This window comes from Platichthys flesus, chromosome 17 (assembly GCF_949316205.1).
Source record: "Platichthys flesus chromosome 17, fPlaFle2.1, whole genome shotgun sequence".
NCBI lineage: Eukaryota > Metazoa > Chordata > Actinopteri > Pleuronectiformes > Pleuronectidae > Platichthys > Platichthys flesus.
The window spans coordinates 14,310,678-14,434,843 of NC_084961.1; the positions used below are offsets into that span (position 1 = coordinate 14,310,678).

Genomic DNA, 124,166 nt, shown 5'->3' on the forward strand with positions numbered 1-124,166 from the left:
AACATGCTGGGAGTGGATCGAGCACACCGGTCCAATGGCATTTTTAAGGAGTGACTCAAATCGCGCCTTGCCTATTGTCATATTTCGATACAGGAGTGGCCCAATAAATCACCCTATAAATAAAGATCAATAAAATATATTTCCATGGTTCAGGGAAATAACTTTGAAATCCTTCTTTTTTATTATTATTATCTATAGACAATAATCATATAGGTTTTCTATGCACTCATTCACCCAGACACTGAGCTATATTTAAACCGTTAACGTGCCACTGTGCGCTCCTGGTGGCTGCCCCCCCCCCCAAACCGTTCATATTGGTGGTATTTCTTATCGCATACATGTCTGCGTGGCTCACAACATTTAACAGTAAATATATATTTGTGTTCGTGTGTTTGTGTATATATATACATATATATAATCACATATCGGTGTTTCTCTTTATCATAAGTCTGTGTCTCATTAAAGTATTGGCATAGATGACTGAAGAATGGGGATCTATCAAACACAGTTGCAGGGTGTTTCCTCAATCGACCACATGAGAGATCTGGGTTACATCCTTCACATCATTTAATGTGGATCAGATAAAGATGCGTTCAAGGGCTTCTCTGAACCCCTCCCACCTCCTTAGAGAAGGGACTCCACTTCTGTCACCTGTCTGCATATATTAATTAGAACGAAGTATTAAAGATGAGAAAAATGTTGTGTGTCAGAAATAACACGACGGCATTTCTGTTTTGTTTTATTTGACCGTAATACAAGTCGGCCTTTTTTTTTTGCATCAGCATCTTAATTCATTGACATATTAGTGGCGTTTTAGGAAAAAGAAGAGATCACGGGTTTTATAGTTTTTCTTTTTCATCGAAGTCAAATCGCAAAATCAAAGGAAATCCCCCTTTTGTTAGTGATTCCTGGACAGATCCCATATTTCCCATGTCCCTGAATGCAGCAGGAAATCGCCACCAAGGCGACGTGTCAGATAATGAGGGAGCTGACAGCGGTGCATTTCTGAAACATCTCAGTCCTCTAACAACTTTCTTTTGTCGAGTATTGGACTTTAGTGTTTTGCAGGTGGAAGCCAAATACATTATTCATATTTCGAGTGGAAAAAGACCCACCCACCCATTCCTCATGCCTCTGACTGTCTGTAGCATGTTAACTGTTCATGGGGCAAACATATTGCAACAAGTTACTGGAGTTGTGGCCTTTGAGGTGGAGATGTGAGGCTGTGTTTCATGTCAGGTTTCATTGGAATGAGAGGAATACTAGTTTTCTTATTACACCATACCCATACCTCCTTATGATTCATACTGCCAAGAGCAGGTGTATTGTTTCAAAGCTATGGGAGCCTTAATACGCTGTCACAAAGAGACATTTCTGTGACAGTTGCATAAAAACCGTAGGTGCACACTCCCTGCATTGTCTGTTAAAAACGAGGATGAGCAAACATGTAAATAATCTTGTGCATGTGTGGAGCAGGTGTTGGTGAATATCAGCCCTGAAGTTGTTTGGTCACGAGCCTCTGTGAGGTGCAGAGGGGCTGCAGTGACCACTCCTTCCCCGGCTTTACAGCTTTATTTCTGAGTTGTAGAGGGAATGTGTAAAAGTAACATGGCAGGGTGTAAAGTTTGATCCATGAGACCCTGCACTCACTCACCACAGAGGCTTGACCTAAATCGACCCAAGTCCTTCGAGGCCAGCCGCCGCTGTGTTCCGCCACTGCAGTTTGAATATTGCTCCTGTGCTTTTGAAGGTGCTGCTGATGGTGTCTCGTTTCAGCCAGGAGCATGTTTATCACCTAAACAAAGGCATGACTGGCTGCTTCAACAAGATGTGGTCATAGCAACGTTTTGTGTTTGTCTGTTCTCTTATCCTGAGCTTCATTGACGACAAAAACTGATTATGTGCCTGCAGTTCAAGGACATTTTGCACCAGCTGATCTTGAAACAGATCTTCTGTTCAGCGTGGGGCTATTAACAGAAGCAGTCAAATTCTTTGACCACTTGAAAAAACGGGGCTGACTAGGCAGCGCCAAACACAACCTCATGATTGGTCAGGGAGGAGGGTGTGTTTTCTCTGTGGGTAACAGTGGTCAGATCACTGGTCACGCTGGCAGCCACCCATTCCAGTGCTAAGTCGGTCCAGGCCGCTGCCAAGGTGCTCTTGCCCTGGCGTTTGCTGTGTGTGAGTGACACCATGCTGTTGTCATGTCCTGGCACTAATCATTGGTGATTTGTGTGGCCATTAAGAGTTGTTTAGAGTCGTGACTGTGGAGTAAATTATTACATATACAGTGAGGAAGAATGAGCTTTTGTTAGGGTACCAAGGGTTTCTTGTTTCCCAGTGGCTGCCCCTGGCTTCTGCCAAATATGCTGCATGGTGGCTGCTTTCTGCCAGCCGCACTTTCCTGACTCCTTAAGACTCTTGCTGATTTAAAAACTAAGAGCACATTCTTTGTGAGGCAGTTACAAATGTATTATTGTCTTAATTGGACTAGTGAAACATAATAGGGAGGAGAGTTGAGACGAACTGCAGTTGGAGGATCAGATAGTTGTGTATTTCTTTTTTTTTAACAATGTTTTGTATTAATTTCCAATAAGAACATACACAACACATTGACACATACCACACAAGTTGCACAGTGAAATGCAGGCGAACTTCACTGCATACACATACATACAAAAAAATAAAACAAAACAAAAAAACAAATACAAAATAAAAAAATAATAAATAAAGATAAACACGCACACAAACATACATACCTACGTAAAATAATAACAGTAATACATAAAATAAAAATGTCACATTCAATATCCCTACAGATAGATATGATCTACTGTTGCCTGAGAAAGTCCATTAAGGGTGTCCACACCTCTTCAAATTCCTGTGCTTTTAATTCTAAGCCAGTGGAGTGTGCTGCTATGAAGCACTATCTGTTGTCAATTGTTGTAGATTTAACGTATAATTTAGTGGCGCAGGGTATGCCAAAGCCTGGAAAAGGTTTGTGCACAGCTGCAAAAAACTTTGGGTGGTTTCTCCCAGAGTTCCCTAATGCATATCCATGGAGTGTTTGTTGGGCATTACCTTTTTACAGTAAAAAGGCTGATCGCACGTTTACACAAAATATCTTCGTCATTGATTAACTCTGTATTTTCTGTTCTTTCTCTTTTTTTTCTTAGCATGATGACGGGAACAAGTTGTCAATCTGCAACAAGTTGTGCTATGCCGTCGGTGGCGCACCCTACCAGATCACTGGATGTGCCCTGGGCTTCTTTCTGCAGATTTATCTTCTGGATGTTGCTCAGGTGAGTTGCTCAAAGTTAATTTGAAATCTTTCCTCAGATTGTGTATTCACCACTGTCCTTCAAACACTGTCCTGCCACAGTTTGAAGGCATGGCTCTGTGCATGATCCTTCCTGTGGCCTCAAAGCACCTCTTTAATTAGTTCTCATACAAGCGCACAAACAAAGGGTCTGACTGTCCAGGATAAAATGAAGAGGTGGAAAAGATCTCGCTCTTCTCTCCACAATTATCTCCATGATTGGGCTCTACAGTATGAACAGGCTTAGAAGGGTTGGTTCAGAAAAATGCAGGGAAGGGGGTGGGGGGGGGGGGGTGATGAGGAGCGGCTCTTTTTAATAGGCTCTGACACTAATCTGATGGTTAGGGCAAAAATAATGTGCAAGTCAACAGCCTCCCGTGGTTTAGCTTTGTCTGGCCACCAGGACTTTTGATTAAGAGTATATTGGGTAACCCAGCTTGGTGCCAATTGTACAGTCGGGAGTACAGTACTCATGCTGCGGGTGAACAACAGACACGGTTAGGTTTATACATTTTTATATACTGGCAACAGTTGCACTAACTTTTGTGTCCTCATCTGCAGCTGGATCCCTTCTATGCCTCCATCATTTTGTTTGGTGGCCGAGCATGGGATGCAGTGACGGACCCCACAGTGGGATTCCTGGTCTCCCGGAGCCCATGGACACGTTTCGGGCGCATGTTGCCCTGGTAGGTCTACTCAACTTTTTTTTCTTCTTATGTGGTTCATTTGTCTACAGCACCTTCCTACTCTAGCTGTGTTATTCAGGTTTTGTTGCTAAAGCCCACTAGTGTCATATATCCTCCCATTTGTTAATGCGTATGTGGGGCGGCTCTTATCGTCACTGAGTCAGACCATCGGTTGCAACTTTTCCAGGAACACATGTGTCAATGGGGCGGGGCTTTGTGCCAGCACTCTGCAATGTCATCTCCCAGGAGGGGTTAGTGTACGTCATGCTATTGCAACCACTGCTGTACAAATTCCATGTTGCCCACACATGTGCGTGTGTTCGCTGACCCTCCCACCCCCCTCTCTCCATTTTACTCACGCACACTCACACACAGCTGCTGTGATACATGTGGGCAGTCGAATAATCAACTGAAAAGTGACTCCAGTTGAAATGGTCCAGGCTGCATCACTGAGGCCAGAAGTCAAAGAGTTTTTCTAATTGGAACAAACAGATAAAAGCAATCCCTGCAGCTAGCGTGGCCTCGGGCATGGCTTCGACAGATCTAACTGCTTCCTGCTGCTGAGTGTGATTCTTAAAGGAAACACTTTTCCTGGAGGATTTCCACTGCAGCTGCCTCATTTTCAGCTGTTTGACATTTTGCTGGTTCAAAATGAAATCTTGAGATATTCTTTGATTCAGACAAAAAACAATCACGCCCTTTCTTGGAAATTTCATGGAGAGCAGCCAGACCCGGACCGTAATTATCTGTGGCCGGGGTGTGGCAGTCGCAATGTGGAAGCGGCCTGTGATGCCTCAGACCACAGAAAGCCATTGACCCTTTTCCTTTTCAGCCTCCATATCCCCTCCCCCCACATCTTTGCATCTTAGCAACCAAGAAGGGGTTCGACGTCTAAATATCAGACCGTGCTTTTTGTCCTCCAATGTGGTTCCTTCGCCGCCCAATACTGCCGGGGACCCCTATGGAACTCAGAGGGGTATAACTCAAACGGCTAGATAAGGGGGTTGTAGGGTGTCAGCCTGAGCAGCTGGTTAAAGTGGCTGCCAGCCTCTTGTCAGCACTGTAGATGTTGTAGAGCTACCTTCAGCAGTAGGTGGGAACATGCAGTTCCTCAAGGGGTGATCTGGGCACAACATGTTCACGCGGATGCAAAGGCGACACTTTCACAGGATGAGTGAAAGCTTGGAGGGTCTAGGTGTGGCGCTACACCAGCTTATGTGCCATGATTGAAAATACAATCTCCCTTGTTGCTTCAGAAACCTTGTGTACTCAGAGGAGCCATAACGATCCCTGGGGATTCTCACATCAGTTTCCTGCGTTTATATTCCCATGTGGGCGGCAACAGTGAGAACACCTTCGTAATTAATTTAGAGATCAATGGAATGATTGTCCTGTTTTGGTTAGCAGTTCCTGTGACGTGTTAGATATGTACTTCTTTGGAAAAGGAATGAGTAGGGCAGTTACCAAATATATTCAAATGACTCCTTGAAATGGACAAGGCTGGGCAAGTAGAAAACAAATGATGATTATGGATTTTGCAACCTATTTACAACTTTGGTGTTTGTTTAATTCCTAGTTAAACTTAACTTTGAAGAATATTTCTACAAGTCAGGACTCTTATTTTTTTGTGTAACTAAAGGTTGAATCTAATTTTCAAGCAAAAAGTACCGCCTATCTTTTCTCAAAACAGTGAAGCTTTGCTATATGCGGTAAATTAAGATGAGTCAAGCTCAACTAACTTGATGTTGTAATGTCAAGGCTGTAATTTTCACAGAGTCAGATCATCTCAGGATAAGATAGAGGAATGACTGGCATGTTGGGTCTCCTCACGCCCCCTTCCGCCTATAGCTGAGAAGTGAGGGAATGAGTTAAAGGAGAATAGCTGCGATTCAAAAATTCTGCGTTTAGGCAGTGGGGGAGGGGAGAGCAGTCAGGCTGGCTCCTCATTGGTCCGGCCCCAACACACCACCGGCCTCGGCCAATCGCGGCCGCTCAGACGGGCCGGTCAGGATTTTTAAAGAGTGGCTGTGGAATTCAGTGGGGTTACTCCAGTTCAAGGTGTGGGAGCCGAGCAGAATGATTCTCCCTGTTGCCGCGGAGCTTCTGGAGCGGTCACAAGTGACGAGCTGCAGCGTTGCGCCTCTCAATTTTATATGCTTTTATTTAGAACACTGCCTGTTAGGTTTCTTTGTTCACTGTCGATGTTAAAAAACAATTCTAACACAACTTTAATAAATAAAAGACCTGATGTCTGTCGTGGCCAATTTACATTCAGAACTAGAAAATGTGTGTGGGGGGGGGGGGGTTCCCAAATATTCAAGGTTTATTTCCTCATGAATTTGGTCTTTCTCCGATTTCTTAAGTTACCATTGAAACTCTGGCGTCAAGGCCTCGGACCCGCATGTTATGCAAATTTTCTCTTTCATTGCAGCTGCTCGCACGCATGCAATCCCAATGAGGGCAGCCCGGAAGAAGGGAACACAGGTGTCAGTCTCGTCACCTCGCTGCTCCCGAGTCAGCACGGCTATTTCAGATGACATTTGAATATGATTTCAGTTGCGGCCTTTGGACAGAACATGTATAGCCTCCTGTGTCGCTGCAGACCTGCAAGCTCGGTACACAATCTTAGCTCAGCCCTGCACACTTTTTAAAGAACGGTATGCATAGAGAAAGACGGCACTGGCAAGTTTTATTTTGAAACATTTCAGCAGTTTTGTGTGGCAAGCGATGTATATTTTTCCTAGATTGAATATGAGCGGGATGTGGCGTATTTAATCTGGTAGATGTTCCACAGAGGAATTTAACAGTGAAAAAAAATCATCAAACATCTGCCCCGACCTGCACACCACTCCTAGCACACACCCAACCTCGCTGCCAACTAGGTATACAGTTAATCACATAACATGCATGAGAGAGCTCATTGGACGCTGCACCTCCCCATGCTCCTCTCTTTAGAGCTCATGCTGTTCGTCTAACTTTTAAGTCCATTAAGTTGATCAGCGGCGAGTTCTGCTGTGGCGAGAAGCTGCGTCACTCTATTTATACACGGCAATGACACGCATTCCGTACAAGATACATAATTTCATATCCTGTCAGATAAGAATGAATCACCCAATGGATATAGTCCCCCCCCCGGGAATAGATGGACAAACCAAACGCTAGATGGGCTTCTCCTAAGGCAGGCTCATTTGTTCCCCCTACCCTGTACGTCAGAGGTGTGATTGTACTCACAATCTGATTGGAGAGCACCCACGTGACCACAAGAGGAAGGTGAAAAGAGGTCAGGAAGTAACCAATGGAAATCCATTCTCACTGTACATCTGCTTTTCTTTTTTTATTCCGGTAAATGACCTCACGGGAACATTGTGTAAGGAAGCGGGGGAGATGGAGTACACGATGGCACGGATGTGTTGACAAACGTATGACATGTTCCTGGTCACATTGAAACTCTTTAAAAAGGGAACAACCCCCCCCCCCCCCCCCCCCATGAGAGCATCATTACTGCAACAAAGTTTGTTTATCAGGAAACTCAAATTTTACAGGAAACTCAAACTTTAGAGGAAACTGAAATTTGATCCTCTCATAACCTTCAGAACCAGCCACACTTCTTCTCCAGCTCAAATCGAATCCACATATGTGAACACCAGGACCATGATATGTGAGAAAAAGTAACTTTTCACTCTCCGCGGAGGAGGAGTTGGCACAAACTGAAAGAAGGACACACTCCAAAGGGCCACAATTTGTTATGTAACACATGGCCCCTCTCTTCATGTTTGTTGACAGACTGAAGAGAACGTCACGCTCGAGTAGGATCCAGTTTCATCCACTGATGTTGTTGTTGTCTTCCCCCCCATCTCCCCCCTTCCTCCATGTGCAGGATCCTCCTCTCGACCCCACTGGCTGTGGTCGCTTACTTTCTTATTTGGTACGTTCCTCCCTTCGAGGACAGCAAAGTCATCTGGTACCTTTTCTTCTACTGCCTCTTCCAGACCCTTCAAACTGTGAGTAGCACACTCTCTCTCTCTCACTTACACACACACGTACACAAACACGCACACACACAAAGTTCCTCGCAGTACAAGGTCATAGAAAATGTTTGCCTTTCTGATAGGATTTTCCTTATCTACCCCTTTAGTGGCTAAACAAAATAAAGGTTATTATGTGGTAAATAACCTTGAGTTACCATAACCATTGCAGTGCCTGTTTTAAACCTGCCTGTATATAATGGGCTGTGTTCTTGGCCCGTGGTGATGCTGGTTGAGGTATTCTTTCTGAAACTGTAAAAGTGGCCTTTAATAGAGTCAAGGCAAATGAAGATCTGCTGTGGGGCCCTAAACCTTATTGCCGATAAGCTGAACGGTCCTAGAGACATGTGGGCCACAGCAGATAGATGGAGATATATCTTATCATCACATAGTGTAATTATGCCTGAATACACACATTTGCCAGGAAATCCTTGGAGGATGTTGGCTTAGCTAAAGGAAACTGCTACTGATTTATCTCATTGTCCAATTTTCTGAAATTTAGAAGATCTACTTCTACCTGTTTCGACCAAAAAGTGAACAATAGAGCTGCGTTCATTGCTGAATTATTTTTCTTTGCCTCCAGTGCTTCCATGTGCCATACTCTGCCCTCACCATGTTCATCACCTCGGATCAGAAGGAGAGAGACTCTGCCACTGCCTACAGTGAGTATCCCAAGAATCTCCTCACAGAAAACATATCGAGAGGTCACCTCCTCAGTGACCAAACATCTCTTGTGTTTCTTCCCAACCAGGGATGACGGTGGAGGTCCTGGGCACCGTGGTCGGCACAGCCATCCAGGGCCAGATAGTGGGCATGGCCAACGCGCCCTGCCTCCCGGGACCCGCCGAAATCGCTGCTGCACTGAACAACTCCAGCCTGTCTGTTGCACTCAATGACTCTGGGCCTGTCATTTCCCTGGAGGACACGGTAAATGGGCTAATGGCAACTGTTGGAACAGTGTGAACCGAAGATAAGTACAACTTGTGATACGGATTGTGTTCTCCCTTTCCTTCTTCCTGTACAGAGGGCGGCCTACATGATCGCCTCGGGTGTCATCTGCGCCATCTACGTCCTCTGCGCTCTCGTTGTGTTCTTCGGTGTGAGAGAGAAAAAAGGTAGAGCGTTAATTCCTCAATCAAACTGGCTTTATCTTTCAATTTAGATGCCTGTTATCCCTCATTAATGCTTTAAATCAAACAAAAAAATGAAGGAAGGAAACAAAATCAGATGTGATGTTGTTCTTGCCTTTTTAATTTAATATAATAGTGCAGGGTTTTTCACAAATTCAATCCCTGGAAAGAAGTGAAAGAAGTGTGTTCATCTGCATCTAATCAATAAAGATGAACACACTTCTTTCATGGGACAGAGCTGTTGCTGACGTGTTCGCTGATGCACAATTTGGAGTGGCTGTCGGCGGACGGGCTGCGTAAAATCAATCAGGCTCTGGTTGTAGCCTGGTGACCAGTGAACAGACTGATGAGACACGTTTGTCCAGTAAAGTCTGAGTCTGAGAGGCAGCTGCTCACGTCAGATGAACTGTAAACCTGTGCTAAAGGATTGTTAAGAGATAAATGGGACTGAAAGTGAATGTTATTTTTCATCTGTGTTAATTCTCTCCTCTTTTCCCTCCTTGCAGATTCTTGTCGTCCCAGGTCGGAGCCTGTGTCTTTCTTCCAGGGAATTAAGCTGGTGATGGGACACGGGCCGTACGTCAAGCTGGTCATGGTCTTCCTCTTCACCTCACTGGGTTTCATGGTGCGTTTAGAGACATTCACAATTATCAGTATTTTAATCACATCTATAAGTCTGCATCTCCGGGATGTTTGTTTTCTTTCTATTTGTTCAACGGGTTCTTCTGATCTTCAGTGTTTAGATTGCTCAGCCTGTTTGCGAGCCGCAGTTTATATGGTTTTGTTGGGTCAGCACGTTGTGTGTGTGTTTAGACATTACAATTTGCTTGTGTGTTTGTACCCACAGCTCCTGGAAGGAAACTTTGCTCTGTTCTGCAGCTCCACCCTTGGCTTCAGAAACGACTTTCAGAATATTTTACTTGTCATCATGGTGAGCAAACATTCACTCACACACACACACACTCAAACTCACACTTGCACTCACACTCACAGAGACAGTGTCTCCATGACTTCTGATGACTCCACTCTTACTGACTTACTCCAACCTTAATATGTCTTTCCCTTAAAATGTAAGGATTTACTTGATTCGCCATGATGTGTGTAAAGAGATTTAGGTCACCGCAACATGAGTAATACCTGGACCACACACACAGAAGCAGGTGGCCTTTCCAGACAATTGCTAGGTGCAACGTTCCCATGGCAATGACCACATTCCCCTCCTCGTCTGAAACCTAACAGCCTCTGAGTTTGTGTGGAATACGTGAATCCATTATCTCCAGAGTGCAGACAAAAGCTTTGACTCCCAGGATCACCACATGAATCGTCTTCGGTTACAAAGCCCCTCTGGACTTGGGTCAGACAGCGGCTCCTGGAGGCCCATTTCCATGATGTGTGTCCACTCCGCCTGAATGGCATCCCGTTCCCACGGACAGTAGAGGAGACACACTGGCTTCTCCTTTTAATGACCTGCCCTGCAAAGAGATATTTCACTCATGAAAGAACCGGTCGGCCTTTCGTCCCTGGCGGCTTTTATTCCCAATTTATCCAAGGATGTTCCGACTGTAGCACGCCCAGCTCGACTGTACAGGGTGAGAAAGTACAGGTTAAAGAGGCCGAAAAGATTACACATTTTGATCCTTGACTTTATGGAAAGGATTACAGAGGCAAGTTAGTGACCTTTTTTTAATTTAAGTCATTCAAGTTCATTTATTTAGTTAAATTACCTTTCAGGGGCTTCACCACGGAGCTTTCAGAGAAGCTGTCCCTTTTATGAAGTTACTCTTGATCAGCGCTAAGAGATTCTAATCCTCACCTTCACTAATGTGAACAGACTGGTGGACTAATCTGAGAAGCCCGGCTCTCGTAAGAACAAAGATCTGTTGCACAAATCAAACTAACGGGCGTTATGTAAGAGGACGGTAAAGGTCAAATGTAATGAAACATTGTGTGAGAGAGCATCAGGAGTTCATCAAATGACGTCAAACAAAAAGAGCCTTGTGTGTTGCCTTTTTTGTCAAAGTGAAGCACGTTGCAGAAAGCATGCCACACCGCACATTGTTCCCGACCTCGATGCTGCACGACAGATTAGTGCATTATCAAGAGCTGGACAGTGTTTACACCAGAGAAGAGGCCAAGTATGTCGTGCTGCAGTGTTTCATTCGGAAGGAACTCACTGAGGTTTGCTTTATGAGGTCCATTTATAGGATAAAGGCCCATTAATGGATAATGAATGTGTTGATTCAGAAAGTCCAGAGTCTCTCCCTTGGACATTTGCGTTCTCACATCCAGCCCCTCCAGAGAATGTCCGGAGATTATCTTGAGGTTCCGTGCATTAAAACACAGACACGTATGTGCAGTGAGACAGAAGAGATGTGTGGGAAGTTTATCTCTCAGCATGGCATCTCACTCCTGTCCATCAGAAGAGGTGGTGGAAAACCGACAGTTTCACACAGGCCTTTGTGTTATCTCTCCCTTATTCAAACACTGTGGGGAGCAGAGGTCATACTGATCCGACCGAGCCCTCTGCCCACTCCCGGAGGGTCTATAGGATGACCCCTGTGAAGTGTTGCATCACATCGGACTCTGGTCTTGTTTTGGGAAGAGCAGGAGAAGCCGTGTGCTCTTCCGCTGTTGTGTTTGGCAGGTGCACGGTGGGTCGGAGGTGCTTCAGCATCGCCACGCTTCAAGGTCTGAAGTGGAAGCCGAGGCATTCTGAGAATTCACCTCATGTCCTGTTCCTTTACTTTAATGTAACGTGACACACATCATCATCCAGACTTTCTTCTCCAAAATCATGTTAGTCAGTAATAAAGCACCTTATGTGGGATTTATGTGTGTGTAAAAACGAAACAGCTGGTTAACCAGTATTTGAATGTTGTTTTTTCTTCTCTCCCCACAGCTTTCCGCTACTCTGGCCATCCCCTTCTGGCAGTGGTTCCTCACTCGCTTTGGGAAAAAGACGGCGGTTTATACTGGCTCCTTGGTAAGAGCCACAGTTCCATCCAGAAACCACTTCTAAGTCAAATTAAGTCTGTGTGATTGACGGGAATAGAGTGTTATCCTAGGTGCTGCGAGAAAAACTGCCTGAGAGACTTAAAGACTTGCTTTAAGTCTCTCAGGCTTAAAGCAAGGCCATGGGGCCCCACTTGTGAGCCCCATGGCAGTGGGGCTCACAAACAAGCCCCCCCCATCACACTGACTCTGCTGACCCCCCCCCCCCCCCACCCTCGCACATAATTTATAACACTACATTATTGGCACTACCACCAATCTTTGCACCTTAAAACCGAACACAACACATTTACTGTATATATTATTTTTTCGATATTGTTGTTTTTTTTATATTGATGTTTATATTGCTCTATATTGTTGTTTTTATATTGTTGTTTGTAAAGTGCACCAACCACACCAAGGCAATTTCCTGTATGTGAAAATATACAAGGCAATAAAAAGAATTCTGATTCTGATTCTGATTCTGATTCTGATTAGGGAGTAAATCTGTGCAGGGCAGCTGATCTGCTGCGCTTTCATGGTCTCATAGAATTCTCTTCTTTCCAGTCTGTGGTTCCCTTCATGATCCTGGTGGTGTGTCTGAAGAGCAACCTGATCGTCACCTACATCGTCTCCTTCGCTGCCGGGGTCGGAGTGGCCGCAGCCTTCCTGCTGCCCTGGTAAGACCATTGCTGTTGCTGGGTCAGCTTTTTACATGCAGGATCATCGAGTGTGTGTAGCTGCTCCCAGACATGCACTGAACTCCAGATAATCTCCAGAAAGTCTCTGGAGGAGCTGTGAGAGCGCAAATATCATATCTGAAAAACAGCTTCTGTGTGAAACCAGCGCTGACTCTTGACTCTCTATCTCTCAGGTCCATGTTGCCCGACGTTGTTGATGATTTCCAAGTGCAGAACCCGAACTCCAGCGGCCACGAAGCTCTCTTTTACTCCTTCTATGTCTTCTTCACCAAGTTTGCCTCGGGAGTCTCCCTGGGCATTTCCACTCTCAGTTTAGAGTAAGTACTCACATGATAGAACACAATCACACAACCTGCATTCTACTTGTGTTGTAGGGGCTTTATCCCATAGATAGAAAAAAAAAAGTCAAAATGAGGCTTAGTCAAATCTCCCAGCACCCAAATCCCTCTTCAAAGTGAGGAATTCCTTTAACTGTTAACCTTTTAAGGGGTGTGTATGGGTGGGTGGGTGTGTGTGTGTGTGTATCGCATGACTGACTTTACATCGGTGTCAGCTTTTGATCTGTGATTTGGTTTGGAAACTTGCCTTAATTAAAGATCTCCGCTCTACCCAAATGTATGACTGTAGTCTATATTTCTATAGAACAGTTGTACATAGAGTTTAATTGTAATGCTTGTGTTTTCAGTTTCTTGACCGTGTGTCGTCTCTCTTTAGTTTTGCAGGCTACATCAGCAGAGGCTGCTCTCAACCAGAGGAAGTGCACATAACCTTGAAGGTGCTGGTTTCCGGCGCGCCCGTCGCTCTCATCTTAGTTGGCTTGGTCATTTTGTACTTTTATCCAATCGATGAGGAGAAAAGGCAGGGCAACCGCAAACTGCTCCAGGAACTGAGGTATGACCTGGTTTAAATCCTCTTTCTCTCTTGTGTTCATGCGTCTGAGAAGCAAACGTCCAACTGAAGATGCTCTTGATTTCTTGCAGGGACAACGAGACAGATTCAGAGACAGATTCGACAGAGCTGGCCATCATCACGTAGGACGACCCCGTGGACCAATCGGGTGATCGACCTGGCACTTTGCACTGGACAGGACCTCGGACCTGTCGGCCTTCTCGCATCACAGAGACACCGCTCTGTCTAATCACACCGCTGCTGTTGCACCCCCCAGAAACTTGTGTGCGTTTCTCAAAAGAATCACTTCAGCCACGCTGCGGTCTCTTTAAACAACAAACACACCTGCCACATCTGGGACTGTTTTCGTGCCATGAAATTCATTTCCTCTTTTATTCAGTCGGATCTCATGAAGCCTTAGGTTTTGTACAACTTCTGAGTATTGGACTTTTTCCCGTTAAAACTGCACGAAACCATGTAATGTGTTGGGATCATCATTTTGTCAGTGTTGCCATTACTGGTGCTACTCGCTGGAACTGAGCATATTCAATCCTCTTGCATACAACCAACAATAATGGCCTTGAGCGCTGAGCAACAAACAACTTTATCGTTCAGAGACGAAACCGTCGGAGGAAACTTGAACAAAGCGATAACGCCTTAATTTCTGATCTGTTTTGGGTTTTTAACATTCAAAATGGAGACTTGTGTGAGTCACTTGCTCCTGAGTCATTGACCTGACTTGCTGTGTATTGTGAGCATTTTGGAATGTGTTTTGTAATATGACAGTTTCTCCTGATCGTCAGTCAGTTTCCATCTCACTCCTGTCGCACTGTTGTTTCTTTTAAACTTCTATTTTTCTTAAAGAAGCCGTAATAATGTGATGTTGGAACCAATGGGCAGACAGTAACCGCTGTGGTCTCATTGTTGTTCCCAACCATTAAGCTGAAGCCACTACATAAGAAAGAGTTAGTTTGCACACGTAACTGCATTGATTATCCGGCAATTGAATTATTAACAGCTACTGAAGACAGGAAAAGCTTTTTTTCTCCAAATGCTTTCACTTCCTTAATATGGAGCAAAACAAATGGTGACTGCAGCCTGTACTACTTTAGAGATATCATTATTTAAATATTTATTAATTTGGATTCTACGGTCGTTGAATGTATGTTTGCTGGAAAGTCATGCCTTCTGCAGTATTTAAATCTACTTAAAGCCTATACGGTTTGTTTTCCAACTGAATAAAAAAAAGAGGTGGGAGTCAAAATAATTAAAAAAAAACATTCACCCCATTGCTTCTGCTCCATATGCGTTTGAAAAGGGAAGCGTATAATTGTGAGGGAAAAAAGCGGATGGGGAGGTGTGGAAGTGGACTTGTTGTAGCCTCCGTTGTTTGTTTTTTGTTTGACTCTTTATTTTTCGTGTGTTTATATTTTACATGTTTGATGCAACAACCTGGGATCTTTGTGAACGTCACAATCCCGGTGATATTTATGTTTGTTGATATGACAATGTGTTCTCATATGTTATACATACTGTTACATCTTCCACATGTTTCTGACAACTGAGTTGTCGATGTGAAAATGTTTGTCTATCAATTACTTTTTACAAGTTTTTTTTTTCCTCACCAGGTGGTCCTTATATCTGTATTAATGGATACTGTATGTGCCAACACAGTGCCATGCTCAACCCTAAACCCTGTTTCAACTGTAAATCCTGTAAATCTCATCCTGTTTTTTTCATGTTTCTTGTCTTTTACGGCTCCGTCTGTGAACTTCCCTCATAACTCTTGGGGTTGTAGCCAAATGTGTGAGCTTTAATCCCACTGGGACACACAGAAGCCTTGTGGACGTGCCTCCTGTGCATATGTAGATATTGTATGTAAACCTGTAAATATCTTTGATATACGTGGTTGCAAGTGAAATTAACGTTGTATATTGTTCTGTAGTAATTTAAGGAAAAGATGTTGAGACTGGGAAAAAAAGAGAGGTTAATAAATACTAATTGATGAAGTGTACATGAAGGAGATGTCGGCAAGTCTTTACTTAAAAGCAAAAAAAGATTTAATCAAGGAACAAAATTAAGGAGATTTTATTGGTTGTACTCTTACATCACACAGTTTGTCTGATAGTTGTGTTCACATCCTGCCTGTAGACATCCTAAAATGTCCTATAGAAATACCTGGAAAAGCTAATATGAGCAGGAGTAAAATTGTAATCCCTGTTAGGCAAAAATAACTTTTAAAATATTACGAATAATGAGAGAAAAAGAAGATCCATCACATTAATCAAACATGATGTGATTTGGAGACATTATTAGCTAGACATTCAAACATTACACTGTCAGTAGCTTTTCAGTTGAACTTATATTGGTCCAGTGCGATGCCTATAAGGTATGTTATTCAGTGTACACTACTGACATCTAGTGGTCAGTTTTTTCACTATAACAATATTGACAAAAAAATAGCTTGAACAATACATATTGTTATTGTTTAATAGCAGTAATTGTAGCTATTGAAATAATCTAGGGGTGTAAATATAGGCACATAATGTGTTATATTTAAAAGGGAGCATCTAAGTTAGGGGCACAAACATTTTTTTTTAAATACATATATATATATAGTACGTATTAAAGACCAACAGTTGATTTATCACAAAAATTGAAATAGACTTGACACTTCTAATATAAGGTTGTATGATAACTTGTTTGATGATCCGACGGTAGAAAGGGCTTCTTCTGTAACGTGTGCTTTTATTTTGGAAGGTAGGAAGCTGAAGAAACGAGCCGGAAGTGCTTTACCGTGTCAGCATGTAGCATCCCTCTGGTTCTCAGGGCTGCCGGTCTGTAAGCAACATTAGCTTCCGTTAGCTTAATAAGCTCATCGCATAAACAAGTAACGGCGACCAGCCTCGTTCATGGACCGGAGCCCCCGCTGACTCTCCCCGCTGCCTAGCTGCGAACATGGCGGCCAACCCTCCGGGACCAGGCTTTCCGAACAAGGCCCGCGTTGCCATCCTGGCGGAGCTGGACAAGGAGAAGAGGCGGCTGCTGCAGAGCGGGTCCATGAACAGCCCCGGAGCCAACATCGCGCTGTCGTCCAGACCGAGCCTGAAGGACGCGAGGGACTGCGCCGAGCAGCAGCACATCGCCGCCCAGCAGAAGGCGGCCCTGCAGCACGCACACGGACACTCGTCCGGCTTCTTCATCACTCAGGACTCCTCTTTCGGGAACCTCATCCTCCCGGTGCTCCCGCGCCTGGATCCCGAAACCTGACTCTCCATCCTCGCGACAAACACTGACCCGACCCAGGCCTCTTGGACCCTGGGGGAAAAACTCCCTTTGTTTTGTTACTCTTTTATACGATGTGTGTGTCCTGTGTGTGATTTAGTGTGATTAAAACGAGGCTTTTGAACGCATCATCAGTGTTACTCTATCTGATGAGGCGCAGAAATGAAATGAGGGTCCTCAGAGTCATATTTCCTCTTTATTTCACTAATGAAGACGGATGAACAGGGCGATCAGTCATCAACTATTTAGTGTAATAACACTTGATGGGTTGTAACGGTTGTTACAAGGGGATTGTTTATTCTGTGTTAAAAAATGTGAATTGCTTATAATCACTTTCAAATAATAGCACTTACAGAGAAAATGTAGTATATGACCTTAATTCTTTCTCATTGGTACTTTTATTGGTGTTGCAATACACATACTCCAAAATAGATGAATAGATGGATGAATTCTTCTAATTGATTAATCCCAAAGGACACATTTAATACTTTTTTCAATGTCACGTTTTTACGCTTTTGACGGAGGAGAGAGAGAGAGAGAGCGGGAAAGACAAAAAAGTAATTTCAATTATTTTTGTATTTGTGATGATAGAGATGTTGATGGTGTACGGCTGGTGGAGTGGGCAGAGGTAGAAGTTGACTCCAGGGGATAGAGCCCATGAGGGGGGTATTTGTACTGTTGTACAGTAATTCAGGGCTGCCCCCGTCCCCTACAGGGCTCCAGACCACAACCCTGTCTCCCAACCTGAACCTTACTGTTAACATACATTATATCAAAACCCAGAGCCACTCATTTTCTATAAGGGCATTTATTGAATTATTTATTGACACAGGCTGTTTCAATCCATCATTATCTACCTACAGATTATGTCAGCTCGATCAAGCTTGTAATTATCTGCCCTTTACCTCTATGCTTTCCAACAGCAGAAAACATTATGGCAAAATATATACATATAATTGAATTACCTGTTTGGGGTCCAGTCGAAAGATGTTTATCATGTTTTCGTATGAATATGTGGCATCTTGGGGAATTTATCAATTTCAAAGAATCCAGGAAAATAGACAGTTAATACAATAATTGGGCGTTTTTTCACAAAACTATTTAGCAAGTACAATCAATAGATATTTATTTATAAATAAATATATATATATATTTATAAATAAATAAACAATAAAATGTTTCATAAGGGAACATAATTTCAACTCATTATTTATTTAAGTGGGAATGGTTTTCAAAGTATCTAATTTTTGTGCTTTGGCTGTCTTCACCAATCTCACGGATTTTAAATATAATTTAAATACATTTAAGGAAAAAGACAAACCTGGGAACTGATTTGATAATCCTCTTCTTTGCTAGATATTATTTACATTACAACAGAGGTCATCATTTTTGTTTTGTAAAATTAGACCAAATGTAATATTATCTTTAGACATAGAAGCTGGGAATGATATCATCTTTTATTGTATCCATCTGTGGACATCAACACAGAATGAATGTAGGCGAATGTATTCTCGGGTTGTTTCTATAATTAGTTATTAATTAGTCATAATTAAGTAAAAACCGCTCATAACTTAAATTGGCATTCCAAATATTTTGATCCAGACTTCTTACCGGTTGGTGGCGGTAGTGCACAAACATAGATGATCGTCACTCGGTTGCTTCTCCCTGAATCCCACAGTGAATCGATAGCAGAGCCTCAGTTGTCGCTGACGCAAGAATCGTCCACCCGCTGGTCTACCATCCTGCCGGCGGCTCACACGTCCAGTTGGAAGAAATCCTGTCCTGGGGTCAGTCAGTAGTTTGATCCCTGAATCTTTGTGGTGAACTGACGTCACACGAGCTGTAAATTTAGCAACCGAACAAGGCGCAGCTTTAACCGGAGCTCGGTGACGTTCGCTGCACATGGTTTGGTCGCTAGTTAGCCACTTAGCTTTAGCTTTAGTGTTGATTCGTCACCAGCGTGACGTTACCCTGAAAGTCCAGCTCAGTTCAGGGCTAACGTCAGGCGGAATGCGGGGAGATTGCTAACGCCCAACCTCGCTCAGCTTGCATGTACCTGTGTGTAAACACTCGTGTCAGTGGGTGTGGTTTCTGTCATTGTGTTTGAATAAAGACAGTCATCTGGAGTGATTCGATCTAATGTGACCTAGACTCTCAATGAAGCGAATCTGCTGCTGATGCTGCTGTTTATCACACCACTGCTTGACCTGCTGTCTTCACTGTGTTCCCAGTCAGAAGAGCCAGCACCATGGCAGTTCAGCTGAGTCCAGATGAGAAGTTCGACCTCATCTCGAGGAACCTTCAGGTGAGGAAGACAAACCAGCACACACATACTCGGAGACCCTGTTCAGACCTGGTATTAAAATCCATCCTGGGACATCCGATTCACAGTGGTCGGTGGCAGGTGCAGGTCTGATCGCAACCAGAATCCGTCCTGAAGGTGTCCTGACATCCGATCACTCAGATCGCATTCTCAACCCCTAACGCTAATGACCACATAATGACTGGTATTAAAAAAATGTATTATTCGCATGTCAATACCGGGTCTGAACATGGCCACGCTGACTGAAGTCCACTTGCCACTTTCTGTCACATGGATCTCTGATTGTGTGTGTGTTTGTCTGTTGTGCATTGCAGGAGGTCCTTGGAGAGGAGAAGCTGAAGCAGGTTCTTCAGGAGAGGGAGCTGAAAGTTTACTGGGGAACAGCAACCACAGGAAAACCCCATATCGCTTACTTCGTCCCGATGTCCAAGATCGCAGACTTCCTCAAGGCGGGTTGTGAGGTGGATACGCTGCACTGAGCATCTTGTCTGTCATCGAGAATAGAATTTTAATCTGTGTTTACATTTTACAGCAGCTCACACACCCACTTTTGTTTTCTTTTACTTTTCCTCAGGTCACCATTCTCTTCGCAGACTTGCATGCCTTCCTCGACAACATGAAGGCCCCCTGGGAGCTGCTGGAGCTCAGGGTGAAGTACTACGAACAGGTCATCAAGGCTATGTTGGAGAGCATCGGCGTGCCTCTGGATAATCTCAAGTTTGTCAAAGGAACGGACTTCCAGCTCAGCAGGTCAGTTGTGCCAACGCTACTCCCAGATTGTCCTGACATTTGTTTGATATTACATTCAGTGAAATAGTCTCAGAAGCTGCAACCTACATGCCGACTTATTATGAAGCTCTTTGTATTCATGTTTATCAGAGAGTACACTCTGGATGTGTACCGCCTGTCCTCCATGGTGACAGAGCATGATGCTAAGAAGGCCGGAGCTGAGGTTGTCAAACAGGTGGAGCATCCTATGCTGAGTGGACTTCTGTACCCTGGACTGCAGGTAACAACACATTCATAAACCAACTGACAAGTGGAACTGCAATTACAGATGTAATCTCACCACAGGCTTTATTTATGTTAAATGTTTGTTGTTAAATGTAAATGTGACACGTTTCTCTCGTCAGGCTCTGGATGAGGAGTACCTAAAGGTGGACGCCCAGTTTGGAGGAGTGGACCAGAGGAAGATTTTCACCCTGGCAGAGAAGGTGACATCTCCCTCCAAACTGACACATTTAGTTTAACCCCCCTGTTTTTCCTTCATCACTCACACTTCTTACTGAAGCCAAACCGAAATCGATGCAGATACTGATAATAATGAATAAAACAAATGTGCCTTCCGATATATCATCAAATAAATATACTTAAACTCTCTAGCTATACTAAAGCACTTGTGAAAAATAAATATAATTAAAGTTCAGTTTAACCAATTCTTTATGATAAATGACTAAATAAAAAAAGAAAACTGCAAGTGTTGATATCACAAGGACAAGAGCTCATGAAACAGTCCTCTGAATAAAAAAATGTAAGTTTTTTTTTTCTGACTCCAGTACTTGCCGTCTCTCGGTTACGCTAAACGGGCACATCTGATGAACCCGATGGTGCCGGGACTGACGGGAGCCAAGATGAGCTCTTCAGAAGAAGTAAGTTTTGTTAGTTAAATGTATTTTCCAAAGGAAGAAGTGATGATTATATTTCTATGTACACTCTTCTTGATGCCTGTGATCACTCATCACGTCTTTATCTCTTTGCGGCGGCAGGATTCAAAGATTGACCTGCTGGACTCCAAAGAAGACGTGAAGAAGAAGCTGAAGAAGGCGTTCTGTGAGCCCGGTAACATCCAGAATAACGGCGTCCTCTCCTTCGTCAAACACGTCGTCTTCCCTCTACGTGGAGGTAAAAAAAAAACTCATCCTACAATCTGTTTTTTTAGCTTCTCCCCCTCCTGTAGAAAGAATAAAAAATGAATTAATATTTGCGGTCCATGTGTCTTTTTAGAGTTCCGTATCAAAAGAGACCCCAAGTGGGGTGGAGAGAAAGTCTACACCGTGTTTGAGGAGGTGGAGAAGGAGTTTGCTGAGGAGGTACATCACAGTCTTACTGGACCATTGAAGAATACTTAAAAATGCTGTAGAAATAATAACCCATCTAAAAGGGTATAATCATCGGTGATCTCTGCTCTTCTCAGCTGATTCATCCAGGAGACCTGAAGGCCTCGGTGGAAGTCTCGCTAAACCAACTGCTTGATCCAATCCGAAAGAAGTTTGAGTCGCCGGAGCTTCGCAAGCTTACAAACACTGCCTACCCGAACCCCTCAAAGACAAGTCAGTGCAATGCTGCTTTCGACCCACACACGGCCGATTGACTCGTTGGCAGATTTGCTCTGTGATGAGACTTATTGTTATTTACGTGTCTGTGTTTTGTATATTTAGAATCAGGAGGAAAAGGTGCCAAAGCAGGAGGAGGAGGAGAGGATGATGAGCTGGCTCCCTCCAGACTGGACATCAGAGTTGGCAAGATCATCAGTGTGGAGAGGGTAGAGCAAAGAGATTGTAACTTGATGCCTGAGCAGATGATCAATATATAATCTCAGTTTGTGATTTGCTTATGCGTCATTATCACACTCCTCTCACGGGTTTCTCCTCCGTCCGCCTCAGCATCCAGACGCTGATTCGCTTTACCTGGAGAAGATCGACGTGGGTGAGGCAGAGCCGAGGACGGTGGTCAGCGGTCTGGTGGCCTACCTTTCCCCGGAGGACCTGCAGGACAGAATGGTGCTGCTGCTGTGCAACCTGAAACCCCAGAAGATGCGAGGCGTCGAGTCTCAGGCCATGTTGCTGTGTGCCGCCATGTAAGTCCTTTCTCTTTCTTTTTTTGCCCTAAGACAAACTCGGCTTGTCCATCAGCTTCATCTTCTATCGTCTTCGCTCTCTCTGGCTGTCTGATTTCCAGTGAAGGGGAGCCAAGGAGGGTGGAGCCACTCGACCCTCCATCGGGTTCATCTCCAGGTGAACGTGTCTTTGTGGAGGGATATGAGACGGGCAAAGCAGATGAGAGACTCAACCCGAAGAAGAAGGTGTGGGAGAAACTGCAGGTACGTTTTCAATATGATTTTACTTTTACATACTAGAGGAGCCAATTTTATTTCTCCACGCCGGCGACAGTCAGTCAAAGGCCAAGGTTACAGTGACCTCATGTAACTGTGAATGTGACACATTCGGACCACTAGGGGATCTCATTACATCTGGCAGAACTCACTTGGACTCACTGATGAATTTATTCGATTTCAGTGGTCAAAGGTCAGAGTGGCCTCTTGAATGTGATATGTCGAGACTGCTTCAGGGAGTTTCTTCAACTTCAGATCAGTTGTCACTTGGACTCAAAGAAAAAAAAAGGGATTATGTTTGTTGTCAAAGTGACCTTTATATGATCTGGAAAAAAAGTATGTAGACATATATACATAGGAACTGCACTGGTTGGCAGAGGCATACAACTGCAGTGTGGTCATTCTAGATAAATATTGATTAATATGTTCGTATTGAGAAACAATTTCCTTACATGGCATAATGTCATATTGATATAAATCTTCTTGTCTTTCCCCAGGTTGACCTGAAGGTGTCAGACGGGTGTGTAGCTCAGTGGAAAGACAATCAGCTGATGACCAAACTCGGACAGATCACATGTAAAACACTGAAAGGGGGCAACATCAGTTAAATTCACTCACATCACCAAAGCAGCTCCTGCTGACTACCTTACATCAAAATTACCGTCATCACTAAATTGCCATGGCAACAACAGTCCAACCTCATCTGGATGTTTTCTTGGAGAAATGAGACATTGATGCTTTGAAGAAATCTGTTACCATGCTTTGTCTTAAGGATATTTAATCGTCACTGGGTCACTCGTGATAAGAATTTTACTAATCAGCCGCTGTTTCATTAGTTCCTCTTTATTTACTGGGTGTTGCTGGTTTTATTACAAATACAACACATGTTCTGCAAAGTGGCGAAACTGGGCCTATTCTGATGGAAGGAATGATTTACTTGAACGTTGAAGCATCAGATTCTCATCCCTGGAAGTAGATGATAAGGAATCTCAGGTGTTTTAAATAGGGACTTAAAGTTTCAGTGCTTCTCTTGGTGTAAGATCAAAGTGTTATTAATTTGCCTCCAGGGTAAATATCAGGGCAGCGGAAAGCAATTTACCGAACCATATAAGGTTTTGTGGGTTTCTGACATCAAACATGGTGGGGGGACTATTTGCCAAGTGATATAGGTTGGGTGCAATTGGTGCAGTGTTGTACATTAAATCAAACTCTGGACATTAACTGTAAAACGCCAATAATACAACATGTCATATTTGAAATAAATGTGGAAGGCAGTGGTTTGCAGGATTTAAGGATTTATTTTCAGGTCTGTGTTGGATCAGAGAAATGTGTGAGAACAACAGTAACCATATGTTTGTATAGATGATTAAAGAAATAAAGCAGAAGACATACAATACACTTAGATTTTTATTTATAGAAGTATTAACTGTACATAATTCTTTATAATCATCAAATGTCGATTATTTTTGACCCATTAAGAAGAGTCAGGATAATCCACACACTGACGATTTTGCTGGGGGAAAGCATTTTGTGCAAATAGTAACGAGTTCCACTTTTCCATAAAAAAGGCCTGGGCCAAAGATTTCGATAGAGAACATTTAATAAACAAAAAAACTGACCTAACACTTGGCCTACTCCAGTGTATCAAATCATCTGGGGCCAGTCATCGAATCCATAGCCCTATAAGTGTTTAATCAGATGACATAAATTCTTAAATATTTCATATTTGGTAGGAAAAGGTGTCTGACAGTGCTACAAGTGGAAACAACCACACATAAATAAATAGTTTGCTTGTGTTACTGCTTAAAAAAAAATGTCAGAATGAGGCGTATTCACCCTCACTATATCTAAAGAAAGATTGTGTAGAAGCCTCTAAGTCTGTGTTAAGTCTTCATGTTTTATAATCTGTAGCTTTACAAAAATGTTGCCGTCCTAACTGAGAAAATAACTCCCCCGTTCTTGTGAGTATGCAGCAATCCCTTTTTTTTGCAGATCCTTTTTCAGATCCGTCTACACAGTGAAAGCCAGGAGAAAAACTGATTCTCAGATCTTTAAGCAAAGAAGGTGATAAATGCTAATTAGTCTCATAGTGGATCTCATTGTCAGCCTTACTCACCATGACAATCTGTACTATATTACAACAGGGAAACACTAAAGACACTAAACTTGAGTACAGAAATGCTTTCTGGTTCAAACTCTTGAGCTGCAGTGACCACTACCTAATCCAACCTCTAGGAGGTGATCTCACACAAGCCAAATATTTACAGCTCAGCCATTGTACACCATTTCATCCTGAGGGGCCTTAATAAGAGAAAAACTATAATGTAGAAAAATACTCCAGAATAAAGCTGTCATAGAAATTTGGGAGCAACTTATTTTTTTGCATAAATATAGGAAGGCCATTTTATAGGCTAAGGCTTTTGGAGAATACTTAACACATGACAACACTCGGACGAGAGTAAAGCGTAACGTCTTTCAGTACTGTCAGTCAGTTGTCGCTGTGAGTTGTCCTTTTACTTTCTTGAAGGTTTTTTTCTTGTTCCTCTGGCACGAGTCTGGTCCTCGGTTCATCACCAGAGAGATCTTTTTTCAAAACAGTGTCTCAATTGTGTCTGCCGTCACTCTTGTAGCTGCGGGGAAAAGACAGGAGTGTTAAGACATTGCTGCACAGCCATGACACAGTGACACTTGCACACATTGTGAATAGTCTGAGCTGATCTAATGCATGAGCTTCAGGCTGATTGAGGCAAGGGGGGATGGACCTGTTTTTCCATTTTTCTCTTGTTGGTATGATTGGCAAAATATGGCCTTGAAGGCGATGCCAAAGTGCTTAGCTGTCTCATGGTAATATTAGACTCTGCATTCTGCATCAGTTATTGATTTAAGCTAGCACATACTCAGCAGCAGCACACTCAAACCTGATAAGGGCAGTGGTTATCCTTGAGCACTTACAGGTAGTGTTGGTAAGTTGTTTCTGCAAAAATAAAGATCTCGTAGGAATGTAAGATAAAAATGATTGGTTGGCAAGCCTGTCTGTTACTTTCCTAATCACTGACTAAGACTGATGGAGAGACTATGGTCAGAAGTAGGAATACGAGTTGCAGAAAAGTCAGCTTCCAGCAGCTGTAAAGCAGTGCACCTTCATGTGTTTTTAGGGGGCGTGGCTTTGATGAGAGAGCCAAGGGAGGGGATGGGATGTATGGGTTGTATTTAAAAAAAATGTAGCTGTGGTGGTAGCTGGGAGAGCACCTTCACCTGCACTGGAGGATCAAACTGTACAGGTGAGAGCTGTTAGCTGATTGATCCCCAGGTTTAAAAGGCAGCAGCAGCCTCAAAGACACTCAGAACACAGACACAAGAGTGATGGACACAGACACTGAGCAGAGCCAAGAATCCATTAGCTAGTGCTGGTACGTTAAGTTTAGAGTTTTGTGTTGATTTAATAAAGTATGCTGAAAAGCACCATGTTTGTCTCTGGCTGTGTGTGGCTTCGACGTTTGCCACAGTAGCCTCCTCTTTCAGGTTTCTCCATTATTTTCAACCCTGGCTTTAAGCAAAGTTACATCAGAGTGACAAGTAATGTTATAATTCTTACTTGTTGTCTCAGGGGGCGTTATTCCGCTCGTCTGTTGTGCTCCTCCGATTGCTCCGTTACCTTCGACACTGTACTCTATCCTGCCAGAACAGGTGGGATAGTGCTGTGAAGGACTGATGCTGCCATGCGCTGGCTTCTTTGCGACCGGTGGGGGGACTTTGTCACACTTCACCCCACCATTGGAGAAAGTGGCAGCTCTTGATTGGTCAGACATCTGCATGAGCTCGGCCGCTAAGCTTTGCTTCAGACTTGCCTGAGCTTCAGACGAGGTGGCAGCGGTGGTCTCAATGACGACCTTTTTGGTGCTCCTGGAGAAGATGAAGCTGGCTGTAGAGGCTGGGGACATGTTTATGTCAATTCCTTCAGCTGACTTGACAGACACAGCTCCTGGTTCACTCACACAGCTGTATGCAGGTGATCTCACACCCAATCTGGATGGAAGACAATCCCTTGACGACATTGCTGCAGTTTTCATTCGTATGGCTTCCTGTAAGCGCATAGAAGGGCTGGCTAATGTCACAGAGGGAGTTTTTACTGTATGAATTGGAGATTTTAGAGACAGAGACTTGCGGATGGGCTTTTGTGGAATATTTTGATGTCCTGGGATTGAGACTTGGCAACTCTCCTGAACTGGAGCTCCCTGGTTTGTCAGTTTGTCCTCGGAGGAAGTGTTTACCTGATCTTCAGTCATGTTGACCGTTCTGAGGCGAACCATCTGAAGCAGGGAGGGGGTGACAAGTGGTATATTTGCATCCTCTTTAGGAATGGGTGCACTTTTGTGGCGGGAAAGTAACTCCTTGCTCCTGGTGTCCCGGTTTGCTGCACTGGGCTGCCTCCTGAAATTAACTCCATGGGTTTTATTTTCTGCTGGTAGAGGAGGTGCTACTGGGACTATAATTGGAGTTTGGACACTGATGGGTGGCCCACAGGAAGACTGATCTTCAATTTTAAGAGAGTCTCGCCTCAGGAAAGTGCTGGAGGGAACTAAAGCCGAGACTGATACAGTGTTCTCTGCTCTTGTAATTGGTGGTAAAGGAGGTGCCTCCACTGGGGCATGTGGGGCACAATCTGAAACAGATGAAATGTCCTGCACTGGTTTGCAAGTAATCTCTTCAACACTGTTAGATTCTGAAACTTGCACAACAACCTCTGGTTTGCTGTCTTCTACTGCTGATTGTGCAACAGCAACAGGCAAATCTGAACTTTCTCCCTGTACTGATGTCCCACCTTTGCTTGAATCTGTGTTTGTCTCTCCAACTTCCTCAGCAGCCATGGTCGACTCATTAAGGATGTCAAGCTTTTTGACACAACTGTCCATCACATCTTGCACATCTGTTACAAATGGTGGGGGTGGAGGAGGAAAATCTACCTCATCTCCTCCTTCGAAGACTGAGTCCCCTTCCAAAGGAGGTGGAGGAGGCGGCCAGCAAGACTCAACAGCTTGGATCTCCTCCTGTACCCTCTGTAAATCACCTGGTGGCAGAGATACTGATGAGGGTGGGGTTTTTCTTGAGGGAGGTGGTTTGGGGTGGTATGGTGGGGGAGGGGTATGTGGTGGCGAGACCGTATTAACTTTGGGGTCTTCTGCAGAAAGTGGCTGCATGGATGGGACCTCATTTCTTTCTATCTTATTATCACTCTTCTCAACTATATACGTTATCCCATTCTCTGAGGAGGTGGCAAGTTTCTTAGCAGCCAAATCAACTTCTATCGGGGTACTACTCATTTCCTCTTGTTGCCTCTCTACCTGCTCTGTTGACAGCAGTTCCTCTCTTTGCAATATTGTCAAGGGTTTCTTCATCACAGGAGGGGGATCTTTCTTTGGAGTTGTTAACTGATTCTTGGGGCTCTTCACTACGGTACTACTACTCTGCTCTTGTCTCTGAACATCTGCACTTGCTTCTACTCCCTCTATCTCAGCACCTGGACAGTCCCCCTTCTCTTGCTCCTTGTGGACATCTTCGGGATCTGTTGCTAACAATGTCTCAGGCTTTGCTTCACTTTCTGACAGTTCCAAGACAGGTGGCACTATAGCTGTCTGTTTTTCAACTAAAACTTGGATCTCCTTTCTGGGTTTATTCTGGGTTCCTAACTGTTTAACTGTGCTGTCCAGTATCGTTGGGGGTTTTTGGGTGTCTTTGCTTACACTGGAGTGGGACCCACACAGGAGCTCAACGGTCCGTCTGTTGTGTACCCATGTCTCTGGAGGAGGAGGGCATGGTGCTTTGACTTTGGGAGGTGGTGGGATGTTCAACAGCTCACTGACTTCATCTCTCAAATTTGATGAATTGTTATTAGGTGTGAGATCGTTTGTGGGGGAAGTTCCCTTTGGAGGAATATTTTGGCTACTAGTGGATACATCGGGATGTACTGGCTCAGATGTACCGGATGATAGAGAGGTGAGAGAGGAGGAAGGTGAAGCTGCTGAGGATGAAGCCCGGGACATTGATCTCTCGGGTTTGATGGGTTTCTTCTGTTTCTCAGGGGAGGTTGGAGAGATACCTTTAGGGGAAAGCGTTGGAGTTCCACTCTGGCTTGAGTACCCACTGGAAGGCGACATGGTCCGTTCAAATTTCCCGATTTCTGTGGGAGCTTTCTGTGGGGAGGAGCTCCTGGATTCTGACTGTGGCTCTGGTGGCCCTTCAATCTCTTTGGAAGAGATCTGTGTGGGGCTCAGAGAACTTGAAGAAACCTCTAGAGAGCTGGACCCAGTAGAGTTCGATAGAACGGTGGGGATCTTACTGGGACGAGAGACCAATTTCATCTCATCATTTGCTACATTGTTTTCTGTAGCAGTTTCCACCTCTCCGGACAATGAGTCATTAAGATCTTTACTTTCCACGAGAAACCTGGAGCTGCTCTTGATCTTGTTACTATGGAGAGAGTTTGTTCTCTGTGGAGGTGCTGGGGGTTGCTTGGTTTTCATAACTGAAAGATTACGAATGAAATTACGCTTGTTCTTTGCCTCCTCCCCAGCAGTAACTGAGCCTGATACACCAGACTCTGATCCTTGAACTGTAACAAGACTTTCACTTTTACTATTGATGCTGCTAATCCCGCTAACTGAGCTACACAGACTGACATGGTCTTGATCTCCACCAGAGTGCTGTTGGTGGCTTTCCTGTCCATTATGACACACTCTATGGAAGTTATCACTGTGCGTGCTCCCCTTCGAGGATATAGGGGAGGGGTTGGAAATCATGGTCTTTGAAGACTGTGACATGCTCCAGTTTGACCCTGAAGTCAACATGGTCATCTGTGTGGAGTCGTTGAGGGAATGGTCGGTCTGGAAACCATCACCATCCGATCTTCTGGATAACAAAGGGCTAACTGATGACTCTCTGGATGCGAGGCTGCTTCTGCTTACTGTGCATACACTACCACCATGGAGGACACTGCTGCAACGGGCCCGACTGATGCTGCGGTCTATCTCTATGACATCAACCGAGGCTGGCAAGACCGCATTAGGGATGATTGTAGACAAATACGTGGCCTGAGGAGATATGGACATCACTGGACCCTGTAGAAAAAAAGGGTTTTATAGTAAAGGTTATAAATACTCAAGACAGAATAATCCAAGATACTGAAGACGGAAGTTTCAGAGGAAAAACACTTGAATGTATTCTTTACTTACAGACAGGTTTTAGTTCTTACCTGGGGTTCCTGGAGGAAGCTGAACATTGTTGAAGGACAGAAGGAGGAGGAATGGGTCATGTGAGGTACTGCAAGGGACTTGGGTCTCAAAGCAGACGTGGGGTGGAGATGGGAGCCCTGGTGGTTGAGGGGATGCTCATCCTGGTACATAGCCTGAAGTTGCTTCCTAAACAGCAGTTCATCTCTGGAGGCCTGTTAAAAATGTAATTTACAAAAAAAAGAAAAAGAACTACATAACATTGCACGTTAAAACATACTGATGAATAAATCAATTATTTCTGTTTGAGCCTTTTACTGTACCTCCAACTCCGAAAGGTGCACTCTCGCTCCTTCTTTATTTGCTGCCAGATTCGATCCATCAACCGTCGGAATGATAACAATACCTGATTGGCTGTCAGTGACCTGCCCATCATGGTTAGTGAGCTGTACAGAAACAAGCGGCTGGAAGGTGGAGCTTCTGTGCAGTGCTGGAAAGATGGGGCGCCACTATCAATAACATGTCTCCCACAAATAATACATAATGTCTTATTATGCAAGGTTGATGCTAAAAACCTACCAAGCTCTTTCTGGACCTGGTTGGGAATACCCATGATGGTGGTCCTCCTGCTTCTCTTCCTGCTCTTATCTAATCGTTTCACTGGATTCAGGGGCTTAAAGGTAGAACCTGAAAAATTCAAAATTTTTAACTGAATTTGAGGAGGTTATTTTATTCCCAAAAAAAAGTGTATTTGGCACATCAGATAGGTTAAATAACTGGAGCCTTGCACAATAAAGCATTGAAACCCAGCTTGTGGAAAACAGATTGTCTTAAGGATTTATAAAAAAGGATGTTTGAAATATGATAAGAATACTAATGACGGTTCTTGCATGCGGCACACAGAAAGACATGCTTTGCCTCCCAGCTAAGGGAGATATGCAGAGACAGTCACAGTGCTGTCTACTGATACTTAAAATAAACCTACAGTTGTGTGTATTGGTGTGTGAGAGTGGGTCTGCATATCAAGTCCCTCTTCCTTTGATTTCACACCATAACTTTCAGAGCAGACGAAGCAGATGGGAATGAGATGGTCATGCCAAATAAGTAACTGAAAGTGCTTTAACAAGTATTATTGTTAATTTGTATTTGTATTAGATGAACGAAATAAAGACGTTTCCAAACACTTACACACACATACACACACACACACATATTTGTACTTCTATCTGAGTGAGGACACTCATTGGCATAGTGCATTCCCTAGCCCCTAACCATCCAAACTAAATGCCTAAAACAAGTCCTAACCCCCAAACAGTCCATTACAGCTTGGTCAGAAAGTGACGACTCGCCAAATCCTCCTCACTTTCCAAAAATGTCCTCACTCTGTAGTTTGTAAACAAGAGCACACACACACACACACACACACACACACACATACACACACACACACAGAGCTGCTGTTTACCTTGGCGGGTGAGCATAGGCCTCGTCGACACAGAAGAGGTTACTGTGGTATCAGTATTCCCGGTAGTGGCTCTTGACTCCGAAGAGCCACCTCTGTCCTTGGAGCTGATATCCTGCTCTGGACGGAGGGTATCTGCGGACTGCAGGGAATACACACACACACACACGCAGACACAGCAGTATTTAGTTATGTGGCATGCCTGTGTAGGAAGTGCAGGTAAAATGATCCATAGAGGTCTGGCTCACTTACAGAAATGCTTTCATCGTCAGCAAAGTTCCCTCCATTTTTGTGCTCTGTGAAAAACAAACAGACCAGTTGAAGACACACAATCTGAACACACTAACTATCATATTTAAAAGGTGTTATCCATAAATAGCAATCGACAAACTTGAATCCCTTTGATAGTAATACACATATGATGTCTAACAAAACAGAAACATATTACAGTATATGAATGGGTGTGTTCCCTAAAGGCCCGGTAAATGTGTCTGACCTTCCTGCTGTAATATCTTCAGTCCCTCCTGAGCCTCAGTGTGCAGGTCCTCCAGGTACTGTGGTCTGCAGCCCTCGATGAAAACATTCTCCTGGTGGTGCTGTGAGGTCTTATAGTGGACAGCCAACCTCTTCTGCTCTTCATTTCCTTTGGGGCCAGCTGTTGGGATGAAGGAGAAAAGTTGGTTGACTCATTTGAAGGGAAAAAGGGTTACTATCGTTTTGCCTTTTGGACCAATTCATCAGTTAAGTTCAAGTCATTCAAGTCTCCCCTCTTCCTTGCCCTCTTGCACCTTATACACTAACACAAACCCAGACACTCAGCTCAACTAGTGTCCTTGCACCTTGCACAAACTTTTAAAAGGTTTACTGTGAATCCTCTCCAACCTGTTGAGTCCGTTAATTGCTGCACGTTTGACACAGGACACTTCAAATCCCCTCAGCTGAGCAGCTTCAAGGGCAGACGTCCAAGCCTGGCACTCAACAGTAAACTAGTGCCTGGCTAATCTCCTGCAATATCGCTCTTCTTTGCTAGTCCCTTAGGAGATAAAATAATCTGGATAGTCTGCATGTAAAGATGCCACTAGACCACCTGCTGCAGGACCTACTTTATGGGAACTGGAGTGGGCTCTCCATTCATGCTGGCCGTACCTATTGTAAAACAGCAACTAAACATAGAATTAAACGTTAGTAAAAGCCAGATTACTGTCAAGTGTCAAAGCTTGCAAATCCAACTGATGCTTCGTACCGGCCAGCTTTAGCTTAGTTAAATTAAATTACAATCTTTTATGGAATGGTCAAAACTCTAAGGGTGTCTATGTGCTTTCAGTCATAAACCAGTCGAGAGGCCCTACTCCATGCAGTGCATCAAGTGTAACATGATGGGTCTCAATATTGAGAGCACGACATGTGGAAAATCATTTGTGTAAAGTGGCTGTTAGCTAACCAAAGTCCACCGTGCGGTGTCCGCTTTCCCGCCTTTGTCACTTTCAACACTGGCTCTCAGTCTGACCTGGTTAGGTAATACTGTGTGAGTGTGGATGCACATACTGTAGAAGTGTGTGTGTGTGTATGTGTATGTGAGGTATCAGACACTCCCAACCCCGATCCTTCCAGATTCACACAGGTGTAGCGGGCCAGACACAATGCCCACTCCTGTGTGTGGCTGTGGGAAATCTCAGGTCATTGTGTGTCGAAGAATTCCCATTGAAGAACTTAAGGGAGTTCTGAGAAGCGTTGCACACACACAAGGTGTTGTGACTATCAGTTGTGATTAATTGGAGAAGAAGCCGTCCCTTATAGGTTCCGCCAAACCCCTGCGGGAGGTTTCAGGCTTTGGGTTGATTAAGACGATCGCCAAAAAATCCCTTAAGCTCATTATCTCATTAGAGAGGACCACAAAATTGCACTCGACGCAAATTCTCACTTGTCAGTGTATGCGCATATGTTTGTGTGAGACAGACACAACAACCGACACAACAAATCTGCAAATATCATGATGATATTATAATAAAAACACACAACCAATGGATCACCTCATGTAGCCTCAACAGCACAGGCAAAGTTTCTTGAGTGTGGAAAAAGTCAGCAAACCATAAAGCAACTATGACAGCGAGTATTACTGTCACATTAACCAGGGCTCATTTCGGCCAGCAGACTAAAGCTACAGGCTGACAGATTCCTCCACGTGAGTCAGAACTCACCCTTCTTCTTGAAGACAGACAGCAGAGAGTGGATGCTCTTCCTCAAGTAGACCACCATGCCTACTCCAGTGCCATGGCAGGTGGAAAGCAAAAAGATTGTTATCAATCAGAGCAGAATCCTAGAGTCCTCCTTGTGTAACTTGTGAGGAAATATGTCACAGCGAAGATCCTGAAGCTCTGAACGTCAGTCGACAGAAAAATTATAAAAAAAAGAAAGCAGAAAGTCTGAGGTTGACTGAGGATGATCAGGAACAAGAAGCTCTCCTCTCCTGCTCAGTGTCTAAATGACTTGGAAAGGACATGTGCACAATTAGATCTGCTTCCAGCCAAAGCAGCCTGTCCCAGCTGCCTTATCCCTGAGTCTGATACCCTCCCCCCTCTGTTCTCCCTCCCCGTCTCTCTCTCTATTTTGCTCTGTCGCTCACGGTGGCTCTTTCCATTTGCAATTCCCTCTTTTTGTCAAAGGAGGAAAACCCCTCACCAGCAGCACGGCTGTCAAAAGTTTAGCTTTCAGGAGGCATCCACCCCCACGTCTCTCAACAAAGACAAACAAAAGTGTGCTTATATAGTATATATATCTGCTTACATTTTTGGGTTGAAATACATTTTAGAGCCATTTGAGATGGTAGCTGGGACATTTTTTTATTATAGGGGTTTTTCCCCATTTGTTTCTGTTTGTTTTGGTGGAGCAGGACAACACTATGGAAGATAAACTGTATATCTTGGTGTAAAAAATGACCTGATAGTAACTGGAAGTGGTTATTTAATTTGTATGAAAGATTCTTTAAATGTTTTCCTTAAAACATTTGTTTGTTTGTTAGCAGGATTTCGCAAACATTACTGGATGGATGCCACAGAACTTGCTGAAAGGATGCGATCCGGGGAAGAAGGCAAAACATTTTTGAGTGGATCCAGATCAGGAGGCAAATAGTAAGTGAATCTTGATGAAAAACATTTAGACATATAGAGGGAACTGAAATCTCTCAGTGAGCGCAATTTGGTGAAGCTTGATTTAATTTATGGTGACAGATGGGCCTTGGTGAAGGCTTGTGCTCCATTGAGTGCCATTCTAGTAGAAAGTTTTAACGTTTTTCATAACTACGTCCTCAATATGATAGATGTCAAATCTATTCAAGGGTGTAAATAAAATACACACCTCTTTGGGTTCACTGTCAATGCTTCCAACTTCCACTTCCTGACAAGGTTGAGGCTGATAAAGTTCTATTTGTCATTGTCTCCTCCCTAATTAAAGCCTTCAGCAGCGTCCATCCGTCTGACGCTCTGTCTCTTCATGTGAGTGCCACAGGGGCTGCATCTGACAGCAGAGGTTGCGTCCTCACAGTGAAAAAGCTAAAACAACCCATCCAATGCACTGCTCTTCTCACCCTCTTCTGCATCGCATGCATCACTTTCTCCCGGGATCGTCCTCACCCCTTTGTCCCTGCCAATCTCCCCTCCTTCACATCTCTCCCTTCCTCTGCCTTTATCTCCCTGTCTGCCCCTTAGCCTTACAGCCACCGAGGTCTAGTTTGAGTTATTAATAGCTGACATAGCCTCACTTCATCATCTCTAATGGTGTGTGTGTGAGTGGATAAGTTCAACGTCCCTACTTATGTTTCCTGACAAATTGCAGAGGGTATGAAATACAACAAGGGTTTGGTTAAAAAAAGTGAAAAAGTCTATTCCGTGCCAAACATACGAACTGGTGTTGTGTCCCAGGATTATTTCCCTGGCACAGCAGCATCAGCAATTTGATCCACTTGCGATCTGAATGGGTGTTTATTCCCAATAAAGTGGCAGCAGGGGGCTACAGCTGGTCTGCATGCACAAGGACCAGCTGGAGGGCAGCAACACAATTACTTTTACTCATGCTGCACCAACCGGGACTCCTGGCACTTGGAAACTGAAGTGGCATTAAAAAAACCTTCCTCAGTGAAGAAATCTCCGCCCCAGTGTCCAGAGATCAGACTGACCGGCCCAGGGTGCTGGCGGTGGTTCAGCCTCCTGGTCAGCCAGGCCTGAGCTCAGCTGAGGCCTTCAGGAGAGCAGCTTTAGACATTGGAGCCATGCCAGAGTCTTAATGCTGCCCAGTAGCTTAACCTGTCCATCTCTTTTCGCTCTACGAGCACTCCTCCTCGTCCGTCACTTTTACTATATTCTAAAACCATTTTTTCTACTCCACTGCAAATCATGAAGGATCCTCTGAATGCCGTCACCCAGGCGACTCATATTCATCATCTCCTAATCCATATTAATTTCTGTGAGACGGCGGACCAATGTGGGACATGTGGGAGCTAATGTGCCTGAGAAAACCGCTTTGTTTTGTGGTGATGGGGCCCTTTAGGATCCAAATACTCCCTTTCTCCAAAACCAAATCCATCCACACCCAGTCCCCTCACAGCAGACCTTTACTAAATGCCAATTTTGGGGGTCTCTGGGGTGGCATCTGTACCCCCCCTGTTGTTAACCAAGACCCCTCATATCAATATTCATTAGATGGCTCTAAGAGACACCATCTGGTCTTGGGGGAGAGGGCAGAGGGGAGCAAGGGGTTTGAAATGCCTTTGATTCAGTGTGCACAACAAGCCATTCCAAAGCATAAGCAAATTAACAGAATCCATGAGAACAGAACAAAGTAACATGTGATAACATCATGCTAGATTCCTAAAAGTCACACTTTAACCTCCACAGTTTCTGTGTAATGCTTAAGATAATATCAAAATCCACCTTAAACGAGAATTGTGAGCAGGTCAAATGGCCCGTTGACGAACAGACCATGCAAATATATGGCTCATTAGTAAGAGCCACAGTTCAAATAAATAATAATGGTAATGATTTAATGTAATGTAATTTTCTTTCACTGATTTACATCTCATGTTGTGGATTTCCTGGAATCCTTTGTGTAGCCACATTTAAAGTGTATGTGGTACAATAAAAGCAACAATTTGCATCTGTATTCTGTTGTTGTAATGCCAGGTTATTTTGTGCTTTCTCAATTTTTCTCTCTTAAGTGGCAGAACACAAAACTTTCCAGTCATAATACACTCCCTTAAAGTTGGCTCATAAAAGAAACTTTAAAAAAGAGAATAGAGAAAGTGAGTGTAGGAGAGGTGTATACTATATTGTTGGTCAACTACAGCCATCATTAAATAACTCAATGGAATCTTGTGTTAGAGCTCCCACAGCCGCCTAGATGCCCACCTCTTACAAACCTCACAGAGCTTGTCTTCAACAGTCTTCAGCCACATCCACACTTATACATCTTCGATTTAAAATGCATCACTTCTGCTGAGGAGAACTTTGGAAACGCTGCTGGTCTCCTTTTTGGTTTGAAAACAACGGGGCTACACTGTCGAATGGAAACACACACTTTTGGAAACAATTTGCTTAATGATCGATGAAAAGATTGCCGACATTTACTTTCACTAAAAGCAGTCCAAGAAAATAAAACCTGCTGTGTTACTCCACCAAGGCTCCATCCCACAATGACTCAGGCTCCAGCTCAGAGTTATTTGTGCTACCTTGGGAAACCTCCTCCACAGTTACAGACAACATTATACATCTAAGAGTTATGTGTAACCCTCCACACCCATTTTAAAATCTGGACAGAAATGACTTCATATAAAACGTTGACCATTTAATAAAAGGCAAATGTTTCAGATTTACCAGAGACAGCTTCTCTCTGAGGAGCGTTATCATAGATCCACTGATCCATATCAACACTGTCATTCCTCATACACACCCATATTAACTTCCTACTTTACAATAGGGCTACATCCATTCAAGTATGAGGCTGCAAAATCTGATGAGGATGTTTACTGTAGATACACAGGCCCGGCTCGGACTGATGTCAGACACAGAGCCGCTCAATGTAAAATATGACTCCCAGTGGACTGACCAAGCCTCAACCCTGACGCTAGTACACACAGAAAGACACAGACAGACAAACACAGACACACACACACACAAGCAAACACACACACACTTCTTGGAAAATGTAATACTGCGACCACATGACGAGTATTAGCTCATCTCATGTCCTCAACTCACCCCTCACTTACTGTACAGGAGAGGAAGGAGGTTAACACAGAGAGAGAGAGAGAGAGAGAGAGAGAGAGAGAGAGAGCTGTTCTGCCTTTGTCATAACCTCACTGACACAGAGGCCACGGGACCATGAGCAGTTACAGGGTTTCCACACCTGACTCTGTATGTAGCATGTGTATTTAATCAAAGATGACGGGTCGGGTTGTGGGATTTGACTTGGAGATAAACTGGGGTAACGGGTCTGGTCCTGAACTGTGCTTGAAAAAAAGGAACCGTGCAGGACTCTGGGTTTAGACACCAGCATCTGTAGTTATATCAGTAGATAGACAGCCCTGTCTTTGTCTGCTGACGACTGGTGATTTGCCGCAGTTTCTATCTCTCCCAGTCGCTCTTTCCATCCCTGCAGTAGACAGAGGTAATGAAGCTGCCATGGTGCAGGAAGAGAGGGTTAAAATGTGACCAGCAATAAACACATGCACACACACGCACACATACACACACACACACAAACACACGCACACACACACACACACACACACACACACAAACAGGTACCATTATTCAGCTCATTGCTTCTCCCCTGATTTGTATTCTATGACCGCCGTGGTGGACTTGACTTACGAGCCTCTCAACATTGGGTGGTGTAGTATTAACCGGGTGGTGCAGGATGCAGGCTAACCTCCATCCTCCATGTACACAGCCAGTGGAATATTTCACGTATCCTGTATTATGTTATGATAGAATCTCTCAGTCTGTTCAGGTGGCCTGCTCAGAGAGAAATATGGGGAAAATTTGAGATAAGGCTCATAACTCACTGTATTTATCTGATGAGAGCTAATGGATACTGATAAAAACAAAACAAAGAAAATGTAAACTTGTAACAACAATCCAACATGGTGGAGGAAGGTGAATGAAGAGGGGCACAGGAAATAGGAAAAATAAGGAGGGGATGGTGTTAAATTACAGAGTAAAGTATTTGTGTAAATGAGTGCTCAGCTCATAGATACAATAAATACAAGTATCAAAGTGATGCGGAACATCAGACAACTGATCCTAATACAGAATTAGAAGTGTCACAGTTGTTAGTGATGTTTAAAACATCACTGCATTCATCTCATAACCTATGCTGCTTGTTAATGGGGGGATGAAGGGGGCTGGAGCCATTGATCTAAACTGGTGATGGTTTAGATTTGCATTCAGAGAGTTATACAGAGTTATAAGAGATTTAAGAGGTTTGGGCAATAACGTCCAAACCTAACCTAACCTAACCTGGTGTCTCTGTTCTTCATCAGAGATCAGTCCTGTACTTCCTGTAGTTCTTGGCCCTGACCTGGAGCAGGTTGTAAACCCGAGCTTACCCTCTGCCATGACACACAAACAAAAAGCTAAACTTAGCTGTTGCAGCACTGCGATTAAAAATAGCAACAGTCACTCTTTTTGTAATTATCCATCTCTCACTCTGTCTCTCTCCTTCATCCCTCTCACAACATGATAAGGGGATTGTGGGTATTTTTCCTGGAGGGAGATGAGCCGTTTTTTGATGCTTGTCGTTCCAACTTAAAAGCTTTTTGAGAGCCAAGCTGAGGGCTCTGTAAACACTCGCACAGATGTGGATGCCTCACAGGGAAGACACAGTTGACCCACTGTCCAGTGCATCCATAAACAGACTCAAAACAAGATAATACGATTATTTGTTGCCAACTGGTGTGTGGGAGTGAGCATGAGTCCCCTGGGTGACCCTGGTAAATTAGAGGGTACTGGGAGATACAAAGGCTTCCAGACAAAACTGCCAGAAAGAGTGTAAAGCAAACTGACAGAAAAAAAAAGAAACTATCTCCATTCATTAAGAAAGTGTTTCTAATGCAGAGTCACAGAGACAGAGAACATTTATAGTAGAACAAACATAATACATTAATTTATGCAACACAAACATTGTTTTTGAAGGTGTTTTTTGTGCAACAGGAAGATAAAGAGTCCACAGGCAACAGCTGGAAATAGAAAGTGCTGTAGGTTATATGAGACCCTGTCTCCCTAATGGTTAATGGGCTCATTTAGTATGATTGATGAGTTAATGAGAGACCTACAGTTCCTGCACAAGCTCATCTGCAAGCAGGACAGGCCTGGACAGGCCTGATGCCCTGAAGTCTGATTCCCCTGTCGGACCTATACATCCCTTTACAGAAATGTCAGTCAGCTGGTTGGAACTGAAGCCTTTCAGACACACAGGAAAATGTCAGCATAATAAAAAAGTTCTTGCTCTATATGGTCTCAAGTCTAAGTACCTTTGGGGTCTGTGATTTCAGACTAAGAAGTTAATTGGAATTTGGGGAAATTTTCGTTTCACTTACTCGCCAAACTTGAGAAGACTAATAGCTGACCCAGCAGCCACTTAACTAACCTTAGCACTGAGACCGGAAACAGGAGGAGCCAGCTCATCTGACTCTGTCCAAAAATAACCAAATCCACTTTTAATATCACATTAAAACTTAACATATTTGATCTAATTTATTTAATTTGTGATCAAAATTGAAAATGCTTTGCTTTTATTGTGGGTTAGGACCTCTCTGTTTTTCAGTCCTAATGCTAAACTAAGCTAACCATTACCTGGCTGTCACTTTATAATTGGCAGAACGATGAGGCCCGGATTATCACCATAATCTACCACTGAGATGAAGACAAGGATGAGAAAAGAAAACTCTCATGTTTAGCACCTGTTACAACTCTAAACCTCCTGGACCTTTTCTAATTTACGATAATACAAATACAAAATGAGACATTGTGGTCTGGCCAAACCAGCCAATCAGAACGTATGTATATTGTATGTTTATATTTGACTTTCCTTGTGAGCAACATGTCTTTATCCTTTCACACAAATCTCTTGAGATTGTAGAGACCTCCACACGTGGTCTTCTCTGTGACACAATCATCCCTTGTTCTTGTCTATACATGGGCTCAGTTAACTCTAATGGAATAATCTCTTGTGATTCAGCCACTTACTGCTGGGACACTGGGGACTGGATATAGAAGCTGTTTAACAATGGAAAATATAACTGAGCAGCCAGAGTGAAGTGTTTGCTCTGTCACCATGGAAATGTTGATGCTTTTCATCATCATCATCATCATCATCATCATCATCATCGTTATCAAATATGCTGATGTGAAGGGAGGAGCAGAGTTCAGATGAAAACAATATGTCTGCTGAGTTCTGAGTGGGGAGGCAAAGTGACAACTCTAAGTTTGTTTGACCGTGTGTGTCATCCAAATCATGCCAGACACATTAGGCCTGAACAGAAGTAGTCTGTTTTCAATACAAAGTACACATGTAACAAACAAACAAACACACACACACACACACACACACACACACACACACACACACACACACACACACACACACACAGTATTAGCGTTTGTGTTGATATAAGTGCTACAATTTGCGTAAGTGAGTTAAAGTGATTGAGAGCTGTGTGTGAGTGTGCGCGGGTCGTGCATGTTCTTGTCCTGCCCACAGAGAACAACAACTTGTTCTGGCAAATGTGCGCCTTCATTTGTGTTGCACTCTTCCCCGCCACTCTTCCTCAGCGAAATCCCATTATGCGCGGCCAGTGAACTAAACCCTGAGCCTCTCTTCCGTAAACAAGTCTAAACTATTTTGACTGAATCAGTCTGAAAACACTTGTAAATTTGTGTGAAAAGACGACAGCGTGTTTGAGTAAACTCGAAGCCAAATGTTGGAGAACAAAAAAAGAGGCTGGCTATGGCTCTGCACCATCTGCTTGGCACAGACACACAGCGTGCCAGCGTGGCCTCTTTGCCTACATGAGTCCAACATCTCCTGAAATCAGTAAGATATAAAGTTAATGAGTCTAATGATAGATGTGGCTAAAATCCCCAAAGCAATATACTGATTGATTTTATGTATATGCTGACGGATCCATTTGAAATGTGCGTCTACTTACTCTTCATCTATAGGTTAATGCTGATGAAGTGATTCAACAGTATAAGGTGGGTTTCTGTATGGGCTCAAAAAAGAGTTTGATCTTGAAAAATGATGATCAGAGGTACAGTGTTTGTAAACCATGCTTTGCAAGAAAATTGTTTAGGTTAGAAATGATTTGGATTACTAGTTAACAATTTGAGTGTCAAAACAAGAGGCTACACAGGTTTAAGATGATAAAGTTATTGTCCCTTTCTTGAGTCCAAAGTTCCTATTCCTATTATTTATTATTTAAGATTTCGGCAATTATTTTAAGGGAGATTAACATGTGGGAGTGTACAGCTACACAGGTACACATCTTTAGTAATAATTTATAAATACAGCTAGTATTTTTGTTGTGTCACTGATGAATTTTTTTTAAACACCCCCTGATTTTATGGCAAAGTTCATCCAATCATTATGTTTCACTCCTGGCTCTCTAATCCGAGCCAGCACCTGCATCAGAAAGTGATTATAGCAGCCTATCGAACCAGATTTATTTTGATCAGTGCCAGAATAAAAGCCCCATTGACGGAGGGATAACTCAGTTTCAGTGGAGTTTAATCCGAGGCTTGATATCACTCTCTTGTCCATCAGCAGGAAGGACATGCTTAGCTACCACTGTCACAAGCTTCAAATTACAGATTGGACACAGTGATGCGGGGGAGAGAAGCCTACCGAGAGCAATAAGAGAGGAGTTTGTCCTTATTTCGAAAATGATAAACATCAAATCCAAGCCATGTCTATAATTGAAATATTCACCTTTAAATAGAAAGGTCACAAACAGGTCTCTCTCTCTCTCTCCCTCTCTCTCTGTGTGTATGTGCTGTTTAATGGTATGATTAGGTGCTTTAATTCAATTTTGCTGGTGATGCAGGAAGCCACTGGACTGAGCCCAGCAGTCCAGACACTGAGCCCTTTTAATACTGAAGACGATGAGATCACTCCGATACGCTGAGGCTGCTGGAGATTTGAGCAGCGACATCGCTTGTACACATGGTCACGTCCACTGTTGTGTTGAAATCTTACACAAAATGTTTGTTGGTCAAAAACAAAGTCCCGGGACACGACTTTAACACAACAAAAGAGTTAATTACTTTCCCCGTCACATGATATTGGAAATATTCATTCAAGATGCACTTCTTAAACTTAAAGCTACATTGATTGATTGGTAAATACTCCTCCATGTTCACCCGCTGGTCTACAACTGTCGATGTGAACAATGTACAGTGGCTTTATCAGAACTTCTTCTCTGAAAACAGCTGCTGCTGCTGGAAAGTGTGTGAATCAAAGCAATGAGCTGAGAGGGTTGAGCAGAGTCATTTGATCCATTGTTTCTAGAATTTTATTTAGCTAATGCAGCTTTAATTAATCTGAATGTTATGGTGAAAGAAAATAAGATAATGAGGTGTTAACTGGATAACTGCCTCAGGTGGTAATGTTTAAAAATGAATAATGAGCTCAGCCCTGATCTTCAAAACAGGAATTCCTTCCCAGTGGCAGTTTAAGATAAATCTGGGTCATAAAACTACAAACTGAGAAATACTACACTTTGTTTCTACATGCATGAGACTTGCTAACGGGCTGTGGATCGTATAGATGGAATGATCCTAACTTAAAAGTGTTTCAGAGATGCCCCCCGATGACTAAAGCATTTCCGATGCTACATTTAGGACATTTCAAGAGCTTGCAGCCGAACCACAACTGCATGCTGCCAAAATCGCCCTTTCATTTAAAGAGGAAGACAGCTAAAGTTCCCACTGCTGAAGGGCAGGAGAGGACAGGACTGAGGCGGGAGATAATGATGTTCCCTTCATCTTCAAAGAACACTTGCGGTGAGACAGTTTGGCGCAACGGGCCAGAAGATGATGTTATAGGTGAAAAATTGACGACTACAATTAAAACAGGCAGGCTGCGCTGCCCTTGAGGTCCTGAGAAACCTAATGTCACAGGAAGGAGGAGAGGCGGGATGAATGACAGGATTTTTCACAGGCTTTAAACAGACCGAAGTCTCAGTACTTAGCTGCCAGCACAGAGAAAGAAGAAATTAGAAAGGGAAACGTATAAATGCAGAGGTCGGTTAAGGAAACACTCACTCATTCCTCCTTATGTTGCGTGTCTTTCGGGAGGAAAGAGAGTGGAAAGGCAACGAAAAGAATGGAGGCTACATGCAGTACATATACTGTTGAGATGTACTTTTGTGCCGGCATTACTTGCTTCCATGAAAAGGGGAGGAGAGCAGTGAGCTGCACAAAGAGCAACAGCATCAGAACATGTTAGATCGGGGATGGAAGACGTAACGGGGCGAGGGATAGATAGCAGAGGCGAAAAATCATCCCTCCTTTATCCAGCTGTGTGTCGCCTAAGCTCTCTGCGGGGAGCCCATGACTTTGACAGTTGCACACGCTAAATGGGATCTTCAAACGAAAGACCAAAAGGAGAGCGTCTTAGCCCCGCTTACAGAAATCAAAAGGCTTAGGCGAGCCGTACCCAGCAGCAGAATAATGGAATACGGGACATCACACCCTGCACGAGACAGCCCTAATGAAAATGGAGGTGGAAATCCGCTGGCAGCCTTGGTCTTGAATAATACGGAGCCCCACACAACCCGCTCATGTCTCTTTCTTCTCTTTCTATTGTATTCTCTCAAGTAAATTCACCTTGCTCCCATCATCCCTCTATAATTCTTTCATCAGTTTTCATTTTTCCTCACCCACCAAATCATTCACAGCCCATAAAGCCGCAATTTCTTCACCATTTTTTTCCGCAGTCCGTGTAAATCTCGCTGTGTCCAAATGCAAATATCTTCCCTTCGGAATGCTGGAGGATAAATTACAAGCCAACGATGCAAGGTCAAAGAGATAAAGGTCGGGGCACAGAGGGGAGTACAGAGGAATGAGAAGAGGGGAGGATGGACCTGATTTCACCAATATGTGAACTAATAATTCTAGTTCATAGTAATATTAGTTCATTATTGGGATCATTCTGAGTTGACTGCTTATTTCAATGTGGAGACACACAGGGCCAGACAGCCCAGTGATGAAAACCATGAGACAGGGTGAACAGTTATAAGAAGGTAAGATGAAACATCTGGAGACCCATCAGCTGCAATGCATGATTTTATAAAACTTCAAAAGAGCCAAGGAATGAAAGCAGGGAGAGCCTGTGTGTGCTATTGTGTGTGTGTGTGTGTGTGTGTATGTGTGCGTCACTGAGCACCTGTGGATGCAGTAAAGTGAGTTCATACTCTCCCCTGTAGCCACTCTGTGCTCACATCACCAGATGAATAGGCGTCTTTGTGACATTCAAGCTCAGCTGGCAGCGTCTCAGCCACACAGCATATTGTGCCTTTTAACAGTTTGTGTGAGACACATCCAGCGCTAATTGATTCTTGACTTGTTAGTGTAATTATGCCAGGTCAAAAAAAGTTCAAATTGAAACATTTTAAAGCGTCAAAGTCACATTTGCAGTAGCCAATAGGGAAATGTATCCTGAATGGATTTCTGAGCAGCTACAGCTGGGGCGATTCCATGATTCATCTTATAGTCAACTGAAGAAATTGATTTAGCAGCTATTTTTACCTTCAACGCAACATTTCACATTTGGGTAGTAACATCCTCTTGTAAAATGAGCTGGTCAGTGACCAAGCAAAAGCCAATAGGAGGCGTGAGATAATGAACAAAACACTCCAATGGATGACCTTGAGGGAAAAACAGATAAAGAGATGCAGCTCATTTGGGAAGTCCATTCGTCTCTCAGTCTGTGAAGTGTTCTCAACACGAAGAACCCCTCAGGCGTCGTGAAGGACACCAGGCAGGGGATCTGGTTTGGTGTGACCAAAACCACAGAGGTGACACATAGTGTTTCAGGAAAGTAGATCACGCTGCATCCTGCTGCAGCACAGAGGCGGTGTACGTGCTGGTTTCTTGTTGCCTCTAATCCATTACCTACGATTTACTAGGACATAAATAAAGCCGACATGAAGTCAGCTTAGATCAGAGTGGCAGCCACCTGAACATGTGTACAAAGGTATTCAACACATTGCACTCCTCTCTAACTCAATCTGGCTCTAATTTGGAACAGTCATCTTGAAAAAGCCTCATTGAGCCACATTTTGTGATGCTGTGCAAAGTTGTGTGTTTGTGTGCAGGATGTGCGCCCATGCGTACGGGAAATTGTCTGGAATGTGGGAATGCGTTCACACCCCAGGTTTCTGAATAAACTCCCGATGAATGAGTCGGTGAATTCGGGAGTCGGTGAATGCGCTGCACGCACACCCGCACGGCCATCGACCACCCTGAGAGAGAAGTAGTTCAAGATGTGTGTACGCTCACACAATAATTATCTACTATGAGCACCCCCCCATCTTTTTTTCTACATAAACACACACACACACACACACACACAAACACACCAACACAAACAAATGCCATCTAACCATAAGACTGTACAATTAACATCCTAATGATTAAATGGGGCCAACTGTTTCCATGGTAACCAGGGACTAATTTCAGTCGAATGGAAATCTTGCATGAATTGAACTGGGCCTGATTGTTATTGCTGTTTAGCTCCAGCTAATGTCAGTCATGTTTCCCTGCTGTCTACTGACTGTAAGCAGATAAATTCCTTTGGTAATATTCGAATGCACCAACTCTGACTAATGGCCACGTGGCCAGATGGCGGCCGTCTGACGAGGGGAGGAAACACAGATGTCCGTGAACAAGTTGCTCTTTCAGCATCAGTTTGTCAGATGTATTTTACCGCTCATTCAACAAATGATTTATAAATTTCCCGCCTGAAGCAAACGCACTGACTCAGCTTTTTGGGGATTTTGTGTATGTAATTAAAACCAAACTTAAACCATGTGTTCCCAAGGAATATTTTCTACCGGGTGTTTATGAGTCTTGTAGCACGGTCGGTTAACACTTTTAATGTCAAAGGAAAATGGTTATTGGTTAGAATTAGAATTAGTCAGAGTTTGCAGTTTAATTCAATTCAAAATTGTCCGTAGGTGTGGATGGATGTTTGTCTCTATATTTCAGCCCTGTGATTCGCTGGTGACCTGAACCCTGCCTCTTGCCCCAGGGCCCCCCTGAAACCTTCAAAGTATAGATAAGGAATGGCCGGATGTTATTAGTAATCCTAGAGCCAGTCTTTGACCAAGCAGCAGTAAAAAAAATTATTGTTTAAGTAAAATTTACACAAAATGAAATTAGATGCACAATAACAAAAGGAAGATTAAAGTTGTCCTGGGTATGGGCGGGACATTTTTTACAGAAATCAGCTCAAAAACAGAAATATCAACAGCCGTATTGAGAGAGACAAATCTCAGCAGCACAGCGTTATCTGACAATCTGTCTGTGTCATTGTGAGCTTGTGTTAAACCTGTTATTCAGGAGTTTTTGCTGCTTCAGGGACTGTTAGCAGAGACAAGGATCAGCGTGGGAGAGCGCTCGGTTTTCCCCTGCAGGTACAGTAGTCGGGCAATAACAAGTCAGAGAATCATCAACTAATAACCCCACTCAGAGCAACAGATGAACACACACACTGTATCCCCGAGGTGGAGTGTGGGTCGGGGGGGGGGGGGGGGGGGGGGGGCTGCGATAAAAGACATATTCAAAAAATGCCCTAAATTAAAATCATCTGTTTCCATTCTCAACCGTCAGAAGGAGAAAGAAATAACAAGAACGAAAACAAGAGAAAAATCTGTCTTACACGCACAGACACACACGCACACACACACACACACACAAAAAAACCCTCTCCTGCACAGTTGTGCAATACGCAGGAAACCTTGAAGCTGACTAAGGTAAAGTCAGCTTTGGAAAATTGTCCCTCTGCATCTAAACAGCTTACTGTAGGAACTCACTCACATGCACACACACACGCACAAGTACACAGTCGACCACATAGCTAGAACTCCTTTTTGAACAATCTTCTATCTTGTATATAATCTCAGTTTTTCCAGCACAGGACTTTAAATGAGCATTTTTGACATGATCTCAAAATCCCCTCTGCACATCCTGAGCTCCTCTTACCTGTTTTCAGTTTCTCTTGACGTCCAAACAGCCAGGAGCCTTTTGCTTTTCCCTGGACAGGGTTCGGGGAGGGGGGTGCAGAGAAGTTTATCTCTGTCTCTGCCTTCTTCTTCTTCTTCTTCTTCTGGATGCTGTTCCCCATCCTGGGGCAGTCCTGAAGCCCCTAAAGGGGCTCTGTCATCATGTCGTCCAGTAACATTACATCTATCTTCCTTCTCTTTAGAGCTGCCCACAGTCCATCGCTCTCCAGTATGGAAACACTCCCTGAGTCAATAATTCGCTTCTGAATCCCTGTGGTCAAATCATTCCTGCTCCTTCACTCCTGCTGACACACATCCACACCTTGGTATCGTCTAGGCGTGCTGAAGACCCACTGACACCATTCCTATAAAGCAAATACACTCTGGCTTTAACGCTATCACACACACACACACACACACACACACAGATCCAGAACAAGAAAATGAAACACAAACTCTGTAGGCAGTCCTGTTCTCCGAGCTGACACACTTGTACATCCAGCTGCTGAGGCAACGGCAGCATCCGGCACTGACAAGCTCACTATACCAAGTATGTGCATGCATGTATGTGTGTAACTGAGTGTGTGTGTGTGTGTGTGTGTGTGTGCCCCTCCCACTCTCTTCCTCTGTGATTGCTGTGCTCCAAGGCTGAGCCTTCACACAGCTTATATTCACTCTTGAAGACGGGTACAAATTCTTATGCATACTCACACACACTCATCTTCATCATCACATGTTTCACACATTGTTCCTGAATGGTTACTGGCACACTTTAGTCATGCACTTCCCCTATTTTTGCTCTTTTAGCGAGCAGTGATCGTCTTTATTGCAAACCTTTGTTGAGTACAGCTGACAGATCCTGTCAACGCAATGTGGTGATGGAGATAACACAGATTCCTCTGCCGCGCACACACACACACACACACACACACACAGTGCAGTATAATCAGCGGTGTTTATGCACAGGAATGAGTAACAGAAAGCAGAAATAAACACTGAGGTACTGGCAAGAGTGGAAACTTAGAACAGCGAAGGGATACTCAATAATTCAGCTCAACTTCACAGGTGCAGCCCCGCATTTGAAACTCCACACAACACACACACTCTTATGAATGTACACATACACAAAACAGTGCAGGGTATATGCCAGTTGACTGGTCAGGCAGATCAAAGCTTGTTTTGAGATGTAAACGTTCCAGCTGCTTAATGGAAATACACACGCTGAGCCAGAGGGTGGAGTTACAGAAACAGAGGTGATGGGGGGGGGGGGATTCCAGAGGCAATATTACTTATGTTACATAAAGCCCATGCACAGTAATGTGGGACAAAGACAGCAAAAGAGCCAACATCCCCAGAATCTTTACTCTAAGTCATCTTCCTTGTGTCCATCTCTCTAACCTTTCTAAATGATCATATTTAAAAGTGATGAACCTGCACACCATGAGGACTGGGCAGGGTATGTCCCGCACTGGTGATATCAGGACCTTTGCTATCACTCTGTGTCGGTGACACCACTCGCAGAGCTTGTGGATCGATAGCAGCCCTCGAGAAGGAGGTCGGAGAGAGAGAGAGAGAGAGAGAGAGAGTGAGAGAGAGACATATGGAAGAGGAGACATGATATGAACCCCATCAGCATCACATCACGTGAAACTGAGAGTCCATCTTGGCAGAGAATGAGAGGAGGAAGAGAGAGTGATGATGAAAAGCACCTCCTCATGGTCCCCCCCCAGAGCATGTTTCCTCCCGCCCCTCTATCCCCTATACCCCTGTGATGTGTGGAGAGAGGCAGTAAAAAAAAAAGCCTCCAATAAAAAGCAAATTTACTGACTGAAGGGGTGGGCAGTGAGGAAGGGGAGAGCTCCTAGGGTGCTGGGTGAAGAATTTATAATCCCTCGGATTTTTTTTTCCACAAAGAGAAATCAATTCGGTGTCTAGAGAGCAGGGGGACTTACCGGGACTTTCCACAGTATGAATACGAAATGCTTACAGTGACAGTGTGTTTATAAAGGTATGTGAGCGAGACAAAGATGTGAGGGCATGATATCCCTCCAGCTCCTCACTGTAAAGAGTAAAATGATCTGCACATAAAATGCCCAGAGAGATATTGCCTCCTAATGCAGCCTCAACAGAACCACACCCATTACATTTGTGCTGCTGGAGTACTCTGAGCTCGCTATCTCATCCCTCATAGAGCTGTGAGAGTGCACTTAGTGTGTGAGCATCGGTGTGTGCGTGTGTCTGCTGCATGCGCTGTACCCTGCCGTCACCTACGAGCTGCGACGCAACGTGTCAAACTTGCCCTAGATACATTTAAATACGAGTGTGATCAAAGTGTGTGTCATCGTCGAGAGAATTGAGGATTTGAAAGCTGCAGGCGACTCACTGGAGAGTGGAAAGAGTGTGTGTATAAGTGTGTGTGTCTGCACGCATGCATACGTTTGAGGACATTAGTGGGGCGGAATGCCAGCATCAGGGAATAGCAGTCAGGGAAATTGGTTGGCTGGGGTGACCATTACCAGGGCCGCAAGACAAGATTAGAGAATCTACATTCTAAATGTTTCTGTGTGTACATTTATTAGTTTGTGTGTGTGTGTGTGTGTGTGTGTGTGTGTGTGTGTGTGTGTGTGTGTGTGTGTGTGTGTGTGTGCGTGCGTTTGTGTGTGTGTGTGTCAAGGAGGTCTAAGAATAGGTTAGTTTCAAAAAAATCACTAGTAGTTACAGATTGACCTGTATGACCTTGATCAGGTCTGTTAGCCTCGGTACAAGTCTTAAATCAGTTAAACAGTTAAATCCTCACATTCACAGCCACTCCCATCTTGTGGCAGCACTCTGCTAGCACAATAAAAACAACAACCTAAGAGCACTCAGAGCCATGGCCAGTCGATAACATGTCACTGTGGAGCTGCTGTCTTGTAAAAGCTACTGGCAACAAAAGAGATGCAGACATGAGCACGCCACCTACAGGCAAGAAAATAATAAATGTTTTTTAAGTTTAGGTGCTGTTTTCAAAAATGTAAAGAGTTTTGTTGAATGCAGCTAATTTTCTGCTGAATACTTGGAAAATTCAATCTAAATATCACTGTCTGTCCTTCGGGTTAATATTTTATGTTGCAAAGTTGAATCATGTTTTTTTTTTCCATTATTATTAATATTAATAGAATCAGTAGTAGCAGTACAAATATCCACCGTAGATCAGTCGGGCAGGGTATTCTCAATTTTAATTCATTATAATTAATTATTAAAAGGTTGATACATGTATTAGTGCAAAACTTAATTTAGAAACTCTAAAAGAAAACAGTTAGTGAAAATAACTGCATTCATTCCAATGATTTTTTCATTTGATCCAAATAATTCTAATGGTCGACTATTCTCATGATCAATTCATCTTTAGGTTTAAGGTCGCTGACTGTAAAAAACAAGACACATGAAGATGTCTTCTAGACGTCAGGAGCCAGGGATAAACATGTAAAAAAAATGCACTTAAAGATTTATCAATCTGCAAAAAGTGGCAGATTAATAAGTAATTTAAAGAATAAAAATTGGTGAAATCTTCTAAATTCTTTTTCTGAGGGTGGGAACTTTGTGAACATGGTGTGTGTTTGGGGGGCTGATGGGATGGCGTGTGTGCAACTTGGCTAAAAGTCACTGAGTGTCTGCAGTCTGCCGAATACACTGTAAGTGTACACTGTTAATGTTTAGTCAGGCCGTGAGAGGTTTATCCAGATGATCACTCATAATGTGGAATTGCATCAGAACCAAGCGCCAGATGAAGGGACATTGATCAATGTCCCATGTTGTTTAACCGACCTCCAGTTAGCAGAGCATATATGGCTCCAAGTGTCACTTAACTGGAGTCTGACTGAATTCCTGAGCCGCTTTGTCATCGTCTGGTCTATTCTTCTCTTCAAGTGGAAAAAAGACCGAAAGGGGGAACACACAGCTGGATCAGGTAAACAGCGTTCAACAGGTGTATCTATTACAGCGTGTTACATAACAAGATTCACACACACACACAGCCACACATGTACACACACACACACACACACAGACAAAGTCCTGAGGGTACATCAGTTGTATATCGCTGTGTATACAGACTCCCACTCTCTCAGTCCCACGCTGATGTCTTCCAGCTGTGTCCTCGCCACATCAAACAAACTCCATGTCCGATAAAACAACCAATTATCTCTTATTCCATAAACAATATCTGGATTTTGATCAACAAGTCATTGAGGGGACGCCTATATGTGTCCATGCTATGTATAATTTGCATGAGCTTAAAGGGTAAGTGGGCATGATACTGTAAAACACTGTATTAGAATGACGTTTAAAACACTATAATAAGCTATGAATAACAAACTGTTTGCTACAACACAGATGACACAACATATTATCATAACGGATGATCTCACACTCTCATATAACAGTGATTTTCAGTGGAATCTACCATGGCAAATCGATTTGTATGCTGCTTTTCTAGTCTTATCGGCCACTCAAGGCACTTTGCAGTGCAAGTTGGGTTCACCGATGCATACAGAGCTTCTATCTGCAGCATTTTACTATCAAACACAATTTATCCATTGGCACGGGCAGCTTGGGGTTTAGGATCTTGCCCCAGGACACTTTGTAATGGAGACCGGAGGAGCCGGGGATCGAACCGCCGTCTGTCTGGTTCCAATGAGTGGCCGACGTGGCGTGTGTCTATGGGGTGTTTTATCGTGATGGTGAAATTAAATTGGATTAACACATGGGTTGTGACTTCAGCGCTTATAAGACTTTCCCAATCTTCGATGTTATCTCCATCTTTATTCCCCGCGAGCTACTCGGCTGTAAGACTATTAATGTGTCACCCGAACATCACAGTCAGACCCCATTGTTGCCTCGCGGTGCTGCTCCCACAGCTACGTGCTCTTCACAATGCCGTTGCCTGGGAGACGTTTCCCTCCCCGACATGGCTTTAGGTCTGCGGTGATGGATGAGGGTTCGGAGGTATCCGCTTACCCAGGTAAAATTACCTCACCCATCAAAGTGTGTGTGTTGTGTGTGAGAGAGAGAGAGAGAGAGAGAGTGGTGAATGATGTTCGCAGGGGGAAATTGTGGGGTTGCATTAAACTTTCACACTCCACCCTCTCTGTGACATTTCTTTTCTTTGCCCTCCACTCACTACCTATTGCAGTAAAGTACCCCTTCGTTGTGGCCTGTAATAGAGCTAAGGCTGTACACAATGTTCTGTGTAATGAGATGTTTGCTCTTCAATTACTTTGCTTGGTCTGTAATCTGCATTGCAGTTTGTGAATTCACAGACCTTGACTATGTTTTGTGATGTGGCACACACACACACAACACCCACCCACCCACCCACCCCCCCCCCCCCCCCCCCACACACACACACACACATACAAACACAGTTCGGATTCTTTACAAACATTTACAAGGCCTACATTTGTGATGCAGTTTAAAGAATTCTCCACAAACATACACTTGGCCTCACACAATGACTACACACATTAAATCAATGACTACACACACAGACACACATGGTGGAATCCTGGGGATTGCGCAAAATGACCTCAGCGCTCAGACAGCTGGCCAAAGATGCACTGTGCCGGACAAAGCAGGTAGTTGCAGCAGCTCTAAACGCGTTTGATTGTGTATGTGTGTGTGTGTGTGTGTGTGTGTGGAGGTGATGTAATGAGTGTTGGCGCCGCCCTAAGCCCAGCAATATGACGTTGACACCCACAAACAGAGATACCCTCTGATACAGGGTAGCACTCGGTCCCACACCCTCACACACAGCAGTACAGACGTCCACTCACACACAACTATAAACACACGCTGATTACAGGATAATAGGCTGTGAAGACAACACACACCCACACTAGTGCTGAACAGAGGACGTTAAGCAATCTGAGGAGAAAATCAAAAACAGTAATATGAGGTAATGGATAGGCAAAGATTGCAAAAACCTGAGGCAGAGAGAGAAAGATATGTGTGTATGTGTGTGTGTGTTTTGTGGGTGCACGCTCTGAAGTCTCTCTAATTAAAAAAACCATTGAGAGACTGTTCCCAAAGAGTCCTCTCAAGGCTGAATGGGGCTTTGTGATTCGTTGTAATCTCTCCTCTTCATCGCATAACTCTAGGCCCAATCTGGCATCCAGGCTGCCACGCTCGCACACACACTCTAAAAGACCTTGAAACACACACACACGCACGCACACACATAGACAGACAGACACACACACACGCACACCACTCTAATACACAGCTCACAGGAATTCAGCACATCAAAGAGCGTTATTATTTTTTTTTACAGAGGAGGAATCTCTGTAAAATAAAGCTGACTGAAGGATCACAGAGGAGCAGATCTGAGCCCGTCAAGCAGGAATGACACAGTCAAGGTAAAACCACAAACAAAGACATTACAGTAAAGGTAGCATGAGTGTAGACCATTTGGGGTCAACACAAAGATGTGTACTCTGGATGTCAGGTATATTTTAAGTACAAAAAGGTGCAACTGGTATAAAAAGCTTCATGTCACTACAAACCATATATTTCTTTCAAACTACATAAATGTCAAAGTACTCAACAAGTATCTTCCGTCCATATGGAGCTCTGCTCACTGTTTGCAGGATGGACAGTACTTTAAACCTACGTTGGACTGAAATTAAATCACAAGCCAAAAAACACAGTACAGTCATGTAAGCCAGCAGTTAGACAAGCTGATGTATGAGGACTTGTATGAATACATATACTGTCTAGGCGTCTGGAGTGTGTGTCTGTGCACACACTAATCATTTGTCTTGTCAGGTTGGTAAAGTCACCCAGCGGGTTCAGGAAGAATGGATCGCAGCAGCGACAAGACAGTCAAGGTGCAATGCTCCAATTATTTACTGCTGGGAAAAACAGGCTTCCCTTACTTTCTCTAGAGGAGACAAAGCGCCACACAGAAAACAACACAATCTCATTTGTTCACACAGGTGAGAGAGAAAACACCATGTGATGATGTTTTAAGGAGCAAATCACTCTGTCATACAACGATTACTTCTTTTGTGAGAGTAAGATGAGACTCCTCAGGGCTCCTGTGCACGTAGACAGCAAGTTAACTACGACAAGATCCACTCAGTGGTCTACGGCTACATTTTAGAATTCCTTGAGTATGAAGGGAGATAACAGGAAAGAGGTTATCCTGTTTACCTGCGTTATACCTTCCATTAATCCATCCATCCATCGCTCCATCCATCCATCCCTCCAGATATGCTGAAGCTATTTAAATCTAACCGGGTAATTGCATTTCACAGGATAGTGTTTATGTTAGGCCGAAGGCATTTTCTATAATGCCACTTTGTTTTTCTGCCTTTCATCCATCCATTCATCAGCTATTCCTCTAATTCTTTGAGGTTCAATGAGGGGCTGGAACCAATCAATGTGCGAGAGCCGGGGTACACCCTGGAAATGTTGACAGGGTATCTCAGGGTTCTCTTAACGGATATTAATCCTATGTGCAGTTACATTTGGGCCCACCAATTGTTTATGATCATCAGCCGCAGATTAGCCCAATACACTTGCTAGATATCAAACATGAAATCTAAAATGCAGCAAATACAGTGACTGAGCAAAAAACTCATTTTACTATGTCATGCTCAATTTTCGAGCTCCATCACATGCTGGGTTTTGTGTGGGACTGTGGTTCTCGTCTGTCTTAAAATGGGAAAATCATGGTTCCCACACATTCTTACCAGCAGCCTTTGACCACATCTTCTGCTGGGGAATTATTAGCCCCACTACTAGTTAATCTTTGGTTTCAATTGGAGTCACTGTTTGTTTTCCATCTAGTGTTTGTAGCTCACCATAGACATTACAAAACCACAGTGCATGGCATAATAAGGGATTATGGAAGTGGCCTTTAGGCCGAAGGAGCATAAAAACCCCAAAGGAAATCAACCCAAAAAAGACTTTGAATCTGGATTGCCAAGAGTTGCTGGATAGTTACTACAGTAACACACACACACTCACGCACATACAATGACAGAGGAGAAAGGGATGGCTTTAGAGGTGGAACAAAAACAGGAAATGGGGACTGTGGGTAATCTCTGTGCTGCCGACCAAGCAAACGCATCAGTTGACAAAAAAAGGGGATTAGACCCCTGTAGCGGTCGACGTGTGTGTATGTGCGTGTCACTGTTCCCAGGTTATCAAAGGACAGAGCAATGTCCCGATGATAACCAAATCTCTCTTAACTTTACCATCTTAATCCAAAAGTCAACACATTTCTTTGGAACATCACATGAAACCCTGACAGACCAAACAAGACAGAATTACACATGAGAGATGCCAAACAACAGACTATGGCTCCAAAACTAACCACAGCCAACCGGATGAGCAATATCCACCCTGACAGAACTTGTGTGTTGCTTATTCAGGACAGAAACAGACACTCTCGATGATTTTAGGCTGATTTTCTATTGATTTCCTTTTTCACAACAAGAAGTGAACACACTGAAATATCTTTAGTTAACTCAGTTATGCTGAATGTATAACACAACTGTATTAGAACATCCAACATACATGAGGCAACATTAGCCTCTTTGCACATTTTTGCCCATTTCTTTCTCTTTTGGCTCCGTTTTTGTCTCCACCATCCCTTGAGGGAATATACCTGACCCTTTAGCTGCTAAATGCTCCACTATGCTCATGTCTGGTTCTGGGTCAGCTGTATACAGTGTCTTTATTTGCCTGTTTTGGTTAAACCTCGAGATGAGGATAAAACATTCTAAAGAATAGAGGGTCCATTGTTAGTGTACGAATATTTTCTATGTGCAGTACTAATGATTAATTATATATTTTTTAAATTAGATTCAGACTAAAAATGTTCCTTGTGTTCGTAAAGTCCTTTAAATGTAATCTAATTCATACCCTCAACTTTTAATAAACCTTCAATAGTCAAATATGCCAAAGACATTTTAAGTCTTTTGTATTTATCAAGGTGTCAAAAAAGATATAAACCCATGATGCTCTCACCTTTTGCAATCTCTTGATTCTGAAGTCCCAGTCTGGCATCTGTCACACCAGTAACAGTTCGACTCAGTCCATTGCTGATGGTCTTCTTCCTTCGACTCCCCTTTAGCCAGCTGAAGGCCTGCCCCAGGGAGCTTCCAGGCTTCCTCTTACCACGCTGAGCTCTCGCCTCCCTTGCTAAGATCTCAGTGACGTCCTTGGGTACCAGGTCACCTGTAGACCTCCTCCGGGACATCCTGGAGGTCGGTCCTGAGAGCTAAAGCCTGGTACCTCCACTTAAATCAATTTGCGTCTTCTGTCAGAAACAGGTTACAGAATGTCCACTTCCCCTTGAAGGAGCTCGATCAACCCCTGTTCGGCTCGCTCAGGGTCTCTGTTGATGCTGTCTGTCACCACCTGGGTCAACAATAAGATCAGCAGATTCAGACAGTGTGAGATGGAAAAATTGAAAATTAGGGTGAAAATTTAAACCAGAAGGACAGGGTGACATTAGTAAGTAAGAACCAGATGTGAAAAGGGGGATAGTTAATAATAATAATAATAATTACAATAATTTAAATGTTCATGGTAGTTTTTAAAGGACCCAAGGGCGCTTGACATGTTTAAGGACATACACGTATTGAAGGTGACAAAGACAAGGACAGATCGTATCAAATCAGGTCATATGCCTGAGTAAGGAGAATAAGTCAAACTCACATAGGATTATAAAGAAATAACAAGGTAAAAGAAGTGTCAGGATAAACAAAACATTAACCAGCCTGAGTGTTAACAATGTAACAAAACCAAGAGCATTCCCACATTGTCCGACTAACGTTTCCCCTTCGCTTATCCGCCCCCACTCTCTGTCTTCCTATTCTCTCATTTTTGTGTTTGTAGAGGAGAAGCCCCAGGGTGGAGAGCTGGACCTCTGCAGAGTCTATGCATGTGTGTGTATGTGAGTGTGTGTGTGTGTGTGTGTGTGTGTGTGTGTGTGTGTATGTGTGAGTGTGTGTGTGTGTGTCTGTGTGTGTGTGTGTGTGCGTGTGTGTGTGTGTGTGTGTGTGTGTGTGTGAGTGTGTGTGTGTGTGTGTGTGTGTGTGTGTGCTTGCATGTGTGACATGTGGTTCACATCAGCAGAAAAGTGTGTACGGATGAGTTAGAGAATAGAAACAAGCTTCATTCAATAAAACTAGCAGTGGAAAACACAGAAAATGCTAACTCTTAACTTTTTAAAGACATAATTACAAAGAACACAGATGAACACAAGCAAGTTCTTTACATGTTAACAAAAGGAGCAACAAATGCGCGGTGAAATGTTCAGACATGCAAACGACTTACTCAGCGAACGAGCTGTCTTCTTCTCTGCTGCTCCCCTCTTTTCTCTCAGCCTGAGAACAGCCTTGCGCAGCATGTGTGTATGTGTGTGTGTGTATGTATGTGTGTTTGGCAGAGTGAATGAAGCTCCATGCTCTCTGCACAGTCAGTCCCTCCCTCTGTATGAGAGACAGCCTCTCGTCCCACCTCTCCCAGTACTGTTAGCAGTGAGGTATTCCATTCCGGTGCTGGCTGTGCTTCTCCTCCCGCTCCAAACAGCTGGGATTTTGTATTTCCTTTTCGTCTTTTCTTCTAGCCTCCTTTCCGGGGGTCAGGTGCAGTCAACTCAGGCTCCCTCAGGAGGGGAACCCCTGGGCATCCAATCCTCCAGGCAGCTGGGGAGGAAAAATACACACCTTGGATCAGTTGTTCCATATTATAAGACGATAGAAGACGGCAGGCCTGAGAGACAAATATCCCTGAGAAACTACTGTAAAGACCAGTGTTAGTAGGTGGTCTGGCAAAGGTGAAGAGGTTCAGCACTTTTCTGCAGACAAAAGGGAGTGGCTCTTTCCTGTCACTGTGTGGCCAGGTGGAAACCTGAAACCCCTTGTTAGTAATGGCACACACACAATTAGACTGACAGCTATGGCGAGGCACAAGGGGCCAGTTACCTTCAAGTCTCAGCTGCACTCACTGTCAACATCTGAAGATGATTTTTGCAAATTCACTTATGATGGGGGCAAGTAGCATCACTGTATATATTTATGTGTGTAAGTGGGGGAGTTGGGGTTAGACACCGGCAGGTGTCATGCATATGTTTCTTGCATGTGTGTCGTAGGACTAGCTTATCTGGTCTGAATGGGGAGGGGAGAGGAAGGTGAAGCAAGGGGTGGAGGAGTCAAAGCCTCGAGGGCGCAGACTCAGACACACCCCCAATACTGAGTGTCAATTAGCAACGACCGCCCACATCCAACCTATACTTTCATTCTATAGGCCAATGGAAAAGCACGGCATTGTGTAATGTGGCAAAAGTGAACAAAAAAGTCAAAGTAGCATATCTCCATCTAGGCCCAACAGTCCCATGAAGTTAAGCAAGCAGCACAAAGTTTCACAAACTCAAAGAAATCCTAAACATGCCTGATTTTGGTGAGGGTGATGGGGGGGTTTTCTGGGTTTTGCCACTTCATCCAGATCCACCCCAAAATGTCACACAATCTTTCTTTGACCACGCCCGATTCTTCCACCAAGTTTTGTGGCAATCTGTCTTTTTTTGTTATCCCGCTGACAAAAAAAATAAACAGACATGGTTGGAAATGTAACCTCCTCAGTGGAGGTATCTACCTCAGCCGTAATTCTCCTAGATTCTCTCAGCTCCAGCCAACATTTACAACCCCAAAAACTCACATGTAACTTCTTAGATGCGTATGTGATGTATTATATAACTCTTGCACTGTATTAACAAGGTCTACTTCACTTATAGTCTTCTACATTTAGCTCGGGACATGAGACAGACTCATTACCTGTCTGCTGGGATTCCTGGGCTAAATCAGGCACGGGACCTCAAGATATCACTGTCACTCAGAGTTTAGAAAAGAAAAAAACCACGTGGTTATCATGCTGCCACTTTAATGGCCTTCATCCTTCAGGTACATCAAACGCTGTCAGTGCTCTTCAGTACAGCCTCTCATTGTATCTCAACAGAAAGGAGAATCTTAAGCATCATCTTGAGCCAAGAGTGAGTTAACACATGTGGAGAGAGTTTACTTAATACACTAAATATTGTGTCAAATCAGATTCATGTGCCAGATTGTTTTCATCACCCGAGGATTTAAATGTTAACGTGTGTGCGTGCGTGTGTGTGTGTGTGTGAGAGCCTGTGAGGTGGGGGAATCCATACTGTACGTGTGCTGGGAGGGGTCGGAATGAGTCATGGTTTAGTTCACTCATGCTGAACACATTGAAATGTTTTACGCGTTTCCATGGCGATACAATAGAAAACAGCCACCCACAGTATGTCTGTGAGGGAGCTGTAGCTTGTCTGTGTTAACGTGTGTGTGTTTCTGTGTCTGACCACCTTTTGGGGACAAATTTCAGACTATGGACCAGTTTATTGTGGACGACTTGTGCGATTGGGGGAAAATATTTCTCACCAAATTGGTAATAGGTGTAGTTTATGGTGGTGTATGTGTATGTGTGTGTGTGTGTGTAGTAAGTTACAAAAACCAGTAACCACCAGAGCACTGTGAGCCTACTGGGGAATTTATCACCAGTCCTTCCCTGCCCGGTTTTCCTCTGGTTTTCTTTTTCTTCATCCACTGACTATGTTTACATGCACACCCATGCTCCTTTTCCAGGGAGACGACTACAAAGAATTTCTCATTTTGAAGATGGCCACGAAAAAAATATAGTTGTAGAATAAGAGCCAGCATAAGTCAAGTTGTTCTCAAACTAAATTCTATATCATTTGTGAAGTAACACAGACAATCTGGGATTATGTTTATTTATGGATCCATGATTATAGATGGTATGCAGAATCTCGCCATGCATAAATAATAAATGTTGCAACATACATAAAAATACCACTGTCCAAAACAAGCTCAAACAGACTGAACTCCAAAACATAACAAGAACAGAAAGAAGTAAGTAAGACCTGTGGACAACCAAAGCCTGCTCAAATGTGATTGGTTAAACTAGAAACGGAAACCAAAATATTTCGGGCCAGAAAAACTTAATATAGCTTTCTGCATATTCACACGCATAATCTGTTTATAGAGATTATAACCATTCAGATTGTCGGGATCATGAATGTTTGCAACAAAAAATGCATTACAATCCAGTATATGTCGAGAGATTTACCTGTAATTCTCAACAACTAGGAACAGTAAATGGATCACTTAAGTCATTACAATTCATCCTCTGAGGAGCATGAATGTCTATCAATCGGTCTGACAAGTTTTGAACAGATCAGAGTTTATAATATCCTATTGTAAATCAGTAACTGTAAAAAAGCACAAAGTAACTAACAGCATGTGCATAATAATGTAAATCACACTCGGAAAGCTGTCTGATTTCCATTTTTTTGAAACCGCACTGTTCAGGTGTTTTTTTGTAATATTATAATATGTGCACCATTTTTAATAGCTGACATAAGCTGCTGACTGCAGCGGCTGCTGATAAGAACCATGCTCAGGGACTTTGGAGGCTTTGAGACGGTCTACTCAAACAATACCATGAGCACATAAAGAAACAAAAATAAAGATATACCATAAACAAAATAAACAAAATATAGCAACAGCAACAAAAACCTTCTGTCACTGGCCTCTTTGTGTGTGGGTGTGTGTGTGTGTGTGTGTGTGTGTGTGTGTGTGTGTGTGTGTGCATATGCGATATGTGACTGAGGAGGCTGCGGGCAGGAAATCCATACTGCCGGGTGGGATAAGCCCAGCTCTCTCGGACCAGCATTATCATTCCGGACCGGCCTTTGTCCGGCAACAGACACATTCTTTTTGCACCAACTACTTCTCTCTTACAATTTCTCAAACAGCACACAACAATGAAACGACATTAAAAAAAAGTAACAAATCTCAACCGTCTCTTCACTCCCTAGAAACGCATTTCTAAGAACCAAGGAATAATCGAAAGCACGGAAAAAGAACAAAAGTCTTCATTCCGCAGTCCATATTTTGTAACATAGGAAGTGTGTAGCAGGAGGTGAGAGAGAAAGAGAAATGAGGCCAGAGGAAAAAAAATCATAGCATATTATAATTTTGTAGAGAAGAGGGAGAGGCTCCAGGTTGATACTCAGCTGTGAAACCCACAGAGGGGAATCCTCTGCACAACAGAGACAGCTTTGTCTCAGCAGCTTACGATGGGAATAGATGTTAGAGTCTCTGCAGGCTAAGAGTTCTGGCAGTGAAAGTAGTACAAAGTAGTTAAAAGGGAGCAAAGACACAGAAAAAAGGGGCATAATCAATCCTCTAACACAGATTGAACTCCAGGGTTCACTGTCCATGCATGTTGGTGGCCTTCCTCCTGGTTGAACTGGTCACGGCCCCTTAACACCTTTTTCTGACCTGCCTCAAAGGGCCACACAAAAAGTCTACATTATAAGGTTGTAAGAGTGGCCTGTGGGTGTCTGTTTCATTGCGTTTACGTCAGAAAGGGAGGAAGTAGGAGAAATATTAATGTGATGTCATATCTCTGGTGAGTTGGTTCAGTTAGATGAGGAGGTGAGGAAAGCGGAAATACGGGTTGAAACTGCAGAAAATTAAATTATTGGAGTTGGCTATTGCCTGTTTATGGCGCCTCTAGGGAACAATTTGGTTTAAGAGCCGGAAAGACTATGAGGCTAAAGGAAGGTCGTTCTCCTTATAGCTGTAGGTTCAACCTAAAAAAACCCGCTGGAGAGCTTGGAAGCTATCTGTCCCTCTTAAAGCAACACTATCACATCTTTCTTCACCATTACATAGCAGTTCCAAAGAGAGTTTGATCGTATAATGACTTGGACCACGAAGAATGGTGCTGCCTTCATTACCACTCCTCACCCTTAATGCTGTTTTGGCTCTATGTAACTTAGGTGAGTGGGATCGATGTCCTGCAAGGTGCTTAACTGATGCTTAACTCATCTTGAATGGCAAGAATCAGGCCCAGCAAGTTCAAGAGTAAAGCTGATCTGTGGATCAGTTAAATAGACCCAGAAGTTATCAAAGCATATCTTCTATACTAGTTTGGTATATTTGTTATAGCTGCAGCTCTTCTGGTTCAGAAAGCTGACGATCATAAGGAGTATTCCCCCCTCAGTTGTGTTTCAGTTCAGTAAGTTTTTTCTCTAAGGCACGGATATGGAGCCATATAGAACTAATCACCACATGTGGCTGATGAAGGTGCTGCCTCCTCCATGTTAGTGGAGGGCACATGGACCATCTAAAAAATAAATTACACGTCAAATACATTTTTCTCAATGATGGTTTCAGTCATTTTAGGTCATTCTCATCACACTGATGTATATCCAGGAGTAAATTTTTCGGGTAAGATTGGTTTTAATTGGTTATTTGGTTTCTATAAATCTGACAGCCGATAATGACTCAAGATTGGTTGAGCAAGTGGAACAGCCGGATCTCGTAGCCACGGCTTCATCCGAAGATCGCCACTGCGCAGACTCTGGGTCGCAATGCACAACATGGCAGCGTTTCTATCAGGGATATTTTGGCTTCATTTCTGGATAGTGGGAGGAAGTGGAGATTTATCGTCCAGTCTATGAGGTAAAGTTACATAGTGTTGCTTTAAGGACAGATGCATAATTCATATTCTTGAAATACAGTGGTTTCATTTCAGGCAACCACATGACGCAACATACCCAGTATCCACAAAGCATGTGGTATTCATGGTCATACTGTAAACTATGTTGACTGCATGTCCTCTTCTTGATAGTGATTATGATAGCTGCTACTTAACACACATCTGTATCAGCTGTGATGCAATGGAGAAACTTAACTGTAATGTTGACCCCACAGATCAGTGTCTGGCTGTCTGATACAATCTGAAGAGGAGATTGGTGGGATCCTCGTGTGTGTGTAACCCTGTCACAGATCAGCTCTGTGACCCGTAAGCTGTTCATTAAATTTTATTGGCCAATCAGTGTTTGTCTTTGCCGGGACAAGTTGAGGCCGGCCCGTTGATAGTCCTTGCTTCAGGCTGATGCGACCCTTCCTGAGCATTAACATAAACATGCATTCAAAAAAAGGGGGGAACTATAAAATGTTACAAATGGCCCATGGCCAGCTACACTTCTTGGGTTTTTACTGAGAGATGAAATAATAAAACACAGTCAGAGTAAACACACAGGACCCGAGTGGCTGATGTTGAAGATGAAACGGTCTTCGCAGTGGACACTCGAGCATTTCTCAGAATCCAGGAGTGGTTAGAGCCAAAACACACTGCACGCTGCATACAGAGCCATCTGGCTATAGCCATGCATACACATAAACACACACACACACACACACACACACACACACACACACACACACACACTTAAACTGAAGTCTGCAATTGCCTTATTTGCCTTTTTAGCTATTTTGTCCACTTGACCATTGGTTGTAAGCATATTTTCATTGAATATAAATAACTTAAACCAAGGTCCAGACCTCTCCTTTGTATCCCGTAAAATCCATCACATAAATCCTTTTCTTGTAAAATATTCGTTCCAATTGATAAACATTGTATTTATCCTTCTCATTGCAATGTTGTCTGTAATGTATTTATTAGAACTATTAGAACGATTAGAACTGTTCAATAGAACTAAGAATTACTCATTGAAAATTGGTTAAAAAACAATGATTTCTAATGTAAAAAAGTTGCTCCAAGCTCTATTTACATCTGTAGTACTTTCGGCCCCCTCTGTGGACATTAACGAAACATCCTGTTATGCAACATGGGGTCTTTCAGGTAAAAAAAGCACAACGACCATGTTGTGATTAGGCTGCACTGCTCCTTTAAAAACATGACATGAAATATTTTTACAGCAGGAATTCCTGAGCGGGTGTGGTTGCTGCTGGGTTGTTTGGGACTGGACAAAAACAGACCACAGCTTTTCCATCCATCCAACTATTCCCCTCTTTCTTTTTCTGCCTTCCTTTGTCTCTCCCTCGCTGTCTGACTGTTTTTCCTTCTCTCCGGGGGGTCGTTTAAATGAGGCACTGACGTCACAGTCGGGAGACCTTAGGTGACCTCTGCCCAATCTTTGCTCAAATAACAGGATTGGCACTGGCACGTGCATCGTCTAATTAAGAGAGCTGAACACGGAGTGGTGATTCTCTCAGTGCAAACCATTTCTCAACACAACAGGGATTAGGAGCATATTTGTGAAGTCCGAGTCTAAGAGTCTCCAAGAACGTATTTGTTAACTTTGAAAAAGTCATAAAACTAAATTTATTGTAAGTGGCCTTCACAATATTTAATGTAGTTCATCACCAAGGCCACAACATTAGCTGCCTTAAAACAGCAAATCGCAGCTCCTTTAATGGATGCAAACAGACTCATGCTGTACACACACCAGCCAATGACTCAGCAGGCACAACATTTAACTCAGAATCTGAGCTTCATATGTTTGGATTTATATACAAGCTTCAAGTGAACAGTCTGTACTGGAAGTGGCACAATCGTAGCCTGGTGACTTAGAGGAACACTACACTTTATACTGCCTTCACTTTATACTTTATACTTTCTGTGAGATACAGGATGAAATGTTGAAACAAGACTTCCAGTCTACAATCCTGTGAGACAGTTCTATAGACTGCATACATAGATGAATGGCGTGTCTACACAGTCTGCATCAATCCAAAAATGAAGCAAAAATAATCCTGGATACAAACAATCTTGCCGATTGGGAGTGTGTGCAGTAGCGATCGGGACATGGGGCAGCGTTATCGAGGTCCTGAGGAATCACACAGTCAATCAATCAAGAGTCAGTGTCAGCTTTCTATATTAAATAGCTCATTGAAACCACACTTACCAGACAAATTAGAGCTTGGACATAATGGCAGTGTGATCTTTGAGAAACATGTACTTTCTAGTTTGGTCCATGTACCAGCTGTGAACAAGGAGTAGGCAGGGTTCATGGTCTATATTGCAGCCAAAGGTAAAGTATGAAAGGTTAGTGGATAACCGAGGTGATTATAGTTCACCATCAGGTAAACACAAATCTGTGTTTATAACAATCCATCTCAAATGTTTTCAAACTATTTCACTTCAGATAAAAAGTGTGTGCTTCTTAATGGTGCTACAAAAAGGTTGCTGCAACACTACAGGCATTAGGCATTATCTTTCAGGGCCAAGAATGTCTAATAATCCATCCAATAGTTGTTGTGATGAATTCAGCCCGGAAAATCAGTATTACTGAATATGAACAATTATAATCTGGGTCTGCAGGCAGCACCACCTCTGCAGTTATCAATACATATCTTTCAGTATGGAATTATGCCATGAAAGACCATGTTGAGAAGAATACTATAGAACTAAAAAATTGCTAATGTTACATTCAAGCTTTTACACACAGCTTTGCTTGCATAAAAAAAAACAGTAGAGGTTGACACAACATGAAAGAAGCTCGGGTTCTGTCCCAAGACTATCAAATGAGGGCTATTTTCAAACTATCCACTTGTTAGGCACAACTTGTTCCCTGTGTCTTTTTAATGGTTAGCGTGTCTGTCATCTTTCAATGGAGGAAACAATAGAAAAACCCATTGAAGGAGGACTTGGGGCCCCCACTCCTTCATTATATTAAGTAATCCCTTAAAACAGGGAAAAGCCCACTGGTCCAAACACTGGGTGGCTAATGACAGTGAGAAGATGGCACTAGACAATTATGTGGCAGAGGCACTCTGTTTGAGTAAACACCAGGTAAGGTCACTGTCATTAAAAGACACTTAGCCACAGTGAGACAATCCCGTATGATGCACGGTGTGACAGACAAAAGGAAACAACAGGGTGACCGAATAGCAGTCGCAATTTGGAAAAGTAGGCTTGTTATGAGAAAGTTAGTTGAAATCCACTGACCAGCAGAGAAAATCTGTCTCAGGACACAGAATGAGAAACATTCTGCTCTATCACATTGAGTAGTTGTCAAGGTGTCCTTGTGCAAGGCATTTTATCTCTTATCCCTGTAGGAGACTGGTTGTACTGGGAGGCACCAGGGTGGAAGTGAGATCATGAAGGAAGACTGTGATTGAAAATGGCATTGATGCTCTTCTTATTTACTATAACAAACTATGTTTACTGCTGCCTTAACCCCGGGGGTCAATTATTCTGTGATTTCAGAGCGAGTATTCTTAAGAGTGAACTTTACATGAGAACGTGTTGAATTTATAAAAAGCTTTTCCTTATCACAGACTGTTTCTAGAACTTGTTCGACAGGATACACAGAACATGATTGGAATGTTAACGTCTCAATACTTTGTATTCTTGACATTTTGTGAACGTGCTCCTCTAAACACTTAGAGGAGCACGTTCACTGTCCTTAGTACAGACTTTTAACATCTCCAAACCTAATGCACTTTTCACAAACAAGGCCTGTTGAGTTCAGACAGAAACAACAGTAATTCTTTTTCTGTGTATATGACTGGTTGGTAATATTTCAGAGGGTAATGATTTTTACCCTGAAAAACTTGAATTTGATAAAAGAAGTAAAATGGTGTAAAAACATGGGTACAACCAACATGAAATCATGCAGAAAGTGCATCTCAAATTTTTGTAAATGCATTCTGCATAGTAATCTGCGTTGTTGGACCACCACCAAAGTCCCATCCTAAGCCAAGAAGTATAACCTTCAGCTTCAAACGGCAGAAAAGGTTATAAATATGACCAACATAAAGATCACTGGTCCTGTGTGTTTCATATCTCCAAGCTCTCTCTGGATATTGATCAAAGAGGGAAGAGAAACAGGAGAAACAGGTGGAAGAGGAGGACACACTAACAGGATGTTCTGGGGAGTTTGGAACTGACTATTGGAGCAGACTGTAACAGAGTAGTCCAAGTGAATGTCCAGCATATGGTCTATCTCAGTGGGACATTCAGTCATGAGACACAACGCCCCCTTAAATATTTGGTTTCCCCCTACCCACAAACACTAAAGATCTCTCAATCCTCTATGAAGGAAATAGCAGAAAGGGAGGGAGTGGGATCCTGTGTGGGTCTGCATCAGCTCAACAGTGTTGCACTGCTGAGACTGTTGTTCCCTGAACATGACGTCATGTAAATAACTGTGTCTCTCTCCTAAAGCCTAGAGTGGCCAAAACACAGTCACAGTGGTCAACAAAGGGGAGTTAGATAAACATTACATCTTTTCTCGAGAGCAAGGGACGTAATCTTGGTCATGGAAACAATGACTCACAATCTCAGACGAAAGACACACATATAATACACGGTGTTAGCTAAAACGCTAAAAATAAGAGCATATTGGGTGCAAAAGGGTAATGTAAAAAAATAAATTGGGGATTTGTCTCTAAATGCAGTTTAGCAAAAAAAAATTATCCTATTTATGTCTAAGATCGGTATTGACCAAGTCTTTGTTGAAAGACGACATTCACAAATGTATGCAAATAACAAGAGGACAAACACAGAGAAAAGCCTGCAGCGTTATTCACAGCTTGGTATTATGTCTCTCATTTAGTAAAGAAGTACCGTGAGATTGTACCGCCATCTAGTGGTGTCTCTTACATAGTTCCTTATGTGTTTAGAAATGTTCAAAAGTAGTGTTTGAAAGACATGGGCATCATTCGAAGAAAGGTAAAAAAAACTAATAATGATTAAAAGAATGCCTCATTAGGGTAAAAATAACAAAAGAAATAGGTCTCATTGAAATTTACCCACACACATTGAACCTCCTCTATCACCTGACACATGTTTCCATGTCTCCTGCAGCTCTGTCTCATCCTTTAAAGCCCTCGCCTTTACCGCAGAGGAGGACCACCTGTCCACTGGTTCATTGTTGGGGTCAGAAGTTTACCCGAAAACCAATACTCCCGTGGGAAGTGACCAGAAAAAAGCCGGCAGCTATTTAAAGACCTGTCGATAATGAGGAGGCATGGGTGGAAGCCTTGGAGCCATGGTATCTTTCATCATACACACACAAACACACACCGTAAACCCCCGACAGCCCTCCACCTCTCACCAGCCATAATAGTTGCTACCAGCTGCAACTCCATGTTGGTGATCTTCCAATACAGAAGTTGCCAAAGATGCTGTCTGTGTGCTTACAGTTTTACTGATGCCAAAGATGAATGAGGTGAGCGAGCTTTTCATCAAACTAAAGGCATATTCAGCGAGTGTATAATAACATTTTTTACTTTAAAATGCAAGTTCATAATACCAAATAAGCTAATTATTTAATTCTAGATATATATCAAAAACAATATGTATATCAAAGCAATGGCTCAAGAAAGAGTTGGTGACACTTAAAGCACGTAATGTCTTAACGACTGTAACATTAAACAAACTACTTATAAAGTAAACATGGCTGCCAGGTGCTTGGTCTAATTCTTAGACAACTATTTTGGACGTCTATGAATTCTCTCTCTCGCTCTCTCTCTCTCTCTCTCTCTCTCTCTCTCGGGTTGAAACGGCCTGGCCAGTGTTTATTAATAAACCTAAACAGATTTGAGGTAGTCATGGTCACACATAGCAGCACACTGACAGAGCGAGGAGGCTGGGTCAACTGTCGGTACCCCCCCTCTTCTCTCAGTTCATGTGCACACACCGCTCCCGCTCATTCTTTGCTTTGTCGCACGAGCCACCACTTTTATCCAAACCAATTTATCCTGAGGATACAGGACCAGGCCCGAGGAAACAGGAGCATACGCTGAAAAGTAAGTTCAGTTATAGTTGATGGTTTCATAATGTCTTTGATCTATATTCTAATCGTTCACATTTGAGAGAAAACGTTTAATTTCTTGACAGTTGGCAATCATCTCCCTCTATTCAACAAATCAAAGGAAATTTAAGGGCATGTCATGAAATAAATGTCTTTTTGAATTTTGTCATGAAAAGTTTGTGTTAGGAGTGGTCAGCAAGGACAGGCCAGTGCTGTATTTAAATTGTAGAGGTCTGAAGGAATGTGCCTTGCAACATGCCTGTCCTGCAGTGAGACAGCTGGTCTCCCCAGGCTTTTGATCAGCTGTTCACAGCTAAGTCCGGCCATAGGCACTGTGGACACATAACAACATAAATAGAGGGATTTGTGGGTGCTGTAGATTTAAGTATGTTTATTTTGCATTATCTGACCTACCTTTTTTTTTAAAAGGTTGTGACCACGAGATAGCAAATATCAAATGAAAAGTCACACTTGTCATTCGTGCCCTTACTATATTTCAAATGTGTTCGATGACACCATTGGGACAATTTAATCAATTTCACTCTCTGGGTGTCTCTATTCCGTTTTGGTAAACACCTCAGAGGGTGAAATTACAGCTTGATTATTCACCAGGGGAGAGTGCAGATGGCCATCTATCAGGACCATGACATGTTATGATAATCTCCTCTCTAATGTAAGCTCTGTAATGCCACTTGTTGGAGCTTCAGACATCCACTGTTTGAATGTGTTTACATTAGCAGCGATGCAGGGTTCATGGGACTAGGTTTGTTTGAGGTGTGTGCCAGGCAGTAAATTGGTGACCAGGGCATTGAGTCTACTGGGACAGCTGGCGGTAGCATATTTTCTAATAAACTGGGCCCCGAGCTCGCTTCCACATGCCCGTATCTGCTAATGACACAAGCAGAGCTAACACATATCCTATGTCTAGTATCTGTGACATGCAGCACGACTGCCAATAACTGCAGCTATCATGGTTGATTTGCATCAGCTTACATATTAATTTCCTTTTGTCAAGGGATGAGACCGTACTGAGGGAGCCTATCTACAACTAGAGGCCGCAAGAATAAGGTTCAACCAATGGAGGATATGGACGACAGCGTTTCATCCGCTGGGTTCGAGCCTCTCTTCATCCAAGAAGAGGCCGGGGATCCAGACAGAACCCTCATTGTTCAGAGAGAGCGCAGCACGCCACAGTCGGAGCTCCCCTTCCCAGGAACACGGCTCAATCCATCAGCTTTAATCAGGCCCTACCTACACGAGATGGACGACTTGCTGAAGAGCTGCGAGGACCTCACAGGAATCCCTTTTGTCTCGCGCTTCTCTGAAGGCTACACAGAAACAAGCCTGAGCAAATCAACTCACTGCCGGAGCGAAGAGGAGGTTACAATGGAGAGCTACAGAGAGACAAGTGTATCTCCTCATGCCTATCTTTCCACGAGCTACATGGACACACACATGGATGGGGCTGAAGCAGACGAGCAGCCAGGGCAAGGGCCGTTGCAAGGCATGGGCACCATTATCAGCAAGAGAGAATTGTCTCCGCAGCCAGAAATGCCTCTTACCTCAGCCGGCAGCAAACTGAGCAACGCTATGGTGCAGTATGAGGGCCAGCTGCTGGGGATGTTGTCCATGCTCGAAGGCTGTATGGAGGAGGCCGGGATGGACTTTGAGCCACAGGACTGGGCGACAGATGCAGGTCAAGAATATGTGCACATCAGTAAGAATCCTCGACTTCACAGTGGAACGACTCTGGTGCCCATTCAGCAGAAGATGCCAGGGAAGCTGGAGACCCAGCCAACGCAGAGAGAGCCCAGGGCTGTTAAACATGCAGAGGGAGATTCAGTGTCCGAAGACGACAGCAGTGGAATGACAGTGGGTTCAACAACCAATGAAAGCCGGCAAAATCACTTGCTTTGTTGCGAAAACATGGCGGAAAGCCTGGAAAGGTCAAGAATAATGGATCAGGGGTTTCTTGATCCACACATAAATTCTATAAGCCCATCAGACTCATCAGATTGTAACGAAAATGATCCATTGTACTGTGAAGGAACAGAGACACAATACATGTCTCACGAAAGCACAGAGAGAGAGGTAGGCATATCTGAAACGGAAATCGTTGACACTGACATGCCAGCTGAAGAGAAACGAGAGCTCACGATGGACACCATATTTCTGAGTACTGGTAGGTATGAATTAGGGGAGCTGGGGTCTCAGATGGAGGAGTGCATACAGGAAGTACAGCGCTTAGAGGAGAAGAGAAAGCAGCTGTTGGCGGAGGTGCTGGAGTTGAGAGGGAATAAAAACAGAGAGGACGATGCAGAGGGGAGCAATGATGAGGAAGAAGTCACAGAAGAGCAAATGGACCGCAAAGTGGCGGAGCTGATGGACATACTGAAGAGTGAGGAAGGAGGAAGGAGGGAGGGGAGAAAGAAGGAGATACAGAGCCTCCGGGAGGTGAGGGCAGAAGAGGAGAGGAGGATGTGGAAGGTCAACCTGGAGAGACAGGAGCTGCAAGATGAGCTCAGGAAGCTGAAAATGCGGCTCTTTGCCATGGTCAGGGCGTGTGCCCACAGTCAGGCTTCTCTGAACAACCAGCGCCGCGAGGTGGAGCTGCTAAAGAGAGAGGAGGTGAGAAAATCTTCAAGAGGAGTCGAGAAGAGCCTACGTGTATATTGCATTTCCTTGTAATTAAAACCTCTTAATTCCGATGCTACAGGAGAAGCTACAGTCGCTGGTGCTCCAGCTGACAGAGGAAAGCTCCCACCTCAGGTCGGACAAACAACAGCGGCTCTTGCAACTACAAACACAGCGACAGGCCCAGACCTCCAGTCAGAACTCCAGCGCCCAGCAGGAGCTGACCGAGTGCCGGAGGCAGTCCTGTGGGGACATCCAGCAGTATTTGCAGGGTGGACTAAGAGCCCTGGAGAACAGGTGCTGTCACCTTCTAGTATAGGATCTCACTCTTAAACACGTTTAGCATTCAGAGTCTGTTTATACTCATCGTTTATAGCAGTGGTTCTCAACCTTTTCCAGTCAAATCCACCAGGATAATCAGCCTGGTGGACATTTCTCTGCACTGTTGTCTTCCACGCTATTATTCTTAACCCCATTAAATTGTGCTCCACTTTGACTATTCTAGGAGTAGTTTCTCACTTTAAGAACCAATCAGTTGTAAGGAACATGGCTCACCAGGCAGCTGGTGCAAAGTAAGAACATGCTCTCTTACTTGACGCTGGAACTTTTTTCTCCACAACTGCCTAGCGACGCCCAGAAATAATCTTGTAACAAAAATCCACTCCCGTAAGCTTCTCCTGATAAGGCAAGAATTTTAAGTACAAAAAATGTAACAAGGTTTTGCCAGTGTTGTGTTTCATTTGGCTTCCTGCAGTCGACTACAGGTACTCTGCTGCTCGCATTTCAGTTTTTGGGTAGAAACTTATCAAACACTCGATGGTTGCCTTGACCAGGTACGAGCCCATTTTGCTGGCGTTGCTGAAAAGGAGAGAGGCCACGGCTGGAGCTCTGGTGAAGGCTAAAGAGCAGGCCCAGGAACTGAGGGCGCAGCTGAGGCCCCTGAGGGATGAGATCCAACAGTTGAAGCTCCGCAGGGCTTGTTTGGAGGAGAAACTCAAACTAATCTGCATACACCGCAAAGAGGATGCAGGCCGCTACAAGGTGAGAAGAACTGGGAAAGATGGAAAGAAAGACGAGGAAATGGGGAATGGAAAAACTGTGCCTCAAGTGTTCCTTCATAAAAAGCTGTACCGTCTGATTCTCAAAGCACTTAAGTTTTACGACTCTTACAGGAGACGGTGTTCTTTCTGGAGGAGAGCAGCAGGGAACTGAAGACTGAGTTCAAGATTCAGAAGAAGAAAACCAAAGACATAGAGGAGATGAGAGACAGACTCACAAAACAACTCCAGCTTTACAGGTGAGACTTGTTTCTATAGACTCTGTATTTTGTACTTTAAAAATCACTAAGGGAAGTTGAGGGAACAGCTGTAACTAAAACATTCTTCTGTGCTAAACACTGAGGTTTAACTAACTTAAATGTACAATGCAAATTATTATATAGGCAATCCCATACTCAGTTTAGATTGTATTTTCAATAATTAATTACCCTAAATTTTTTTTCATTGCATTTTATGTTTTTAATCATTTCCTTATGTCCACGTTGCTACTGTATCACAACAAACTTCCCCACAACAGGAATAATAATCATCTAATTTTATTTTATCCTTTCTTCTTCCAGGGCTGCCATTGAAGACCATGAGTGTGACCATGAGCAGGAAACATGACGTTTTTTAAATGAGCAAACCTGTGTGCAGTTCTATGATTTAATAACTTTTTTTTTTACCTGCAATAGTGATTGCAAAGTTTCAGCTAATGCACTTTACACATACTGAGACATGCACTTGTTAAAACACAAAAACGACAATAACAAGTTAATAACAGTCTGTGAAGATGATCGAGACTGCTGCTTGTAGAAAGGTTGTTATAAATAAAGGCTTCTCGTAATGTCAGTGTGGCTGATGAATTAATGCATCTCCAACGAGCAGAGAGTGCTTTGTGTACTTATAAGGGCTACATGTCTGGAGAACTTGGAACAGTGGGACACAATAATAGTGAGCTCAGGAGAAAAGAGGGAAGCAAGACGTCACATCAAACACATAAAAAAAAGGTCTGGGCAAAGTGTTACTAGACATATCCAACTGTTACTAACTACAAGGATCATTTAAGGATTGTTTAAAGCTTCTAAGCTGAGCAATGCACTTATACTATAATGTTGACAATACATCAAGTGAACCCAAATACTGGTGAAAGACATTTTATTAGAGGATGCACTAACAATTTAATTGTACAACTGCAAAATCTTTTACATACAAAACAAAAATTTATTTCACAATGACAAGAAAGAAAATGTATTCATTCTATGGTTAAGATGAGGGGATGTGGGAAAACAATTAATACACATGTTCACTTCAAATTTTGAAATTACAATTTGGTGGCGACCGAACTGAAACATTATGTCACAAAGGTGGACTGCATTTTCCATAAAATGACATTTTCTACAACACTTCCAACAAGTGTCGATGGGGCTGTTTCCGACAGAAGGTTGTCAGTGTGTTGTAGAAAAGCACATTCTCTTTTGAAAAAGTATTGGCTAAAATGTTTCAGCATACAAGGAAAAGCCAATTTGATTACAAAAATATACCTTGTTTATGCAATGTGAAAAACATGGCTGAGATTCCTCAGATAATAAATTACTGAGTAAAAAGAGTGTTCTTCACTTTGAATAATCCAAACAAGACCAGGCTGTACGTGATGCCTCTTATTCCCATATTTACAGTGATGTAGGGCACGTTACAGTGCCACACCAGTAAGAAGTCGAGCAGGAAGGGAGAAAGGAGCTGCAGGGGACGTCTGAAGTGGCAGTTTGTGATGAGGTGGAAAGCAGAAGTCTTAGACTGTGGCTTCAGGTTCTGTTGCACCTTCAGGATCTTCATCGTTGTAGATGTTCTCAGCCTACAGTGAGAATAAGAGCGCCAGACAGTCAGATATTATGGATGCAATGACAATGAGGAAAAGAGGGAGTGAGGCTTCTGAAATGCCAAATGTTACCTAAGAAAGCATTACCACAGCCTTAACTACTAGATCTTCTGACTACTATGGCAGTTTACAGTGTGACAAGAAATACAGAGGATTTAGTTTAGGATAAATAAGATAATTTTAAGTGAGTAAAATAAAAACAGACCTGGTTTATTAAACATGATACTCACCACTTCACTCTTGTCACTTTGCCCTGACTCAATACTTCTCATTGTTAAATCAAAGATCAACTGTGGTTTTCTCTTTTTAGACACTAAATAAAATGCCTCTCATTGCACGACTGTGTCCTACAAAATCATTGTTTGCTTTGATCCACACTATTGTTTTTCTTCAGAGCAGTCACCTGCTGTCTTTCGATTTCAATACGATCCTGTATATTTAGGATTTTGTCTGTTGAGGTAATTAATAAATATGTGTCCTTGGATAACATGTGTAGTAAAATGTGGACTCCAGTTCTTACCATTTGCCAGACTTGCATAATGTTGTCTTCAGAAACAGAGCAGATGACCCAGGGCTCGTTGGGGTTCCAGGAGAAGTCAGAGATTTTCGCTGTGTGGCCTCCGTGGATAAACTATAAGACAGGTGAAAAGCCACAGTTTTTGTTATTCTGTTTCAACGCAATGTGACCAATTAAAGTGAAAGTCCCCCCCCCCCCCCCAAAATCCAGCCGCAGGCTCCAACGAGACTCACCAATAGCTCAGGTGGGCCATCTTCTGCATCTTCTGGCGACTGCTCCTCTCCGATTTTACTACACACATAAAATGAGTTCAATGTTAGCAAACAGCTAGCCCAGTATGTCAACTGGATTCAGCTGTCATATCCACTCGGCATTTTTTAGAAGTGGAAGGTGGTCCATTCACCAGGAGCCTTATTTCCGATGGCTACAACTGTACAAATGCAAACCATCTCATCTTTACATTTGATCTGCATTACTTTAAACTGATTAATAATTTGAGGAAAACCCAAAACATGGGCGAGACACTTTGTTTTTGTTCAAAGGACATTGGACATAACGGTACACAAATGTGAGGGAAATCATGTCCTTGGGCCGAGATAGAGCTGATTCATGACAGCTGCATTTACTGAATATTAAGAATAGATTTTAAGTTCTTTACCTGAGATCCCAGACATTAAGGCGACGGTCTGTTCCACTGGATGCCAAAATGGTCTCATTATGAGGGGACCACTGAACCTGGAACAGCCAATAAATTCAAATAAGGTTAAAATTAACAGCAGCTCATAAAATACTGAAACTCTCGTCACAAACAATTTGTCAGGAACAAATCCAAGTGTTGATGCTTTCTACTTATTAATACATACATGTAATTGAGTTCCCCACAATTTGTTTTAGCTGACTATGCAGATTTGAATACAAGATATTCTGCTATTGTTATTTAAAGAAAATGTCATAGGGTGTAAAATATTTTACCTGGAAGATCTCGTCCTTGTGTGACTCAAAGGAATGCAGCTTCAATTTGAGGTTTCTCAGGTCCCAAAGAGCCACAGTCTGTGAACGAGAGGGAGAGAGAGAGGGGGAAACATTACACATACCTGCCACAGCTCCTTCATGTCTGTGACTGTCATAACACTGTAGTAAACATTTTCCATTTGGTAAATGAAGTAAAACATGCATATGGTGTAATAGAATTGAACCCAATACTGAAACTGAACTTAAGACAGTGAAGATGGGGTGGAGTGTTGCATCACCTTGTCTGCAGAGCCAGTGGCAAGGATGAACTCGCTGTAAGGGTTAAATGACAAACAGTTGACCTCTGCAATATGGGCATCGACAGCATGGCTGGGTTTGGAGGTGTTGTTTGAACGTGTGTCCCAACTAACATGAAAAGAGGCAGGGTGATTAGTCATTCATTTGCATTATTTGACAAACATCTGACAGTTGACATGAGTTAGATTTGACTCATTATAAATCTTCTTACATCATGAGCTTCTGGTCATCTGCTACAGATCCAAAGAGGGACTCATGCAGCAAGTGCCAAGAGACATCTTCCACCACAGCCGTGTGACCGGTGAATATCGTCTTCGCATCAACTATCTTCCCCTCCTTCGGAACAGCACTGATGTCCCACATACAGATAGTCTAAAAGTTAAGGAAAGATGAGAGGTTTGAAACAAATTCATAGTTCAGATACCATGTTTGAATACTTGATAAAATTCAGAATTAGTGACACAATAAAACCCCATATATAAGTAGATCCTTGACTAATATTGTGAACAATGAAACTGAAGTCCACTTACATGATCATCTGATGCACTTAGTAGACAGCCAGACAGATTTGAATTCCAGGAGAGACCATAGCCCTCTTTCTGATGACCTCTGAGACGCAGATCAGGGCGACACTCTCCAGAGGGATCTGTGAACAACACAGTATGTGCATTAATAACAGTCAGCAAGTCAAAAGGTACCAATTCTCCTGCTTTACTTTCAAGACGGGTCCGACCTTTAACAGTTTCTTGTGCTGTGTGTGATCATTGTACCTGGTTTGGAGGGATGCTTGGTGTAGTCAAACACAAGCACATCTGAGGTGGGGGTCTTGGTGGCGATGATGCAGGGATTCTGTGGCATATAACGGGCACGATTCACCTCTCCTTCGTGGTTGATCTTGATTTCTATCTCGATCTTGCCACTCACTGAGCCAAAACCTCCAAACTCTGTGGGGTAACACAAAAAACATGTATGCATGGATATGTTAAGATAGGTATTGTAAAGAACAAAATAACCTCTAACTCCAGAGAAGTATTTGCAGTGGTTTCTCATTCTTATAACATCAAAAGAAGTCTGACACTTTTTCCATTACATGGCTTCTAATCATTGCACGATATAAGTAGAACAGCATTACTCATGCTGGTTGAAACACACTTTTAATAGAAATTTGAGATAACGCAGCCTGCCCAAACATGTAAACCTATTAGGTAAGTGACTGCACAGATCTCTTACCTCCTTTTTCACTGTCATACTGTGAGGCGTCGAACTGGGCATCATCGTTGGGCAGCTGGACACTGGCAATGACCAGGTGATTCTGCTCATCAGATGTGTGGGTGCCCAGCACCAGTCGGTGCACACTGTAATCCTTCCCCTCCGGCCTTATAAGGGGGGGAAACAGGGTCGTCAACGTCTGCACCACTTATATACAGAGCAGCATATGCATGTGCCAGTATTGATAGTGGGCCAGTGTGTTAAAGGTGTGTATACCTGGAGACATCAGGTAGCCACTGGGCAGTGAGGCTGGGCCACTCCAAAGCGTGGGTCATAACCAGGTCATAGAGGAAGGGGGTGTTCTTCTTCCAGATCTTGTACTCTTCATTGATCACCCTCTCCTCCACGGCATCATCGTATGCACCAGCTGTAGCGGACAGAAAGGGACCTATTGTTGGACGCCCCTCAACAAGTTCAGTTTGCATGTAAATAATCAAAGTACTTTTGCATATAGCTACAACTTGGTGTTAGTTTTACATAGAGGGGAGGTTTAAGTGCATTCGAGCGACAGTCAAGAATCTGACAGTCAATGCAATGGCGAAAGACATCAGCAGTTTACAGATGAAAAACCCAAACAGAGTAGTTTTCAGTAATCACCCGTGAGGACGCGCAGTATGGGTTTGTTACCTTGCTGTTGTGAGCATGCTATACGGTTAGCATACCAATTAAAACTTACAGGATAATGGCGCTTCACTAACAGAATAATTAGTACATAACAGCAACTTTTCGATTGGATGTCAAATGAGAGCAAGAATAACACGAACAGCTACGCGTATCCTGCGAGTGAGCATTGGTTCGCCCAAGAGCTAGGGCAGCTAAATGCTACCTAAGCTAGCCGGCTAATTAGCTCAGTAAAAGTCCCATAAACGGGATATTTGTCGCGGTCAATAACAAGAACCCGTATTTTACCTTCTTTGTCCGCCATCGTGGGTATCTTAAGTGGCAGAAAAACCACAGCGACTAGAGGTTGATCGATGCGCGGAGACAAAGAGCCTTGTCTCACGTCCTCCCGTGGTGCGTCAGTCGATCCCCACTCTGCTCCGAGCACAGACCGAGCGAGGCTAAGCTAAGCTAAGCTAGCGGCTAACACAGGGCTCGGAGGGACGTGGGCTCATTCGCGCGCTCAGTACAAGCGAGAGCGGCTTCCTTCCGCCAATCAGAGAGCAGAAGCTATCACGGCCAACAGGGGGCAGCAGCGGTCTCGCGATAGTCACAAGTCCTCATTTTGGGGCGAAATGCCATGTTCATCATTAATCAATACTAAAACAGAGCAAGTGTTTTATATATAAAAAGATTCAATGCAATTATACACTATCTCATACAATTCGAAGGCAGCTGAGACAAAATATGCTTTTATTATCAGCAAGACTGGGCGACATGGCCCAAAACATACCGAGATGAAAATGTTCAGTTGATTTTGATAATTATCTTGATAAATTATACATTATCGTTTATTATTTACTTCAGATATGTTTGTCTTCTGATTGAAGGTTTTGGGCCTTTAACGTTAAAACACTTCAAAAACATGAGGGAGATCAATGAAAACTAATGTATAAAGTGCACAGATAATTGCCAGCCCCCTGCACACTACAGCAGGGCTATTGAGGCCCGCTGGAGTGTGAAGGAATAGTCAGGTAAGTTTCGCTGATATTAATTGGGAAAATATATTAACATGCTGATTGAGGATTGTTCATCTGTTCATGGCCTATTTCTATTCATTTATACATGAATTGTAAAATATTTTTAAAGACGATTCCAATTGTTTGGCTAACTATTTATATCTCTAGCATTGCATTAGTGTTTTTTTACAAGCTTTTTACAATCTTATTCTACAGAACAATGCCACATGCACTATCTCATGTGTGGGGACATTTCACCCCAGCCAATGTAGAAGGAAAGGCTGTGTATATTTGCAAATACTGTGCAAAGATGTTAAGAATGACACAAAGATCCAGAAGCATATAGTCAAGTGCCCAAAGTTTCCTCAGGGCTCAAATCCGCCTATGACAAAACAAAATCTTTATATTTATGTCTGTATATGTCGAGGTAAATAAAGTTAGTATAAATTACCCACAACATTTCCAGTTTATTCCCGTTAATTCCTGTTAATTCCCATAAATTCCCAGATATTCCTGGTAATTCCCATGGCAAGTTCCCAACTTTGAATATTCCTGGAATTTTGCAAGCCTAGCAGTGTTACAATATCAAGTTTCAAGTTTCACAAGTTTATTATCATATGCACAACGATTACATTAAGCAGTCGCTTGCAATGAAATGCTTGGGTCACCGGCTCTCTTATAGCAATGCTCAGAATATAACAAGCAGACAAAAGTAAAATAAGATAAAATAGAATATAAAATGTAACATAGAAATAAAATACATATATTCACTTAAAGAAAAAAGAAAATAGTGCAAGTGTGTGCAATAGTGCAAAATGCAATAGTGCAAATATGCTAAGGTGCAGAGCCAGTGGAATTATGACAGAGCGAGTGGAATTATGAAAGGAGGAAGGAACGATCTGCGATTCCTCTTCTTCAGACACTTAATATTTTTGGTTTGTTACTGGAATGTTTGTTGAAAATGTAAAAAACTTTCCAAATTCAAGAAAAGCTTTAAAACGATGATTTTATTCTCAAATTGAACAACATATCCTGTGGTTGAGGTCTTGGTGGTGCCCATGATAAAACTCAATCTGCCAAAATAAATATAAAATATACATGTTTATTTATATTCATATTTCCTTAAAAGAATCACATGAGGTTTGACCATGCATGACTACATGTGTGTACAACTTCTCTAAATCACCTTGAACTCGATTTGCTCATCAACTCACGAACAAGGACAACAGGCCTTTTCTTGTTCACCATTGGTCAACTGTGATTTCGCTGCTGCAGTATCAAGCTCTCTGATTGGACAATTGCTGGAAAACGTCTCCTTCATTGGCTGAAACAGACGCGGGATATTGAAAGGACGCAAACGGTGCGGTGTCAACTTGGACAGTACGAGTAGATGATTTCACAGACTCACCTGCGCTGAGTGAGGGACACAGGCGGGTTAATAAGGTCGGTATGTCGGCCACTGACATGTCCGCGGTGCTTGACATCCTGCGCTCACTTTACCTGCACATCCGAACTCTGGAGGAGTTCGCGGACAGCCTCGTGTTCCGAGAGGGACAGGGGGCGGTGCTGGTGGAGCCGACTGACAGCGACCGCTTCAAGTCCTTCGTCCGGACTGTTTACGTCTGTTCTGACAAGGAGCTAAAACAAATACCGAGCTGCAGCCAGGTACGTTTGTCCAATAAGTTCAGAGTGAGACTGAAGTGTCTGTGTTCAGGACCTCTCAAACTATCAATGTACTGAATATCAAACATATTTACTGTATAGATTAAGAGATTTTTTCAAAGTAAAGTCCAACATGTGTACAATGTTGGACTTCACGAGCAAGTTAAACAAAAATAAACAATGTTTCAGAGTTATAGGAGTGCAGTATTCGTCTGTAGCAGTTTCATATATTGTCATGATGCGTAAATGGAATGTAAATGCCAAGACTCAAATGTGAAACGCATTCTTCTTGTCGCTGTTGTGTATTTTTTTTTTATCTCATTTCCACAGATCTGCTCTCTGCCTGAACTCTTGGCCTTCGTTCTCAATAGTGTGAAAAGGAAAAGGAAAAGGAACGTCTTGGCACACGGCTACAATTTTCGCTCTGTTGCTCAGGAGGAGCGGGATGCAGACCACTTTAAATTCCAAGGAGATATAACTCAAAGTGCCGCTTACATCCATGGCAGCGACTTGTGGAAGAAGGTCACAGGACGTCTCGGCACGGACATCACGCGGTACCTGCTGGAGAGCTGCTCCGTGTTCGTGGCAGTCCCCCCTTCATGTGTTTTCCAGGTGAGTGGCCCTCCTGTGTATGACAGGGTCTCCATGGCTACTGCCGCCCCCAGGTTTTATCTCCAGCCTCGTCGCAGGGCACATAACGGTACTCAGACTGGAAGGTATAAAGAGTCGGTGACCTTGAAAAAGAGACATCAAGTTGACAACCGAACAGTCAGTAAGATGAGGAACAGAGCAGATGTGAATGGGAAGAGGGGGAAAAGAAAGAGAGAAACTGATCAGAAGGACTGCGAGGAGGTTATGACACGTTCAGGAAAGAGAAGACGAGCAAGACAGCAAAAACAAACACGAGACATCCATCAGGTATGTACTGAGACAGTGGAGGAAGAGCAGCCCATATCTGTGGAACGAACATCTTCCGTGAAGGCCTTGGAAGACGGTGGTACTGGTTCTAAACAGCCTGTTGACGTTCACACAACAATAAGCTCCTTGGAGGGAGGACCCAGTTGGAGATCAGGGGTTTTTCCCCCATTACCTCCCTCGCAGTGTTTTATTCGCACACTGGGAATCCTGTATGGGGGAAGGGGAATGCGTAGCTTCCTTCTCAACAGGAAAAAGAAGAGGTGTGTTGGATCCAGGAGGCTACAAGGAAGAGATCTGCTGAGAATAGTCTTCTTTGAGGGACTGCCTTATCTAAACGGGCTCGAGAAGAATCCAAAGAAACTTCCCCGGCGCTTTTTCAACATGGTTCCCCTGTTCCGGCAGCTGCTGTGTCAACACAGGAGATGTCCGTACAGCAGAATACTGCAGAGGATATGTCCACTGCTGGAGGAGAGAAAGGCAGGGCAGGAAGAACTGATCTCCCTCTTGCCTCAACGCTGTGCACCTCATAGGGTCTACCTGTTTGTCAGGGAGTGTCTCTCCGCTGTGATCCCGCATGAGCTGTGGGGCTCCGACCACAACCGACTTCATTTCTTCGCGAGGGTCAGGGGCTTCCTGCGCAGCGGCAAGTTTGAGAGGCTCTCATTGGCGGAACTGCTGTGGAAGATGAAGGTGAATGACTGTAATTGGTTGAAGATCAGTAAGACGGGTAAGATTTTCACTGATGAGAAATGTTTGTTTTTTCTTGGTACACATGCTTTTTGATGACCTGACCAGTGTAATCCGCAGGCAGGGTTCCGCCCAGTGAGCTCTCATACCGGACACGGGTTCTGGGTCAGTTCTTGTCTTGGGCTCTGGATGGCTTTGTTGTAAGCCTCGTCCGAGCCTCCTTCTATGTCACGGAGAGCATGGGACAGAAGAATGCCCTCAGGTTCTACAGACAGGAAGTTTGGGCCAAACTGCAGGATCTGGCCTTCAGGTACACACTCAAACTAACACACATCTGCAAATTGTTTATACAGTCATGGGCCACAAGCTCACAAACCATTGTTGGGATTGTAGAGGTCACCTTGCCAAGGGTCAGATGGAAGAGTTGACGCCGACACAGGTTGCCTCCCTCCCCAAAGCTACGGTGGTCTCCCGCCTTCGCTTCATTCCCAAGACTGACGGCATGAGGCCGATCACGCGAGTCATAGGAGCTGATGCTAAAACTAGGGTATATTTTTACGATGGCATTAAAGTTCTCCCTGACATGTTTAAACGTTTTGTAAGTGTGTGTAGCATTTCTGGGACATTTTCCTTTTTTCCTTGCAGCTTTACCAAAGTCGTGTCCGGGACTTGCAGGATATGCTGCAGGCCTGTGCGCGCTGCACTCCCTCTCTCCTGGGCTGCACGGTCTGGGGGATGACGGACATTCACAAGGTTTTGAGCTCTCTGGCTGCAGCGCAGAAGGACAAGCCACAACCCCTCTACTTCGTGAAGGTGAGTCCATTGCTGTGCTTCACTTGATGTTTTTGAGTTTGCGAGTGCATTCCATTATAGCAACGTGCAGTGCACTATGACTGCAAAACGATCAACACGGGCAGTGTTATACGATGGGCACTCGTTGGGGAGGGATCACCATCTTGTTTTCAAACATCCATGGATGGCAGCTTAGGAGGGGGAATACATCCTTGTTGCTGCTGATGATGTAAGTAACAGGTAGCCTGAATCAGGGTGCACACACAAGAGAGAAAAAAGTTTATGCTTAAGTCTTTATGTGAGCAAAATAGCCGACAGACCTTTTGGCAGGCTCCAGATGTGGTTAAATTATTGTTGTGATTTCAAGTGAGCACACAAATGTTTGTGTTTGATATAAGTCAACACAACCGTGTCAAAATTTGTATTGTTTTACTGTGTATGTGATTATACAGGCTGGACAGTGTACCACATGTAAATATGACCTGAAGCGTCCCGATATAGCATGTTTAACTTTTGCTCCAGTAGCCTCTAAAGATTTTGAAGCAGCTATTTTAAGGTAAAATTGATGCATGAAGATGCTTTATTGCTCTTCATTGTAATTTCAGCCCTCACTCAGCGATTTCTCTGTGTTTCAGGTGGATGTGAGTGGGGCCTATGAGAGTCTGCCTCATGACAAACTCATTGAGGTGCTTGGCCAGGTGCTCTCAAATGACCACGATGAACTCTTTACCACCCGCCGCTACGCCAAGATCTGGGTCGATTCCCATGAAGGCCTGAAAAAGACCTTTGTCAGACAGGTAAGATTATACCCGCACACAGGATCATGTATGTTTTGTATACACACATGTGATACGGCCATTTGTAAACATAGGCAGATTTCCTGGAGGACAACATAGGATCCACCAACATGAAGGGGTTTGTGACGTCAATGCAGAAAAAAGGGAAAGTCCATCATGCCATTCTGGTGGAGCAGGTCAGCAGGTGTCCATAAGGATCTTTGATACTTCAATTTTGTTTTTATACTTTTCTTTACATTCTTACTTTTCTTTCTTCCAGCTTTTTACTTCAGATCTTCACAGCAAAGATGTGTCACAGTTTTTCACCCAAATGCTAACTGGCAGTGTTGTTCAGTTTGGCAAAAAGTAAGCATTATGTTATGTTTGGTTTAACATTAAATTACCTTCATTAGCAGCAAGCCAGAAGTCATTTATTTTAATTTCAAGTATGAGCAGGACAGTTAGTGGGATTCTTGGCGCTTTGTTTTACAGGACATACCGTCAGTGCAGAGGGATTCCTCAGGGATCCGTTGTGTCCAGTCTGCTCTGCTGTCTCTGCTACGGTCACATGGAGAATGTCCTGTTCAAAGATGTTTCTAAAAACAAAGGGTACAGTAGACCTCTCCGTATAATCTTCTGTAGATGCAGTAACACATGTGCAGCAGCAGAGAGCAATCTTTCTTTATCTCTGTGTCTCTTTGCAGGTGTATGATGAGACTGGTGGATGACTTCCTTCTCATCACCCCAGACTTGCATGAAGCACAAAACTTCCTCAAGTATGACGAATACCAGCATTGACAGATAAATGTTACCTTCCTCATGCACTTCTTAAATATTATGAAGTTGTTTTGAACTTCTGGAAAATACATTTTCTATCAAACTAACCACTTTATTATAGTAATTATCTTTATTTATAGCACCTTTCATACATTAAATGCTGCTCAAAGTGCTTTAGAATAAAATCGGAGACATGAAATAAGTTCAAAGATCAAATTATTAATGAAAAATAAACTTAGGGTAAAAGCATAAAGATCAAAAAGGTTTCAAAAGAAGAATAACATAAAGACTGAAGTGTTTAAAGGGATAAACTTAGTTAAAAGAAATACATCTTGAGCTGTTTCTTAAAACTATCAACAGTTAACTATCAATGGTTATCTAAAACCTATGAGGTTAAAAGCAATACAGAATAATAATAGTAGCAATAAAAACAGAATCATAGTGTATATTTTTGAGTAAAATTCTTCAACCAGACACCAAATTAAAATCTTTATTTTTGAATTTAATGAAAATATTTATACATTGTTTTGTACAAAACTTTATGCTGCTGAAAGACACTTTACAGGATTACACAAAAACAGAATCTTAAAACAAATGACTATAAATTGCATATCACAATCCCACATTGAAACATAAGATACACATAATTGAACAGCATGATGCACAATTATTTTAAATCGAGCACTTAATAATGGCATTTGCACTTGGGTGTGTAGGATCCTGCTGTCTGGTGTACCACAGTATGGTCTAGTGGTCAACCCACAGAAGGTGGTGCTCAACTTCCAAGCATCAGGAAGCACAGACTCTTGTCCCGACATCCGAGTGCTTCCCCCTCACTGCCTCTTCCCCTGGTGTGGACTGCTGCTGGACACGCACTCTCTCGACGTCCACAAAGACTATTCCAGGTAGAAACTTCCCCTCAGCCGGAGTCGTGCTGCTGAATCATTTCCTCCAATTCGCTTCTCGGATGAGGAGTTATTGGGCTCTGTCAATGTTTATGGTTTCTCGTAAGCTGCATCACTCATCCCTGCACTTTGTATCAACTTGTAAACATTCTAATGTGGCTGACACAATGAGATCTGATCAGCATCATGCAGGTTTATGGCCAGCCCCACACCATGCTTAATGCATCTACTTCATTTTAATACATCTACTTTAATGTTTGTAGACTGTAGGATGGTAACACTTGCTATGATTTCATAAGTCATCGGTGTGTCTTTTCCAGCTGTGCTGCTACATTCATAAACATTTCGACTAAACTGGAACAGTTGTATTTATATGTTTGCGGAAGACAGGCTCTATATATTAACTACATACTCTTCATACTGCATTCCTATGGGTATGACATATGTAGGTCGTAGCAGCAGTCATATTGTGAGATGATCAATTCATTTCTTACATTGTTACAAGGGGCGTCGTTGAGCCGAACTCGCAGTGTGACATGGACCCACACATTTGTAGCAAATACAAAATAAATCATGCGGCATTCATGTAGGTTGGTTTTCTTCCAGAACATCCCAAAATCAAACGGTGGGTTGAAACAATCCCCAGTATAGTAAAACACAGGAGATATTGAACCTGTATCACCATGCCCGACTTTTTTTTCACGAGAAAGCCTGTTGCAGGTTTGAAGCCATTTACTTTGTTTACTTCTTACTCTCCATCTTTCACAGCTATGCAGGCCTGTCTCTGCGCTACAGCCTCTCTTTTGGCTCTTTCCGCTCAGCCGGACAGCAAATGAAGAGGAAACTGATGTCCATCCTCAGACTCAAATGCCACGCCCTGTTCTTGGACCTGAAGGTCAGTGAATCAATAATTTTGAACATCTGTTTGTATGTTGCTTTAAGTTAAAAAGGATAAAATTAATTGTTTTTTACATATCAATCTACACACACACACACACACACACAAGATATGTAAATTCACTGAAACAGAAATCTAATTCTAACTTTAAGATTCAGACCCTTAATTCAAAACAAAATGAGTATATCTTAGTTATCTTCTTTGAAGGCCATAAAGGTATAAATGTGAGCCTGCACTTCCTCTTTGGCTTCATCAACATGTTATGGCAAAATTATCCAAGGTTACTAGTGGGATGTTCCCCTCAACAGCAACAAAGCGGTACAAATCTGCTGTAAACTTTTCAAGTTACACATTAATCAAGTCTATTGGAGAATGATTTTAATTTCAACGCATAACACACAAATACAAATTATACTGAGCATCAGAAAATGAATGCCATGTGATACAAATCTGAGACAAACAGTGGAAAACGCCAGAGAATAGAAAATATGACTGATTCATTTAACTGATTTTATATATCATGTACAAATAGTAAAGGCCGCTCAAGTATACCCCACAAAAATATTGCTATTTTATTTAGTTGCATCGATGAAGTGGAAGTCCCACATATTGGTTCCTATTTCGATCTTTCTGGTTTAATTTCTGTACGTGTAAAGATTTGCTTAATATGACTCGTGTGTTTCCCTTCTCAGACCAATTCTCTTGAGGCAGTCTACAACAACATCTACAAGCTGGTGCTGCTTCATGCATGCAGGTAAAGATGCTGATCTAATTTCTGTATTTTATAATATATAGTCTATATAATATATGGCTCTTATAATCTGATAATGTGTTCAATTTATTCAGATTGAATAGGTGAGAATGTTTTGTTTCCACTGTCCAGTGAAGCATTCAAATGTGTTGGTCACCGGCCTTGGATTAATAAACAGTGACATATTATCAGTCAATACCTGCACTGAGCCGTTTGATTACACATTTACCTCAGGATGTAAATATCGAAATGAGTCCAAGCTATCTCTGCTTTCACTCCCTTCTGTTCTCTTTTTTTTTGAGTGTTTTGTTTTCCCCTTAAGGTTCCATGTGTGTGCCCAGAGTTTGCCCTTTGGCCAGAGGGTTGATAAGAACCCTGAATATTTCCTGAAAATGATATGGGACATGGCTAAGTACGGCAATCATCTCCTCAGGCACAGCAACAAAGGCAACAGTTCCTGCTTTATACTATTCATCTTGGAAAGTTAATATAAACAATCTGAAGTCACACATTTGAATCATTTTCTTTCCTTCTTGCTTCTCATGTCTCCAGGTCTGACTTTAGGCAGTAAGGCTCAGACGGGTGTTGTGCAGTATGAAGCAGTGGAGTTGATTTTCTGTCTCTCCTTCCTGCTGGTGTTGTCCCAGCATCGTCCTCTGTACAAGTATCTGCTCACACGCCTGCACAAACGTATGTAACCTCAAGAAACCCTCGCGTGCAGAAAAAATATCACACAGACTCTGTCACGATTAGCACTTCTAAAAAAGTTTATAGTGCACGTTTCATACAGACAAAGATACAGACCCTTGTGCAACACAAAGAGTATTTACATAGTAAAGTACATTGGATATATTAGATATTCAAAAATAATCAAAATATTAGAAGTAATATGAAAAGTGAGTTATGGCTGCACCTAATAATTAACTGTTATAGTTTTTCACCTTTCATCATTTGGAGACTGAGATGAAATTCAGTTTAGATAATGGCTGTAAACTCACTTTAGAAATCAAAGCCCCACATTTCACGCCGTGCAAAAACTGTTTATTCATGGGAAAAGGTCAAAGGAGCAGATGGATTATTGTTTAAAAAAAAAATATGACTAATGTTCAACAGATTGTAGTGGTAAGAGTAGTCGTAACTGCTGTTAATTAGAATAGAAAATATAAATTTGTTCCTGATTCTGGCAATGTGTTATGAAATAGGATATCTATTAATTTCGACATTGCTGATCTTTGGTTATGAATGAAATAAGTTCAGAATCTCTCTCAAAATGTTCCCGCTGGATTGTAGTTCGAGGTGTTGAATCAACTGCACAGAAAATATCTAACAGTGTACATGTTCAGAGAAAATCACGGGTCAGACTGAACTCTAGGCGAGATGTTTCTGCAGAAAGCTCTAAGGTCTCTGGATTACTCTCATTGGTGCATGGATGTAACATGTGGAGTAAAGTCTATGTTGCTGCAAAAGGAAGGTCTGAGCCACTATTGCACTGCCCAGCATGATGTTTTTTTGCCAGATAATATCAAAATCATTCAAAACTGTGCTAGTTTTGCATGTACAGGAAAAGAAAGCCCTCATCTTCCTTGAGAAGGGCCAATCCCTTTTGAATGTTGACTTAGTGAGAGATGCACCAAATATGTGATCTTACATGAACTCTAAGTCAGTTTATTGCCCCCTTAACTCGATTTTACAGGTGTTGGAAAAGGCTCAAGCACATGAATGTCTCTGTTCTCTAATAAAGACAAATAAAAATACATCCGTATCTTCTGCTGGCAGGGAAGCGCAGTCTGGAGCGGCGCCTGGGGGACATGAGGTTGGCCAGAGTCCGACAGGCCGCTAACCCCAGGACTCCAGTTGACTTCCTGGCCATCCACATGTAGATGCTTGCTCGAGTTACAGCTCCCAGAAACTAAGAGACCCTCAGCAGCTCAAAGGTACGAACAAGTATTATATGTATTATCTCTGACATATTTAATCCTATCTAGTCTTTAATTTTCCAAAATTCACATCCCCCCCACAATTATTAACTAATACAAACCTCTTTATTTGTACTTTTTTGTTTTTTTTACTTTGCTTGTCTCATCCTCAGGTTTCAAGAGAGTGAGATGAGCAGTGTGTTGAAATCAGTCATTCGGATTATCTGACTTGTCGTCGTGCCAAAACAAATATGATAAATCTGTTAGAGTGGCTGGCAACAGACAGCGAAAATAGCTCTTAGTCACGTTATATCAAACACTTAAATGATAAAATAAAGTCATAAACACACCCAACAAAACAATAACCTCCACAACAATATGATGATTCAAATTTCTCAAGCTACCGTAGCACACCAGGTCTCAACTTTGAGCTGTTTCTCTCTCTGGACTTTGATTTACACTTTGCTGTAGTTTTCCCCGGAAAAACACATGACATCACTATGCAATATAATTGAAATGAAAATCAACCCACAGAAAACCTGTCAGCCGTTACAGGGAGTTAAATAAGTTGTGCACAATATGGTGACGAAGCAGCTGCAGTGTTTGTGTTCAAATGGAAGGTTGTTAATGCGGAAGAAGAGACGATATTTTGTGTTTCAGTTTGATGTGTTACACTGAATGTTATCGAGCTCATGTTCATTTACTGTGTAATGTGCATGAAAAACAAAGTAAGGAATATGGATGTTCAATAAATCCGGTTTTGTTTTGGAGTTAGAGAATGTGATCTGTCATATGTCATGTTTGTCCTTATAGAATCCTGTTAATTTATACAACATCATTAGTTAATAGAAAAAGTTCAAAGTGTCTTGTGTGATTATGTTTGCTCTTCTGTGATTTTAGAGGCAAAATCCAGGCGCGATCATCAGGAAGTCACGACTTTTGTTGTTTGAATCGTATCCTAAGCTCGCTGTTTCCCCTGTTCTTGTGTTTCCACCACAAAGCCGTCGTTGAAGTAGGGGCTTAGTTCGGCTCGTGGCGAGGACCTCTTTTTCAGATGGACGATCAGTTTGTAGACAAACACCACAGGGATGGAAATCACAGGGAGCACAGTGAGGAGGATGATTATGGCAAAGACCCAGTCTGGGTATGGCTTTACTTCAGTTGCAGGGAATAGTTCCTAAAGATGCAGACAAACAAATGTATGAGACATGATGAATGTAATGATTATTTCATTTCAGAATTAATTTTAAGCCTAAATTCCTTGCTACAGATTGAGCTGAAAATATTGCTACCAAGATCTGCCATATAGCAGTTATCTCAGCTTAGCTTAAAGTCCCTGTGTTTAACTTTCATTTTGGTTCATTTCCAGCATGAAACTGTCGTTTGTGTATTAAAGACACAGAACACACTTTTCTACAGCACCTGTTTCCTTCAGCTTCCATTTTTTTACCTCTGCCAAGGAGGTTATATTAAACGTGGCTTGTTTGATGGCAGGATAAATCAAAAACGACTGGACTAATTCCCACAGAACTTGGGCAAAGGTGTGTTCTTCCTCTACCATTCAAGTTTGTTTCCTTTCGTTTCACTTGAGGATTAGCGATAGTGGCGTTAGCTCATTATGCTACTATAACAAACATGTTTGCAACAGGGTGCGCATCCACATTAGGAGACATGTTCTTGAACTGCAGGTTAGCATAATTCTGCATTCATGTTCTCTGCATGCTCCATGCCAAGAAGGTCGTTCTTTCGACTCCTCTGCGACCACGTGCTGTTGAGTCATGCAAACAACATGGACACTACAAACGAGTTGTATGTTATTGCTCCGAGCATTGATAGCTGTTTCTCATTTGATATCAGTGTCAATAAATAACTTTGCCAACCAATCTAGGTCACTGGTTTAGATGACTTAGTTAGAATATAATGGTGTACACAAATCTGTAGCTGCGAAAGGCTCCAATATGTCCACTAGCAAGTCATCAATGTTCCTGTCTTTTGGTGCTGGGCAGGTTTAAACATGTTACGTCATTCTGTAGAGATCTGTCACTGAGTGTAATATCTATATTCGTTCTTACATATTCTGGGTTCCATGCAAAATAGGTGGGATGTTTCTGTGCCTGAGTGACCACATAGGCAATCAGCACGCCAAATAGCATTACGGGACTGATCACCATCCAGCAGGCCTTCCAAAAGATGTTGGGCTTCTTCCCCGTCATGAACTCGATGTCTTCACTGAAACTATCAAGAGGACACAGGAGACAAAACTGGGATTAGAATTGTATGCGGCTGAAGAGGTTTATGGAAAAGGAGGAAGAAGTAAAGGGATTACGTTTTCATTCCACGGACATAAATGACTCCAATTAACTCGAAGAATGCAATGATGAGCAGAGGTACGGAGCCCACGTAGGTGTTAAACACCTCCACCCAGTAGTTCCCGGAGGCCAGTGTGAAGATAAGAGCCGTCAGGAAGGCTACCAAGCACGTGATGGCTATGAGAGAAAAACATATTTTCATAGAGGAAATTCAGAGACATCACAACTTGTAACTTTTTTTTAGATTTGCACGGACCTGTTACAAGTTCATTCGGGATCCACTTTGGCACCAGATTAAGGTCATGGATGGGCGTGAGGACTCCCTCGATGTTGCCAAACATGGAGGAGAGGCCCAAGCTGAAGAGCATAACGAAGAACAATATGGCCCAAATCTGCGAGCCTGGCATCTCTACCACTGCCTCGGCGAACACAATAAAAGCCAGGCCGGTACCTGACGCACTCTGTGGGAGGGAATATGAAGAAGAAAAGAATGTTATGCGGAAGCCTGAAGGGACTGTGGGTGTTTGACTGGCACATGATGTACTGTGTACTGGGAGAAGGGGGAGGCGAGAGTGGAACACAGCCAGGACTTCAGGGAAGAGGAAGATTAGAAAAATGAGACGCAGGCAAGAGCAATGCTAATTTATTTTGTGAAAATTGCAATACCTCGTCAAGGAATGTTTGCAGGTCACAGTGCCTCAGTTGCAAATTGGCCACCTGATCAGGAGACGTCTGATTTAAATACTCAAACCAGTGGTCGTAGTTCTCCAATGTTATATTCAGGTCGGAAAACTCAAAGTAGTTTGTCAGATCCAAGATGTTTCTGCAGAGGTAAAAACATCTTCCTTATTCGTGTATCAGAAAAGAAAGAAGAAGCTTACAATCATATTGCTGTGCATACATACTCTTGTAGACACTTGTTAAAGCCAGTAGTTGCTTTAAATCCCAGGATGGCGAAGATGGATATGGAGGCATACAGAGATGTGGCGCTATTTATTATCCCAACAACAAGAGCATCCCTCTCGCAGTTGTTTCTAATAGAAATAAAATAGAGTGAAAAGTACTATTTTTTTTCTTTTTTTTCAAGTTTTCCAAAATCCTTCCAATTCTGTGGAGCTAAATGATGAGAATTTAGGTCGTACTTCTCTCCGTTATAGCTGGAGAAGGCTATGAGACCTCCAAAGGCTATAGAAAGGGAGAAGAAGATCTGGGTTGCAGCGTCCAGCCACACCTGGGGGTTCTTCAGGACCTCCCACTGGAGTGAGCATAAAGATGAAACATTGGGTCAGTGTGATTTCTCTGATGGGAGAAGCAAATTTTTCCCTCAGCTGCAGTAGCAGCAAGTCTCCGCACTCACATCAGGAGTGAAGAGGTACGTCAGTCCATCACTAGCTCCGGGCAGAGTGAGGGCACGGATCAGGAAAATGGTCAGCACCAGGTAAGGGAAGGTGGCTGTCACATACACAGCCTATTTAAAAAGAAATTAAAAACATTACTAGATATGATACAGTGATGAAATCTGAATTTGAAGTTTGTATTTTTCCTCAGAGAAAACAAACCTTTCCAATGGACTGGATGCCTTTGATGAAACAGATGTAGACAACGCACCAGGCGCTGGCCAGACAGATCACCATCCACCACTGCAATGAGCCACTAGTCTCAATGTCAGGCGTGACGTTCAGGGTCTCACGGTACCAGAAGTAATTTGATGGAGTGCTCTTCTCACACTCTACATTATAACCTACACGGACACATGCACAGGTAAGAAGACCTAGCACTTAAAGAGTCTCAAGCAGTTAAAGTTATTTGTGTTTATTTTGGTTTATATTCGTAAGAATATTTAGCATTTAAGTTGTGTTCCCTTATGATTCAATTTTGAATGCAAAAAATATAGCATTTCAAAGCCTGTCCATCAAACCATTAAGAAATGAGTTTTTTTCCACTGCGTCACTGAGCAAAACTTGGCATGAAAGCAAAACAATCAAATTTTATTTCATGTTGTGGTGTTATATGTGTCTGTGCCATAAAACAATCCAATGTTCCCGTTAACTTTGACATGAAACGCCCCATAGAGCCTCACAGTTAACCGGTGCTCTTCATGGAATTCCTGTAAAGCTCATTTGATAATTTGCTCATAAAGAGCTGCCATCCAAGAGTATTTCGTTTACTGTCGACGTGGAAGTGTAGACAGTAACCTGAGGGGATCTAGAGGGGGAGACAGGTGGGCTTCCTCCTTACCTGTGTGGTTTTCATTTAGTGGACACTGGCTCCACGGCAGCGGATTTTGGAAGGAGTGAAAGAAATACCAGAGAACCCAGGCCAGGATGGTGTTGTAGAAAATACCCACCAGGAATGACACCACCATAGAAGCAACACCTACATGTAGGAGATCATGTTGTCAGGGAAAACACTGAACATAATTTTACATCCCGCAAAAATGTTTCAGCGTGTGTGAGTTTTTCATGGGACCCATTCTCCTGGGTGAAGCCGATCACCCACCATAACCTTTCTATACTACTTCCCCTGTCCTGTATACCATTTTTAATTGTAAAAAATGTACATGGTGCTTGGGCGTTCCTGTGTTTATGAGTGTAAATGGCTGAATAGGTAACCCTGCAAATATTTTCCCTCTTGGTGCAAGTAGAACTAAAGCTTATTTTTAATGTTAGTTAATATCATCATTCTTCACATTACACAAACAAGTAGGACATGTATAGATATATATATAAATGATAGGGAGTCTGGACATTTTCTGTTAAAGAAATGAAGCCAAACATTGCACATACGTGTTAAAGTCACATACCAAGCCCACCCAGCATTGGTGAGATAGAGTTCCAGACACCGATGCTCCCCTTGCGAAGCCTCTGTCCTATGGCCAGCTCCAGGTAGAGCAGCGGGAGGCCCACGAATACCAGAGCTATCAAGTAGGGGATGAGGAACGCGCCTGAAGACATGAAGTGAACATTAACCTCAGCCGAGGCAACAAACCGAATTGAGGAATTAAACGATACATCTTACGATCAAATGATTTTTATAAACTGAGTGACTACTACTTTTTAATGATCTTGATCAAGCTATAGTAAGTGACATTTCAGACAATGCTATTGAATGCACTGCAGAAATGGAAGTATATTATAGAAACTGTGTAATCACTAGTGTCCAAGTTGCTAAAAACATAACTGAACCTGAGTCAGGCGATGATAAATATGTATAAAAACAGTATTTAAATCTCCATTACCCTTCACTGTTCATTCACCAAATAATCTGAGGAAGAAATGTAGGCAACTGATTGATCATTAAGATGAGGTCAAATAGATGCTCGGCTGACTTTAGAGCTCTGTCTGTGGGAGTCTCAGTATCTCAACCTGCAATGTTGATGGACTCAGGAACGGCTGTTTAAACAAACCGACCCCGATCCAGGCGCTTTAGGATTCTGTGGCTTTGGGGCTCCAGATACCACTGACAGCTATGAGGAAGTAAATACTGGAATTCAGTCCACTGGAAGGGAATGATCCCTCAAACGGAGAAAAGGCTCAACATTGTGCGTGCATAGGGAAAATGACTGGCCTGACCAACTAATGGACAACCTTTTGCTCGTGGTCAACATTAAAGCATCTCATGACTGGATGACATTAACATATACAATCTGTCACATTCAATGTAATTGATTTGTGGAAAATTTAAAGTAAAGGTAGCTTCTCACCTCCTCCATATATTTGGCATAGGTAGGGAAAACGCCAAACGTTCCCAAGTCCCACTGCAAAGCCGATACATGTCAACAGGTACTGCACCTTGTTGTCCCATTGGGGTCTCTCCTCTTCCCCGGAATCCTTTGTTTTACCCATCCTCGGCTGGTCAGAAGCTTCTGTTACAACGATTAAACTCTCTTTAATTCAAACACCTCAATCAGTTTATATATTTCCTGTAGCCCAGGATCCTCGTCCTTATCTCCACTCAGAACAAACAGCTCTCGAGTTGGTCAGTCTAAGTGATGTCCTGTTCTCCCCTCTCGTCCTCTTCTGACTCCCTGCAGGGGGGCTTTACTCCAGCATCCAATCAGATGCGGCTTTGAGTCAAGGATCATATTGTTTTTTTTAAAGTGACTAAGTGGTTCAACCTCCCTGTTTGTTTCCAATAGGAATGTGCTAAACCTCAAATTAATGGATAACCTGGTAAATTAACTGTTGGGATGAAGTCAATAAAAAAGGACGTCATGAATGTTGTAAGTCTATAAAGGTTCAGTGTGTATCAATTAGGTGAAAGGGATCCGTTGGAAGATATTTTATATAAAGACTCCTTGTGATCTACAGAGGCTGTCCATTTTTTTATAATTAGATTGGACAAACTTTATCCTTTTTTGAGTTTTTATGACAACTGAAGGCGACCACAATTTCTCTATCATGTTTGGAAGGGTAGGTCGAGCTGAGGGGTATTCAGCGGCAACGTGCAACTTCACCACTAGATGTCACTCAATTCTACACACTTATCCTTTCAAATTTAAGGCAACACATTTTACAAAATAGAAGACCAAATATGAATTAGGAATAGAATTTGATTGGTGCAGCAGCATTTCAAGGGTATATCAACCTGACCCCCACCCCTCCAACGAAGTTATGTTTCTATCGTCATCAAGTGTTTTGACCTTGTAATCAACGATACAGGCCCAAGTGCAATCTCCCACCATTATGGTGTTGTTTCAGTATTAAGTTGTTTCAGTATCATGTATGCATTCTCGGGGGTCCCCCTCTCAGTTCGATGCCCCAGGTAATAGCCTGCTTTGCCTAAAATAGTGTTGGAGCCAGGATATTAAATCTGTGTGCATTTGTTTCAAGGATCTTTTTGAGAAATATCAGTCATGTTCTGGCGAGGGCACCTGACCTTTTATTTGAGGCAATTTTTCGTGAGTGATTGTGCTTCCTACATAAAGAAGAACCTTTTACTTTTTAATAACTTTTACTAACTGCTAGCTTTTGTGGAAAACTTTACTCTGACATGGGAGTAAAGTTGGACTAACACCTGCAGCATCTGTAAATCTCTTCCTATTGAATTGACACAGTTCTGTTTCTGCCACCTGCTGGTGTAAACATGTTCCTGCAAAGGCTCAATGTTGTGTGATGTCTATAGTTATGAAGGACAATTTTGGTTCAATGCCATAATTGTGAGGACATTTTGAATTCAAAGGGCTGTTTGACGGTTGACACTTGTTAGGGTCAGGCATTTAGCTGTGATGGTTAGGGTAAGGGGTTGGGACTTGCACTATGTCGTGTATTCACAAATATAGAGAGACGTGTGTGCGTGTGAGTGGCAAATACGATAAGGAATGACAATTTTTTTTGTTTGTAAATACGTTTATTATACATAATCATAAACAAGCAATATGCAGAAATGACTAAAAATGAAATAAAAAACAATAATACAACAAAATGTGTAGAAAGTTTTAGATGCTGACATGTCACACAGATGTTATTCACATAACAAGTTAACATATGAAAAAAACAACAAATTAAATAACAATGCATCTGTTCTATTCTAAAACATCATGTGTGCTGTAAGACAATTTTGCTCATTTTCAGGAAGCAGTGTTTTTTCTGCAGCGATCAAACACCAGCTTACAGACTGCATACACGGGAACCATCAGACTGGGGACGCCTGCCAAGAGAAATATGGCTGCATTGATCCAGGAAGGGTATGGTACTGATGACAGAGCTGGAAACTCCTTCTGTAAAACATAAATAACCCGATAGGTAATATTTAGTATTTCAGAATTTTCTTTTTTATATATATACTTAAACAAAAGGGTAGAGAAGAAAAGGATGATGATGATGGAATTAAAAGTTTAGATCCCAGATTAGTGTTCAGATTAGAGTTTGTGCACATACAGAATTTGGGTCCCAGACCAAATAGGTGAGTTCCTCTTGAGCTTGGATCACCAGGTAGAAAACCAGGATCACCAGGATGATAAGAGGACTGATGAACCTCCATGACACCTGCCAGAAGATGCCGGGCTTGTGTCCAATCATGAACTCCACGTCCTCATTGAACCTGCCACACGACAGGATGTAGATTATATTAGATTCTGAAAAATATCAAGTCCTCAATTTCTTTGATTAGTATACGGGGGTGACATTGCCAAGATAAAAGAACAGGTTTCAAAACATGTATCACAGATTTATGGTAAATTTATATAGCACCAATAAATGGTACAGTAGTGGGTTGAAGGGCAGAGGGCACCTGCATTATACATTTCATACATTTATCTTTTTTGCTATAATAAAATAACAGCTTTAACTAAATGCATTAATATGGACTATAGTGCTCGTTCTAAACCTGCCTGTTGAAATGGGCTGTTTTCTTGTCCAGTGTCAATTCTCCTGAGCTACTTCAGAATTATTCCTTGTCATTAATGAGTCCCCCTCAAACATGTACTGTCACCTGTTTATTGTTTGTGTGCAGAGCTGTTTATAAACAGTCCATGGTGCAGAGTGAAGTAAACTGTGTGTTCCTCCTACCTGGTTTATCTGTGATTCAGAGGATTGTAGTAAAAATTCAAAAGAATAGCTTAACTGGTGTTATTTTTCATACATGTCTGTTTTTCCAGAAGTCTGTTAAGCATCCACTCAATCATCATACTCAATTTTAAGAAATAAATAATAGAAATAATAGATAATTCAGATATTTCATTCATTATGAGAACGGGTGTGGGAGGATGTGCACCAACCTGTCTATGCCATAGACGTGAACCACAGCGATCAACTCAAACAAGCCAATAGTCAGTAGTGGAACTGATCCAGCAAAATTGTCGAAGAGCGTTACCCAGTAAAACCCTGAATTCTGCGCAAACAGGAGCGAGATGACGAAGGCGACAAAACATGTCGTTCCTGAAACACACAAGAAGGGCAAGCACGTGTTAAAATGGAGTGCAGAGAATCTGTTCATCTGCGGTTACACAGCTGACGTGTAGACTGTTTTTTATTTGTAAACTAAAACTCAGAATACCAGTTAGGGCTTCTTGGGGCCAATTTTGAGGAAGCATATGCAGGTCCTTTAAGGGGACCACTACTCCTTCAATGTTGCCAAACAGGGTTGAGATCCCCAGGCAGAGGAGCATGACGAAAAAGAGGACAGACCAGATGGGGGAACCAGGCATCTTGGTGATGGCCTCTGTAAACACAATAAAGGCCAGACCTGTTCCCTCCACTCCCTGGACAAACACACATCAGTCACAATGCAGGTAAGAGCAAACAACAACGACAACAACTGAGGAACCTGATAGATATTAGATACGTTACCTCACTGAGAAGTGTCTGCATGTCACATGTTTTGATGTCCAGTCCAAGAACAATGTCAGGATAGGAGCTGTTGAGCTGATTGAACGCTGCCTCATAGTTGCTGGAAGTGATGTTGTCCTCAGGAAGATTGAATACGTTTAATAATGTCATGATGTTTCTGAAAGAAAAGTACATCACGGATTTGTAACCTTGGATTCCTGGAGTCAATATAACATGTCTGATTTTTTTTTGTGAACAGTGTTGATGTAGTGTCTTTTTATCCCATATCATAATACAACCTATATCCAATCCTACCTTGTCCTATGCTATATCCAATCCTATCTACTATCATATCTTATCCTCTCTGAACTGTCCTGTCCTGTCCTTTTCTCTCCTATCCCATCACATATTCAAAACTGTATTCTGAATGTTATTTATCAAAGAGTCTTCTAACACATTGGCATTTTTACAGTAGAAAGAAACCATTTTATCTAATTCCCCTGTTTAAACTTGTGTTTTGATGTCTTTTGTTATTGTAAGTGAAATTGGGATTGAAAACACACGTTTAAACATCCTTATTGTTCAGACATGAGTTCTGTATATTTAGTATATTTCTCACTTAATGGCTATTGTCCAATTTTTTTTTTGTCAGTTGTTGATTTTTTGTCCTAGCTCAGCTTTTAGATGAGAGATTTCTGACTCAAACCATCATCGTGTGAAGGTTGAGAACAGGATTAACCTTCTGCCCTCTAGTTATCAGAGGCTGGTTATTTTTAGTCCTCTAGGTTCGAGTGGTTAGGGTTATAGGATGATGGATTTGTCAAGCAATTATGACCTTGAGCTTTATGATCAATTTAGTGGGTAGACCAAAAGAGGATTGTTGACTTCTGATCTCCAGGTTTTTTGTTTTGTTTCAGACAAGTGGCTAGGATTAGGCATCATGGTCGAGAGGTTAGGTTGAGGGCCAGGAACCCACATTTTGTGAGGACTCACCGATGCAATGTACTCACTTACTGATACAGTTGTCGTATCTCTCAGTGGCCCTGAAGCCGATGATGGTGTAGGTGACCGTGGCAGCGTAGATCGAGGTCGCACCAGTTATAACTGTCAGGATCACGGCATCATGCATGCAGTTGTTGCTTTGAGAAAGAAAATAAGCAAAAGATTCAGGACACATATTATTTCTAACAAAGGTCACTACCTGTTTCAACTTCTTCAAAATGTCTCTTACTGAATAGGGTTGTAGCTTGAGAAGGAGATGAGCCCTCCCCACGCTATACTGAAGGCGTAAAAGACCTGGGCACCTGCATCCAGCCATGTGGTCGGGTTCATCAGCTCATTAACCTGCAGGAGGGAGTCCCGTGTTACTGTCCGTCTTTATCTAATTAAGTAAATAATTAACCTTTTTGTCTCCGACGTGGTTTGATACATACGTCTGGTGTGAAGAGGAACTTAATTCCGCTCAGTGCTCCTTTGAGAGTCAGTCCTCGGACCAGGAAGATAGCCAGCACTATGTACGGCAGGATGGCAGTGACGTACACTGCCTAAGGTCATGACAAGAGATAAAAATGGTCAATATAAAATAATATTGATTCATTCAATCATAGTGTTTAACGGCAGGTTCAACAAACCTTGCCTGATGTGCCGATCCCCCGTATGTAGCAGATACAGATGAACGTCCAGGCTGCAAACAGGCACACTACCATGGGCCAGTGGATTCCTCCTGAGTCATCTATAGAGGTCGTAGTGTTCAGAGTCACTCGGTAAAAGTAGTAATCCACAGTGGAGCTCTCTTGACACTCGGATACAAATTCTGTGGAAGCAAGAAACCGGCATCTGCAAATGTTTGTTGAGTTTGGGGTGATTGCTGGGTTTGAGTAGGTGTGTGTGTCCCTGAATACCTGTCCTGTTGTCGTTGAGAGGACACTGGGTCCAAGGCAGTGGGCTTTGAAAGGAATTGAAGAGATACCATAGGATCCAGGCTATTAAGGTGTTGTAGTACAGTCCAACCAAGAACGACACCAGCATGGAGGCTATACCTGAGAAAACAACATCATTAATTGTCATAAAACATTCATCAGGAAGCCAGAGAATCACTTTAGGTCCAGAGCTTGGTTTACTTACCAATACCAGTCAGATAAGGGCTGATGGACCTCCACACTCCCACACTGCCTTTCCTCAGACGCTGGCCAATGGCGAACTCCAGCAGCAGGAGCGGCATTCCCTCCAGCACCAGTAGAATGAGGTACGGTATCAGGAAGGCACCTGGAAAATGTATGCCATTAGTGGTGGGTGGGCTGTGGTCCCTCTACTATCAGAGGGTGTGTGTTCAATTCCTGGCTCCTCCATTCTGTGTGCCGAAGTGTCCATGGGTAAGATACTGAACCCCAAAGTGCTGCTGTATGTGGGCTTAATTCAGGACTTAATTCAGATTTTCGGTTGTCGGCATTCTAAATGTGGTAAAAACATATTCTCATTCAGCTAAATCTAAATATTATTCAATGGAATGACTGAACTGTACAGACCCATAAATTACATCCTTAATATGTTTTAATGTAAATAAATATCTATATGACACCATATCATTATTTTTAATCAGGTAATTCCACTATTGTAAATATTGAGCTGCAAATTTTTGGAAAACTATGCAAACATGTCTCGAAAGGTCTGATATAGAAAGTATTACATGAATTAATATATTATATGTTGTTTTGGCAGAAAATGTTCAGGCTTACTTCATAAAATGTCGTGAAAATAACTGTGATTTCACCTTTTTCCTTCATTTGAAATGAGTGTGAGTACTTGTCTGTGACTCCTCTCACTCTCTCCTCATTTCAATAACCATGTCTGTCCCTCAGTTTTACATAATACTTTGACAGACACACTTATGACCCAAAGATGTACCAGCGCGTTAGTCCAACTGACACCGGACAGATGAGTTATTATATGTATCACTGCCATCTGCTGGTTACCAAGTGGAATATATCAAGCCTTGTGAATTAAATCTTTGCCTTTTATTTTGACAGTGATTTAGTTTTTAGTCTGACACCATCCGGCATGACTTCCTCTCATTATATTTGGATTATTCCAACAGAGGTTTTACCTGCCTCAACCAATTATCTATTGAGTAGCTCAAAACTGTACAAAGTTCAGCTGAGGCTTGACATTGGCTCCTCTTATGATGTAGTATTGATTTTACTGATTGAACCTTCGGTTCTTTAAGGCCTCTCTATATCAGACCTTGTACCTTATGCACCTACATACCTTGAGATCCTCAGGCAGAGATTTTACTGAAGTTGACATTTTCTTTGAGCATCTATAAAACTATATTCTCTCAAATATGATATTTGATTTTGGTTTCTTTCCTTTTGATGCACCTAGAATACATATTAAGTCATTGGTTAATGAGGTGTTTTTATTTTTATTTATTATTTAGTATGTTATGAAAAATAAATATATATCTGGTCTTGTTACTTATATATTATGTTAAATTAGTATCGTTTTCCACAGTCTGAAAATGCTCAAGTAGGCAAACAGCTTGGTTATTGAACAAACGGTTTAGTCCAGTCTGATAAACATTCCCACAGGATGTGAACAGTTAATAATATTAATGACCTTTGTGATAGCCCCAACCTATCTTTCACCTGGTCTGTTTGCAGTTTGTGGGCGGAGTTGGGTTGGTTGTTTGTTACCTGATATCTGTGCAGAGGTGACTGTCTCTCTGATATCTAGACTCTTAACATCCTCCCCAGCCTGCCCCCTTTGTTTGTTTGGTTCAAATTATCTTGAAATACCCCGTAAACAAAATGTTGTTCTCATCTGCTGTGTGCTAATCTGTGTTGGACTTAAGTTGAATTTTACGCCAGTGCTTTTCATTGTTGTCCCCTTACAGAGAGCTTGTTAATAATAATCAGGATAATGTTGAAACCTTATAACATTATACTATAATGTAGAATTATTCATATTTTGGCTGCCAGGCCAGTGACAATATACAAGGAAGTGGTACAACTCTGATCAACTGGCCAAATGTGACAATGGGCAGAGATAAGTTATGTTGGACACTGAAATCAAAAGCAGTGGCCATGTGAGTCAAATGATCCCATCTACGTTAATGGAAACATTGATGCGACTGCACTTCTGTCCATCCTTGGAGAGGTCTCCTCCAGATATTTAAGAGGCACAATGACTCCCTTCATTCATTTAAAAAAAAACAAGTATGCACACACGGCTGCTGATTGTTTTGAAAGTGTAAGGGTTCACAGTTCACATAGTATCACCACCGTGACCCTTTAAAGTCTCATAATAACGTTGTACTGCTAAATTCAGTCCTGCCAGTGAAACACCGAAACTGATACTTAGTCCCATCATGAGACATCCTCTAACCAGGCTCATCTTCACTTACCCCCTCCATGACTTTGACACAAGTAAGGAAATCTCCACACGTTGCCGATCCCAATGCAGAAGCCCACGCAGGTCAGGATGTACTGGGCTTTGTTGTCCCACTTGGGCCTGTCACTGGCGCCTTCCTCCTCCATTCTCTCCAGATCCTTAAAGTTGGGGATCCGCAGATCCAGGCCCGGGTTAGGAAGCACCAGTTTCATGGCGACCCCTGCTCGAGATGTGAGATGTGAACACGAGTGATCTTGGAAGACAAAGTGGCCGCTTGGAGCGTGCACTTAGCATGCTTGAGGCAGGTTTATGATCTTTTACTTTATCTGTCGAAGTTCAGATTAGTTAGTGCACAGTCAGTACTTCTATTTTATATCACCAGTTGCTGCTCGAACAATTTTATGAATACGTGGGCAGGACCTCTAAATATAGAGAGCTCTCCAAACGAACTTTAACTGTACAGCAGAGGCTCTCTCTCACTCTGTTTCAGAGAGAGAGAGTTTCACCTGGAGTTTCACCTGGAGTTTGAGTTGAAACTCCAGATACCTGTGAACCTGCCTTGTCACTGTATCTATGAACTCATTCAAAATGAATAGGATGGTGGTTATTTCATGATGGCACAAAGTGTTTCAAGTTGTCCTTTGCTAATAATTGATGTGTGAATAATCTGATAACAGTTCCACTTTGACGTCTGTCAACATAGAGATGTACACACTATTTTGTTTAATGGTATCAATTTTAGTCATAGACTGTACTATGTAAATGATGCTGATGTTATTAGCAAGGCCGCATCACGAAGCATACAATGCCCCAGGGTCCTCAGATATCCAGGCTTCCCCAAGAAAATCCAGTCTTGGTTCACCACTGCTATGTTTGCGTATATTTGTAACCGTCCCGTCGCTGTGTAAAATGAGGTTGTGCTTATTTATTTTATGTGGGATTCAGAGCTAAAACACAATAACAGCTGATCTCATTTGCGGCCCTAAGGTGGGTCCAGTTTTTATGGGCCCTCTGTGATGGGGGCCTAGCCCACCAAAATCTGGTTACAGGTCTCGTTTCAGGCTTTGTGGTTATATGTTGTATAGTCCCACTGTGATGGGTCCCATGCTTAAGTCATTCAGTTCAAACCTGGGTGAATGAGGCCCTGCTTGGGTGACAGTACCTGGAGCAGCAATTAGATTTTGTCAGGGAGCCATGCTCCTGCCGCCTGCTCCAGACGTGATCGCACAAATCAGGTTGTGTTCTCGTCCAGACACTGGTTTGTGCGCTGAGCCGGCTGATGCTTGGACACTCCCTCACCCTTGTTTTAAATTACTTTTATTGTTGAAAAAGGCTGAATGGCCGAAACTGTGATAAGGAGCTTTCTCCAGTATTTACACTTTTTCAAGCTTATAAAGGTGAGAGCCATTACCTCGATTGGAGGCCTTAATGTTCATGTACTATACAAAAAAAGTTCAGAGAAGTAAAGGATACTTATGAACTATGAATTCCGTACTGTGTTCCTCATATACTTCCTTCCTATAGAAACTATAAATAATGCATTTGACTAATTTCTGCTGTAATGATATGACAACACTTATCAATAACTAGTTTCTCCACTAATACTAGTTTTCCTTGACTGATGGATCCTGCAATGAACCCTCCATAACTCCATGACCAAAAATTTTCCATCCTGTTGTAAACATAGACCAACCCCTCTTGTAGCTACGTTTATGACAGAGGTTCACATCTGCTTCCTGGACTGAGCTGAAGCTTTTTCCACCTAGGACGACCCTGCACCCAGTAATTATTCAATCGGTAACTTATAAGAAGCTACTAGGGCAGTTTATTTCAAAGTCCCCTCATTACATAACGTCATTCATTCCTCCTGTGTACCTTCATATTAGTAGCAGTATCAAGTAATTCATTGTCATATTGAGATAATTAAAGTGTTGCGGTCAGGTGATAATATGAGGTTTTATAATACACTTATATAAATGTAGAGTTCTTTTTTATCAGGTGAGACATTTTATAACATTTAAGAGCATATTCTAACATAACAATTGTTTTTTTTATTTTTTTCATAATTTAAGAAATCTACTTGAAGTCTCCCAGACTCTAGATTAAGTCCCACTCTCCTACTTCAGAAATCACCCTAGAATATGTTTATAATGATGATATAACCGTTCAAGAGCCTTTTGCTATAGCTCACACACTTTCCTGTTCAGTCTATAGGGGAGATTCACTCAATATGACTCACCTGATAACGCTGCTTCAAGGGGATCAGCCGCTGTACAGTAGCACCTGGATATGTAAGTAAATTATATGAAGCTTACTCCTTCTCTTATTGTTATTTTTGTGAATCATTAAAGGACAACAGGTTGGCACCAAATGAGCAAGAGGCAAAGTTCAATCTGGTTGGAACCACTTCACTGAAAGTGATTTTGAGTTGTAACTGTTAGCTTATACATACTGCTGATGGATCCATATCAGCTGTCATATTTTAGTGGAGTACATACCTCTGCCCAGGCCCAACAGTCCCGTATGAAACCATTTAAATTCACTAGATCCCGATTTGTATTTGGATCTCCACCAAATTGCGCACCTTGACAAGTGCATATCCTCCCGGAGGGTTAATAGAAATCTGTCAAGTAGTTGTGCCTAATGCTTACAAAAAAACAATTGAACAGACGGTTTAAAATATGGAATTCAAATTTAGATTTTACTTGTATAGTGCTAAATCTTCACAATCTCAAGGCACTTTACATAGTAAGGTCAAGACCTTTAAATATAAAGTATAACCTCCTTGTTTCAAAAGAACACCATGCTGTAGCAAGAGGAGTGGTATCTTTTAAGATATTTATAACTGCACAGGTAGTGTTCTGTTAATATTACCACAGTTAAACAGTCATATTTCATTAGTCTCCTCTACCTTTATCAGATGCAGAGTCCTCTGCAAAATATGTTGTGCTTTTCTTCATCTGGGTGACTTTACCCTACTGCCCCCTCTCCTGTCCACCTTGCTACAAAACATCTCCTGCATAATAAAAACAGGCACTGTATTTAAAGATGGACGACATGATTGCGCCTTAAAATTGAAGCCTAACCGCGCCACCTGTTGGCTGACTGCAGTAATTTCCATGTTCATGAATATTGGGACCTGCAGCAAACAACACTTAACTGTTTTTTCCATTTTTCCAGAAAGTAGTGAAATGTAACAAATAATGGCAGAGACTGACTCTCGATTGGCCATGTACTGTGCAGACTATGTCTCCAAATGTGCAGTTGGCGAAGTTCGTGTCCGGGATATATTGTCTTCTTTTGTGGATAGTGGGATGAGACCGAGTGGAGACACGTCATGCATCATAACTTACAGTCTGTGGTTTAAACATTTACACTTTGTGGTTAGGTCCACACTAGAAAAACAACACCAGAGTGATGTCCAAACAGCAAATGCAGTTTATATATCAACTGATGCATTACCTCAGGTCACCTGCTCTCCTTCTGTTATTCGACTAGTGACACACTAGATAGACTAGTGACTATCTAAATAGAGGTTTGAGTGAGCACTTCATTAGTTCTATTTCCAGGGTTCGTTTGCACACACTTAACACATCTCCTATTTTCAGTACCAAACTTTTTATTTGCCGTACTCCTTTTCTTTCTTATGTAGACATGTTTAAACGGTGGAGGATATTTCCCTCTTTTTATATACAGTTATATAATTTATACTGTAAAGTCAAAATTATTTTATAGTGAAATAAAAATGATTTCAACAGCAAGTTATACACAGTATAATATGCCCTGCTTTAAACACTATTAGCAAAAAGCATGTTTTAGAATTTAAGGGAAGAAAAGTCCAAACAACAAGAAATCATATGTGAGGAGAGAACGCACAGTCATACAGAACCATAAAGCTGCACAAAAGATCAGCAGAAATATTTCAACTCTACTGTTGTGTGTCCATAAAACATCGACATACGTAAATATCAAAGAAAAGCATGTATAGATGCAAATAGACAAAACACCGTTCATATATTTAAACAAGACAAATTAAATAATCTTGCATCTTGCATTCTGAAGTGTCTGACTAAGTCATTTGAGGTCAGTTACGGGCTAATTTTTGCTTCTTTTCTTGCAGCAGTTAAGAACCAGTCTACACACTGCATACACAGGCACTGCCACGCTAGGTACGCCTGCCAATAGAAAGACGACTGCATTGATCCATGAAGGGTAAGGTGTTGACACCAGAGATGGAAACTCCACCTATAAGACACAAAGCATTGGAGTTAGTGTATTTAGCATGAAAAAGCAATGAAAGAACATTGTGTGTGTGTGGGTGTGGGTGTTGTGTTATGTTGTGTTTTGTTGTGTTGTGTGTGATGGGTGTGTTTACCGCGTTTGGGTCCCACACCAAATAGGTGAGTTCCTCTTGAACTTGGGTCACCAGGTAGAAAACTAAGATCACCATGACGATTAGAGGACTAATGAACCTCCATGACACCTGCCAGAAGATGCCGGGCTTACGTCCGGTCATGAACTTAATATCTTCATTGAACCTGCCAGACAGGAAAATTGTGTCAAAATTTTGAAATACAATTGGCAATCCTGCAACACATGACCTCAGTAGGTCCACTGTCCAAATCAGATTTAGCTTAAAAACAAGGACCGCTTGCTGAGGCTTTTACTCTACAGTAATTTTACAAAAATATCAACATGTAAAGCAAACAAATTAAAATAGCTAACCTGTCTATGCCATAGATGTAAACAACAGCTATCATCTCAAACAGTCCAGTGGTGAGAAGTGGAACTGATCCGGCAAAATTGTCGAAGAGATTGACCCAGTAAAGTCCTGAAGGCTGCGCAAACAGGAGGGTGATGAGGAAAGCGACAAAACACGTTGTGCCTGAAACACACAAAGAACAAAAACAAGAATGATGTTTCTTAAGTCGAGGGAAAGCTGAAGAACTGGCTGAGTGGACTGTTAAGACCAGGTTACCTGTCAGTGCTTCATGGGGCCAATGTTTAGGGAACACATGCAGGTCCTTTAAGGGGACCACCACTCCTTCAATGTTGCCAAACAGGGTCGAGAGGCCCAGGCAGAGCAGCATGACGAAGAGGAGGACAGACCAGATTGGGGAACCAGGCATCTTGGTGATGGCCTCTGTGAACACAATAAAGGCCAGACCTGTTCCCTCCACTCCCTGGACAAACACGCATCAGTCACAATGCAGATAAGAGCAAACAACAACGACAACAACTGAAGAACCTGATAGATGTTAGATATGTTACCTCACTGAGAAGTGTCTGCATGTCACACGTTTTGATGTCCAGTCCAAGAACAACATCAGGATAGGAGCTGTTGAGCTGATTGAACGCCACCTCGTAGTTGCTTGTAGTGATGTTGTCCTCAGGAAGATTGAATTGGTTTAATAATGTCATGATGTTTCTGAAAACACACGTCACAGTTTACCAACCCTGCATTTGTTGTCGTCTTCTATAGTCTATGTCTTCTTCTTGGCACCTTCTTCTTGGTGCTGCATTTCTGCACGCCTGAGCACCGACTAATGACATATTGTGTAACTCAAAACTTTCGATGATGAACTAAAACAGAATGACTAAAGCAGACTTTTGACCAATCGCCAACAATCGTATCAATACAATATTGAAAGGCCAATATAAATAAAAAAAATCTATTGCTGACTGCAATCTTTCCTTCTGTCCATACTCACTGTGGAGTGACCCTAAAATATAGACACCATCTGTAGGATTGGTTTAGCGCGTTAATGTGATTTGAAATATTGTACAGCTTAAGCCAGAAAAAAAGAAGAAGAAAAAAAATACTACTCTTAATAAGTAGTAAATGGTTTCATTTAATAATGTTAAATTAAGCATATTAGTGTGCCCACAATAATCAAATATATTATCATACATATATATTAATTTGAGTAATTAACATTCAAATCTTGAAAGGCCGATTAGTGTTCTTACAGGTTTGAGATTAATTTACATAAACTGATTGTTATATATATTTTTTTTCATAATCAAACATCCAAAAGGTCTACTTGACTCTCTCTAAACCTTGATATTAACTGTACTCACTCACTGATACAGTTGTCATATTTCTCAGTGGCCCTGAAGCCGATGATGGAGTAGGTGACCATGGCAGCGTAGACTGAGGTGAAGCCAGTTACCACAGACAGGATCACAGCATCCTGCATGCAGTTGTTGCTAAGGAAAACAGACAAGGACTCATCACGTCTGACAATAGAATCTTCTTATATTAATTCAACTGAGCTAAATAAGACTTAAACTGCTATGTGGTTATTAAACACAACAGGTCTTCTCAATGTCTCTTACTGAACAGGGTTGTAGCTTGAGAAGGAGATGAGGCCCCCCCATGCCAAACCAAAGGCGTAAAAGACCTGGGCACCTGCATCCAACCAGGTCAATGGTTTCATCAACTCCTCTAGCTGCAAGAACGAGGTATACATAGTGATTTGGCTTTGACCTGTGAAATACAACTGTTTTTTATTTTTGTCTATCGATACTTGAAACGTACGTCTGGTGTGAAGAGGAACGTGATTCCGCTCAGGGCTCCTTTAAGAGTCAGTCCTCGGATCAGGAAGATGGTGAGCACTATGTACGGCAGGATGGCAGTGACGTACACTGCCTGAGGTCAAGACAAGAAAACATGGAGTCATTGATCATGGAAATCAGTCTGAAGTATTTTCAGTAATACAAAATAAATGATTATTTCTTAAAACCCTTCCCCAAGACATCAATACAGGCCCAAGGCTTCACGAGTTTAGGATTCCATGTTTAAAGCAAAGTGCATTCCATGTTTGTCAAGTTTGGAAGTTTGGTTTTTATTTGGTCTATTTTTTTCAAAATTAAGAATCATCAGTGTCCTTTACAGGGTTCAGGGATGAATGAGCTAGCTGGAATTTTCCGAGTTATGAAAGAATTTGCTTCAAGTTGTTGTCAGGCAGAGCGCATTCATGTGTTTTGGGGGCGTGGCTCTGACGAATGGGCCTCTGGGAGTGGTTGGGATGTTTCAGTCGACCCAACCTTATCTTTAATTGTTTACCTATCTACAGCTGATATCTGCTGGCAGTAGCTGTCTCGATGGCAGACTTGAGAAGCCTGCTTTTATCTACAACCGGCTATCACTCATAATACCCATTCTGAGAAGTATGATGAATTATGAACTAGAAAGTTATAGAGGTTTGTTAAGGCTAATAAAACAGTTTTAACCAACCTTGCCAGAAGTGCTTATCCCCCTTATGCAGCAGATAGCGACTATTGACCAGGCAGCTAACAGGCACAGGACTATGGGCCAGTGGATTCCTCCTGATTCAGTGATAGAGGGCGAAGTATTCAGGGTCACTCGATAAAAGAAGTAATCCACAGTGGAGCTCTCTTGACACTCGGGTACAAATCCTGCAGGGACAAAACAATGTACATGCACAATTCAGCCACTTTTTTACTGTGCATGGATTGTAAATAATCATTTATGTATATTAAAATACCTGTCCTGTTGTCGTTGAGAGGACACTGGGTCCAAGGCAGTGGGCTTTGAAAGGAATTGAAGAGATACCATAGGATCCAGGCTATTAAGGTGTTGTAGTACAGTCCAACCAAGAAGGACACCAGCATGGAGGCTATACCTGAGAAACAACATCATTAACTGTCATAAAACATTCATCAGGAAGCCAGAGAATCACTTTAGCTCCAGAGCTTGGTTTACTTACCAATACCATTCAGATAAGGGTTGATGGACCTCCACACTCCCACACTGCCTTTCCTCAGACGCTGGCCAATGGCGAACTCCAGCAGCAGGAGCGGCATTCCCTCCAGCACCAGCAGAATGAGGAAGGGGATCAAGAAGGCACCTGGAAGAACATATGGGATTGGCAGTTAGAATTTTGAGATTTTACCCATTAAGTCTGTACATTATGTCCATCGATCATTGCGGTGACTATATTGGTGGCCCATACAGCCCTTTCCCCTCGGGCAGTGTTTTCCAGCTCCTCCTGGAAGTTCTTGAGGAGTTAGTTAGGTCTTGTGCTTTCTGATTGTTAAACTTGCTAAACTAAGCTGTTGATCATGGTAAACCCTGCTTCTCATGCAATAACGGTTTGTTCACTTTGAACATTGTTGTTATTTAGTTGTATGTGCGTGTGATTTAGGAGAACTTGTCGCATTCATCAATTTTCTTGTATTTTGAGTTTTCTTACACTGACAAACAGAACTTGTGACATAGGAGTAATGAGACATTTGTGAACTGTTATGTACATCAGTTTTTTTCACAATTACAAACAAATATATGAATTCCTACCTCATAATTATGTTGACACTGTTATGTACCTTCTAAACATCAGCATGTTAATATAAACATTGTTTGCTGCCCAGTCCTGAGCTGGGACCCATGTAGCTATCCAGTCACTATCACCATTGTGCTGATGTTTTGATAGAATTTGGACACAGGATGTGTAATTATAATTATACTATCTTGCCTGTGGGAAAGTGGGCAGGGTTAAAACATGACATGTTTATATAATATGTTAATGATAGCTAATAGCTTATAAATAAGTTATAGATTATAACAGTTATGTTTTATCTATCATAAACTCAAAGGTGACAGATTTGTCATTACAAAAAACTGTGAATGGCAACATTTATGCATTTGTAATATGATTTTGAAAGATTTTGTTTTACAAAATAATTTTTAAACTCATAAAGAAGACTTAACTTCATCATTGGTGTTGTGTTGTAGCCCATGTTTCATTGTATCCTCACATTACTGCAGCTGATGACATGGACTATGGACAGTGGTTGACCCCTCAACTTAAAGAGTCACAGTAAAACAATAGTTCATAGTTTTTCAAATATTCATGTCCTCTTTTGTGCTGAGTTCTAAAAGAATAGCATTGACCCACTTAACACACACACACACACACTCACACACGTAAACATTTGCTGTACAGCTTCTTCGGATTCTAAGAATTTAAATCAAGCCAACGTGCATCTGTTTGGTCATGTGTTGGGCCTAAATGTCAAGCCAAAGATGAATCATTACCCCAGAGGACCTCATATTTTTAAGAATCATTCTGCCTTGAATAAGTGATATATTTAACTTTATTTATTTTGTCTTCAGGCTCAAAGGACAATTGATTTTGGTTAAATTAAAACAGATAAGTTCACTGTTCAGATATTTGGCAATAGCTTTGACCCTTCTTGGTCATCTCAGAAACTATTGCTGTGCTGCAAATTGTCAGAGAAAAGCATATATGACAATTACTATAGGTGCCTGGTTATGTTTTAACATGAGGACGCATACTTGAAAAGCTCCATAAAGGGTGTTCTACACAGCACTGCAAAGATTACCTCAAGAATCGCCCTTTGGTCTAGATTAGTAACATTAATCTTGCCATCAAAATCAAATCAACAACCGATTGGGTATCGGGACAGAAGATGTTTCGAGGACCGGCTAAGTTTTGACCGTATGGCCTCCACCCTACACCACAACAGTGGCATTTATAATCATAATTAAAAGCATGCAATTGTTACCTACATTATTGCACGTCAAAGGTTGTTTTAATGTACAACTTAGAATGTGACTTTTGCTCCTCAAAACGTATATATATTTTATTTTTATTTCAATCCAAAGTCTGACAAGAACTAAGACTAAAACAAAGCAGTCTGGCTTCAGTCACTCAATCTGTTCTGATTTAGCCGTGACGAGTTGGACTGATCTGCCATTGTCAATTATTTAAAGTAGTGACAAGCTCATTTTATTCCCATATGATAACGATACATTTGGCTCCCGTTTACCTCAACTATCAACTAAGTTCAATCATATGACAAATCAATCTGAAACTAATATAAATCCCAACCCTGGCTGTCCTTACCTCCTCCATGACTTTGACACAAGTAAGGGAACCTCCACACGTTCCCAAGTCCGATGCAGAAGCCCACACAGGTGAGGATGTACTGGGCTTTGTTGTCCCATTTGGGCCGGTCGCTCCCTTCTGCCTCCTCTTTTTCGATCCTGTCCAGATCCTCATGGCTGGAGATCCGGAGATCCAGCCCCGGGTTAGGTAGCACCAGTCTCATGGTTGTCTCATGTGCACTGAAGCAGGGAGGTCTGCTGCGCTACAGTTATTATGGGTTGGTGCAGTGTTCATATAGGGGCACTAAGCAGTGAACGCAGGTTTATGATCTTTTACTTTATCTGAGGCAGACCACAGATTAAGCAGTACAATCACTGAACTTGTATCTTCATACAGGGTCCACGGATACACATGAATTTAACAGTTAAACATAAAATATACTACATTTAATTTAAAAGTAAAAAAAAAAAATGTAATAATTTAGTAATAATAACACATGATGACTGGATGATTTGCCTTTATGAAAAAGAAGTGAGCAATTGCCTTATCAGTTAAGTCAATTGGAGTCTTATTTTGAAGGGTTACAATAGAAAAACACGTGCCTCCTGTTGCCAGGCAAAGAGCCATAAAAGTACCAATATGGGTCATGATATTCCACATGATTTATTTTAATAGCACATATACCTAACAGTAACCACATGATTCTGTTCTTTAGTCTGAGCTGGGGCGAAGAAAATGTACAAGTCGTAACTTGGGGCTTTTATTGCAGGCTAAGTGCATGTGGTGTAATATAAGAGAAAGAAGGTACAGGAGGTCAAAGTATACAAGAATCAGCTCTGACATTGAAGATAATTTACAACATGTTAAAACAAAGACATATGTATATTGTAAATATTAGGCATAATGCAGTGGTTTTTATAACGATGATCATTTTGACAAGTAGCTATGAATAGCTACAGCTAGCAGCAGGTTTGGGCAGAAAGACTGGAAACATGGATCTAGCTTTGCTCAACTACTAATAATGATTTTTGCTCTTCATTTTTTTCACGTATAGATGATGAGCTGAGATGTTAAGACAGAGCTAAGCTAGCTGCTTTCCTTTGTTTCCAGTCTCCATGCTAAGAAAGCAAGCAAATTAGTATTTTCCCCCAAATGTCAAATGTACAAATCATGACACAATAACAGGCAACTAATATTACAATAGTAATAACATATAATTAATTACAAAACAAGTATTTTACAGAAAATTCAGTCTCTATTCTACTCTTCTTTCACTGTACATGGCAACAAAAAAGAAACCCAAAATGTATTACTGTATGTACAAAAAATAGAGCAGGTCTATTTTCTCTTTGCTTTGTTTTTAAATACTTTGAAGCTATTTAAAACTTAATTTTCTCGCTCATTGCTACAGTTGCGGAGATGCTGTCCACTGTCTTGTCACTGTAGTCCTCTTGCTTGCAGCATTTCCTCTGAATGAATTTGTAGAGGGCAACTCCAGGGATGCTTAAACAGGGGATTCCAGCCAGAATGAAGATGATGGTGTAGATCCAGGATGGAAATGAACGAGCCTCCAGGGTTGGGAAACTCTCCTGCAGCCAAGGTCAAAGGATATAATATGATTTACAGAAATTGATCATGTTGAAAAGGAATTATAAATATAAGAATAAAGCTAGTTTTTGCACATTTTAAGACCAGGCATCTTAGAATGTCTTTAAGCTACTATTCTATTTTAAATCAAAAAGTACACTTACCGCTGCCTCGTCCCAGACCAAGTAGGTGGGACTCTGGGTGACTTGGGTAACAACGTAAAACACCAAGATGACGACCATAATGAGTGGGCTTATGAATCTCCATGTCACCTGCCAGAAAATGTTGGGCTTGTGGCCAATCATAAACTCAATGTCCTTGTTAAACCTGTGTAGAAGCAATCACAGGGAGATCTCGTGTCAGCTGAGCATGTACAAAACATCCATAAAAGACAGCCTTGAACTTTTATTAGTTACAGTACTTAAAGCAGCCTGTTAGTGAGTTTCCATCACCTTGATATGGCACTGGACTTCAAGGAAGTCGGCCTCCGCTCCACTCTTTGTCTAATCTGTCCTTTTAGCATGGCATAATTCAATCTTTTGACCATTTATGTAAAAGTAATATTTCGCCTGCTCATTTACAGTTTTTTAACGGTAAGCTAAACAATACATATTCCACATTCCTCACCTAGGTCTTGCTACATCAGAAGATTCACTCTGTACTTCCGTATCTATGATATGATGTCCTGTAAAATTATCTCTGTACCAAGGTCTGAATACAATAAATTGGCCCGCTTCATGCATGTATGACAATAACTATGCTTTGACCTAGTGCCAAATGTAGTCACACGTCACATGTTGATAGTTACCTCCACCAAAGAGGCTATTTTTTTTTTTTTTACCCCTATCCGTTTGTTTGTTGCTTGATTGATTTCTCAAAAGTTTAATGCAAAAGTGGCCAAACAGATTTCTATGAAATTTGGTTGAAGGATGGTACATGGGCCAAGAAAGAACTGTACTTCCGTATCTATGATATGATGTCCTGTAAAATTATCTCTGTACCAAGGTCTGAATACAATAAATTGGCCCGCTTCATGCATGTATGACAATAACTATGCTTTGACCTAGTGCCAAATGTAGTCACACGTCACATGTTGATAGTTACCTCCACCAAAGAGGCTTTTTTTTTTTTTTTACCCCTATCCGTTTGTTGCTTGATTGATTTCTCAAAAGTTTAATGCAAAAGTGGCCAAACAGATTTCTATGAAATTTGGTTGAAGGATGGTACATGGGCCAAGAAAGAACTCTTTTAATTTTGGATAGCATTCTGGAAAAAGGGGCAGGACATTTATTGAATCAATTTCTATCATTTCTATAGTTGTTTGTAGGAGTATTCGAAAACTGCAAAAAACGATTTCTACAAAACTTGGTGGTGGGGATGGGGTCTAAGCCCGGGAAAAAAACATTATCTTTTGGTCTGGATGCAGATTAAGGCATTTTTTTATGTTATCAGACTACTACAGTTGTTTATTAACTTCTAGATAATCATGTGTAAAAAATGTCATGTCCTCGGTGGAGGTTATACCCTCAACTTAGAGCAATTCAGTGTTGGTGTGTTTGCATGCTAACATTAGCCCACAACATAAAGGCCCTAGAGTGTCTAAAAAGTTTTACCTGGGACTATGTCCAATCTTTAGCCTATCAATGATCCCTTATACAGACTCACCTATCTATGCCGTAGATGTAGACAACAGAGACCATTTCACAGAGCCCAATGACCAGAAGGGGTATAGAGCCTGCAAAGCTGTCAAAAAGGGCTAGCCAGTAGTTTCCAGAGCGCTGAGCGAATATTAGCCCAAGAAGAAGAGAACCTAAGCAAGTCAGACCTGGGGAAAAAAACAAAAATAAGTGGTAATCATACTCACTTGAATGTGTTAATTTTAATTGTAAGTATAAGGAAATTACCGCAGAAGACTTCTTTGGGCCATGATCGAGGCAACACTCCGAGGTCCTGCAGAGGGACCACCACTCCCTCAATGTTGCCGAACATAGTCGAGAGGCCGAGGCAGAAGAGCATGACGAAGAAGAGAACCGCCCAGAGAGGGGAAATAGGCATCTTGATGATGGCCTCTGTGAATACGATGAAGGCCAATCCAGTTCCCTCTACACCCTGAAAACATTTCAATCATTCAGACTATTAACATTATATCTGTGAGACGGAAAACTAGGTATCCCTCCCTCTGCTAAGGAAGGTTATCTTTTAATTTCTGTTTGTCTCTTACATTAATTTTTTCACTTTAACAATGCGAGGACCATTTTTGACATTTTCCCTGATTTCCTAGAGAATGATTCATGTCACACATCAAAATGTGAGTGTGTGCTCCGTTGAGTGTCATAAATGGTTTTGATGCTCTCTACTGACCTGACTGAGAAAAACCTGCATGTCACAGGTCTGTAAAGGCAATCCTGCGATGACAAGTGGCTGTGTTTGGTTGAGGTGGGTCAGGACCTCTTCGTAGTTGCTGCCTGTGATGCTGTCTTCAGGATAGTTGAAGGTGTTCAACAGCTGCAAGACGTTGCTGCAAATCAAGCACAGAGCAATGAGTTCGGTTTGATGGAAGCAAAGCGGACTCAAGGTTTCCTGCTGGGCAGTTTGCGACTCACTCTCCGATGCAGTCGTCGAAGTTTTGCATTGCTCTGAAGCCGATGATGGAATAGATCACCGTTGCCGCGTACACCGAGGTGCAGCCATTGATGAGGGAGATGAGAACAGCGTCCTGCTCGCAGTTGTTGCTACGAGAAAATGATGATGGCGTGACGAGAAGAGTTCAAAAAGTTTGTTAATCGTCTGAGGATTATTGTCTGACTGTGCACACTAGGCCGTTACTCACTGAACAGAGTTGTAACTGGAGAAAGAGATGAGACCTCCAAAAGCCAAAGAGAAGGAGTAGAAAACCTGGGCCCCTGCATCCAGCCAGGTTGCTGGATTCATTAACTCATTCACCTGCAGGAGAATCAAAATACATACTCTTAGTTAAACTGAGCTGAGATTCTTGTACCTAATTAAATTGTTGCTCAGTCAGTAAACACTATTTCCTACTGTCCTGTGCACTGTTAATAATTAATACATGAAGGTACTGTGCACCATAATTTAAAGTCTAATCTTCCTTGACACACAATACAATCATAAACAATACACTGGATGATAAATGAATTGCTCCATTAAATCGTGATGACTTTGAAGTTTATATAAAAACATGAGTCACGTTTAATTTGTCAATAAAAAATATGATTAGAATTTATCTCTGACACTTCAATACATTTGTTTTCAGCTGCTGTGGTTATCTCTGTTTACTCTCACTACCACCCTGTAAATCTCTATACTCAACCCTTACTCTAAACAACGCATGGTTAATTGAAGGGTTGTGGGCCCTTTTTCACTATGCTAAGCTAACCGGCTGCCAAAGTCAGTCTTCTGTCAATCTCATGTATCGCTTAACAAGTTAAATAATATCAGTATATTTAAAAATACTTCATTGTAGTAGTTATAGTGGTGGGGGTGTAACAATGGCACTCACGTCTGGCGTGAAGAGGAACTTGATCCCCTCAAAAGAACCCTTCAGAGTCAGCCCTCTGATGAGGAAGATGGTGAGGACCAAATATGGCAGAGTGGACGTGACGTACACAGCCTGAGAATTGAGAGTATTTTAATAATGATCAAAAGATAACTATTTGAAAAGACATAAAGATTTCATGTTTGGAGGGAACTGCACCACTCAAATGTAATGCCACAGGCAGACCTTTCCACTAGTCTCTATCCCCCGGATGCAGCAGACATACAGCAAACTCCAGGCAGCTACCAGGGACAGCACAATCCACCACTGCAGGCCCCCAGACTCATCGATGGCTGTCGAGGTGTTCAGGGTCTCTCTGTACCAGAAGTAGTCAACAGTGCTGCTCCGTGCGCACTCCTCCACCACACCTGTGACGGTCAAGAACAAGTTGTTGGGCAACCTCCTAATGCAATGTCACTACTGTTTGATATCCTTGTAGATGAGGGCACAGCGTACCTGTCCTGTTAGCATTGAGAGGACACTGGCTCCAGGGCAGAGGGTTTTGGAAGGAGTTGAAGAGATACCACATGATCCAGGCCATGATGGTGTTGTAGTACATACCCACCAACAGGGAGACAAGCAAGGATGCAACACCTGTGACACATGAAACAATAAAGGTTTATGTTCCCTAACTTTTACCAGGACTCAAAGTCTGCAGCAATCCACTATGACCTACAGATACACAAACAAAAGTGCATGTTCTGTTCACTCCTCCTACTCCACCCTGTCGTCCAAGTACAGCTACTTCTAACCCTAACCCTAACCCTTTCCAAAAACCAAGATGGTGCTTGTAAAATCACAAGGCTTCATAATTCCATGTCTTTGTAGATTCTCCTTAACATCTTTCCCTGAAGTTTTAATTTTTTACTTCTCAGAAACAAATGCTCAGATGTAAGTTGTTGACAATGAGCTTTTATATACATATATACACACACAAAGCAACAACCAATTATAATACCAATATGATAAACATACTTAAATTAAAATCCTAACTTCATTATCCTCAGAATTCATAATATATAAAATAAGTAACATTATGAATGTGATTATTATTCATTAAAATGTATTTACTTAATAAGAACAATTAACATGATCATTTCTATTCTTTTCTTTTATAACTTACCGATTCCAGTCAGATGGGGGTTGATTGACCTCCATACTCCGACGCTGCCTTTCCTTAGACGCTGACCGATGGCGAACTCCAGGTGCAGCAGCGGGATTCCTTCCAGAACCAGCAGGATAAGGAATGGGATCATAAACGCTCCTATAGAAGCACAACATTCAGGTCATGATAAGTGAACAGTGCGGTGAGTTATTGACTTTTACCCTGCAGGTGACAGCATTCAACGAATTGTTCCTATAAAGTAACACATAAGCACTGCATGTTTTAATATCCAGAAAATGAAGAGTTCAACTTTAAGGGTGTTCCATTTATTTCTCATTAAGTGTAGACAGAGTTTTTGGAAAGCCCTCCTTATTTACTGAAAATAGGTGAAGACCTTCAGATCCTTGGGATAATCAATATTCACAGCACATTTTCTTGCAACTCTTTAACCTACAATGTGTTCTGAAAGGCTGAAAACATTCCATCTCTTTCCCTCTTACCTCCTCCATGACTCTGACACAGGTAAGGGAACCTCCAGACGTTGCCCAGTCCCACACAGAAGCCGACACAGGTGAGCAGGTACTGGGCTTTGTTGTCCCATTTGGGCCGGTCACTCCCTTCGGTCTCCTCTTTCTCCATCCTCTCCAGGTCCTCGTGAGAGGGGATCCGGTCATCCAGTCCTGGGTTTGGCAGTTTCAGCTTCATCGTGGCTTCTTTGTTAATAACTTCACGGGACACAGAATTGAAAAAACGGTCACCGCTGAGTCTCCCGTTTCACAAGAGTCCTCTCTGAAACTCACTGATAGTCTGTTCACTGTTTCTCGCTCAAAGTCTCTCACCTCAACTAAGTGTCCTGGGAGGCGACACTGAGGTATTACCTGCGACCTATGACACCCAAACCACATTTATCTGCAGCACATGGCAGTCTGTGTTGTATTTTGTAATGTCAGCAAGTTTTAATAGAAAAAGGTGGGACCTTCTTGATAATGGTTAATGCATCACGTGAGGTGCCATCTCTCACGCTTCCCCCTGAGAGATGAGTTTGGTATTCATGAGTTAGTAAAGGAAAACAGTGGAGTTAAGAAAAGGAGTCAACAAAAAATCTGTGAGGAGGAGCACTGTGTGTTGGGTGGAACATTTGATATAAGGGCTATAAGTGTCTGAAATATTAAATATCATAATTGGACTGACATGCAGGATGAAAAGCTTCTGTCGGAGAGAACACATTGTCCATCAGAGCTTATCTTGGCCATCAGTGCACGCCTTACCCAGGCCTTGAAAAATCTGATGGTTTTATTGCATGGGGATGTACAAACATGTTGTCTCAGTTCCGCACATTTAGTCCACATTCACTCAAGCTTAAAATCTAAACGCTGAGAGTATCTGTTAAAGTGTCCAGGAGCCTTGAGGCAATTTTCAGTTTGTGTTTCTATCATAACATTCATTCTACTGTATGATTGTTAAAAAATTCTGAGCGCTTATAAATCATCTCCTTTGTCGTCCAATTGTTTAACCAAAGTATGTCTGCTATAAAATGTGCCAGGTGTACGGAGGACGTTTTTCTCTATTGACTGTACCTGGGATAAATGTTTGAATTTCAACGAGAAAAAAAGAAAAGAAATTGCTCTAAAATCTACATAAATTCAAGATTCACTTTGTTGTCATTCACACTAAACACAAGTACAGTTCAGTAGAAAGAAATTAAATTGCATCCATATAACAAATGTAATCATTAATGCTGTGGTTTCCTTAGCAGGTATAAAAGCTCTGTAAAGTTATAAAAACCCAAATAAGTAAAGAGAAATATGATTATATTTTAAAAACTGACACTGTGATTTTAATGAATGCAGTTGGAAATAAAGTATTTTGTCACAAATGTGAAATGTAAACACTCAAACACAGAGATTCCGAAGTTGTCACAAATACATTCAACTCATATGATCACCACCGCTGTTTGTCACATCATCTAATAGATCTTGTCTTTTACAGTACACCATATAATTATATTGCAACACGTGTAAATGGTGGTTAAAATAACTGTTACACAATACCTGTTTTTCCCTTTGTGGTGGAAATGTAAACGCTAATGCGCTTTTTAATTCAAGTCAGATATTTTTATTACACATTAAAAACAAATGGTGTTGATCCAAAAGGCTTCATAATCATGTAAACATGTAAAAACAATCGTGAGTGTCATCAAACTCTTCTTAGTCCATAAATTAATTTACGGTCAGTAGATTGTTGCACATGTCGATAAGATTGTTTACTTGTGATCGCCTCTTTAGTACCCTAAAGAGGCGTAGGTAAATGCCCTCCGCATTTCCGAAACACAGTGGAGAACCCGAGTAAAAAGATCTGTTATGGCCCTGTCATCTTCAGATCAAATACCTAGAGCAGCATCACAATGATCCTGAAAACGGGAATTGAACCGAATGATAAAAACATGAAATATTAAACAGATGGAGACATGGCCCTGTGAGCAGTAGATTATATGTTATCAAAAAAAAAATTACAATGTTTATCTCCACTGATAAGATTTGGTGCCATGTTGTCTCTGTTGTGATCCACGGCAGCTCAACTAACCCAGAGGTTAGGGTAAAGGTGTAAAGACTCCTACAAGGTTATATGAGGTTATGTTCATCATCATCTACTTATATGATAATCAATACAAAAATCTTTTAATGCAATACTATTTTTTTGCAAATGGTGAATTCCAGGTGCAACAGTGGGAGACCCTCCATTACGAAAGTTGAAATGTTTTATAGGCCATTTACTATTGCTTTTTTTTTATTATTCCCCAGGTTCATTCCATACAGTTATTAAACAAAACTTTGTGTGGAAACAATTACAACAAAACTATAATTGCCGTTCACAAAATGGTTTTACTGTCTTCATTATCATGCATGACGATGGAGGTGGGGCAGGCTCAGGGTTCACTCTGGCGTCCGAACACTTTTTAGATAGTGATATCCTTTTTAGATATATAATATCCAATTTAAGACAGGTAGAGTTCTGTTTGCATGTTGTTACTGTCGGCACCGAGGGGGCTGCTGTCAAATTCAATTTCCAATTTTCCTTTCCCAGTAGTAACATGAGCTTAATGTTAATCAGTGGAGATCATATAAACAGACAGCGCATGCTTAACCTTGACACCAATGCCACTGTTGGGAAATCAGATTTCCACTTGTGAGATAAGAAAAGAGCTTCCTCACCCTGACCTGGCCCAATTTAAAGGGGCCTTTGTATTTATGTTAACCGTCTTTAGTCTAATCTACAGTAGTTACAGGAAGCTGTATTATGGGTTCTGTCTGGGGAAACTTTTCACCTTAACAAAAAAAAAATTTAAAAACTAATTTCTATTCAATCATGAATTAATCTCAAACGAACTCATAAAATAATCTATAAAAAAGCAGAAAGGACTTTAATTTGCTTCAAAAATCTGGTCTGTTGATCCCATGATATCTGGTCTGTTGATCGTGAGTGACTTTCTGTTTATGTCATGTTTTAGTTCCTGCCAGTTGTGATCTTGTATCAGCCTGCTTGGAAGTGATGTGTAATGATACTCTCACTAACAACCTGGTTTCATATAAAACAGAACAAGAAGGGCACTTGGCGAGCGCATACCTCCGCCATAAAGATCTCGGAATTATTTCTTTAATAATTAAAAAAACTGATCTACCCCCTTTATCAAATCTTCCCTAAATGTCAGTGGGTTCTTCCTTGGCTCATACCCCACCCTTCCACCTCGTTTCAAGGAAATGTTTCAGTAGTTTCCGCGTAATGCTATTTATATACGGCAGTAAAAACATAAACTTATTTGGAGAAGGTAACAGGTGAATTATATTACACATTGAGCACTCATTTGAGGATAAATATTCATTGTTAACAACCATAGATTGGCATTATCAGTCTGTTTGTCAGTTAACCGCTTCGGTTCAGACCAAAATATCTACTGCCCTGGCTACCATTAAATTCTGTAAAGAAATTCATAGTCTCCAGAGGATGAATCCTGTGTCTGATTGCGTCTGTGTCCACCAACAGGTTGACTATTTTATTAGTCTCAGCTTTAGCTTCACTTTCAGCAGCGTTTAGCAGCTACCATCTCTCTAGTCTCTCATGTTAGTCTTGTTTTAATTATTTATTTTATCATTATTTATTTTGTTTGTATTGACACGAGCGTTGACAAATACTGACTTATATACAGAGTGCTAGAGATATGCTGGTTCTGTCTGATAAACTGCAGGCGACACCCGAGCCCAAGGACACGGATCTGCTCTTCTGCTCCTGAACCGGTATCATTGTTCAACTGGATACAAAACCTCCTCCATTCATCGACCATCTAGACAGCACAGGGTGGATGGGTTTCACCATTCTAAAATTCCCTGCTAATGATTAAAAGGATGTGTCCAGATTTGTGTGCATGGTGGAGGATTTCAAACAGTACAAGTACAAAGTGCACCTACCAATGAACCAAGTACCAATCTGCCTTCAAGCTATAAGATGGATTGCACTTATTGTAAACCGCATAGTTTCATGTGAGGTGTTTAAAGGCTGCTATGGAAGCTGCTCACTATAATCCCTTCGGCTGTGCCTCCTGGCTGCAGGGACAACCGGTAGATAACAGCCTCAGGATGCACCACCCGTGTATGAATATATGAAGCTCCTGCAACTTCA

The 124,166-nt window shown here is 42.3% G+C and overlaps 11 protein-coding genes across 15 annotated transcripts in view; 5 read left to right on the forward strand and 6 right to left on the reverse strand.

Annotated features, from left to right (window-relative positions):
* The window catches only part of mfsd2ab (MFSD2 lysolipid transporter A, lysophospholipid b), a 16,111-nt gene extending 357 nt beyond the window's left edge, over positions 1-15,754 (forward strand). The window contains exons 2-14 of the mRNA XM_062410348.1: positions 3,177-3,302; positions 3,881-4,005; positions 7,883-8,006; positions 8,614-8,692; positions 8,782-8,957; positions 9,055-9,145; positions 9,667-9,785; positions 10,008-10,091; positions 12,060-12,143; positions 12,719-12,831; positions 13,026-13,169; positions 13,567-13,743; positions 13,833-15,754. Coding sequence (XP_062266332.1) covers positions 3,177-3,302; positions 3,881-4,005; positions 7,883-8,006; positions 8,614-8,692; positions 8,782-8,957; positions 9,055-9,145; positions 9,667-9,785; positions 10,008-10,091; positions 12,060-12,143; positions 12,719-12,831; positions 13,026-13,169; positions 13,567-13,743; positions 13,833-13,887 — 1,497 coding nt within the window. The 3' untranslated portion in view covers positions 13,888-15,754. The remainder of the gene's footprint in view (positions 1-3,176; positions 3,303-3,880; positions 4,006-7,882; positions 8,007-8,613; positions 8,693-8,781; positions 8,958-9,054; positions 9,146-9,666; positions 9,786-10,007; positions 10,092-12,059; positions 12,144-12,718; positions 12,832-13,025; positions 13,170-13,566; positions 13,744-13,832) is intronic.
* Positions 15,755-15,878: 124 nt separating this feature from the next.
* Positions 15,879-17,193, forward strand: inip (ints3 and nabp interacting protein). Its single transcript, XM_062410349.1, has one exon. The coding sequence runs from the start codon at positions 16,699-16,701 to the stop codon at positions 17,008-17,010; it is 312 nt and encodes a 103-aa protein (XP_062266333.1). The 5' UTR covers positions 15,879-16,698; the 3' UTR covers positions 17,011-17,193.
* A 1,464-nt stretch (positions 17,194-18,657) lies between these two features.
* yars1 (tyrosyl-tRNA synthetase 1) lies at positions 18,658-23,737 on the forward strand. Of its 2 annotated transcripts, none has more exons than XM_062409538.1 (14): positions 18,658-18,812; positions 19,257-19,330; positions 19,663-19,809; positions 19,923-20,098; positions 20,228-20,357; positions 20,482-20,562; positions 20,905-20,997; positions 21,115-21,250; positions 21,353-21,438; positions 21,543-21,678; positions 21,787-21,890; positions 22,012-22,205; positions 22,307-22,448; positions 22,958-23,737. In XM_062409538.1, exons 2-14 carry the CDS (start codon positions 19,274-19,276, stop codon positions 23,066-23,068), a joined length of 1,593 nt encoding a protein of 530 aa, XP_062265522.1. In that variant the 5' UTR covers positions 18,658-18,812; positions 19,257-19,273; the 3' UTR covers positions 23,069-23,737. The 2 variants fall into 2 exon arrangements, with proteins under 2 accessions (XP_062265522.1, XP_062265523.1); XM_062409539.1 differs by having other exon boundaries at positions 18,728-18,812; positions 19,261-19,330.
* A 117-nt stretch (positions 23,738-23,854) lies between these two features.
* nhsl3 (NHS like 3) lies at positions 23,855-47,934 on the reverse strand. Of its 2 annotated transcripts, none has more exons than XM_062409536.1 (9): positions 47,405-47,934; positions 31,645-31,803; positions 31,401-31,444; positions 31,152-31,290; positions 30,266-30,373; positions 30,010-30,176; positions 29,710-29,901; positions 26,056-29,575; positions 23,855-25,090 (listed from the first exon to the last, which is right to left on the reverse strand). In XM_062409536.1, exons 1-9 carry the CDS (start codon positions 47,544-47,546, stop codon positions 25,050-25,052), a joined length of 4,512 nt encoding a protein of 1,503 aa, XP_062265520.1. In that variant the 5' UTR covers positions 47,547-47,934; the 3' UTR covers positions 23,855-25,049. The 2 variants fall into 2 exon arrangements, with proteins under 2 accessions (XP_062265520.1, XP_062265521.1); XM_062409537.1 differs by lacking the exon at positions 47,405-47,934 and adding an exon at positions 33,347-33,683.
* A 21,030-nt stretch (positions 47,935-68,964) lies between these two features.
* On the forward strand, positions 68,965-73,623 carry sync (syncoilin, intermediate filament protein). Its single transcript, XM_062410143.1, has 6 exons — positions 68,965-69,095; positions 70,116-71,728; positions 71,817-72,031; positions 72,568-72,775; positions 72,907-73,031; positions 73,353-73,623. Exons 2-6 carry the CDS (start codon positions 70,178-70,180, stop codon positions 73,396-73,398), a joined length of 2,145 nt encoding a protein of 714 aa, XP_062266127.1. The 5' UTR covers positions 68,965-69,095; positions 70,116-70,177; the 3' UTR covers positions 73,399-73,623.
* A 289-nt stretch (positions 73,624-73,912) lies between these two features.
* rbbp4 (retinoblastoma binding protein 4) lies at positions 73,913-78,804 on the reverse strand. Of its 2 annotated transcripts, none has more exons than XM_062410144.1 (12): positions 78,615-78,804; positions 77,922-78,093; positions 77,667-77,812; positions 77,207-77,380; positions 76,967-77,082; positions 76,648-76,808; positions 76,418-76,544; positions 76,140-76,217; positions 75,826-75,902; positions 75,401-75,458; positions 75,171-75,281; positions 73,913-74,626 (listed from the first exon to the last, which is right to left on the reverse strand). In XM_062410144.1, exons 1-12 carry the CDS (start codon positions 78,628-78,630, stop codon positions 74,564-74,566), a joined length of 1,299 nt encoding a protein of 432 aa, XP_062266128.1. In that variant the 5' UTR covers positions 78,631-78,804; the 3' UTR covers positions 73,913-74,563. The 2 variants fall into 2 exon arrangements, with proteins under 2 accessions (XP_062266128.1, XP_062266129.1); XM_062410145.1 differs by having other exon boundaries at positions 77,922-78,072; positions 78,615-78,803.
* Positions 78,805-80,710: 1,906 nt separating this feature from the next.
* On the forward strand, positions 80,711-89,404 carry tert (telomerase reverse transcriptase). Its single transcript, XM_062409979.1, has 16 exons — positions 80,711-80,989; positions 81,317-82,631; positions 82,712-82,901; positions 82,985-83,138; positions 83,237-83,404; positions 84,019-84,180; positions 84,255-84,356; positions 84,440-84,525; positions 84,652-84,768; positions 84,864-84,935; positions 85,653-85,841; positions 86,610-86,736; positions 87,432-87,493; positions 87,813-87,937; positions 88,043-88,180; positions 89,267-89,404. The coding sequence occupies exons 1-16, from the start codon at positions 80,774-80,776 to the stop codon at positions 89,368-89,370; spliced, it is 3,327 nt and encodes a 1,108-aa protein (XP_062265963.1). The 5' UTR covers positions 80,711-80,773; the 3' UTR covers positions 89,371-89,404.
* slc6a18 (solute carrier family 6 member 18) lies at positions 88,240-95,721 on the reverse strand. Its single transcript, XM_062409980.1, has 12 exons — positions 95,419-95,721; positions 94,519-94,659; positions 93,954-94,091; positions 93,275-93,456; positions 93,073-93,183; positions 92,858-92,970; positions 92,621-92,749; positions 92,382-92,538; positions 91,972-92,176; positions 91,733-91,892; positions 91,479-91,641; positions 88,240-90,583 (listed from the first exon to the last, which is right to left on the reverse strand). Exons 1-12 carry the CDS (start codon positions 95,558-95,560, stop codon positions 90,365-90,367), a joined length of 1,860 nt encoding a protein of 619 aa, XP_062265964.1. The 5' UTR covers positions 95,561-95,721; the 3' UTR covers positions 88,240-90,364.
* Positions 95,722-97,079: 1,358 nt separating this feature from the next.
* Positions 97,080-106,073, reverse strand: LOC133972495 (sodium-dependent neutral amino acid transporter B(0)AT1-like). Of its 2 annotated transcripts, XM_062409991.1 has the most exons (13): positions 105,612-106,073; positions 103,386-103,592; positions 101,108-101,248; positions 100,885-101,022; positions 100,615-100,796; positions 100,417-100,527; positions 100,215-100,327; positions 99,994-100,122; positions 99,005-99,161; positions 98,712-98,916; positions 98,434-98,593; positions 97,595-97,757; positions 97,080-97,434 (listed from the first exon to the last, which is right to left on the reverse strand). In XM_062409991.1, exons 2-13 carry the CDS (start codon positions 103,582-103,584, stop codon positions 97,285-97,287), a joined length of 1,848 nt encoding a protein of 615 aa, XP_062265975.1. In that variant the 5' UTR covers positions 103,585-103,592; positions 105,612-106,073; the 3' UTR covers positions 97,080-97,284. The 2 variants fall into 2 exon arrangements, with proteins under 2 accessions (XP_062265975.1, XP_062265974.1); XM_062409990.1 differs by lacking the exon at positions 105,612-106,073 and having other exon boundaries at positions 103,386-104,929.
* Positions 106,074-106,190: 117 nt separating this feature from the next.
* On the reverse strand, positions 106,191-113,504 carry LOC133972494 (sodium-dependent neutral amino acid transporter B(0)AT1-like). The gene is made up of 12 exons (XM_062409989.1): positions 113,266-113,504; positions 111,106-111,246; positions 110,884-111,021; positions 110,613-110,794; positions 109,914-110,024; positions 109,712-109,824; positions 109,454-109,582; positions 108,644-108,800; positions 108,351-108,555; positions 108,098-108,257; positions 107,748-107,910; positions 106,191-107,617 (listed from the first exon to the last, which is right to left on the reverse strand). The coding sequence occupies exons 1-12, from the start codon at positions 113,468-113,470 to the stop codon at positions 107,468-107,470; spliced, it is 1,854 nt and encodes a 617-aa protein (XP_062265973.1). The 5' UTR covers positions 113,471-113,504; the 3' UTR covers positions 106,191-107,467.
* A 390-nt stretch (positions 113,505-113,894) lies between these two features.
* LOC133972493 (sodium-dependent neutral amino acid transporter B(0)AT1-like) lies at positions 113,895-120,398 on the reverse strand. The gene is made up of 12 exons (XM_062409988.1): positions 119,993-120,398; positions 119,511-119,651; positions 118,844-118,981; positions 118,574-118,755; positions 118,352-118,462; positions 117,665-117,777; positions 117,438-117,566; positions 117,196-117,352; positions 116,739-116,943; positions 116,500-116,659; positions 114,999-115,161; positions 113,895-114,836 (listed from the first exon to the last, which is right to left on the reverse strand). The coding sequence occupies exons 1-12, from the start codon at positions 120,195-120,197 to the stop codon at positions 114,627-114,629; spliced, it is 1,914 nt and encodes a 637-aa protein (XP_062265972.1). The 5' UTR covers positions 120,198-120,398; the 3' UTR covers positions 113,895-114,626.
* Positions 120,399-124,166: the final 3,768 nt, after the last annotated feature.

Bases quoted from the DNA above. Each gene is read 5' to 3' on its own strand.
- sync (XM_062410143.1), top strand. From the start codon at position 70,178: ATGGAGGATATGGACGACAGCGTTTCATCCGCTGGGTTCGAGCCTCTC. The intron at 71,729-71,816 runs GTGAGAAAATCT...CCGATGCTACAG, and splicing joins AGCTGCTAAAGAGAGAGGAG to GAGAAGCTACAGTCGCTGGT. The intron at 73,032-73,352 runs GTGAGACTTGTT...TTCTTCTTCCAG, and splicing joins AAACAACTCCAGCTTTACAG to GGCTGCCATTGAAGACCATG.
- slc6a18 (XM_062409980.1), bottom strand. From the start codon at position 95,560: ATGGGTAAAACAAAGGATTCCGGGGAAGAGGAGAGACCCCAATGGGAC. The intron at 93,457-93,953 runs GTAAGGAGGAAG...GTGTCCGTGTAG, and splicing joins ACTAAATGAAAACCACACAG to GTTATAATGTAGAGTGTGAG. The intron at 92,177-92,381 runs GTATTGCAATTT...TCCCTCCCACAG, and splicing joins TGCAAACATTCCTTGACGAG to AGTGCGTCAGGTACCGGCCT.
- LOC133972494 (XM_062409989.1), bottom strand. From the start codon at position 113,470: ATGAGACTGGTGCTACCTAACCCGGGGCTGGATCTCCGGATCTCCAGC. The intron at 111,247-113,265 runs GTAAGGACAGCC...ATGTTCTTCCAG, and splicing joins GTGTCAAAGTCATGGAGGAG to GTGCCTTCTTGATCCCCTTC. The intron at 107,618-107,747 runs GTAAACACACCC...TGTGTCTTATAG, and splicing joins TGGTGTGGGACCCAAACGCG to GTGGAGTTTCCATCTCTGGT.
- LOC133972495 (XM_062409991.1), bottom strand. From the start codon at position 103,584: ATGAAACTGGTGCTTCCTAACCCGGGCCTGGATCTGCGGATCCCCAAC. The intron at 100,797-100,884 runs GTATTCAGGGAC...TTGCTTCCACAG, and splicing joins TCTCAACGACAACAGGACAG to AATTTGTATCCGAGTGTCAA. The intron at 100,328-100,416 runs GTATGTATCAAA...TCCCTCCTGCAG, and splicing joins AGTTCCTCTTCACACCAGAC to GTTAATGAGCTGATGAACCC.
- yars1 (XM_062409538.1), top strand. From the start codon at position 19,274: ATGGCAGTTCAGCTGAGTCCAGATGAGAAGTTCGACCTCATCTCGAGG. The intron at 21,439-21,542 runs GTACATCACAGT...TGCTCTTCTCAG, and splicing joins AGAAGGAGTTTGCTGAGGAG to CTGATTCATCCAGGAGACCT. The intron at 21,891-22,011 runs GTAGAGCAAAGA...CGTCCGCCTCAG, and splicing joins AGATCATCAGTGTGGAGAGG to CATCCAGACGCTGATTCGCT.
- LOC133972493 (XM_062409988.1), bottom strand. From the start codon at position 120,197: ATGAAGCTGAAACTGCCAAACCCAGGACTGGATGACCGGATCCCCTCT. The intron at 117,567-117,664 runs GTGAGTAACGGC...ATTTTCTCGTAG, and splicing joins TCCAGTTACAACTCTGTTCA to CAACAACTGCGAGCAGGACG. The intron at 116,660-116,738 runs GTAATTTCCTTA...TTTTTTCCCCAG, and splicing joins GCCCAAAGAAGTCTTCTGCG to GTCTGACTTGCTTAGGTTCT.
- nhsl3 (XM_062409536.1), bottom strand. From the start codon at position 47,546: ATGGGGAACAGCATCCAGAAGAAGAAGAAGAAGAAGAAGGCAGAGACA. The intron at 31,445-31,644 runs GTCAGACACATT...TGTTTTTCACAG, and splicing joins GAAGATATTACAGCAGGAAG to AGCACAAAAATGGAGGGAAC. The intron at 31,291-31,400 runs GTAAGTGAGCCA...TATTCCCTGCAG, and splicing joins CTGACGATGAAAGCATTTCT to TCCGCAGATACCCTCCGTCC.
- inip (XM_062410349.1), top strand. From the start codon at position 16,699: ATGGCGGCCAACCCTCCGGGACCAGGCTTTCCGAACAAGGCCCGCGTT.
- rbbp4 (XM_062410144.1), bottom strand. The intron at 75,903-76,139 runs GTAAAATATTTT...TGGCTGTTCCAG, and splicing joins ACAAGGACGAGATCTTCCAG to GTTCAGTGGTCCCCTCATAA. The intron at 75,459-75,825 runs GTAAAGAACTTA...TTATGTGTGTAG, and splicing joins CTTAATGTCTGGGATCTCAG to TAAAATCGGAGAGGAGCAGT.
- tert (XM_062409979.1), top strand. From the start codon at position 80,774: ATGTCGGCCACTGACATGTCCGCGGTGCTTGACATCCTGCGCTCACTT. The intron at 82,902-82,984 runs GTACACACTCAA...TTGGGATTGTAG, and splicing joins CTGCAGGATCTGGCCTTCAG to AGGTCACCTTGCCAAGGGTC. The intron at 84,181-84,254 runs GTAAGATTATAC...TTGTAAACATAG, and splicing joins AAAAGACCTTTGTCAGACAG to GCAGATTTCCTGGAGGACAA.